Source organism: Balaenoptera physalus (assembly GCF_965194825.1).
Source record: "Balaenoptera physalus genome assembly, chromosome: 12".
NCBI lineage: Eukaryota > Metazoa > Chordata > Mammalia > Artiodactyla > Balaenopteridae > Balaenoptera > Balaenoptera physalus.
The window spans coordinates 16,489,111-16,616,441 of NC_138897.1; the positions used below are offsets into that span (position 1 = coordinate 16,489,111).

At 44.0% G+C, this 127,331-nt stretch overlaps 2 protein-coding genes and 1 long non-coding RNA gene across 14 annotated transcripts; 2 read left to right on the forward strand and 1 right to left on the reverse strand.

The window, feature by feature from the left end:
* Positions 1 to 4,736: 4,736 nt before the first annotated feature.
* On the reverse strand, positions 4,737 to 112,360 carry ZNF532 (zinc finger protein 532). Of its 12 annotated transcripts, none has more exons than XM_082417913.1 (11): positions 112,152 to 112,360; positions 110,420 to 110,501; positions 110,226 to 110,293; positions 61,371 to 63,733; positions 48,970 to 49,151; positions 44,546 to 44,722; positions 37,106 to 37,268; positions 33,141 to 33,422; positions 10,550 to 10,662; positions 8,209 to 8,356; positions 4,737 to 6,795 (listed from the first exon to the last, which is right to left on the reverse strand). In XM_082417913.1, exons 2-11 carry the CDS (start codon positions 110,431 to 110,433, stop codon positions 6,301 to 6,303), a joined length of 4,005 nt encoding a protein of 1,334 aa, XP_082274039.1. In that variant the 5' UTR covers positions 110,434 to 110,501; positions 112,152 to 112,360; the 3' UTR covers positions 4,737 to 6,300. The 12 variants fall into 12 exon arrangements, with proteins under 12 accessions (XP_082274039.1, XP_082274042.1, XP_082274036.1 ...); XM_082417916.1 differs by having other exon boundaries at positions 110,226 to 110,335; XM_082417910.1 differs by lacking the exon at positions 110,420 to 110,501 and adding an exon at positions 70,380 to 70,495 and having other exon boundaries at positions 112,088 to 112,360.
* LOC309640000 lies at positions 85,359 to 87,444 on the forward strand. Its single transcript, XR_014251977.1, has 2 exons — positions 85,359 to 86,843; positions 86,874 to 87,444. It is a non-coding gene; the product is annotated as an uncharacterized lncRNA (long non-coding RNA).
* LOC309640304 (uncharacterized protein) lies at positions 112,341 to 114,001 on the forward strand (the record flags this gene model as incomplete). Its single annotated transcript, XM_082418769.1, has 2 exons — positions 112,341 to 112,961; positions 113,606 to 114,001. 2 exons carry the CDS (start codon positions 112,341 to 112,343, stop codon positions 113,708 to 113,710), a joined length of 726 nt encoding a protein of 241 aa, XP_082274895.1. The 3' UTR covers positions 113,711 to 114,001.
* Between the last annotated feature and the right edge of the window lie 13,330 nt (positions 114,002 to 127,331).

Consider the following 127,331-nt stretch of genomic DNA (forward strand, 5'->3'; position numbering starts at 1 on the left):
CATGTCCTGTGATGGGAGGAGGAGGGGTTGGGGAGGGAAGGATTGGGAGTTTGGGATTAGCAGATGCAAACTAGTACACATAGGATGGATAAACAACAAGGTCGTACTTGTCCCTATAGCACAGGGAACTATACTCAATATCAATATCCTGTGATAAACCATAAAGGAAAATAATATGAAAAGAATGTATATATTTATAACTGAATCACTTTGCTCTATAGCAGAAATTAACACAACACTGTAAATCAACTATACTTCAATAAAATATTAAAATAAAATAAAATAATTGATATTGTCATGTTGCTTGGATGGTGTCTTATTAAGAGGGAAGGAAAAGCTTAAGCTTCAAAGTGTCCCACCATGATGGCACCCTTGGGTCCAAGATGGTCAGTGGTTCCCGGGAGGCAGACTGGTTCCCAACTGGCAGAGATTCCGAGGAATGTCTACATTCTTTTCTTCCAGATCTTGGTTCTTCCTTTTCCCTGACCAACAAAAGCAATGCTCTGTGTAATTCTCCATCTGCAATCACCATGACCATCGCCCCCGTGCCACCAGAATGGGTACATGTAAACTGTCCCTACTTTGTTGTATCACCTGCTCAAGAGTCAAAGCAGGAGCACCATTTTGACCAAGTATTGGTCAACCCATGGCTAAGGTTAGGCTGCTGGGGGTCAGGGAGAGTGACCTTCTGGTTTCGGGAGTAGAAGGCAAGAGCCATCTCTCAGAGGTTCATACAATGGTAGATTTCCAACCCCAGAAAGGGATCAGATACTGAACTGACAAAGTCAAGATAAATGTCCATCACCCCTACTTAAGAGATGTGTCTTCTACCCTTTCCAAGACAGGGTCGTTCCCTTTGACACATGCAACTCTGCTTTCTCCTGACTCATGTCAACTTCACACCATTCTCTCCAGTCAGTGGATCTCTGCCTTCTTTGTTCTTTTTCAAAAAATAGATGATGTTTCTTCTCCAGAAATAACCGATCCAATTAAACTTGACTCGACCTGAAGGTCAGTACAATTACTCTTAGGCTAAACCCACACTTTCTGGAACTGAGTTGGAGGTGTGATAGGGTGAACTCTAATTATAGAGTGCCTCTAGATAAAAATATCGTCTTGCAAAGGAGTGCGCTTAGAAACAGACTTGCCATGGTAGTGTAATTTACAATTATAACTGTAAGAAAAGCTCAAGGATAGCAGCTTATAATAAAAAGCAAAGCAAATTAAATAATCAGTTCCTTTAAATACTGTGAAACGGTATAAATAGTGTTGCTTTCTGAGTCAAAACTAACCTCATAAATTTAATTTGGAAACTAGCTAGGGAAGACTGACAGTAGCCAAGTCTCAAATTTGGCCTTACACCCAAAACATGTGGACCGAGACCAGACTGTTCAGAATCAGTGCTTTGGGAGTAATGGTGACTACAAAATTACAACTGGCTAGTCCAGAAGCTTCTAGCAGCAGGAAAAGAGGCTCTTTGCAGAGAAATAAGTTCACATTGTCATATCCCAAAGGTTTATGATTAACTCTGTAGGGATGTGAGGTTCCTCACTGCAAAAAGAAACTCAAACAAGAAGGTTCAAGGATCCATTTAAGCAAAGACTGCATTGTGCAAAAGCAGAAGCCAAGTTTTTAAGGAAACTAACTCCAGGTTCTTTATTTAGAAGATGTATGCTTAAAAGTAAGAGCTACAATCTGGGATCCTTACAGCATCTGATTTGCAGAGAGAGAGAGAGAGAGAGAAAGAGAGAGAGAGAGAGAGGGAGGGAGAGAGAGAGAGAGAGAGAGAGAAACTAAACGGCATAAATAGCATCCTGCATTTGGCACTCCCCTCTTTATTTTCAGACAATTCTCTGGGACAGATCAATGGTTCCTTTAAGTCATATTTTATTTATGAAGTTCTTTAAACACATTTCTTTTTTCCCCTTCCAAGTAGGCATCAAAAAAAAAAAAAAAAGAATAACAGTGCTCACGGCATGATGAATATATTATGAAATAATATATTAACCTCGGCCAAAGTTTTCAACAGGAAATTTCCATTGGTCAAAGATCCTGGGACGGAACTCACTAGCCCACCAACCCTGAAGAGAGGCACCCATCAGAGCTTTGGGGTGGAACAGTTGTTCTTTGGAATACTTACCGGAGTAGGAGTCAGGAATTTGCAGACAATGTGTTCGGGAGGAAGCAGTTGTCTATGCCAGGGATTCCAAGCCTGCGTTGTCCTTTTCTTCATGTTTTACCACCTTGATGGCATTCTTCTTTATGCATTACTGTTACTCAGTTATTGATAATAAAATCACCCAACCACACACATTCAAACAAAAACGAACCTTGAATGTATATCTAAAGTTCATCTTCCCCATAAACAGCTCTTAACTTTGACTTCTGTATTTCTATTTAAGTGATCTAAATGTTAGAAAAAAATCACCTAGGTTTGAACTTTCAGGTTTCTCTTCTTTCTCTGTATCCCACAGCACGAAATTTTCCTTGATGCTCCTTCTGAAATGCTACCTACAACTGCAGCCTCTTTCCAAGATTACTTCCCCCACCCTAAGCCGAGTCCTCAGGCCCATGTGGACCACTATGTTGGCACCATAGCTACTTCGATTTAAACTTTATTCCTGTGACGGTCATTTATGCTGTGCAAATATTTTCAGTCTTCTGCCTTCTGGGCACATGGTAGGATCGCACTTCTTGACCTCCTTGTGATTAGGTAGGACCATGTTACTGGTTTTGGTCAATGAAATGTGAAAAGTGACATCTGTCACTTCTGTGCCAGAACATTCAATTGCACTTCCCATCTGCCCCAATAAGCAGCAACTTTTGTTGAAGGTGGGGTAAGGGGATAAAGAGATTTGGAGCAATGTCTCCAATCTGAGCAAGAAATAAGTCTCAGGGGACTTCCCTGGCGATCCAGTGGTTAAGACTCTGCACTTCCACTGCAGGGGGCACAGGTTCAACCCCTGGTCAGGGAACTAAGATACTACATGCCGTAGGGTGCAGCCAAAAAAAAAGAAAAAGAAAAATAAGTCTTGTTATAAGTCGTTAAGATTCAGGGTTACAACCTCAGCATAACCTAACTTATGCTGATACACTCTCACCATCTTTTTTTTTTTTAAATAAATTTATTTATTTATTTTGGCTGTGTTGGGTCTTCGTTGCTGTGTGCAGGCTTCCTCTAGTTACAGTGAGCGGGGGTTACTCTTCATTGCGGAGCACGGGCTCTAGGTGCGCAGGCTTCAGCAGTTGTGCCTCGTGGGCTCTAGAGCGCAGGCTCAGTAGTTGTGACACACAGGCTTAGTTGCTCCACGGCATGTGGGATCTTCCCGGACCAGGGCTCAAACCCGTGTCCCCTGCATTGGCAGGCGGATTCTTAACCACTGTGCCACCAGGGAAATCCCTCCCACCATCCACCTTAAGCACCATCACCAATTAATCTGGTTGTCACTCCCCTGTCCAAATAACTCATCTCTATCAGAGTACAAACCCCCTAGATTGTCATTCAAGGCTTTTTACACCTTGGACCCAGCCTACTCTGTCAGCCTCACCTCCCCTTCCCCACCAACAGAGGAAATGGGATTCCTAAAAATTCATGGAACGTGCCCCAGTTTTCTACCTTTGGTCTATGTCCTGTTTCTCAAATGCCCACATTGACAACCACACCCAGTATCTTCAACTAATGAAAAATGGGTAGAATTCACAAGTCCTAATGTGGATTTTTTGCTCAGCATTCACCATGTTAACCCAAGTATTCATGTCTTTTCATTAACAGCCAAGAATTTTCCACACCGGCTCTCCCCAATTCCTTCTATTCCCCCTTCTGGAGCTCCTATTAAACTTGTTAGAGCTGCTTATTTTGTCCTTCCGGACTCCTATGCTCTTTCATATATTTCATCTCCTTATCTCTTTGCTGCATTCTAGGGAATTTCTTCACAATCCATCTTCCAGTTCATCAATTCTCTCTTCAGTTGAACCATCCAGGTTTCCTCCCAGGGCTACAGCATCGGGTGCTGTTTTTCTACTCTGGATTTTAGTCTCTTCATTTTGGACCTCTGGGCATATTTTAAAACTTTCCTGGATGCTCATCTAGGCATTTAATAAGATGCCAATTTCATATTACCAAGCACATCTGGGTATTTATGAGTAGACAGACTCCCAAGTTATCTTATAAAAGTCATAGTGTCACAAACAAAAATTTCTAATATTGTGTTTTGCACATACTTTTTATTTGTTGAATAAAGGAGTATTTGTGAATATGTACATAAACACACAGAGCGAGCACTAGATTTAGAGCAAGAATATCTGGGTTCTAAGACGCAAAGCCACTTACCAGCTCCGAGGGCTTAGGCCAAGAACTTAATGAGTTCAGCTTCCTCGACTGTAAAACTAGGCTATTAGACCCGTGCAGCCCACCGCACAGGTTTATTGCAAGGTTCAAATGCAGAAACATATGAAAAGTGCTATGAATACAACTTAAGAGCAATACAAGTATAAATACAACGAGTAACAGCAATTGAATTTCAAGTTGAGGCGTACTTAATCACACCCTCGGGTTATACCGACGTACTGATGGAGTCAATATGAAAGTGACAAAACAGCTGATTGCTAACGAGAATGAAAATGCCGCTCTTCTGAGCAGGGAGAATTCTGCAATATCCCGTAGGCCATCCCTGCAATGAATCACTCCCTAAACTTCATGAAGATGTCAGCCACCCACCATCAATAACTCTCTCACGGAAGCACAAGGGCCAAATGTCCCACGTTTATTTACATATGAAATGTGTTTAATACAGTTAGGATGGATACGGTTAGTGCATGACACCTGACAGCAGCAAGACCTTTTGAGGAACCAAACGTCGACTACAGTATATCATGCAAGTATATCTATATATACACAAAAGAATTTCTTCTCTTAAAAAAAAAAAAAGTACAAAACATGTTTAGGGATAAATACAAGATATAAAATGCAAAAGAAAACACAAAACACAAAACCAAAAAGTATAACTCTCCCAGAGAACTATAAACGTTTGGAAGGGACAGAAGAGTACCTCGGCTGCACTAAGAAAGCGCAACTACCGATGTTAAAGATACTTATTGAAATGGCTGAACTAAACCCATGTGGCTCAGTGCTGACTCGAACGGCCAACTGCGACACGCCGGCTGCTGCATCAATAAGGTGGAAGTTGTGCATCCCAAGTCTAAGTACCAGGACGTTTGGCAGTAGCACCCTGAACAGGAAACGCCAACTCTTTAGACAGCAAAGGGTTAAGTCAACTGTGATTTTTTTTTTTTTTTCCTGTCAAGAGCCAGAGAAATACTTGATATTTTTAGTTGTGTCTTTGCAAGAGTTAATAAATTACATGACAAAAGCGTGACTATATAAATCTATTGGTCTAACTACGTATTTGTAACTTTTACAGTAGTCCAGCCCTTTCGCTGCTGTATCTCCTTGTGCTCTTTAGAAGTCAGCCTTGCAAATCGGCCCAGAAAGCCACCGCTGCCCCCAGCCACCCCGCACCCCCGTTTTTTCCCTTTAGGATACCCCTTCTTCCCCATTCTGAGACAGAATTAATCCACGTTCCTTACTGGATTTGTGGCCCAAGTTTTCATCCCCTCACTGGGAAAGAAGCGACCTGCAAGGCTGCTTTCGACACAGTTTGGCCTGGAGAAGACGCCACACGCCGGGCCGCGGTCCTGGCGGGGCCGGCACTCCCTGGCGGAGCAGGCACGTTGAGGATAGTGCTAAGACACTTAAAAGTCCCTAGTGTTTTTGAGACCTACAATCACCTACGATTTATGTAGTGAATTCTAAAAATTAAAAACACTAAAAAAGGCATTATCGTAGCCTGTAATTAGTTAACCCATTCAAATCTGTGACATACAAAATGGTTTATTTGAATTCAGGAACTGCCCCTGTTACTAAGAACTCTGTTTTAAAGAAACAGTACAAAAAGAAAAACTCTAACCCAAATTAAAAAACAAAAACCAAAACAAAAAAACCAAGAATGAAACAAAAAAAAACCTTCAAAACATTTTCCACTAAATACTGATATAAACATGTAACAAAGAGTATAAAAAGTTATTCATTTAAATATATACAAACTCTTTTCAACTCAAATACTGTTTTAATACTTAATCGGGGAGGATATACAGGAGGAGGCGGAGAAGGGAGTGGAAGGAGGATATATTGCAACAGCCTAGACAGTACTGTTAACTCTATGATAACTGCCGACTTCTTGTAAGAAAACTGTCTCTTTGCTTCCAACGCGGACCGGGACTCTCCGCGGGAAGCGTGCGCGGCTATTTCTCGGCCGAGCTCACTCTTTTGGATTTGATGAAGGCCATGCCGTGGGTCCGCATGTGGGCGTTTAAGGCAGCTTCCGTCTCGAACGTCTTTGCACACACCTTGCACGTTCTGTCCGACACGGGGCCGTCGGCCGGCGCGTCCTCCGGGCCGGGCTTGTTCTCCTGCTGGCTCTCCTCGCCGGCCCCGTTCTGCTTGGCCGCCGGCTGCGGCTCCTTCAGTTTGTGGACGATGAAGAGGTGCCGGGACAGGGAGACGTGCGACGTGTAGCAGAGGCCGCACTCGCGGCACTGGTGGGACGAGCCGTCCGACTTGTGCTGCGGGATGTGCTCGTGGAACTGCAGCAGGTTCTCCGTGGTGAAGCCGCACACGGCGCACTTGTGCACCTTGAACACGTTGATCTTCAGCTTCTTCAGGGGCTGCGTGATGGCTCCTCGGGGAGGTCTGAACTCTAAAACGGGCTCTTCCAACTTCCGCTTGGGGCTGGGAACCTTGGAGAGAAAAACAGAGCGGGTGACGCACTGAAAACCGGTCTCTGGGCGGGTGACGGGCGGTCGGTGCTCGCGGGCTCCGGGGCTGCGGGGAAACGTGTCCCGGGAGGGGGGGTGCGGGCTCCTCACAGCTGCGCGGCCGCCAGCTGTAAGGAACATTCCAAGGGTCGTGCCTTCCAGCCCCCGACAGAGGTGGACTCAGCCCCGGGATGACCTGGCATCCTCCATCAGCCGGCTCCGTAGGACAGACAGGTCCCGGCCCTCGTGGGACGCAGGCGCCAATGGAGTGACAAAGAGCCACGAAGGAGCCAGCGTGCAGTGCGGCAAGGACGGCCTGAGTCAGGAGGCCACACGGGGAAAAGGGCCCAGGAGGCAGGCCAGGGGGGCCGGGGCAGGGTGACCGGTGAGTGCGCAGATGAGGCCAAGGAGAGGCAGGGGGCGGGCGGACTGAAAAGCACCTCGTGGAGGAGAAGATGTCCGCACTTGTGCTTTTCCCGAGACTCAGATGGAGCCACCTGAGCCTCACCGGGTCTCCTAAGCGCCCTTTCCTGCCCACTCACCTTCCTCCTACTGCTTCCCCTCTGGCCTCATCAAATGCCCTCCCTTCCAACTCTCTAAAACTCCAAGCCGAGGGGACACCCCTTCCTCCCAGCTCCGCGGCCGTCCTGCTTTTCCGCCTTGACCTAAAGCTGCTCCTGCACGTACATTCTTTAATTCCACCCCCGCCTCCCCATCACCTGAGGAAAAGGATTACAATTTAATGCGACACGAGTCTGACTTGTATTCTGATTTCAACGATTAACTCCTTGAAAGCACACACAGGCTTTTACCCAGGAACGTTCCAGACGCAGCACAGGGCCAAAGACAGCAGGTCTCCTAAGTGTCTGCTTTACGGCAACAGCACTTGCAACACACACACCGTGTACTCAGGTTAGTATACGTTCTGCTGTCTGCTTCAAGTTCACTACCTACTGATAAGGCACTATCTACGAATCTTATCTTAATCCTTTATCAGTACAAAGAGAAGCTAAATGGAATCAATTTTGATTAGGTACCTCTCACAACCAATACACTGCCAATGAAAAGGAGTCTAGATTCATACAATCCCCTGGCTAAGAGACAACTTCTGTGAGTCAACATAAAATTTTAAAAACTTTATATGTAAGTAGATCTATCCCTAAAGTTGTGTCTGGAAGGATACAGAAGAAACTTAATAAAGGTTACCTTTTAGGAGCAAGATGAAAGCTCAGAATCAGTGCAGAGAGAGCGTCCCTATTATTTTAAAGCTTCATGCACAGTCTGAATTTTTAAAACTATGTAACCATAGAATAATTTAAACGCAAAAAAAAAAAAAAAATGGAAAAAGCAAGTGAACACAACTTCACCGTAAAGAGAACACATGCAGTGTCTGACCTTGGTATCTTCTTTTATTTCTGTTTCCTCCTCATTGGTGGCTTCTGTCATTTCTTTCAAGTCAGGATCCTTAATTCCGTGCATGAGTTGGATATGTTTCTCCAGCATTAACCGTTTCGTGAAGGTACGCCTGGAGTCTGGGCAGTGCCTGTGAGGAAAAAGACAAGGAAATAACCTACTTGCTTTAAAGGGACTCACTGAGGCGCACGTTCACTGCTGAAAGCCCTCAGCCGGCCGACAGCCCGCTCCGAGGGGCCAGGGTCGTCCGCACGAGTACCACTGGTCCAAAGCGAAAGAGTAATTTTGCTATGAATCATAGTTTCCAAATGGTGGAAAAAAGAAAAACTCTTGCAGCTTTTGTTAAAAGTTTTCTATCAGTTTTTGTGTCCTTACAGGACCAGCCTAATTTGGGTCAGATGGAGTATTTATTTTCTGAGTTTGGTTAAAGTATTACTTAATTCGTTATTCAAGATGACTGTAATTTTAACATGGAGAACATTAAATTTCAAAAGTTTTCTTTCCAGTGACTCAGACTGTTCCCTCAGAATGTACGTCATGAGACACTTTAATAGGAAGGAAGTCCCTGCCTGACTCCTTCACGCTGGTGTTAACAATTCCTGTCCACTCTGCCGTAACACAGACAAGACAGACTGTCTCCCCATCAAATTCCTCATCAAAGCACAAATGCAATATGCATGGTTAGAACCGCAGCGCTCAAATACATGTGTTCAGTCAGTCGATTAAAATGTAGAAAACTGTGAACAGATATCCAAAACAGGTCAATTATTTAACTTGTCATTGCAGCTTGTGCAAAATTATGTTAATTATGATTCTTTCTTTAGAAGATATGAATTTATCATTTTCTTAATCAAACAGGCCAAAAACAGGTAAACGAAAGTTAATGACCATGGTGATTACAGATACTCTAAGCCAGACATCAAGAATACCACTGCAGCGAAGATGGATGGAAAGTTCCTCATGGCTTATGCAGAACTAAATTTGCTGTCTTCAGAGAGGCTTCTAAGAATTTTATAAAGATTGGCTCCAAACTCTGATGATTTCATGTTAGAGACCCTCTATGGGGCAGCAGTGGGAGCCAGCACCAACACCAAAGAACAAACGAAATTAGCTGGACAATCCTGGCATTTTACTGCCTTACAGGCACTTCACGAGGAAATGAACACACCTCTTAGAGGAATGACTGTGCCATCCACGCCAGCCTTCCTTTCCGTTTTCCAGCCCAGGGTTTCCTCCTAAATTCACTGATTCTTTCAATGCAGTCTCAACATACAGACTGTATTTACAGAATGTTCTCATCTCACCAAATCACTCCCAGCTTCAATTTCACGGAAGGAGGGTCCCTGTTTTCCTACCCAAGAAACTTTCCTTAACTAACCAAGACACAGCAAAGCCCTGGCGATCGGGCAGCCGACTGCCTCACGTTCCCTCAGCCACATGGTACACGGAGCCCTGCTTTCATCACGGCCGCGCACTGGCTATGTGGCTTCTGTGTCGTTTAGTCCTGTTTTATGGGAAGTGCCTTGAAGTAGGTAACCCTGTTGTATCACCTCACTTCAGGCATGTTCTGAGTGGATGAGAAAGCTTTCTCACTAATGGTAATATAACAATCTCTGACCTTCATATACAAAGAAGAATCTCATGGACTGTCCTCTCAGTGGGTTGGCCCACTCAGTTCCTTGAATTTGGTCTCTAACCAACAGTGTGTGCTGAGATGAGGGACGCACTGCAGCCAAGGGGCAAACGTCCAGCCCAGAATGACTCCATGACTCCCACCAGGGCCCGCCCTGAACCCTGAGTAGATCGACCAGCCCAGCCGGCTTACTAATGCTGCCGACTCACTGTGTGTGAGAGACCAAAGAGCATCTCATCCACCCGTGCACCTACCTGCCGCGAGCCCCTTCTCCAAAGTTCTCAGTCATAAAATGCCTAGCTCTGTATAATGGATAAGAACATTGGTGGGAATTCCCTGGCAGTACAGTGGTTAGGACTCTGTGCTTTCACTGCTGAGGGCCCGGGTTCAATCCCTGGTTGGGGAACTAAGATCCCACAAACTGTGTGGCCAAAAAAAAAGAACAAAGGTAACAGATAAGAACATACAAAGGGTGGGCAAGGGACTGCTCCTTTTTATTTTAATATTGTTAAGTGTTACAAACCAAGCAAGAATGGTCTGTCAAAACAAAATACAATTCCGAAAGGAAATCCATACACCATGGAGCAGAGAATGGGAAAATGGAAAGTTAATGGTGAAATGGGAAAAACCTTCGAGAAGTTCCAGGCTAATCCTTTCACTGTGCTTCCCACATTAGAAATCACGACTTACGAGCAGGTATAAACTTTCCTGATGCCTTTGTGCTTGATCCGGTTGTGACGGCACAGGCTGTGGGATGAGCTGAAAGACTTGTCACACTGGCGGCAGGGGTGCTTCTTCATTTGCTTTATTAGGAGAAAAGAGAAAGAAAGTCGCTTGAGAGAACAAAAACAGAAACACTTTACAAATTAAAAACTCTTTTGTAAGAGTCTAAGTATCACTACTGTTTAGCAATACAGTGACAAGACTAGAAGATTTTAAAGATGTAACAGAGGACTTCCCTGGTGGTGCAGTGGTTAGCCTCCCAATGCAGGGGACACGGGTTTGAGCCCTGGTCTGGGAGGATCCCACATGCCACGGAGCAACTAAGCCCGTGCGCCACAACTACTGAGCCTGCCTGCGCTCTAGAGCCCGCATGCCACAACTACTGAAGCCCACGCGCCTAGAGCCAGTGTTCCGCAATTAGAGAAGCCACTGCAATGAGAAGCCCGCGCACCGCAGTGAAGAGTGGCCCCTGCTCGACGCAACTAGAGAACAGCCCGCACGCAGCAATGAAGACCCAATGCAACCAAAAATCAATCAATCAATCAATCAATTTAAAAAAAAATGTAACAGAAAGGGTGGGCAGGGCTGGAGTATTCATGGAGGGGCTCATTTCTAGAGAACACATTTTATCTTAAGACTAAAAAACTATTTTTTTCCTTAAAAACACTTATGATTTTGATTCAACACAAACACCCAGATAGCTGAAAAGAAAACATTACACAAATTTTCTTTGCGTAAGAGATGTTATTTTTAAAAAGCAGATAACCTAGAAAAACAATTCTTCAGCAGATACCAAATAAAGCCAGTAGTTAATTTGTTATATCCAGAAAGAACAGGTTTCCTTCTCCAATATGCCATTTTAAATTACATCTCTGGCTAATTTTAAACATTTTAGCTTCTCCCACTAATAACTAATTATTCCTTAAATAAGGAAAGAGTTTTCCAAGAATGCTTTTTGTTTTAAATGATACCATTTGGTTATCTCAAGAACACAAGTTTGAAACCACTTTGGGGATATTGCCTGTTGGTATATGTAGAGAGAGAGTGTGTGTGTGTGTGTGTGTGTGTGTGTACGCGCACGCATGCGTGTGTGTGTGTGTGTGTGTGTGTCCTGGGGAGGGACACTGAGAAAGCAAGAGAGCACGATCAAGAGATATATAAAAATCAAAGTGAAAGTTTCCCACTTTGGCTAAGACATAATGTTAATTCAACAGATTCCCATGTGGAACCTTTGAGGTCAAATTAGTGGCTTAACATTTAAAACAAATTATTTGGGCATGATATGTACTGCAGTCTGGAAGTAATGTCATATCACAAGGAAATGAAATCAAGAAAGAACTGTTAGCCTCATGAATGAAACAAATTTGGCTCAGCCCTTGTAAAAAATAGGGATGAAGAAGGAATAAGTTCTCACGTGAAATTGTGTTACTATCTTTGGCAATAAGAAGAGATAAGCAAGCAACTGTGACCTAAGTGATAAAGAAATGATAAGTTTTTTTAAAAATTATTTTTACATTAATCACCTGACAAACGCATCCTTATTCAAGCTGGTAAGCAAGTCTATTCAAGCGGCTGAAAGGAGCCCCAGAGATGGCCTGGCACCTTTTCTCCACCACTCACGAACCATGTGATGGGGGAAAGTGTCCCAACGTCCATGAACACCCAATCCCCAAGCTGTCAAGTGGGGATCACAGCAGTGCTGTCCTCAGAGAGGGTGCTGGGGGGAAGGGGGCCGCTGAAGGGCTAGCACAGTGCTTGGGACACAGAGAAATCCTCAATACGTGTTATTTTATTAGTAATAATAAAGTTACATATCCAAGTTTCATTTTTTTTAAAGTGGAAAATACTATCTTTTAAATAAAGCAAATCAGTCCGGCGAACGTTGAAAAGGTCTTGAACCCAGACAAAGGCAAAGGAGGAAGTTCCTTCTCCAAGTTAAAGATGAAAGTCGTACCATTGCTTGTACTGTTTTCCTAAGCATATCCCCGGGATATACGCATATACATCATATATCCCAGACTGTAAGAATCATCTCTGGGGAAAAAAAGAGAGACAGAGAGAACAAAGCAAGTGACCAAATAGTGCCTGAGATATCCTGTCCCTTCTCCTTCACAAACATTTTCAATCACATTAAATAGGCCATCCCTAGTCTCTTTTATTAGCATATGTAGCCAGAGAATGAATAAGAGGTTTCTTTTACAATAAAACTTGAAGTCAAGAACAGTCAGTTATGAATAGTTCTACTATGTTTCAATAAAGGTTTTTAACATCTACAAATACCTAACTCCTGTTGAATTTTGTACATATAAGATGGACAATGTTAAGATCACTTGGGAGAGCTGAAACACAAGACATCTTTCTAAAAGCAAGACAGTTGTAGCAAATAATCATAAAGGAGGGAGACAATGGAAGTACACCTTTCTAAGCACAGAACAGGGCAGAGGCCTCAGAGACATGCAGACTGGGTTTTCTATTATGGTAAAGATTTTAATATTCTACTTCTTGTTACAGTATAGTTATATTAATATCAAATCAAAATTGTAAGAGAGGGGCTTCCCTGGTGGCGCAGTGGTTGAGAGTCTGCCTGCCGGTGCAGGGGACGCGGGTTCGAGCCCTGGTCTGGGAAGATCCCACATGCCGCGAAGCGGCTGGGCCCGTGAGCCACAATTACTGAGCCTGCGCGTCTGGAGCCTGTGCTCTGCAACAAGAGAGGCCGCGAAAGTGAGAGGCCCGCGCACTGCGATGAAGAGTGGTCCCCACTTGCCGCAATTAGAGAAAGCCCTGGCACAGAAACGAAGACCCAACACAGCCATAAATAAATAAATAAATATTAAAAAAAAAAAAAAGTAACATTCCCCATTATTTAAAAAAAAAAAAAAATTGTAAGAGAGAAATATCAATAAAGAAATCCTCAGAAGATAATAAAATAAATGAAGAGCAGCTTAGCTAAATCAATAATTACTATTTTCAAAGAGTTGACGATGTATGAGATACTCTTTTTCAACATCCTTATGAAAAAAAATGCAGAAATGAACTGTGCAATCCCAAAACAATGGGGCAAGGTTTCAAAATCACTGGTGACAAGAAAATTACAAGTTAAACTCCAGTTTCCAGATCAAACCTGTCATGTTCACAATACCTAACAAGATAAATGACTTTCTTCTTTGTTAAATTTTAAATACTAACTTGTTTAAAGGTGCTTTGCCTAATTTATCTTCATAACTTGTATCTTCAATATTATAATAGTTCATACTGCTACTTTATGACACAGGAAGCAATTTTTAATCAAACAAACATGGGAAAAAACAGTATTAAGAAAGTGTAGGACTTCCCTGGTGGCACAGTGGTTACGAATCCGCCCGCCGATACAGGGGACATGGGTTCCAGCCCTGGTCCGGGAAGATCCCACTGCCCGCGGAGCAACTAAGCCCGTGCGCCACAACTACTGAGCCTGCGCTCTAGAGCCCGCGAGCCACAACTACTGAAGCTCTCGCGCCTAGAGCTCGTGCTCCGCAACAAGAGGAGGCACTTCAATGAGAAGCCCGCGCACTGCAACAAAGACCCAACACAGCCAAACATAAATAAATAAATAATTAACTTTTAAAAAAAGGAAGAAAGAAAGTGTAAAAGTCTATCATCATTCTGTTTTCAAGACTTTTAACGTCCTTTACTTCTGCTGGCTCCAAGGCTGCATAAATTGATATTAACAGAACCAGGGCCTTAAGTGGACTTTTTATAGTTAACTAAAATCAGAAAAGAAATTTATGAATTATAAATTATTTTGTTTTTAAATAGAACTCTTTAAAGAAATAGTGAACTAATAAGCTGGCAGGGTCTGAAAATTTTGCTAAAACTTTAGAGTAAAATATCGAATACAACACTTGGGTACACCTCCTAAACTTTCTCCCTAATCTCCAATTTTTGACTCTTTTATCTTTGTGTCCTTTAGGAAAGAAAGCATTATTATTAACTGCTCTTACCAAACAAACTCCTTTGTTCTAAATGCCCCAGCCCTGGGCTCAGGTCTGAGCTCTGGGATTTAAAATACCTCTGAAAGCCATTCTTTTCAGATGGCACTTGGTGGATGTGGGCGCTCTCACGATCAGACATTTCCATGCTGATAACCAGTGCCTTCCTGTCTCTTGGCTTGAAGGCCTCTGTTTCAGGTGACTCTGAAGAAGTTAGAGGGAGAAAAGCCACAACTTCACACTCCCATCTGGCCAGACACCCACTCATCTCCATCTCTTCTGAGATCCCCTCCTCCACGAGGTATCTGCCTCACACCAACATGCACAGGGCCTCCTTGACGACCAGCACACGCCCAGGAACAGCCACAAGTTTAAGATTAAATGGGAGTGAAGTTATTCCCAAAGCACGCTGACACACATCCTTCAGCTCTATCATAGCGGTTTTTATGAAAAAGGAAAACCAAACCAACTGCATAATTTACGCCTACCACAGCAGCAATCCCTCAGAATTTAACTCCTAAAACCCTGGACCCTTCCTCTTGGGAATCTATTCTACAAATAAACCTGCACATGGTACAGTCAGTTCTGATGTAACACAACATACACAGAACACGTGCTCTAAATCACTGAACTATGCAGAATCAGGCAACAAAACCCACAAGACTTCCAGCAACAATGAAGTTCAGGGCATAACATTCAAAAACTGCCAATGACTCATTTAATAAAAACTAAAGTAGCATGGATTTACACATGTTAAACGGTTAAGAAACACATATTAGGTGCTGCAAAAAATGTGGCACTTTTCCTTGAAAAAGACCTTCAGTTTGCTTGTGGAAGTGAGTGCCTGGGGGCTTGCTTGAGTTTTTGTGAAGTGGTGTAAGGAGGGTTATCTGAAATTGGAGGTATGGGCCTGTGTGACTCAGCCCACGGGGAGATGAGGTCACTGGTGAAGGCAGAAGGTGTGTGCACAAGTGTGTCGGGTGTATTCCTTCACAACTCTGTTGCACGGTTTTCTGTGCTCACCTAGTGTTTCTCAGGGATGGAATCACACGAGCAAACTCAGAATTCACATTATGCTTCAACTGTTCCCTGATGTATCAACTACATTGGAACAAATCTGTGTTTTGAACACAGGCGTTACAGCAGAACTGACTGTACACACAAGGTTATTCACTGCAGCACTGTGTGTAAGGGGAAAAGATGGGAAAAAATGTGGGTCCATCCAAGGAGGAATGGTTAAATAAATGATATGCACTCAGAACAATATTCTTGTCATGCAGCTGTAGAAAAGAATGAAAGATCTCAAAGCACTGATATGAAAAGAACTGTAACATAAATTACATGGAGACGGAACCGGTGCAGAAAATTATATTAATAAGCTGTGTTCTGTGTTAGAAAGAGGTAAAAAAGAACACAGATGCAGATAGGATGATACTGGCATAGAGAAACTTCAAGGGTGGCAAGGGTAGAAATGAGGCTTTTAACTGCATTCCTTCATATCATTTGGATTTTTGAACCATGTGAATATAGCTCATATAAAAAAAAATTTCTTTTCTGTTGCCTCAAAAAGATCTTGGTCAGGTTCACTGAGGTATTAATTTACGAAATGTAAAATTCACTTTTTAATGAGTTTTGGGAAACGGATACAGTTAAGTAACTGCCACTACAATCAAGATATAGAACAACAGTTCAATCACCCCCCAAATTCCCACGTGCCCCTTTAGAGTCAACCCCTCCTTCCTACACCCAACTCTTGAAAACCACTGATCTGTTTTCCATCCTACAGTTTTGCTTTTTCCATTTGTCATGTACACGGGACCATGCAGTATAGTGTGTGTGGTTTTGGGAGCCTGGCACCTCTCACTCGGCATCACGCATCGGCAGCTCTATCGAGTGTTCCGTTGTACGGACAGACCCCTGTTTGTTTATCCATTTACCAGGTGAAGGACTTCTAGGTTGTTTCCAGTTTTTGAAAATTATTAAAGTATACAGTATAAACTGTAAACATTCATGGACAGGTTTTGGTGTCAACAAACGATCTTATTTCTCTTGGGTAAATATCTAGGAATGGGATTACTGGGTCCTATGGTAAATGACATAAGAAACTGTCAAAGTGTTCTCCAGATGGGCCGTACTCTGTTTTTCCACCAGCAATGGATAAGAGCTCCAATGCCTCTACAGCCTTCCCAGCATTTGATATTGCCATTTTATTTTATTTTATTATAGCCATCATCAAGGGTGGCTAGTGGTATTTCATTGTGGTTTAATTTGCAGTTCTCTAATGACTAATGGTATTAAGGTAAAAATTTTTCAGTTAACAGAGGAAATACCTATTTATGTGGTGTGCCTCTTCCTCCAAAGAAAAGCCCTGAACTCTGTTTTTGGTTTTCTATTTTTATTTCAGGAGGAATTTCACTCTCTTGTAAGGTCCTTGAAAACAGAAGCTGTGGATCATTCACCCTTATAGCCCTGGCATTCAGCACACAGAAAACGCTCAGTAAACATTCACTGTGTAAATGAATAAAAGAAAAAAATAACTGAATACACAATTATCTACTGGAAAAATATGAGCATGTTCTACAAAGTGATCACAGAATAACAAATTTACCATAAAGTCCTGGCCAGAGAGCAAGCACTGCTTGTTTCTGGAAGATGGGTGAGACGCGGGCATGTTTAAATCCTGATAAGAGCCTCTGAAACACAAAGACACTGAGGACACAGGTGGGGAGACAGGGAGGGACTCACACAGAAGGAAGAGCACATCTTCCTGTGTGACTGGAGGTAAGGCTCCGTCCGTAAACAGGTGCAATGTTTACACGGCCAGTGGTGGGCGGGTGAAGAAGGGACTGGGAAACTGAAGGAACTCCTGCCTGGCAGCTTCCAGATCAAAGTGAAGTAATATGATGCATCTAGATGCTGTAGCCTTCACTTTCTTTCTCTTATTGTTGCCAATTATAAAAATAACAAATGGTTATTGCAAAATAAAAGAGAATGAGATTGCTTCTAATCTCACCAACTGAGGTAACCACTATCAATTTCTAGCTATATATCCTGCCCATGTCTTTTCTGGATACACGGATTCACGTGTATTTATGAGTCTCTATTATACACATTGATGTGTCACCTGATTTTTTGCTTGTAAAGCACACACAGCTACACATATTTTGATGATTCCACATTCTTCTTAATCCGTCATTGTATTCTGTTGTATAAACGGACCATAATCCCTTTAACTATCTTCTATTAATGATTCAGATTGTTTCAACTTTTCAACTTTTACAGATAAAATTTTCTATAGTCAGCCAATTATTTCCTTTGGATAGATTTCTGAAAACAGACTTTCTAGTTTAGAAGTTGTAAAAATGTTAAGGCTCTGTGACCCTTCTTGCCAAACCGTCCTCAAAAAGGACACCAGTGACCTAAGTCGGTGTCTCTTCATCAGGAGTCTTCAACACCAGGTCACATTCTTCAACTCTGCCAAAGTGAATGGTAAAAACTCTACTGCACTTTTCTTTGTTTCTCTTCAATGCCTAGTGATGTTGGACATCTAGGCACATACTCCTGAGCCATTTATACTTCCCTGGGGAACTGCCCGATCACATCCTTTCCGCGGTTTTCTATGCAGTGAGGGCTGGAGATGGCAGGTGGGGAGCTCAGAGCGCAGACAACAGAGCCTTGTACACCATGGTGAGGGCTCCGGATCGCCCATGACTGTGAGGAGGGGGCACTGAAGGGTTTGAGCAGAGGACTAATATGACCGACACAGTTTAGATGGGTCACTCCGGCTGCCAAGTGTGGAAGCAGGGAGCCAGGGCACAGGCTCCAGGGGAGAGATCCTGTGCCCTGGGCTTGGGCAAAAAGGGTGATGATAAGTGCTTAGATTGGGTATGTACCTCCAGGGTAGATGTATGGATGGGCTGAACGTAGGTGACAAAGAAGAGAAAAAGAAGGGTCAAGCGTCACTCCAAATTCTTTGGCCTGGTCATCGGTGGAGCAGAGTTACCAGTTACTAGTTGGGAAAACAGGGGAGAAGCATGATTAGGGAAGGAGAGGAATCAAAAGAGTTACATTTTGGATACGTTACGTGTGAGAAGCCCATTGGAGATCTAAGCAGAGATGTTAAATAAATAGGTGGTTAGCGTCAAGTCCGGATCTCAGGGGAGAGGTCTGGCTGCAGATATAGATCTGTGAGTCACTAGGACATAGATGCCACTCTGAGTCATGGGCCTGGATGAGAACCGTCTGAGAGACAAAGGACACATCAACGTTCATAAGATGATAAAGACCAAGAAGAGCTATCGATGAGGCAGGATGAGAACCAAGAGAAGACAGTGCTTAAGAGGCCCAGCAAAGAAGGCACTTCTAGGAGGACAGAGCAGACGAGTGCTTCAGGCAGGTCAACGAAGACGCCAACTGAGAAAGCCAAGCCCCCTGCACTCAGGGACACGGACGCACTGGAGAGGTTGGCAAGAGTGGCTTTGGTGGTGTGGTGGGACGAAAGTCTAAACAGGAGAAGGAAGCAGGGAATAGAAGGACAGAAAACGATTCCAGGGAGACTTATTATAAACGGAGGGAGAGAAAAAATGGCAGTAGGGAAGGGGGCTGAGGGAAGGCTGCTTTGCTAGGATAAGGGTACCAGGGCAGAGCTTTATGATGCTGAGAAGATGCAGGAGAGAGTGGACAAGTGCGGCTGTGACACCCTCGAGTGGTCAACAGGGGGCTGGATGGAGCGTGCAGATGGATGGGCTGCCCTTACGGGGGGCGGGGACACAGGATCATCCTTTGTAATGGGAGACGACACAGTATTTGAGATCAGACGCAACAGGGTTTTCACTGCACCGTCTCCTTATGTGTAAGGCAAAATGCAAACTTCTTGGCTTTCGAGACGGTCCACAATCTAATCCTAAATCCATCATTTTGACTACATCTCCTGGGACTTTATAAACCTTCCATTCAGAGCCTCTTAAATCCACATCTTCTGAAGACCATGACACATTCCTCCCTGCTCTTCTGAGACAGCCTTCCCTATCCTGGACGCGCATTCACACCCTTTCCCCCTCCAGCCAGCTCAGCTCTCAGGTCCTTGGTGGGCCTTCCCGATCTCTCCAGCCACCTGCCTCTCCTTCTCTTGCCCACATCCCACACAGCTACAAGTGAACCTCTGGAAACACACATCTCAATGTGTCCCTTCTCTCCCTAAAGCCCACCTGGCGTTCTCTGTAGCTTCAGGGAATGAGGCCGTTGGACTTGCCTACCTCACCCATCCCAGCCTCCCATCACCCCCTTCCTAGAACATCACACTCTGGTACTACGTGCTGGCAGTCACTTGGCAAGCCATGATGGTTTGTACCACATATCCATTCTCTTCCTGCTCCTCTGCACACAGGGCAAATTCCTCTTGTGCATCCTCCAAATACCTCTTTGGATAGTATGAGGTAGCGTTTCTTCTGTGCAGCCTTCCCTGGCATCTCCCACCCTGCCGATTCCCCATGAAACAGTGACGCTCAAATCTGCTTCCCTGTACCTTAGATGTAAGTCTAATTCTTCTCTTCCACGTATCAAACCCAATTTTAATTTTTAATTTCACTCTATCCTCCTGTGATTTCTTTTAAGGCTGGACTGTATTTTATTGCTCGCTTTATTCACAGAGCCTCAACAGGTACTGAGCTAAAATCTGAATTGAATGCACCTTTCGCTTAGCATTTAATTACGTTAACACCTTGTGACGCTCCTAAGACTCTTGTTTCATACCCAACTCAAACTAGTTTTAGCTTTAAAAGTATTTATCCTTTCTTTTTCTACCCAACTATAAGCATCCATAAGGGCAAGAATTACATTTCACACTTTGTCTGAGCTCCCTCATAGCAAATGCTATGCAATTTGATCAATATTTATAGAATAAAAGAAAGATACATACGGAAGAACAAACATGGTGTAAAGCTAAACACTCCTTAAGTATGAATGAATGGCCTGTTCTAAATAGTTTCAGACCTGTACATTATTCCTATAATATGCAAGTACCCAGAGGCACCAAAGACTTTAAAAACAAAACAGTATAGACTGATAACCTGAACAGGTGAAAAATCTATAGTCTAATATATGCCTCCTGTAAAATAAACTAGCTTTTCTACAGGATAAAAATGTACTAAGATTACATATAAATTATAACTCAATAAGTTGATTATTAAAAAAGAAATTCACTAAAGAAACATGTATCATTAGCATATGTATTAAATAAATAAAAGGTATAATTTGCATCGTGAGAATTCTTGAAACTTTTCACCAGGATAAATAAAAATTAATGCTTCATTAAGTATTTAATTCATCTATTCACGTTAGATCCGGATATAGTCAGTATTTGCCCACAAAACTGTAAAGCTTTCACTCTATATGAATATTACCTACAGTCACAGATGGTGAATCATAAGAAATAAACCTGCTCACCCAAGCCACCTACGCTCTCTTAGAAAATGGTCTTGTACGCACGTAAGTAGAGTAGCCTTCCTCCGAAATCTGGAATACTGTGGGTCATAAATTCTAGTCTTCTCTGAGAGAATTTAATATCTAGGACACTAGTGAGATTTTCCAGTCTCACTACATCTAAGAATAGACAAACCAAAAGGTATTTAGATGAACACAGCACAGGAAGCTCAAACTTCATACGTGTGAAAGCATCAAGAAAAATAATTTTTGAGCACTAAACCATCCAAGCTTCTACAAATTGGAACTGAGTGGTTTTGGGGAAATATATACAGAGTATAAATTTAGACCAGAGGTTGGCAGACTTTTTGTGTAAAGGGCCAGATTGTAAATATTTCAGGCTTTGCAGGCCATAAAGTCTCTGCTGCAACTACTCAACTCTGCCTTGTAGTGCAAAAGCAGCCACAGACAAGGACGAATAAATGAGTGGGCGTGGCTGTGTTTCAATAAATTATTTACAAAAACAGGTGGCTGGCCTGTGAACCAGTTTGCTAACCCAGATTTAGATCCCTGTCTCGTATTCTATAGAAAACAGAGCCAAGTCTCAGTCATTCAGAACCAAATCTATTTAACAAAGTAAGTAATCAATCCGGGTAAAAAAAGAAAAAAGTCATAACTATAAAGTGAGGAGAATGGTTTCCTTTCACAGGAAGTGCTCAGAATATGCCCCGCACACCACCAGGATCTAGATCACGGGATGAGCACTGAGTGGGAATCTGTGGCCTCTGAATCACCGTCCAGAGCCATCTACTTTATGATTCTTACCAAGTCAACCACAGCCAAGATGGCCTTGTATTTTCTTTGATGCCCCTACTTTGGGATGTAAAATTATTTTCTGGTTGTTTTGGGCTTCAAGGTAGTATCAGCTTACTGAATCGGGTGCTGATTTCTTTTTTTTTTTTTAATTTTAATTTTAATTTTTTATTGGGGTAGAGTTGCTTTACAATGTTGTGTTAGTTTCTGTTGTACAACGAAGTGAATCAGCTATATGTATACATATATTCCCCCCCTCATGGACTTCCCCCCCGCCCCATCCCACCCATGTAGGTCACCACAGTCGGATGTTAAATTCTTAAAATTTAAAAATCTGGTCTGCCAGTTGGACTCAGGAACGTATTTTCCTAAAGAGATTACAAATGGATGTTGCATTCCTGGGCAAGCACACAAAAGCTTCCTCACATCACACCACAATACCGTACCAATATTCTAAAGCCTCACCACCATTTTCAGATCTGGTTCGATGAAGAAACCCAATCCCAGAGCAAACCTGGACACCTCAGGTCATAAAAGAAACTACTCTCCTCCCCCAGCCTCAGCCCATTGGATCTATACCTACATCTGCCTGCCGGGGATGCCAGGCGCAGGGAGGGGACGCTGGGGCACAGGAAGGGACTGAGGTTTGACAGAGAACAGGGTGTGGGACCCTGGGAGGCTTCAGTCTGGGTCTGGGGCAGTGGAAGCGGAGAGGAGGAAAACTGCTCATTGGTGACAGCGAGGGAAATAAGTCCCCGGCTTCAGGCAATGTTTTTAATAACAAATGTTCTTAGGCCAGCAAGTCCTGGTACATTCACCCACAGCAGACGGAGATGGCCAAGTCTCGTATTTCTCCCATCTGGCAACAGCACCAGCCCGGCATGCAGGGAGCCTCCATCTCCTAAACCTCGAGAGATAAACAGAAAGAGCCCAGGGAGAAAGAGTCTTCCTCGGTCTCCAAAATCACAGCAGCCCTGCTGGGCCGTGCACCGCAGGCACCCGAACGTCTGCGAACACCTCAGTCCCTGCAGGGGCGGGAGGCAGCCCTCTCTGACCAGGTGCTGCCTGCACGCTCTCAGGGCAGAGGACCACCGAGCTGTACTTCAAGTGCAAAGACACGCTGCGCTGCAAGGAACTATATTCAACATCCTGTGATAAACCATAATGGAAAAGAATATGAAAAAGAATGTATATACGTATAACTGAATCACTTGGCTGTACAACAGAAATTAACACAACGCTGTACATCAACTATACTCCAATACAAAAAAAAAAAAAACAAAAAACCGTCGTGCTGGTCGGCAGCACCAATGCTTTAAGTTCAATGAGTTCACACTGATCCACCCCCTTTTGGCCAGAGGCCTGCACCTGCCAGGCGGCCAGGTAAAAAATACAGGTGCCATCCACACTTACAAAAAGGAGTGAGAGTAACCAGCCAGAGCCTGGGCCTGGCCACACTGAAGGCCCAGACGGCCTGGTTCTCCAGCACCGCATGGGGCCCAGGGCTCTCTGATTCATTCCACAGTGTTAACTGAGCTCCTACTTTCACTCACCAGGATCTCCCTGCTCTGTAGCGGGAAGATCACGGTCTGCTGAAGAAGACAAAAAAATAATAAAGAGTGGATGTCCCGTTTACGACTGCAGTGGTCACAGGCAGGCGGAAGAACACAGAGGGGCCCCGCGGGCACAGGGGCACTGCTGCAAGCCACGATGAGCTGGATCCACCGGGGAGTTAACCAGGCAGTGAGGCAAGGACAGGGATTTCCAGGCAGAGGGAACTGAAGTGGCAAAGACAAGGAAGAGTGTGGTGTGTGTGCAGGGACCGTAAGCAGCTCTTTTTGCTGGAACCACAAGGTCTGGCAGGGCAGGTGTGCAAAGGCCCAGGTGAGACACCAAGGGCTTCGGGACTCCACCTTAGACAAGCCCACAAGGGTCCACCCGGGACAGACAGACAGCATTCCCAAGAGATGCTCTGGCAGTTGTGTGGGGATCTACCACTAAGCTGTGTTATCTGCTGCTGGGTCTGATCTCCTGAGTTCTGACTGCAAGGCAATTGGTTCTGTTGGGGACCCTCTATATTGGGACCACTAGCAGCTCCCGCTCTGGCTCCACCTGCCCCTAAATCCTACAAGACTTTCAGAGGCAACCTCACTGACCTGATGACTGAGACTTAACACATTTGTCTACTACTTTGTTATTATGTTTATTGTACATCTTTTTTTTTTTTTTTGGCCATGCTGTGAAGCTTGCAGGATCTCAGTTGCCCGACCATGGATTGAACCCGGGCCACAGCAGTAAAAGCGCCAAGTCCTAACCAATGGACTGCCAGGGAATCCCCTGTACATTTTTCAATTTGGGGTTTTATACTTAATACCCAATGGAATGTGCAGTAACATGCCATGTCCTACAGTGAATCAGAAAACGTTCACTAAAGGAGCTCACAGAGAAAGCCATTCTTATCCTTTAGACCATGTAACTGGGCATATATAAATATGGGCTTCCCTGGTGGCGCAGTGGTTAAGAATCCGCCTGCCAATGCAGGGGACACGGGTTCAAGCCCTGGTCCGGGAAGATCCCACATGCCGCGAAGCAACTAAGCCCGTGTGCCACAACTACTGAGCCTGCGCTCTAGAGCCCGCGTGCCACAACTACTGAAGCCCACGCGCCTAGAGCCCGTGCTCTGCAACAAGAGAAGCCACCGAATGAGAAGCCCGCGCACCACAACGAAATGTAGCCCCCGCTCGCGGCAACTAGAGAAAGCCCTCACACAGCAATGAAGACCCAACGCAGCCAAAAATAAATAAATTAATTAAATAAATAAATTTATTTTTAAAATAAATAAATTTATTTTAAAAATAAATAAATATATATATATATTTAAAGTCCTTCAACTTTGTTTGCAGAAACCTCTGGTGAGTTTACAGAAAAATGTCTCCTAAAATAGCTGCAACGGACATATGAGCAGATATAAATGTTTTACATCTAAGATCAAATCTTCTGAAACAACTGAAAAAAAAAATCTCTTCTGGCTATAAACAAAATTTGGAATAATATTTCATAGTCTTATTTGAGTCATATTTTCAAAAGAACTTATTAATCTTTCTTGAAGGTTTTTTTTTTTTTCATTTTCTGTCCCTCATAAATTTCAGAAGTGGAAACTGGTCACTCAACTTGTCCTTTCATCTTCTTTGAATTTAGTGCCAAATCTCATAGCTCCTTCTCTACATCTGTAACTGTATTTTGGTTCAGTAAAACAAGGCAGAATTGCCTTGTACCGGGAAGGCAGGGGCTTTCCAAGTTCTTGTTCAGGGTTCAAAAAAAAATAGGTCTGCTAAAACAGTTTCACTGAAATATATTAGAAACTAACATCAAAGAAGTAATTATTAAACTTTTTTTTTTTTGGCTGCACTGGGCGGCTTGCAGGAACTTAGTTCCCTGACCAGGGATTGAACCCAGGCCCTCGGCAGGGAAAGCACGGAGTCCTAACCACTGGACCGCCAGGGAATTCCCTAAACTTTTTAAGTGGAAGGTAATGCCCAAAATAAAAACCTGCTGCTTTCTACCTATTTTGAAAGATATATTCACTGCTAAATTGAAGTTATTCTCCAGTGCCCACTCCCTGCTAGGCATCAGTAAGAAGTGAGTAGTGAATACTCTCACCAACTCACCATGCAGGGTCAACCAACTCCTTTAGAGCAGAACTTCAAGGGACGAATCGAGGGGAGGAGTGTGAGTAAGTGTGACGGTGTCGCAGCTACCCACGGTGGACCCCACCCAGGTCCCACCCGCCTCTCCACGTGCCAACCCCCCAGACCCAGACCATCAGCCGAAACTCTGATCCTGATTCTACCCTCCCGAGAGCCTCTGCCGTAGGTAACTCCTAGCGTCAGGCAGCGGACTCCCGCACGCATTTCTGCAGGTTTCCGAGCTCTCTTTCTGCAGGAAGATCCTCTATCTCCCAGGAAGCCCACTCACGCTACAATCCACTCAGCCACAAACACAACGCAGGCAGTCGCTAAGAAAGGGGAGCCACCCCAAGCGTCCCGAGACCCCGCAGGAAGACCCGCACAATGAATTAACGACACCTCCTGTCACTGCGACCACTCCAGGAAAGCCCCGGGTCCCAGCTAAGGAATCTGAGACTGTTAACACTCAACCTTCTCCCTAAACCAGAGACACATGCTCGTTTAAGGATGACATAACCAACTTCAATCAAGACCAAACGCCTAAATTAAAGTGATGATGGATGGAAAGTCACATATTTGCTAACTGTTCCACATCGGTATTGAAAGATCCAATGAGACGAAAGTAAGCTATTTCTGAAACATCAAGCTTTCCTGCTCTGCAGACAGTAGCTGCTCGGCATTACACCGGGGAGTCTGGATTGGAATCTTACCCCTGCTGCTTACAAGCTGTAGAGCCTGGGGTAATAAATCAACCTTCCCTGAGGTTCCACTCCTCGCCTGTAAAATGGCATTCGTAACAACGTCCACCTGAGAGCCCGCTTCAAGGACAAGTGCACTACTTATTAAAATGGTGTTCACCACACAGGCAGCAAGTCCTCAACCCCTGTCATCTCGTCACCCCGCCTTCCAAATCAGCACAACTCACCAACATCATCAATAGGTGTGTCTTAATATGCTTTGAACTAAAAACTTCGACATTTTTACATTTAAAGTTTTTAAATCACATAGAAGACTTTTATAAAACCATATAAACTATACTAATAAACTAACAGAATCAATAAAATATACTAAAATGATAATAAATGTATAATTTAAATTATAAATATATATATAAAATATATATATAATATATTATTAAAATATATTCTAAAATTTTACATATTAAATTATAATTAAATTATAAGAATAAATATATTAATAAAATATCAATTTCAGGGGCCAAAATTAAAAATAAGTCTCCTAAAACCAGCAATGATGTACATTTCTTGCACAAAGCATTAATATACAAACTCTAATTTATGTGACTTTCAACCCTTGGGTTCAAATCTGATGCCAAACATACAATCAAGTGGGAAACCATCCTTCACCAACAACTGACCAGGAGTAGTGCAGAATACACAACTGACTTAAACACACTTCTGAGACCCTGAGCAATCACAAATAAGTTCTAAGCCAAAAAGATAGGAGAAACAGATTTTTTTCACCTCTTGCCAGGGTGGTATAATTTTGGCAGAGTTAACATCACCATAGCTAAAAGATTGAGTTTCAGGATAAAAATCTATTCCTCTTCTTACAGTCATATTAATTAAAGGCCTTTTCGTATTCCTAAGTAACGCAGGCATAATGACAGCAGGATGAACTCTAAGGCTAAAAGAATGAAAGTGAAACCATCTGGCAATTAACTGCAAACAGTTAATTGCAAACAATATTTTCATATTCTTAACTAATAATCAACATCACAGTAGAGCAGGAAGACAGAAACAAAAAGGAGATGTAACATTTTATTACGTAATTTTCTCTAAAAATGTTTCAGAAAGATTAAGGGAAAAATGTATGCCCTATCATATATTTTATAAGCATGGCTAGGATCCAGGTTGGATGGGTGCTTTAAAAAAATACATACATAAACACACACACAAACGTATACACACACAGGAAACTCACCATCATTTAAAAAAGCAAATGACAGCATGCTCACATCAATAGCTCTGCTTATCTCCTAGACACTCTCATCGTTTCATTCTCCCATTTTCCGTTTCTGCCATTGCCCCCTTTTCACCTACATCTCTGAGTATGCTGAAAGTGTATTTCACAACAGAAGAGACGAAATCATATCAAGTATTCCAGATCACGCGCAACCAGTACCAAAAAAGGAGGCGATGAGATCTGTGGACTTTTTAAAGGGTTTACAAACTCATTAGAAACAGAAACATTAAGACATCCTGGAATAGTTTCCAATTAGGCATTAAATAGTGAGACTCCAGGCCCAGCTGCTCATCTACTCACTAACGTTGAACTTCCCATGAGTTGTGTCACCTGCATTCACCCCCAACAGTGAGCATTAGGTGGAGTCTCGTAAACAAATGCACTTGGGACCAGCCTCCCCTGCACCATAAACCAGCAAAGGTGTGTGCTTCAGTCAGATGAGCGAGGGCCACAGCAGGTCCCTGGTGGTACCAGTGCTCTTGACCCTGCCTACACACCAGAATCACCTGGCTTAAAATGCCAATGCCAGGTCCCACCCCCAGCATCGCCCAGGAAATTGGCCTGGGGAGCACATGGGTGCTGGGATTTTAGTGTTCCAGGTGATTCAAATGTGCGGTCACTCTGTTGGACTCAGTTCCACTGGGGGTCACAATGACTTAGTTCTGCAAGTTCTGCTTCAATTTACAGATTAGATCACCTGTTAGAAGAAATGCTTTTTGCAGATGGATGGAATGACTTTTAGACTGTGATCGCATACAAATGCCTACTTCCTGGTAGCTATGTCACCACTGCATGTATTACTACAGATGCTTTCATTTAATCCCGGTGTGAGTCTGAAAGGCATCTTTTCTATTCCATCCCTTTACAGGTGGTCACTTGGCTGCTGCCTGAATCTACCTACCCATGACAAGTAGGTAGGTACTTCACCCACAAGGCTCCAGCTCTCCTGTAATTAATCATGCACTGGTCCTTCTATGGAGGATACAGGTATCTAAAGACAGCTATCAAAGCTCCCTCGGACTCCAACTTCTTCTCCTCCTTACATTGTTTCCAGACCCTCACCCTTCTGGTTACCCTCCTAAGTGCTAGTGTCAATACCCACCTTCAGTCAGTGCCATGAGAACCCGGGCACACCACTTCTGATGCTGTAGCCACCGCACTGGGCATGGTAAACATGGCCTGTAGTTCCACCCCGCCGCCCCCCAGCCGGGGCACAGTGAAGACTACACTGCCAGTGGGTCTGGTCACATGACCTGTCCTAGCCAATGGTATGTGTTTTATGTCACAGCCAGAATATAAAGGCATGTGATTCTCTAGTCTTTTTTCCCTACTGCAGGGGCTCCTATGTTGAGATGATGGGGCTGAAAGAAACGGTCTTGATCAGAGTCACTGGAAGGAAAGCTGCCCCAGAGAACTGTCACACCTGTAACAAACTCTGCATGGGCAAGAAATAAGACATTTCTCGTACAAATCAATGGGCTCTAGGGGCTCTTACTGCTACCTAGGGTACACCAACGGTTCTCAAAGTGGAGACCTATAAGAAATGCAAATTATCAGGCTCCATCTCAGACCTACTGCATCAGAAACTGTGTGTGTGGGGGGGGGGGGGGTGGAACCCAGAAATGAAGATTTTAACAAGCCCTCCCCCAGGGGATTCAGATGCACAATCAACTTTTGAGAACCACTAGCTAGATTACAGTGCCAAATCAAAGGGCATTTGCTTCCTTGATGTGAATGCTATCTCTGCAGCCACAAAGGATGGTGGTCTTAAGATGGGCAAACAAAGGTGGAATGTTTTTTCACGTAAGATAACTAAACCCTATCTTCTCCACATAATATCAGTGTGCTTGATTTTTTAAAACCTAAATGAAAAGTCTGTTCACTTGTTAAGATTTACCTTGTGAAATCCCTCCCAGTTTCTTTCCCTACAGTCAAAAGTCATTGATAGAAATATTGGGTAAAATCTGATCCAAAATGGAAGCTTTCTCTCCAACAGAGCAATGAATCATGAGTCAGCTATAAATTCAACGTCTCATCTAGGCCCTTTTGTGTGATCCTACACAAAGCAGTACTGAGTGACTCTGTCAAAGGTTGTGCTGAAACCCCGTTACTCTCCATCTCTGGTGTTATTCTACCTACCACCAAGTACCCTGGTAAACAAAAGAAAATAAAATTTACCTGGAACTACCTGTAGTTAGGATTCATCACATTCTTTTTCCTGGTGCTCAGAACCAAGCTACTCAACAACCTGTTCTCTGAAATGGTTGGGCTCCGTAAGGCCAGAGAAAGAATTCAAACCCAAGTCTGTCAGGCTCTGAAACCCCAGGCTCCTCCGAATTTCTAGACACAGAACTGGACCACATCTATACCCCGAGAGAACCTCAGAAAGTCTCATAAAGTCCATTTTGATGGCATCTGAGTTCCAGAATTCAGTAAATGCAAGTCTGCTTTAGGATCTTTCTGTTTAAAAGTTAATAATGGTCCCTTGATGGGTAAGGGTACCTGGCGGCAAATGAGAAAATGGCTACAGTTATCATGGATCACTGAGTAATTCTCAAGATATGAACAAGTACAGACAACTCTCACTTTTTTATTTACTATCAGGTGCCTTAAATTCTAGATTTATTTGATCTGTGAGAATGACCTCAGACACTATCTCATTGAGGGGATCCTAACTTGAGGTCCCTAGGACATCCCTACAGCAACCAAGAAAGTATCTCAGGACGTACGTAAGCCCCTAAAATTGTATATAAAATTCTGTGTATTTGTACATTTATCTGGGAGAAGGCTCATAGCTTGGACGAGATCACTGGATTAATACTACTGACAAGCTCATCCTTCTGATTTTATATTTGAGAATAGTTTAAGTTCCTTGTTGAACAGGCTTAAAGCTTCTGTAAATGATGCAAAAAGCTGAAACACTTGATAAGTGGCTGGATTTCAGGGACTGGAATACAGGCAAGAAACCACAGCTGTAGACAGAGATTTGGAAGTTTTCGGCACATATATTGATATATGTGAGAAGTGAAGCTGTGGGGATACCTGAGACTTCCCAGAGAGAGAACTACCAGGAGAAAACGCAGGAGAGAGTGTACTGTTTCACACTTAAGAGGAGAAAATGCTTTTAGGAAGAACTGCCAGTCGGGTGAAATACCGCAGTGGGTCAGGGACGTAAAGACGGAGAAACGACCGCCTGCCTCCACAAGGAGGGCACGAGGGAGGTGGGTCTGGTGACGGAGCCCACGGTGGTCAGCTGAGGAGCACAGGGGGTGGAGATGTGCGGACGGCAGGGTGCCTGCTGGCTGTCTGCAGGCAGGAGAGAGAAAAGAAGGGGGCAGGAGATCTGAGGTTTGGGGACAGGAGGGAAGAAGGAAAGAGTGGGAACAGACACAAGGACGTCTGTAGGTGGGGTGTGGAAGCAGAGGGTCCAGTCTGACTCAGCACGGAGAACTCACGCTTTGGTTTCTGACTCAAGTTCAACACTCTTTTCATTTCAAAACAGCTTATAAAGACGTGTCTTTCCTTCCCTCCCCACCTCCCTTTAGTTCTTTCAGGAGGCCCGAGTGAACAGAATTGAAGCTGTAATCTGATCTGATGTGCCTCACTCCAAAAGGCAGAGAGTCTCAACTTCTTCAAAGCTAATCCTAAAATCCTGCTAAGCCAAACATTTGCTCGGTGAGGAGCGGAGCCCCGAACATCAGGGCTCACACCGCGTGCGCGGCGCGCATGCGCACACGGCCGGCTGTGGTCCCGCAGGAAGGTGTGACATTTCATCCCACCAACTCTTTCTCCGAGCTGTCTCTTCATGTTATATTCTAGACCCAATAATTGTCAGACGTGCAAGATAAAGATATTTAAAAAAAAAAAAAAAAGAAGAAGAAAGTAAATAATTCTGAAAGGTTCCAAGTTGGTTACAGAAATCTCAAATGTATAAGAAATGAACGCTTCGGACTACCAGATAATTATTACCGTCTGCTCTCGTTTCAACATTTGTTAAATCCAGTTTGGATGCCAAGAAAAGAAGACTTTTCCTAGAATCATCACATTGGGCTCTGAAAGAACTACAGGTCGTGTACTTATATAGTAGGTTTATCAAGTATTGCTGCAAAAGAACTACCCAGTATTTAGCACGAATATTCTAAGATGCTACAGCCCATGAGGGGAGCCTAAGGTCGAGACAGTTAAATGAGCGATGTGCTTGCTACTAAAGCCATTTATAGTCTATAAGTAACTAATTCTTATATGAGGAGATACTGAATTACGGGTAGCTAGACAAAATATAATAAAAAAACATCTTTTTGCCATCTGTGATCATTGTGATCAATGCTCAAAGGCAAGTTTACATTGTTTGGATGGCAGGAAGGTCAAACATGCCAGCTTCATGAGTACTTCAAATAAACAGCATAAATGAGAATACAAAGTAATGCTTTTAATTAATTTGTAAATGCTATAGAAACAGACTTTTCAAGGATCTAGTATATATTAACCACAAACCAATTCTTATGCATTTTTTACACAGGTTCCCCAAGAATAACTATTTGGTTTTATTGGCTTAAATTAAAGCAATAAGATGGTTTCTTTAAAAGTACAGTGTATCTGAACCAAAAGTAGGACAGGCTGGTATTAGGTGCCTCGGGATGTGAAACAAAAATACAGCACCGATGACGTATTCCCATCTAAAAAATTCAACCTGAATCTAATCCAATTTCTAGGAATTATGGGATAAAGAGAAACAAACAATGTCAAAAGGAAGCAATTACCTAAGTCCAGGAATGTGGGGGACAATCTACAGGACAGATAACCCAATTTTTCCAACAAATACAGCACGTTAAAAAATAAAATGAAATGGAAGGAGGAATGCTAGAGAATAAGAGATTCAAGTTATACAACAACCAAAGGCAAAGCAGACTCTTTGGATCCTAACTGGAACAAACCAACTTTGAGACAATGAGAGTAATATTAAAAAATAATCTTACTAGTTTTATTAAGTCTAATAATGGGCATTAAAAAAAATCCGTAATGGTTAGAGATGTACACTTATCATTTTAAAAAGAAAAAATATGCACACTCAGATTTTTCAGAGATTTTGAGTTACAGAGCTTCTCCTGGATGGTTTATGGATGAGGTCCTTCTCCTATCACCAAACTCAGGAGAGAATCACAGAAGTCAGACAAATGTTACGAACAGTTTTCAAAACACCCACTTTCTTTCTCTCCTCCTTTCTCCTTTATTTGCCATAGAGCTAACAGGCAAATTCAAATGTTTTTAACTTTGGTTTATCATGGTTCTCCGTTTCCTCAGCTATAAACACGGGTGTGGTAGATAACTCCCTGCTGGCCTCGGGGAGTACAAGTGAAGGCGTTATCAGCAAAATCACACAACAAGATTATAAGGACTTGGAGAGTCTTTTTTAAAAATTCTTTTGGCCACAGTACGTGGCATGTGGGATCTTAGCTCCCCTATCAGGGATCGAACCCGTGCCCCCTGCAATGGAAGTGCGAAGTCTTAACCACTGGAACACCAGGGAAATCCCAGAGAGTCCATTTTATAGATTAAGAAACTGAGGCTCAGAGATAATGAGTGATTTTCGAGGTCATCCTACTAATTACCGGCAGAGCCAAGCAAGCACCCACGTCTTGGAGTGTCCTCCTTACACTGACAGGGAGGATTTCACTCGTCACTTACCTTCCCATGCTCCTTCCTCACGTGGGAAATGTAAACATCTCTTTGCGTGAATAACCGGTCACACTCCCAACACGTCCACCCAGGACTGGCCACTTTCTTGGGTTCCAAAGATTTTTTCACAGGTGATGGGGATTTCTTTTCCAATTTCTCTTTCCCGTTCACGGATCTGGTGTCCTCTTTGTTTTGATTTGCTGAATTTTGAGTTGTAGGCTTAATGCTCAAAGGCAAGTTTATACCCAAGTTTGGAGGCCCTTCAATACTTTTCAATGTTCCATGCATAGACTATGTTATAAAAAGAAAAGAAATATCTTTCACAAGTCACACCACTAAAAGAAAGCACTTGTGGACTATCTTACTATATTATAGACATTTCAGTACGATTTTATTTTCACTCAGAAATATTTCTTAATACAGCAAGATGAAAATCTAAGCAAAATATACACATAAAAAGAAATAAAGGAGTATTAACGTTTACAGTTGCTCTAAGTTATGCATTTCTTGTTCCAAATAATTTTTAAAAGCTTATTTGCTTGTGCCATTTTAAAATTTGAAAAGAAAGACTTCTGTACTGAGTCCAAATCATTCCTGGCACTGTCATCCCCCATGTACCAGAGTGAGTCCCCTCTACCACAGACCACTTCTGGGGAAGAACATTTTACTTTCACATCTACCCAGAAATGTTTAAATAGGCTAATATACTGGTAGGGGTTCAAAACCCTTAGCTAACCAACTTTAACAAACACCTGAGACCAATGTGCTAATAGCAAACCTTTCTCCCTCCCTTGAATGTCTTTCACATTCTTGAAATACTCCTCACAGTTTGGGTTTTTGCTGGGGGGATTTTGGGTCATTTTAATCTCTCTACCCCTATCCCAATCCATCGCTTCTTACTGATAGCACCCGGACATGTGAACTATACACAGTAGCTGCTCAAAAAGCCTTTCTAAATTGCCTGTTTATTATCATTAACACAGTAGCCTCCATAGCCTCAACTTAAACTCACAGGATTTCAAATTCCACTGGCGTAAAACTAGTGCAATTTGATCCTGAAGACCTCACTTTGGTTTTTGTTTTGTTTGTGTTCTAGAAGCCTGGAGTCCAAAAAAAGAAAGCAAGCAAATATGTCTGTGCCTCAATTTACAATTTATCTTTGGATGGGGCCGTCTCTTATCAGTATCCTCTGAGTTCTTGAATCTTCAGAAAGACAGCAGGACTCGTCCTAACTCGGCTAGTGCCCTGGGCCACAGAGACTCACACCGCACAGACCTCAGCTCCCTACTCTGAGTGTTCAGTAAAAAGCTGTTCCTTTGGCGAACTCACCAGCATACTTTCTCAAGGCAGGCTCTTCTCTAAACTGTACCAAGAATTAACCAACCTTCTTCAATACTGTTTCACCCCAGAGGGGAAAATGGGGCTTCTATAATTTCCTCATGAGTAGAGGTTATAGGTCTCCCCAGACAATCGCTAAACTGGGCTGTGAAAAGGGCCTGGGCTGAATGTCTAATGTGCCTTTGCAAAGAGAAAATCTGGGGAGAGATGTCATCTCTTGACACCAAAAACTGTGCATTTGCTTCTTTTCCACCATGCAGTGCAGAGGCCTCTGTGTTTAAAATGGTCCTTTTCAAAACAGAAGCCAAATTTTTACATTTTTAACCATTTAAAACCCAAAGAAAACAAACCCCAAATCTTCTGATATACTTTTCATAAGGTTCTAGGCAAATGCACTTTTACTAACTAAAAAGTTGAAGAGAGGGTAAAGTATCAAAGTATTCTAAGATAGCCTTATGCTATAGAAACTCCAGAAAAGCAGCAAAAAGTTCTGCTGTGACCACAGAGCAATGGAATGTGTGCAGAAATGAGAATCTCTGATTTACTCATTTTGTTTTTATATTTTAAGTAAAAATAAAATTATTTTTTAAGGATGAATGTCTTTTTTTAATAAAAGAAATACAACTTAATTCTTCTGGAATTAATGCTTCCTTAGCTCCTGCAACAATAAAAAACCTGAATGACCGTAACTTGAAGGTTTACTTTAAATGCAGATGCCAACACGGAGCACAGGGATCCCACACAGCGAATACATTCACACTGTGCCGGAACCAAGAAATGATACAAATTGGATTAAACTGGGCAAAGAAAAATCTACCTCTAAATAAATATGTATGTAGAGAAATACGGTTCCTGGGCTCCTTTCTCTTAATTTCTTCCTCATGAAAAACTGAACAGCGCTGGTATTAGACAATGTAAATAAATTCACAAGCTAGATATATACATACATTTAAAAAAAAAAACAAAAAACAGGGTGCCCCTGAAACTATCTTTATTCTTACCCAGCCCCAAACACATAAAGGCAGGATAATATTTTCGAACATACAGAACATACTTGAAATAAGAACATAAGTGAGCATTCCCACTGTTTTTGTATCATGGAGTCTCGTGGAGGTTCGGATGAATAAAAACAATTCTCTCCTCCTTGTGGCCACAGGGTTTTACCAGTCTTCTTCAGTCTCTATTTCTTGGAACCTTGTATTCCTCCAAATTCACTATTAACACAAGGAAGACCCTAACCACAAAGTCGGATGACCCCCTTCCAGATGTAACATGAGTTCCAGAAAGCAAATACCTTAAAAGCCTCTTAAGAAGCAACTTTTCTTCTTTTCCTCGCACCCCACCCAACCCGCATATCGTACATTTAAAATATCTGGGCCTAATTCCAATGTCCCTGCGTTTTTATTAGCAGTATGTAGTTTTTCCTCATCATTCATTAAATATTTATTGTCAAGATAATTTTGTAATTTTAGTAAGAATCTTTAAAACATCTTAAGAGGATTTTATTGTACTTAAAGTGAGAATGATGAAACACTTCTCCCATGCATTTTATTCGCCCTAGTAATGCCACGCCATCACTACCTTCACCTGGCTTCTAGTGAGTGGCCTCTCTGAGAGGTTTTAAGCCCTTTGCAGTAGGCAGTTATGCTCTGTGAGCTCATATACACTCAACACGGGAACTTTCAAGAATTAAGAGTCCGTTCATTTAACTAACATGAGGTTAGAATAATTTAGAGACTTGGTTTGCTCTTTAAACTGACCTTTTCTGTATAATACATTTAAAAACAGAAAAACTAAGAGAAAGAGAGATTGAGTTCATGATAATATTGGGTTTGTTGTTTCTCTTTTTAAAAAGAAGTCACTTTAATCTCTGAGAGCCGATGGATATTATCTCCTGATGACACAGGAATCAAACTGCTTAACCTCTCACAGTGGACAGTTGAGAGGCTAGGACTAAGCTCTGTCCTTAGTGAGCTTTAAAGGCTATAAAGAGATTTAGGTGCTCCTTTTGGGGACTGGAGAGTGGGTCGTCCAAACTGGACATTTATTCGTTTCATTAACTGAACACCCAGCAGGTGCCAGATACTGTGCTGTATCCTGGACATTTCACTGTCAGTTTACATGCAAACTTGATTTAAAAAGAAAAAAGACTGCAAGATCCAGGGCACCAATTATAATGCAAACTTAACTGCTTAAGTAATTTCAAGGGAAAACCTTCATTTTTCTAAACACACCAATATTTATACAAATTAACATAATTCATCAGAGTCCCTGTCTATTTCTAAAGCCTACATAACACCAAGTTCTCAAAAAAGTAAACTTCACAGCCTTCATTTTCACATATAGGGGGGAAAAAAACCCTAAAGCTTGATTATTCTTTTAAAGTCAGGGCATGCATCTGTTACTTTGCTTTGATTTTTCATGGTATGCAGACCAGGGCTCGGGAATAAAAAGCATCCCTCAGTTAAGTGAACTCGTGACGACAGCATGTTGTAAATTGCTCATTACCAACGACCAGCGTCCATCCCTTCCTTCGACAGAGCACATGCTTTACCGTAATCTGCAGCTCAGCCTTGATTTATGACCAATGAATGGATCTGCGGTTCATTTAAAGGACATAAGAGATGCGCACACACCTTGATATGGTCCATCATGAGTTGCTTCTGTGCATATAAGAGAGAACAGTCTGGACACTTGAAAACAGACACCTTCTGGTTTTCGATGTGTTGGTCAAAGTGGCGATACAGCAGGGTTTGCAGGGTAAATACAGTGTCACACATGGAACACTTATATATTATTCTAAAACAGAAGAGGTGCAGGGAAATGTCAGTCAGCCCTCATCTCTCAGGCCAAAGGAACCACTACTTCACATCCAAGAATTCAGGAGGCAGAAGCAGCAAGAACACACAAACACAATAAAAAGAATAGAGCAGTTTAGCTTTGAAACAAACTTTCGAAGGCAGAGGGCATCACTGGAGTGCAGCTCAACTTAACATTTTGGGTATAGAGGCACTGGGCCACATTTGCTTAGAAATCATTCTACTACTCACAGAGCTACAACTGACACATTTTTACAAGGTCTTCACTTGTGAGCTACTTTAACACAGAGCAAAAGCAACCTTGATTTTTTTTTTTTTAATATTTTTTAAAGATCAGACAAGGAACACAGCCTGATGGTGGTACCCTAACTTGAGAGAGAATTTGACTGATGAACTAAGCAGGCCCATACATCTTGGATGCCTGAACACACTGTTACTTGTTGCAAGTTTTCTTTCAGAGTTAGTAGTAATTTTACACTTGAATGTCACTATTTCTGTACCTGTTCTCAACAATGAAAGCCCTGCACCAGGAAGCAATTATGCATGAAAATAAAGACGCATAAAAGAAAATCCACAGATCAAATGTTGCTTCAACACCTGAATGTCTACTGTGCTCTAAAAGGTTTAAACCACTCCCTGTCCCCTACAAACCATTTCCCTCCTTACGTTAATTCAGCAGCTCTGAACCTTCTGGACATAATTCCTTTATCCATCCACACTTTCCTCTGGCCCTCAGGAGAGAGTCCTCCCCGCTCCCAACCTTTGCCCCCAGGGATTTGCTGGGTCACTGGTGAGCGCGTCTGCCCACAGGAGGTCTCCCTTTCCCAATAGGGTCGTCCTGGGCCTTAAGGGAGGCCCTAGGGACACCTGTGTTTCCTCTGAAGGACCAGGAGCACCAGAACAAAGAATCCCAAAGGGCAGCTTAGGAAAATGGCAGAGAAACACTGACCAAAGGCGCGAGCCACATGAGAAAGAAAAAGCTGAGGTTTTGTTTGCTATTTCTACAGAAAAGTTAAAAAAAAAAGGAATGGCTTTCTTCTTGAAACCACTTGTCTCCTCGTAGGGTCTTCTTAAGAGAGCACTTCTCACGTACCTTTGGACCTCACTCTGTATTTCTATACCCCAAAATTACAGATTTAACTTTTTTTCTCTTTTTCCACATGAGATTTATAAATTTAATTGGCGTGAGTGACATGCTTTTAGAAGGTCCTGACATGCCAGTTACCCTGGCACAGAGCACAAGCACCCTTGATGGGAGAAAGGGGGGATTTTTTTAATATCAGACAAGGTTTACAGGATTTCATCATTCAGCCCAAAGGTGGTACATTAATGATGTGTCACCATTAAGTCTACCAGGTGCGACAAAGATGTGCATTTCCTCACTGTCTGAAATAGCTTAGAGCTGGAAATAACCCAAACGTCCAGTAATATAAGTAGTTAACTAAGAGCAATAATGTATGAATTTTTAAAAATTATGATGTGGACATATACCAATGACATGGAATGATCTTCATGCAAATTAAAAAACAGGTAACAAGACAGTATGTGGGATATGATCACATTTGTTTAAAGGGTATAGAAAAGAAACAGATGGCATATAACTATCATCATCTCTGCTGGATGGTAATTTTTTATTGTTTTGCTTGCTTATATTTCCTGATTTTTCTGTATTTAGTAGAATAGCCTCAAGAAAAGTTCTAAGACTTACTAGCTAGGCTAAGTATTCTCTCAGGACTCTATTCTTACACTTTCAGAAATAACTCTTTCATGAAAAATGGCACGGCTTATTTTAGTCATGCTACATTCCTTTCAGGTTTTGTTTGTTTTGCTTTGTTGCCTTCTACTGAACTGCAAAGAAAGTATAAAACAGGACATAATCTATTTACTTCAGCATTTTTCTGAGGAACAGGTTTTTGGTGTAATACTGGAATACACCCTACAAACCACGAACAAATAACCAGGGGGAGGGACGTCCCTGGTGGTCCAGTGGTTAAGAATCCGCCTTCCAATGCAGGGGACGCAGGTTCGACCCCTGGTCCGGGAACTAAGATCCCACATGCTGTGGAGCAGCTAAGCCCTCGCGCTGCAACGAAGAGCCCGCGTGCCGCAACAAAAGATCCCTCATGCCGCAAGGAAGATCCCATGTGCCGCAACTAAGACCCGATGCAGCCAAATAAAAAAATTTTTTTTAATAAAAAATTAGCTATCCTTTAAATAAAAAAACCAGGGGGAAATGGTGACCTGACAGTGCAGAAATCTGGCCGCTGCCAACCGGACTAGATGATGGAGGGTAACATCCCTAGAAGGGCAGGTAGGCGGTGAGCATCCTCGACGGGATGTGATGAGGAGATTCCTGCCAGAGTACGTATCCTGAGGCCAACTATGAGAAAGCGGGGCCGGGCCGGGAAGGAGGGTCATCCTCAGAACACAAGACCGGTATCGTCTGCTGGATGAGAGGGCGAAAGACTGAGCAACTGCTCCAGATGGAAGCACGCTGATGGGACAGGACGATTAAATGCAAAATGTGCTCCTGGACTGGATTTTGTACCAGAAAGAAAGAAAAAAGAAAAAAGACAATATCTCAGCAACTGGAGAAATTTTCATGGGATCTATGAACTAGATGGTAATGTAATCCATGCAGGTTCCTGGCTGGGAGGCTAGATGGTGGTAATAACGTACATGAGTGTCCTTTTGGGGAGGAGAGGCAGAACACACTCATATATTTATGTCATGAGGCCCCATTATTCCTAAATAGGAGAAAGAGAGGGAGAGATACAGAAAGAAGAAAATGAAAGGATGAAGCGAATGTCAGAAATGCTAACAACTGGGGGATATGGGTGAAGGGGACGCACGAGTTCTCCACAGTGTTCTTCCAACTTTTCTGTAGGGCAGAAACGATTAAAAAATTAAAAACTGGTGCTAATGTCAAAAAAGAAAAGTCCAAATAAGGGTACCACGAACTTCACAGACATAGTGATAGACCATGACCACAGAGCAGACTCTCCAACTATTGCTACAGTGCAGGAAAGAACCACAGGGAGACGGGCAGGCAGAGAGGAGGGAGGGCTTTTGTTCAAGACAAGGAGATCAAGACTTCCCTGGTGGCGCAGTGGTTAAGAATCTGCCTGCCGAGGCAGGGGACACGGGTTCGAGCCCTGGTCCAGGAAGATCCCACATGCTGTGGGGCAACTAAGCCCGTGCGCCACAACAACTGAGCCTGCACTCTAGAGCCTGCGAGCCACAACTGCTGAGCCCGCGCACCTAGAGCCCGTGCTCCGCAACAAGAGAAGCCACCGCAATGAGAAGCCCGTGCACCACAACGAACAGTAGCTCCCGCTCGACGCAACCAGAGAAAGCCCGCGCACAGCAACGAAGACCCAACACAGCCAAAAATAAATAAATAAGTAAATAAATTTATTAAAAAAAAAAAAAAGACAGGGAGATCAGTGCGCACAAAGGCGGAGTCTACACGGGCACAGCATGCTGGGGACAGTGTGGCTGGACGCAGTGGAGGTACTTTGAAAGCTGAACCTAAAAGTTTGACTTGACCCAACTGCAAGACTGAGTGAACAGCAGGATAACTGGCCTAGAACAAAGGAGGGAGGAGGCGGCTGAAAAAAACCTGCAGGGGCGGGGAGGCAGGGGATGGAAGGCAGGGGAAGGAAAACAAGAGGTGGGAAAGAAAAAGTAAATCCAAAAACCCACCCTCAGTCAGGACAGAGTGCTACCCTTGAAACAAACGTAAAAACACATGAGTAAAGGATTCTAAGCTCAGAATTGCTGCCAACTGCCTCCACCACCACTGAGTGACTACAGCCAGGTACAAGGCACCGCCCGAGTAGGACACGTCCCCACACCTCCATTAGGTGAATCTGCACCACTGCCCCCTCACAGATGGGACACGGGCTCAGAGATTAGAGAATCTGCTTGATGCTGTGTAAATCCCAGGGCCGTGCTTTAAATTCAGCTTCGTCTGAATCAAAGTCCTCCACCACACCGCTGCTGTAGTTTTGTACTGTTTTATTTCTTAGGAACTTGCTCCAAAACTCTGTCTCTTGGGACTTCCCTGGTGGCGCAGTGGTTAAGACTCTGCACTCCCAAAGCAGGGGGCCCGGGTTGGATCCCTGGTCAGGGAACTAGATCCCACGTGCCACAACTAAGAGTTTGCATGCCACAACTGAGGAGCCCGTGTGCCACAACTGAGGAGCCGGCGAGCCGCAACTAAGGAGCCGGCGAGCCGCAACTAAGGAGCCTGCCTGGCGCAACCAAATAAATAAATAAATAAATAAATATTTTTTTTAAAAAAGGAAAGAAAGAAAAGAAAAGAAACTGAGACATAAAATATTAAACAACTTGCCAGTAAATGGCAGAGCGAATAATCTGGATTCAGGGCCCATATTCAACCACATAGCAATCAGCTGAGCACTAATGATAGGAGACCCAGGACTGCCATGGATGAGGGCACTCAGACTCTTTAAAAAAACAAAACAAAACAAAAAAAGAACAACTCCGTCTCATACAATTCTTCACTCTGAAGTCCTCATTGCTCTATTTATAGACAGTTAGAAGAGGCAAAGAGAAGGACGGGAAAAGCAGCCAAAGAAACGGCTGGTTAATCAGACATCAAGGAAGATATAAAAACAGTCACAAGACTGTATCATCATAAAATCTAGTAGTGGACATTCAAAATGATCTTAAATTACCCAGAAAAGATTAAAGGATATTCAAAGTTCCCTTTGACACAGCAGGGAAACATGCCTGACCACACACTGGAAAACAGGAAACAAAGCACTGGTACCTGCACATGATAATCACTACGTAAACATCTGTGAAATAAAAATCTTATGTTGTGCTTTTCAAGTTGAGGTGCTGGGACTGCAGGTCTTCATGGGTATATTTTCAGACTGCCATATATTCTCTAAAGAAAATGGGAGGTGGGATTTTTATATTGATCTTTTAAAATTAACGTACATCAGGCATAATTTTGAGTCATTTGCATAAAACCACCTGTTAACCAAAGACTGCTGAGAGATTTCATGCCTGACATTCTACTGGAGTGGGAGCTACTTATTTATGTGGGGCTAACTTTAACAGAACAGAGATCTAATGTCGAACGAAAGCTTCTGGGTCAAAGGTAGGCCGACCAGCTTCCAGCATGGCACAGGAAGCCAGGCTTTATAGGAGTGTGCATAGGGAAAGGTGGCGCCTGTAGCACAGGGTGACAATCACAGGGCCCGAGGAGCAGCACCTGCTGCCGCAGTGAGGACTTGACTCGTTTCCCTGAATTAATGCTGTTAACTGTGTTCGCTGGTCTGGGAGTTTTGTTGTATTTCACTTGTAAATTTGTTTTAGTTTTTCTGTTTTAGTTTTTTTTTTAATTCATTAATTTATTTTTATGGCTGTGCTGGATCTTCGTTTCTGTGCGAGGGCTTTCTCTAGTTGTGGCGAGCAGGGGCCACTCTTCATCGCGGTGCGCGGGCCTCTCACTATCGCGGCCTCTCTTGTTGTGGAGCACAGGCTCCAGACGCGCAGGCTCAGTAATTGTGGCTCACGGGCCCAGCTGCTCCGCAGCATGTGGGCTCTTCCCAGACCAGGGCTCGAACCCGTGTCCCCCGCATTGGCAGGCGGATTCCCAACCACTGCGCCACCAGGGAAGCCCTGTTTTAGTTTTATAGTTTAAAACTCAATCATTAATGCCTATCTTTGGGCTTGCACTTGTTAAAAAACCATTGTAGTAGAGAAAAGTTTTTAAGAAAATACTGGAATGATTTTTTCCTATACATTACTCAAATTTGAGGAATATTGTTTTAGTTTACTTTAATCGTTTGCTGTGCTATATTACTTTAATCGTTTGCTGTGCTGTATTCCCAGGTAACAACTACTGTTCCAGATTTCATACACATTCCAGTGAATAAAGTTTTATTTACTTGAATAAAAAAACCAAGTCAAAAACTATATTCACCAGGGGGTTGGGGCGGGGGGGAGAGTAGGGGGTAGGGCAGACTATGCTAGTGTCCAAAAGGCTGATGACCAGGAACACTGAAGGCTGTTTAACTGATGTTTCACTAATGTCTGTCTTCGGAGTCAAGACACCAAGTTGTATGTGGATCCCCTAATTTGTAATGTGTTTCATTTTGAAGATCTACAAAGATCAGAATGAAGGTCCTATTAGAATAAAATTCCATTTTCTCATAGTTTTTTAGTAAACAGAGTCACTTCTATCGTGTTTAGCCAATGACATTTCCCCCAAACTAAATGTTACATTAAAGCCAGACATACATAATACGGCATATCCACATACCTTCCTCCAATACTTCCTTGATTATAGAGTTTAGACAAAACACACCAATAGATTTGAGGCAGCAAATCTAGCCTCACACAATTATCAAATTCCACACTGCCGCAAACAACACAGGAAGAAAGTGAACATCAGGCTGGGCATCTGATCCAGGGCTGTGTGCACATCCAGGGACCGAGGAAGCAGGCAAGGAGCCAAGGCTACGGGCCCTCCGTGCGCCAGAGAGAGGGGCCACGTGCCGTGCATTTTAAAGACCTCACCCTGCTTTATCCTCACACAAACCCGGGGACATAAGTATGACCCTCACTTTACAGGGGTCAGTGCCGGCCCAAGGTCATTCAGCTGGTGGGTGGCGGCAGGATTCTGACCCCAGCGCCCTCACTGCCTCGTCTTTGCTAAGCTGGCCACCACTGCAGGCGGGCAGCCCGTAACTGCCTGCTGAAAACACCACCTCAGGATTAAAGACTCAACAAGGCAAACACTGACAAAATTAAGAGCGAGATCAAGCAAAAAATGAAATTTACTTTTTACAAATCAAGGATTTACATCGGCTATGAAGTTAAATGCAGGAACCAGTGTCTTAAGTTGACTTCATCTTATAAATGTTACTGTGAAAAGTGTATACTACAAGAAACTATGAAAATTGAAAGAGGACAGTTTTGTAGTCTTCCAAAAACCTATTAAAATCATCTTAAGAAAAAGAACAAAAATGATAAACATTCACTTGTTTAGCAGAAACTGATGACAAGAGCATAAACAGTAAGTGACATTTTAGGACAAAGATGTCCCCCTGGACAGGACTGAAAGGTTTAGGGAGTTATGAGCTATACTTCACAGAGCGTCAAAATCTGCACAGTGGCATAATTTTTCATATCTTAAATTATATCCCACAGAACTACAACCTCTTCTAAATTACTAATAAAGGAGTGGGGTAAAAGTCGAAAGGCAGCATGACTTACTTTGGCTCTCCTATCTTGATGCCGGGATGCTGCGTGTAGGCATGAGAATGTGTACTTGGGGCAGACTTAAACGCCATTGGACAAATAGGACACTTGTAGAAGACTTCACAGTGAGAACCTTGAATGTGAGACTTCAGTGCGGCCACATCAGAGTACACAACATTGCAATGCACACATCTGTTAGAAAAGAAACACACAGTCGTTAGCACGAGACCACTAAACATGTATAACTTAACTGGGTAAAACTGGGTAAAATGAACAAATAGCCCTTTAAGGTTCTTAATGGTTTTCTTAAGCGTGTGGGTTTTTCTCTGTTTATAACAGATCAAATTATTTTTATATATTTGAGAAGGAAGATCATGAAGAAGAAAAACAAAACTCCAATGGACTGTTTTTTGAGCATCTTTAAAGTTTCTAAGAATGAACATCCAGACTCCAGGCTGTGGTGAGACCAATGGACCACGGGGCCGTGTCAAGGCCAGCAGCACAGCAAGACCCTACGACTGCTGGCTTTGAGAGGACCCCCACACGCTGGATTCTGAGGTCCCCACCCATCCCCAATACCCAATGGAAGAAATCTTTGCTATCTAATCCTATATGCCATCGACACAGGGACCCAGAGGAAAGAATGAGTACTGGCTCCAAAGCCATAGCCACTGTGTCCTGACCACACTGAGGCACTGAACGTTCCTGGAGGCTACAGGGAAGGTCAACCACCTAGTGTGTTTGTCTCCTGGAAATTCAATTTAAGTACATTTACATTTGTTTAACAAATGACGTGAAAGATGAACGACTGAAAAACCAACCTCCCTATGTAAATTGCCTCTCTATCTAACCTCTTCTTGAATTTCTAATAATCTGATGATTGTTAGAAATAATAATCAAATCACTAATCAATAATCAAATCAAATCACTCAAATCTAGTCCTACAGAAACACACTTTAGAACTTGGAGACACTTCTCCCCAGCCGCACCCTTCTCATGCAATGACTCCCAGCACCACTTACAGCCCACCCATTTATCACCTAGTCTTCCTTCTTTGTTCACACCTGAAAATTATTTGAGAGTGGTCTCTCTGTCGACCCTCGAGGGTCTGCAGGGGTAGACCTTTCACACACCTGGCAGACGTGTCCTGGGTGTGAATGTGAGAGCTGACCTGGGGGAGGAAGACTGCAGTTGGGGCTGCCTTCCAAGGGCAGCGCTCGATGGCGTCAACGTGAACCTAAGACACTTCTGTTCTTAGAACCTCCCTCCAAATTCAAGGAGCAGCTTCCAAAGTCATACAGGAGTGACACACTCTAAATTACATGTGCTCTATAAAGCATGCCATGTTAAGCTTTGTGGGCATTTCATAAAAATCATAATTAATGCCTTAGCATTTTAAATGACTTAAGGCATCATGTTCAGCAGCATATACATTAAAAGCACTGAATATAGGAGAATAAATACAGAAAGCTCCTCTGTCCTATCTACTTGACCTACTGTTTTAGGCAATAAAGCCACCCAAGCGCACTGAAACAATTTTGAGTTAACTAGAACTTGGGTTGTCTTGAACAGGTTACTGATCCTCTCTGGGCTGGTTTCTCATTTGTTAAATGAGAAGAGTTGGACTAGATAATTTTTTAGTCCTTCCCAACCCTAGAAGCCAGTAATTCCTATGAAAGAGGAAGATCACACAAAACAAAAATAGATGGGTTACTAACTATTAAACAAAAGAATCTGCTACATCGTGAATCATAAAGTATTTTCCCCATCAAGAGTACAAAGGTGTATTCAAAGGGCAAAACACCAAGGAAAGGCTGTTTCTCTGAAGTCGCCTGGAGCGAGAGGAAGATTTAATCTCTAAGAAAATAAGCAGGAGGTTAGAGAACCTACAGCTGATAAAGGAGGTGGCTAAGGCTTGGTCCAAAGAGCCTCATGGAGGCCAAGGGAAAGCCCCCCCCCTCCCCTTGATGTGAGGAAAGAAAGTAGAAAAATTTAAAAGAACTTGAAAGAAAGTTGTAAAATATCTGCCTACAAGTGGAAGAAAAGAGGCCAATATGGAATGCAAATAAGATAGAAAAATAGAAGGAGAATGTGAAGGGTTCATACCGCATCCTAATGCTACTAAAAATCCAGTCTATTAATAAATATTTAATATAGCTGAAGCCCTGTGTGTTCTGGGTACCTATTAAGTTTCTCTTCATTAAAAAAAATTTTTTACAGTATACAATCCTATAATTCCCCTTTCTAGATGCAGATCTAATGGATCAAGAAGCAGAAAAATTCAGAGAAATAAATGACTTTTACCAAATCAACCAGAAGCTAGAAATGACCCCCTCAATATTTGAGAGATGCAATATGATCAGGAAGAGAGTAGACAAGGCACACTAAACCCAAAGAGACAAAGTCAGGCTGGGAGCCATGCTAGAGATGCTCCTCTGGCTAAAAATAAAATAAAATTTTTAATTGGAAAAACTATAAAGCCAAAAAAGGAGGGGAAAATGTACAAGGTCAAGGGGCTGCTAAACCCCAGACAAGTAGCAGACTGGACCATTATTTGAAACAACAGGAAAAAAACTCAGGTCAAATTCTGTTCTATTACCTAAAGAGGTAAACATGAACTAAACTTCAGAACGTACAAACATAGTGTTTTTATAGCTCTTGTAACCCTCAAATGCAAGAAAAAAGGTCTATACTAAACACAGAAATTTTAGTAAAAATTCAAAGTGCCAAATTTAAGCAACTCTGTGAAATGAGGGGGAAAAAAAAAGAAAAGCAAAGCAAGGGATGGTCTTTTCCAAGTTGAGTTAATTACTTTTAGCTTGCCGGCAGAGCTTTTGTTTTAATTTAGAAAAGATACCAGGAATAGCTAGCATTATAGGAGTCTTACTTCCTTTATTCATTCCAACTTAAGTTTACTTTCATTATATTAGAAAAATCAACTATAAATATCTGAGGAAATTGGCATCCGTTAAAAGAACTGCACTTGTAAGTTCTATATTAAATAAAGAATCCAGTAATAAGAGTTTCAAAACATGGGATAAGAACCAAAGTATCACTGTGTATGAATTCTGTGGAACCAAGGGCACCTTCAATGTGGAACATTCCTCTTAAGCACTTAGCATGCTTTTGGATTATCCTGTTCTACTCTATAACATACCCACAGAGAAGGAGGCAAACATCACACCAATTTTACAGACAGGGCACCAAGGCACAAAGAACACAAGAATTACCACACAATGAGGAGCAGAACTGGTACAAAAACCCTGGTTTCTAAATTTCCAAAACAAAGGTTTTCTACTAGGGTGGTTGCCAATCCATTAAACATCTGTGCATCACAGGTTTGGAGGCATGAGATAAAAATGTGAAATAAGTCTTAGTGTTAGAAAAATGGACTGAACCACCTAGAAATTGGTGATGCCATAACGTAAATTTAACTGAAATAAAACTTTTAAATCATACCGACTGGCCTTCGTTTTTATAAAACATCATATCTGTATCACAACTAAAAAAAAAAAAAAATCATTGTATATTAACAGTCTAACATTAACAATACCAGGTGACCAAATGTTCAAGTTTAAGATAAATACACAATACAGTAATACCTCTATTAACAAAGACACTGTATATCAATGACGTGTTTTCTTGGTGGACCTTCACTGGGTCAAAATATACAGGAATAAAATGTTTCTAAAAGGTACAGGAATGCATTTCAGAAGGTCACAAAGTGGAGGATCAAGTTCAAATGCATCATCACTCAATACTAAACTAACATTTAGATTTGTCAGCTGTTGTAAAAGACTAAACTAACATTAGCTTTGTCAGATGTTGTAAAAGACACATCTGAGAATATTAAGGGGCAGTGAAAGGGGTCACAGTTAAGATGTGCAGAGATGAGGGAGAAGCCTGGACTCAGGTAATGGAGAAGAAGGAATAAAGGAAGGTGATCTGGGGTGGAAGGCTCTTCCACAACGAGCGGTGGTAGGAAAGTACATACACCCAATCCTTCAACAAGACAAGATACAAGTAAGGGACCATCCACACCCTTTCTGTTTTGATGAGAGGAAGTATTCAGAGGTACAGAAATGCACTGCATTCTTGCAGGGGTTAAAATGCAGAGAGCATGACAACAGAAGGACGCTAGAAAGGGTGCAGAAAGTATAAAGGCTCTAACAGCCAACCAAAGCCAAACCTTGCCACCTGCACACTTTTGCCTGGAAGGATGGGCCCCACTGACCCTCGGCTTCGTGTGGACCAGAGTCAATACCACATTACAGGATTCACACAGATCAACTCAACTATAAATGAGCCAGGTTCCCAGAGGATCTGTTAATCGAGGTATCACTGTATGACCCTGAAAACGATGTGCACAGACCACTCAGAACCTTGTACCCTCAGGCGTGAATCAGCTTTATTTGCACAGAAATGAACGATATACTGACCGAAAACCAACTCTCCGCGTGTAGTGCAGACAGTTCTTGGTGACGTGGGTCTGGAAGTGCACCGACCTGCAGATGGCCCCGCACTCGGGGCAGGTGTAGGGAGATTTGTGCTGGTGGATTCTCTGATGAGATGCGTAACTGCACTGGTTAGGAAGCAGCATCTGGCAGACAGTGCAAGTCTTCTAAATAAACCAAAGGGGGAAACAGGGTTGGTCCTACAAAGTATTTTCTAATATGCAAAGAAGCTTGGTTAAACCTCAAAATAAGTATACAGTGGTCATTTCAAATACTACAATAATTGATTTCCAAAGAAAAAGCAAACTTAAAAGTTAAATGGTCAATGTAAAATGGCCCTGTAAAATACAAACAATATGTCCTATGTAGTCATGCTCATCCCTCAGTACGATGTAAAGAGACTGTTAGCATTAGGTAGACTTCCAATTTTGTTACTTTTACATTTTTTTTTAGTGTGAAGAAGAGGTATCCTTATAAAGTATGATAGTAAATCTACTTTAATGTAAAATTAACTTTAAAATACAAGTTTATGGGCATCTATCTTGACAGTAGAGTTCTCACAACTCAAAAAAAGTTTCTTCAAAATAATAAAAATTAATTAGTGGCTAATCCAGCTTTCTTTCTTTTTTTTTATTTTTTTCACTGCAGTTATTTGAGATCTGAAATACAGGAATGCAAAAAGAATGGCCACAGCAATCAGTTGTTCTTTTTTTCACACGAATTGGTTTCTTAAATGGATGAAGTGACCATTATGATTTATGATTAAAACCAACGAACCAAGTTTAGATACATAAATTCAGATATTAAATTGAAACTTCATAGAGCTTAAAATCTAATCACATATAAACTAAAACTGAGACTGAAATTCTCTTTGGAAAGGGCTCTACACCATTAACTAACCAGGAAAAACTGAAACATGCTACATATTTTTCATCCCCTTAGATATAAGCACTAAACATGGCATATTTTTAAAACACAAAAAACTTAAAGTAAATATAAATAGAGGACTCAATTACTTCCATTCCAAAAATAAACCTAACATAGCAGAAGACAAAATGTGTCTGAATACTATCTGGACATTCGTGCAACAAGTATCTTACTACTATCTTCTAAAATACGTAATTTTTATTAAAGTCAGTTAAAGAAAGCCTCAAAATACAGACCCCAGCTAAAACTGAAACAACCTTTTGTAATGACAACAGAATTAAGACATTTTCAAAAGATTTTTATTCTTTTAGCTATTGCATCAAACAAATTAAGGTTTAAGCTTCTGAGGAACCTAAACTAAGAAAAATCAGAAACTCACTTGAAAACTCTTTCTTGGTTCTCTCCTGAAAGGACTAAAATACAAATTTTATCCCATAAAATGTTTATTGCAGTCACAAAATAAGAACATTACAGGCAGCTTTGATGAGGTTAAGCATCATTTAAAAATAGCATTCCTTTTCTAACACATATCCCAAAGGTTAAAACAAGCCACAGCAATGAAAACCAATCAACAGATGCATTAATTTTAAGATCCTGGTGACATCTACATTATCACAGGTAGTCTGCTTCTTTGAATGAAGGTCTTCTATTCGCTTTTACCACACCGTCATTCATCCCAGGCAGTGAATTATAATGTCTGAATTTCCACAGACATCTCAGAATGTCTTGTACTTACTTAGGAATAAAACCAGTGTTTTCTACACTCAAGTCAAAACATTTTATGTTTATCATATGTATTGAGCCCATTCCACTCTAAGCCAAGCGGTGAACTAGGTCCTTTAAACAGACAAACTTCGATACATCACCTCATCTGATGCTCATAATAACCTATGAAGTGGATAATATTATCTCCAGTTTACAGACAAGGAAATGAGGGTTAGAGAAGTTAAGAAACTTGCCAAGGCCTCACAGCTATGAGGTGGAAGAACCGGGATTTGAACTGGGCTCTGAATAATTAATTCCAAGGCCAAGGGAGGAGTAGGATGGGGGTCACAAGGAATAAACAAGCAAAAATGCCACCACCACCACCACCACCCCCCCGCCGGGCAAATGCACGTGAAGGCCAGAGGACCGCTGTCAGGGTTACAGGCCACCCCCCATCCCACCTCCGCAGCTTCTCCTTCACGGAGAGTGATGTGGTTCTACCACTTTTATTATAGGGAGAGACAGCAACAAAAATAAAACAGGAGATCTAAAAAGGAGACAAAGTATGTGCTCCCTAAAAGCTGAAGAGAAGTTTCACATGATCTCTCATCAAGACATGTTAACAAACCCCCTTCACGATACACATAAAATTCACAATGAATTACTTAAACATGCTCCCCTACTGGATGCCTGTATGTTTGTAACTCACGTAACTATATAAATAGTTATGGACGGGTTGGTGGGTGAAAGGGCTCTGTTACTAGCAGGTCAACTAAAATAAGTATCAAAAGTATTCAAGAAGAGGTTCTGTTAATTAAAGTGCTCTTTACGATAGAAATGTCTGACTGCAAAGACTATGAAAAATGCTTTAGAGTAACAAGGTCACCTAATTACCAACATTTCAATAGCGACCTCTCTCGCACCAGTCCTTGGAGAGGGGACGCATTCCCCTCACACTGCACTGTGCAGCGGGGCGCTCCTTGTGGCCCCAGGGCTCTGTGAGAGCAGGTGGCAGCCTCTGCCCTCCCTGCCCCCTCCACCGCTGATGAGCTACAGGAATCTGCACTCAGCCATTTCCACGGGCTGAGGCTCCTCACCCACTTTAGGTACAGAAGTACAGGCGAGAGTGGGAGCCGGAGTGGGCTACAGCCCCAAATCACAATGCTTCCATACTGCTGAAACGGGAGAATTCAGTCCCTGGGAAATCACATCAGATGAAGTTCTAATCTTTAGTTTGTACACACAGATGCATATATATTTGTGCACATACTGTGCTGACTCCCATGTTTCCGTTTACCTGCTCCCACTCCATTCCATTTTGAGAACAAGCAAGCTGTCTGGACTGCAGACGTTCTCTTCCTGGATACTTGCGTGATTGCAATAGTTTTAGGGTTTACCTAACTGTTCTCCCTCCAGTTTTATCCACCGCCCCTGTTTTAGATAATGTGTCCTCTCCGCTTCCTGAGACAACGGTGACGGATCTTCACAGCACAGAGGAGCAGATGCCATTAGCTTCTCTGGGATACTGGGAATTCACAGTAATGACACACGCTCTCTGGATCTGAGGAAATGCATTTGAGCATGGGGGCAGGCCAGGATTTCTCTGTGGTCTACAAGAATCTGACTGTCCTTTTTTCGTTGCTTTAAATCAAAGAAACAAAAATGTATCTTAAAACTCTAACTCTCTACTATACAAGTTGAGGCTACTTTCGACAGGATAAAGCAGTTTAACATGACAGTACCTGCTTCTGAACAGAAAACAGTATAATAAAATGCACTTAAATAGTCTCATGTGTCTTTTGACAGTTTACTTATATCATCTGAAAATGGAAACCGTTTGCAGTACTTAGGTAATAAGCGGCTAATTTCTAGTCTGGGGCAGACTCATTTGCTCAGCGAACTGCTACTTTTTAAAGTAAAATATTATTTTTCAATACTCAGGTAACATGAGAAAGCTGAAAATAAAGCTGAAAGGTAATCACACTCATACTTGACAGCTACCTGTATTGCACCCTTCTCTGCCCAATCCTGGCACAGAAATTGAAGGATAGGCCTCCAACGCAGGCTGTGAGGAAGGGGGAACGGGGTACACCGGGGCCCTGGTAAGGATTCAGAGAGCCCTAGGGCTTGGCACCCTCTTTGTAGACAGGAGGAATTATCTGAGTAACAAGGAAAATAATTCTATGTGTTTCAACTCATATTTTAGGGAGAAAAGTAGCAAGGGAAAAGATGAGGAAGGCTAGGAAAATGTGAGTAAATATAGCACCTACTTATGCTTAAATTTCAAACAGACCAAAAGCCTGTGACAGCATGAAACCCACTGATCCAGAGGTCAAAACACTGTCAACTTAACAGTCAGCCCAGATGCTAAGTACACTGTTTCTGCCTCATTAACAGCAGTTTCGTAATTTTCCATATATGGTATAACTACCAAATAATAATAATAAAAGTATACCAGTTTGTTTTCTGGCTCTCACTTTCACCCAATTTCACAATGAGAACACAGACAAAGCATTGCATTTTAGATCTCAGTTAAATGGAAGTAACACAAAGCAAGCATTATAGCAGAAATAACTGTATATACCATTGTTCCCAATGCTAGCTATTGGTGCTGGTTTTGTCCTCAAATCATTCTGCACTAAAAATCCCTAATAAAAGTTGACAGTGAAATGAGCAAATTCGCAGAAAGCAGTATGGTCCACACATATAATCTACTCAGATGACAATCGCTCAAGAAGACAGATAAATTAAGAGTTGATAACACTGAAATATCAACTGGGACAGGACTAGCCTGACCAAAATTAGTAGTAAACATTTAGGAGAGCAGGACCAAAGACCACGCTAATGATGGTGTTTCGGGTGGGCGCGGGGACTGAGGCGGCCCCACGGCCTCCAGAAGCAGCTGCTGGAGCAGAGTACGTCTAGAAACGAGACCTGGGGGAGGCCGCTCGGGGTAATTTAATACGCCTGGTATGTTCTATTAATGATGCCCATAAACTCCCTGAACCTAAACTGAATCAGCAACCCCCCAAAATAAGGACCACTGCAGATAAGTCACCTTTATCTGCACCCTTGAAGCTAATCTGAATGTAACCCCAGGATCCGTTCTCAGAAGACTCCTATGGTCCCTGCAACTGTAAAGTTCTATGCTTCTACGTCTTAGGTTACCAGCATCACAAACTGGAAAGAATAACTAGCAATAAAGAAATCTTGCCTCAGGTTCTGAGTTGGCCACTGATAGGGCATTTGTCTCTTCAACTGTAAAATAAAAGAGTTGAGCAAAAGACCTGTAACATCCTCTGATTCTACGGGAAGAAAACTGATTTTACCAATTCGGAGGTTATAATACGCACTTCCAGTCTGTACTTGGCTAAGTTTAGTTGTGGTTTTACCAAGAGGTGAAGCAACAACATTCCAATAAGTTTAATTTTCAATTATTAAAACTACAGTTGTCAGCTCTTAACTACTTCATGGAGAGAGGGAAACTTCTCTGGCCCCTCCACCCACTCCTTTTCTCAGTGTGCCCCAAGGCAGGCATTATTAATGGGATAGAGTGGAATATAAACCGCCAACCAGGGCAGCTTTACCGGTGTTAGAAGTCGATGTCCACGTGCTCCATTTTTATCGCACCGCTTGGTTCAGTGCGGCTGGGAAGGGCATGACCCACCCCAGGCGCTCCATCTCACCCCCCACTCCTCGCGGCCTGCTCCTCGGCAGGGTAAGCAGACGCAGGCAGGGCAGGCTAACCTGGGCCCGAGCATGCCTGGGGTCCTGGCTCGGATTCAGGCTCGGGGGACGCGGGGTGAAGAGGGCTTCGAGCTAAACCACAGAGACCTGCATGGGGGTTTGCTGAGCACAGGGCCAGTTAATGATAAAGCAGCACTCTGAGTCTCTGAGTCAATCATTACCTTGTATAGACTGTCCACAGAATCTCTTTAAGAGAAGGAGTAACTGGCAAGGCAGAATTCAGCAAATGCCACCAAAACCTTACTTTATCCCATGACGTGCTGGCAAAACCTCCAGAGCCTGAATACGTACGCACGGGGTGGCGGTGAGAGGAGGTTTCGCACAGACAGCCACAGCTGGTGTCAAAAGAGAAAGAAATCCTTTACTGGGTTCAAACAAGCACCCCTGGACCAACTTGGAAAAGGATCCTTTCAAACCATAAACAGGGGTAAAAATATAAGTGGGGAGAAAATGAAAGATAAAAAGAGAAGGGAGATGGTGCCTGCACTAAACCAAGAAGTCATTCTCAAGAGAAGGGCTGAGGTCTTAAGAGGCTGGGTTCAACACACGTGAAAGGGAGAAGAAGAGATGCTCGCTCCTGACAGCTGTCACAGATAGGCCAAGACAGAGGTGACCTCACTGAGCAGGGGACATGCCTGAGGCTCAAAGAGGAGAGGAGTCCGGAGTCAAGTGGAATGCTGTCCTCCCAGGAAGCCTGACTCCAAAAAGTGGCTGAGAATCACAGGCCGGAGCCTCAGGCAGAGCCCAACGACGTAACTACACACTCTCTCCTGGAAGACAAAACAGCTGTATTTGAAAAAACAGAGTGAAACTTCCACTTCCAGGGAAATGGAATAGAAGTACGTCTCTCTATTCCTTCCACTAAGTACAACTAACACTCCTGGGTATTATATATACAACAAACATAAAGAGACTCTGAAAGGCAGAGAGAAGGCAGGCTGGCTAGGCACCTCAGGTCCCTAGTGATGAGTTCTCTGGGGTTCTTTTTGCCTCACGGATCCCCAATTTGGAGCTGAGGAAACTGGGAACCCAGAAACGCCAATGGGCACAGACAAAAAAATCCCCAACAAAAGCCTGCTATCTCTAGCCAAAGGATCCGGAAAGGGGCAGCCTAGAAAAAGACACAATTACTGCTCTACTCCAGCCAAACACCCCAGGAAACACTGTGGCCTCACCCATAGCACACCAAGTCCAGGTGGAGCCCAGACCTCCGCTCCTGAGGCTGTAATAAGGTGTCCTAATACCCTCACCCAGATGGTATCAGAGAAGGCAGCAGGGAAGTGGGACTTTCATCCCCACCAAGTGATTATGAGTCCCTCCACCAGCCCAGCCGGTGTTTAAAAAAAACAATCCCAAAAAAGAAATTTCCAGGCCCAGATGGTTTCACTGAAGAATTCTATCAAATATTTAAAGAAAATCTAACACCAATTATAAGTCCCTTCCTATATGAATACAGATGCAAAATACTAACAAAATATTAGCAAATATAATTCACAATATATAAAAAGAATTACACACCTTGATCAAGTGGGATTCATCCCAGAGATGCAAGGCTGGTTCAATATCTGAAAAAAAAATCAATATAATCTTTCCCCCCCCAAAAATACTCTAAATCCAATAACGAGTTTAACAAAGGCAAGGGATACATGATAAATACACAAAAATTAACTGTGGGGCTTCCCTGGTGGCGCAGTGGTTGAGAATCTGCCTGCTAATGCAGGGGACACGGGTTCAAGCCCTGGTCTGGGAAGATCCCACATGCCGCGGAGCAACTGGGCCCGTGAGCCACAACTGCTGAGCCTGCGCATCTGGAGCCTGTGCCCCGCAACGGGAGGGGCAGCGATAGTGAGAGGCCCGCGCACCGCGATGAAGAGTGGCCCCCGCTCGCCGCAACTAGAGAAAGCCCTCGCACGAAACGAAGACCCAACACAGCTATAAATAAATAAATAAATAAATAAATAAAGTAGCTATTAAAAAAAAAAAATTAGTGAGATTAAAAAAAAAATTAATTGTGTTTCCATATATTAGCAACAAACATGTGAACACTGAAAGATATAATACCATTTACACTTGCCCACGTGGAAGGGGCGGCAGGGGGCAGGGGGAGCACCAACAAAACATGTAAAGAAAGAAGGAAAGCTAAAGCTAGCAAACAAAACATGTATAAGACTTGTATGATAAGAACTACAAAATGATAAATCAAAGAAGATCTAAATAAATGGAGAGACATTCTTTGTTCATGGACTGAAAGACTCAATAAAGAAAAGTTCTCCCCAAATTGATATACAGGTTTAACATAATTCCTATCAAAATTCCAAAAAGAATTTTTTTGTAGATATAGACAAGACTATTCTAAAATATATATGGAAAGGCAAAATAACCAGAATAGCTAAAAAACGATTTTGAGAGGAAAGAATAAAGTTGGAGGAGTCAGTCCACCAGAGTCCCAGAAATGGCTCCACAAATATGCCAGCTGATGTCTGACAAACTGCAAAGGCAATTCAATGGAGGAAAGACAGTCTTCTGGACAAGTGGTATTGGAGAAAAGGGACATGCATGGGGAAAAAGAAATCTCCATCGAAGTCTCACACATTATACAAAAATTAACCCAAAACGGATCACAGACTTAAACATAAATCATAAAACTAAAGTTTTTTTAGAAAAAAAACATAAAAGAAGGTTCTTAGGATCTACAGCAAAGCGTTCTTAGACCTCACACCAAAAGCACAAGCCGTAAAAGAGAAAACTGATAAATGGGACTTCATCAAAATTAAAAACATTTATTCTGCCAAAGACCTAATAAGATGAAAAGACAAGCCACAGACTGGCAGAAAAGACTTGCAACCACATACCGACAAAGGACCAGTATCTAAAATATATCAAGAACTCTTAACACTCAACAGTAAAAACAAACAAGAAAACTAATTAGAAAATGGACAAAAGAAGAGACATTTCACCAAAAAGGATATGCAGATGGCAAATAAACACAAAAAGATATTCAACATTATTAGCTATGGAGGAAACACAAATTAAAACCACAAGATATCACTACACACCTATCCGGATGGCTAAAATACAAAATGATGCCACCACCAAATGTCGGTGAGGATGTGGAGAAACTAGATCACTCATACATTGCTCTTGAGATTTAAAATCGTACAGCCACTGTGGAAAAGAATTTCTTAAGACTATAAATATGCAACTACCATACAACCCAGCACACATAAAGGATTTATCCCTGAGAAAGGAAAACTTGCGTTCCCACAAAAACCTGCAGACAAGTGTTTGTGGCAGCTTTGTTCATAATAGCCCCAAACTGGGAACAGACTAGTGACATAGCCAACCTGGATGAATCTCCAGGGAATTACGCTGAGTGGGAAAAAGCCGGTCTCAGGGGCTACACACGGTATGACTCCATTTATATAACATTCCTGAAATGACACGATTACAGAAAGGAGAAGAGACTAGTGGCTCCTAGGGGCGAAGAGGGAGGCGGGGGCGGGAGGGAGGTGACTGTGGCTCTAAAAAGGCGATACGAGGGATCCTTACGGTCGCGGAAAGGCTCTACATATCGACAGCACCAGTGCCAACAGCCTGGATATGATACTGTTTAATAGTTTTGCAAGATGTTGCCATCGGGACAAACTGGGTAAAGAGTACACAGGATCCCTCTGTATTATTTCTTACCTGAATCTACAATTACCTCAAAATAAAAAGCTTAATTTGAAAATGGGATGATCTGAGAAGACTCAAGGCATTAATTAGCACGGGATACTTTCGGCATTATCACATAAAATTTTTAAACTACCTTGGCAATTATAAGTAGAAGGTGGGCAGGAGAAAGGAAGGAGGAATATCCAGGATGGGAGGAAGGGAGGGAAGGAGGAAGGGAGGGAAGGAGGAAGGAATATCCCCGCTGCCAGTGAACCGGCACACCTTTCTCTAGGTCCGGTAAACTCACACGTGGAAAGGCAGGGAGCAAGGGCCAGTGGGCCTGTTAATCTTGCCAGGGCCCTGAGGTCACACCCTTTAACCTCCAGAATCAACGCTCGCTGGGGTCAGTACAGGAAGCTGTTTACACGACTCTCTAAGCCTACGTGCAGACGCAGGGAAGCCCGGCCTGGGCAGACCTGAGAAGAGCCCGGAGAGAAAACAGGCAGCCACGGGCCCGGGGCTGACCCTGTAACGGTCCCCACCCTCGGGCAGTGAGGCAGCCTCCTCTGGCTCAAGTTCACCCACGAGTTACCAGGAATGGGGGGGGCCAACGGAGAAACGGAAAGTAAGACAGAAAGAAGGCGCTCAGGGAAAGACTGGTGCTTGAGGTGCCCTTAGATCTTCTTACAAAATTGAAAAGTTGAACTAAGTGTTGTAAGTGCCCCTGTCAGAGAGGAACCAGTTTATACAGGTGGACTTTTCCCCCACACTTAAATTTAAGGTCACAAACTGTAAACCGGCCAGCGGTCGTGTGAATAGCAAACTGGAGAAGACGAAACGAAGAATTTTTCTCTGTTCTCTCCCGTCCTTCCTGTCTTCAGCCCCAGCCTCCCATCGCCATGGTTACCTGATGCCACGCGGGGGGTGGGGGGCAACCATAGGTGGGGACCACCCGAGCTCCCGCTACACGTGAGGCTAGGACAGCAGGAGCTGCATGGATGCCACGGGCCTCCTGGGCTGCAGGAGGGACTCGAGGAGGGTGTTAAGGAGGCTGAAGAAGGGGCAGCCGCTGCGCGCCCAGGGGCACAGGGGGGCGGCCGGGTGAGAGACCAGGCTGCCCCTGGGTGCGCAGGACCCCTGGCTGAGCCTGAGAAGAGTGGCAAGTTGTGGAGGGTATACCGCGGTGAAGGGCAGGGCTTCGGAGAAAGCAGGGGCAGTGAGGAGCAGGGCGGGTGCCACGGGGTGCGCTGATGCTGCCAGCCAGGCGGTGGCTGGATCAGACGGCAGCTGAAGCTCACTCAATAGAAATGCTCTTCTCAGGTGGGCTGAGTGGACCCTAGCTCGGCAGAGCCAGAGGAAGGAACCAGAACGGGGTGACTGTCCGGCCTAGGGTTACCTGGCCCTGGAGTTAACACATATTCTGCCCTGACTCATTCCTCAGCGCTCCAGGGGAAACGGGGGAGCTGCGCTACCCACACAAGAAGAGACGTCAATCTCTCTCCCTGAGGGAAAGTGTTTCCCTATTTGACCCTAGTTCGGCTGATGAGCCTAAATGGTTAACAGAGAACAAAAACGAGGGGAAAACAGGGAAGAAAGGGTCCCCAAGGGAACAGACATCTCTCAAGGCAGCTCCACATGCCAATACAGACCGGCCCATGCAAGCCAGGACATAATCCACCACCTGCACAAAATACCAGCAGGACAGAGAGAACTACAGAAACAGCTTTTTCTTTTTTTTTTTTTACTGCATCCTTTTAAGACAGAAAGAAAGACTGCCCCTTTGATGAAGTGGTGACCAGATAAGAGGAACCCAGACAGAACCCAAGCCCTGTCACCAGGACGCGCTTGGGGGGCTGCATCAATCACTTCTTCTTAAACCAGCTTAGCCACCTGAGTACTTTACTGTCAGAGCCAATGAAACATGTAACATCCAAAGTTCTCAATGCAAGAATGTTCTCGAAACTCTTTATCGTCTCCATTTCCACTCAACTGAATGTCCAGAGGAAAAGTCACTGAAGTATTCTTGATCTTTTGTTCCCCAAACTCAAATCCTACAAAGAACTTAACTCAGCAGTTGCCCTTGGGGAACTGATCACGGTGACAGTACCAGACGTCTGAACCACAGCATAAAACTCCTCATCACAAGATAGTGGAGGCAAATAAGGGAAAGATCAGTTTACCACTGGGTCTTCAAAAACAGAAGTTTGAGGCAGAGTATATCAGCTCAAACTAGCGCCCCTTCCAATATCACAAGTTTCCTGGTTTGCAAAATAAATCATATGGTCTTTCTAGCTTGAATTAGTTTCATTCAACATACCCAGTTACTTCCATATATCTGTAAAACACACTTATCTACTGCCCAGAAGTTGCCTCATGGAGAGAAGCAAATGGTAGAAATAAGATCGCTGACTGACGCGCACTGTGAAATACATCTCACCAACACCAACCTACACTTCACCACAAAAAACAAACCAAAAATGCCACAAACAAGGGATTTCCCTTGTTGCCGTGGAGCAACTAAGCCCGTGCGCCACAACTACTAAGCCTGCGCCCTAGAGCCCACGAGCCACAACTACTGAGCCCACGCACCCTAGAGCCCGTGCGCCACAACTACTGAGCCCACGTGCCGCAACTACCGAAGCCCGTGCACTCTAGGGCCCGTGCTCCGCAACAAGAGAAACCACCGCAATGAAGAACCAATGCAGCCCAAAAAAAAAAAAAAAAAAAAGTCACAAACACAAACTCAAAGGTATTCTATATTTAAGTGGAGATGGGTTTTCCGTTAGAAGCTTAAATTCACTGCAGTGGAGAATATTACTGAATATACCAGACCAACACCTTAAGTGAGCAGGCATGCCTGAAAAGTGGGTATCAACTGGGTGTGTTTAACTGTAAAAGACAATAATTATAAACAACAACAGGAAATTTTTAAATCCCAAAATGGTCACTAATAAATGACTCAGGAACACTGGTGACGTAGCCTGACTTGAACACTTAATCCAATGGGTCTACACTATCACTCGCTAGAGCTCAGACTTCCAACATAAATTCCAATCACCCAACAATTAAGAACTCCTTTACTTACCCTAAATCTAAGGTGCCATGACCCAACTAGTACACAGTTTCTATCTGTCTAAAAGAATCATCTTCCAAAAAACTGATTTTTAAATAAGATTCGTATTTCAACATCGCTCTATGAAAACAATCCTCTCTCACGTGGGAGTGTGTACACAAATACACACACACATCCCCCCATTAAACTGAGCTCCCGCCCCTAAAATCAACGGCATGGCAGAGAGCACTCACGTCTACAGACCCATCACCGAAACACCAGAATGTAAATGATACTCTACTTGTCCACTTGTATCTGCAGCCTGCTGGAAGTGAGTGGCCAGCGACGTCTCATCCTGGAAAACGTCATTACACTCCAAACATTTCAGACTATGCCTACAGAGCTTGGATGGGTCTTCATCTAGAGGCATAGCTGGAACGATGGGTGTGCTGGACGGGGCTGATATGACTGTCCCGGTTATGCCAGACTGAATTTTTGTTACAGTGTGTGTGCCGGCTCCCGAGGAGCTCGGGAGGGCGGAAGATGAAGCAGGAGTATTGCTTGATGGAGACACAATCATCTGATCTGCTGGGACTGGCTTCAAGATCAAGTGTGAACACTGCATCACCACGCCCTTCTCCTTGTGCCCGCGGGCATGGGACAGGAGACTGCACTTGTTGTAAAAAACGAGGTTCTTGGTGCAGTGGTTGCACGTTACTTCGATGCGCACGCTGCGCCTGTCGTAGTGCTGGGTCAGGCTCTTCTCGAGGGCGAAAGAGTCCCCACACTCCAAGCACTTGTAGCCGCGGGTTGGTAACGTGATGCCCGCGTTCGCAGGAGGACTGAGGTTGGGGATGTAAACTGGGACTGGGTTGACGCTGCTCAGCACCTTGTTGAAAGCTTCCACCACAGAACTCTGCAGGGAGGACACCACCTGGACCCGCGACACCTTCTTGGGTGGCTGCGAGGCCGCGGCATTGATTATTGCCTGCTTTATTTGCTGCTGAGGTTTGGTGAGCACCTGGCGGAGCTCGGAGGTGGCCTGGGCGCCCTGAGGCAGAAGGTTAAGGTTGGCAAGGTGCACAGTCTTTGGCACGAGTTTGGCGTTGGCCAAGCTGGAGGCCGGCACCACGACGGTTTGCTGCTGGATGGCGTTGGCGGCTTTAATGATGGCACTGCTGGCGCTCTGCACGGAAGCAGCAGATATGACCGTGGCTTTGACCGTCGTGTTGTTGGCGAGCTTCAAATTAATGACTTGAGACCCGGCCGTCTTCACGGCCGACACCGGGAGGAAGGCAGTCGCCACAGGCTTGATGGTGACCTGTTTGGGGGTCAGCTCGGCGGGGGCCACCGCGTTGGTAACGACCGCCGATTGCAGAGGCGCCCTGGGCGGGGAGGAAAGGACGGCGGCCGAGGCTGGAGACGACAGCAGCGACGTCACGGACGCCACCATGGGCCCCGTCTGCTCAGAAGGCTTTTTTCCGGCATCGAGATCGACTTCAGGCAACACCCTCGTCACTGTTCTCTTGATTTCCCCAGAAGACGTCTTGATGGTTTTTATGCGGACTTTGGGAATTGCTGGTGTTGACCCTGCAGGAGAGGACGGCGATCCCTTGCTACTGTTCTCACTGGAAATGCTCCTGGGACTATCCGGCTGCTTGAGGGATGCTTTTTTTGTCCCATCGATGAGACTCTGGGATTCCGGAGACTTTTCAATGGCTCTAGGGCTATCGTTTACTTCTTTTGGTAACGGAGAGGACTCCCGGGAGTTGGTCACTGGTTCTTTAGAGGAGTCGGAAGCGGCCTTTTTAGCACTAAGAGCCGCGATTGCAGCGATGCAGGAAGAAAGCTTGGAGGATGGCTTGGTCCTCGAGGGCACCACACCGCCGAGGGCGGCGTCACTCTTCTCCGAGGTCAGCTTCCCCTCGTGGACCCTGTTTTCAAGCACCTTTTCAGAGTTTTCCTTCAGTTTATCCTCCATTTTTCTGACTTTGAAAGGTTCATAAACACTCAGATTTATAGAATTCGCTTCCGTTTCTCTCTTAACAACTTTGTTTTTATCTAGGTTGCCCGACGTCGAGATGCCAGTCTTGCTTAAGCCTTCTCCCCCGAGCGCCTTCAGTTTCTCATAGTCCTGCTGGGGAACCGACCCTGTCAACACGTTCGATCTGAAACCCGAGCGCATGTCCTCTTTGTCCGGGGGGTCGTCCACCTCTATCTTCTCATCGTCGTCAAACTCTTCAGCACTGGAGATGGGGCTGAACTGGCTGAAGGCGGAGTCTTTTAAAGTCACCTCTGAGGTAGGCACGTCTCCTTTCAAGGACTTCGATCCGTCTTTACCGTAAGTGTCAAGAGAGGACGCCGAGAGAAACCCGTTGTGCAGGCCGTTGCCGGTGGGGTTGTGGCCGTCCTTCTCCGCGCCCTCGGAGGAGTCGATGTTGCGAACGTTCTTCACGATAACACTGACGCCGACGTCGGAGGAGGACGGCGTGTGGGAGTCGTCATCCACGTGGGCGTGCTGCTTGACGTGGCTTTCCTGGTCGTCGTGTCCAGACTCAATCGCTGCTTTGGGATCGACCATATCTGGGATGTCAAATGCTGCCAGGAGGTCATCAAAGTCTGGGGTCTTCATATCCCCCATGGTCATGAATTTGATCAGATGTTCTGTCAAACGAACAGAAAATAATTCCATCAGCAATGAACATGCAGATAAACATCCCTATGGGACTCACACGAACACTGATGACTACCACGAAAGAGCGAGTTGCCAACTGCACTTATTATAATGTCGGGACACTGAGCCAAAGTGAACAAGCGTCCGGAAAACAGGTACAAAGCCCTGATGATTACAGCTTTGAAGTAATTCCTCCAAAATGCCGTGCAGCACTGCCAGCGTGGAGCCTCTCTAACAAGCTGATCAAAACTATTCTAGCACGAAGAGCAGGTTCTGGTGTTAACGACTAGAAAATGTTATTTATCATTGGATTCATCTCACCATTTTCACAAAAAGCTACTTCCAAACATATTTTGATCTTGACAGCATTTAACTCTACTGGCAAAATTATTGCTCACACAGTCACCGTCAGATTTGGGATATCACATTAAAAGCAATATATTACAGGCAAAAAACCAATTACAGATTTCAATTCATCCACAGCAGTGAGCATCCCAACCTAGCACAGGCCGTCTACTGCTAATAAATTTCCATCGGAGATTTTCAAAACTCCCCCAGGAGCTCGTTCCATCAGTTTTTACTTAATCTTAATTCCCCCCTCCATTACGTTAGGGGAAAAAAACACTCTCCAGGCAGAAAAGTGTAGTGTCCCTTCCATCTCCCTCCCAAGTCCAGTGGTTTCGCTGGTTAAGGGAACGCACAGCTGTTTCCTAATCACTACTCCGCCAACACAGTCTTGCAAATGGCTGTGGCAGCTGAGAAAGGCCTTCCGTGAAATTACTCCCAGCACGTGACAACATGGACCCAAGGACGTGACAGAGCCCGGGGGAGGAAGGCCCTCTCTTTGGCAGCCAGCCTAGATGAGGGTGGACAACAGTCTATGAAGAAGTGCTTGCATTAATGTGCACGAAGCCCTGGATGGTAGGAGGATGGAGAGTTTTAGGAAAATGGACAGTCACAGCCGTTACTAAAGATGAAGGATATATAAATACACAGACTGCTTAGGGTCTTTACAAGGGACCCTTCCACTGTAGGGGAGCTCTTCCTCCTCCCTGAACCCCCAGAGTACTCCATCTTATGATTCGATTATGCTCTGTATGTATTACAGTGTGTGTGTACTTGTCTCTTCTTACCTACTGGCCTGGTCAGCTGCCTGAAGACAGGCAATGTCTCACTTGCCTTTGCACCATAAATGCCAAATAACCAACAGGACACAAGTCAGGGACCAGAACACAGGACTTACAGTAAGAACAGGCCTTGACCCCGCTCTGCCGACAACTCACTGCCTCTGAGACCCTCAGGAAGTAAGGGGATCTCTCTGGGCCTGTTCCTTCCTTCTGCTGTGGAGGCCAGCAGCCAGGAAGAGAAGGAAAGAAGGAAAGGGAAGAGGGAGAATGAAAAACTGGAAAGGGAAGGAGAGGGAGAGAAAGAAAGCAAAGGAGAAGAAGGGAAGAAGAGAGGGGAATCGAGCAACAACCAGTGTCGGCAGAAACGAGGATCACAGCTGACCTCAGGCAACTTTCAATGGAAGAATCGGCCTAAGTGATTTGTAGACACCTAGACTCTTTTCCTCGTCAATATTTACTACCTCATTCCTCCTTTAAATCTGCGCTAAATCACTGAGAAGTCGTCTTTCACATTTTACAAAAGTACTTAATGATTTTTTTCTTGTACAATCTGTAAAGCATCATGCATTCCTAATAAAAATAACTATATGAGGATCACAGTAGGATTTCTACTCAGGCAACAATAAACATACCCGTGAAAATTCACATTAACCATAAATCCATCATCAGCTGCTAAGACACCCTCAGCATATTCACCCACTCTGGGACACATCCAAACACTTCAAAGAATTTCGTTGGGAAAAACTACTGTTGAAGATGAAACAGACACTTATGGCTCAACAGGAGCTGAAGAATAAATCACTTTCCAGGGCTTCCCTGGTGGCACAGTGGTTAAGAATCTGCCTGCCAATGCAGGGGACACGGGTTCAAGCCCTGATCCAGGAAGATCCCACATGCCGCGGAGCAACTAAGCCCGTGCGCCACAACTAGTGAGTCTGCGCTCTAGAGCCTGCGAGCCACAACTATTGAGCCCACGTGCCACTGCCACTGAAGCCCGCGCGCCTAGAGCCCATGCTCCACAACGAGAAGCCACCACGATGAGAAGCCCGCGCACCGCAACGAAGAGTAGCCCCCACTCGCCGCAACTAGAGAAAAGCCCGCGTGCAACAACGAAGACCCAAAGCAGCCAAAAATAAATAAATTAATTTTTTAAGTGCATTAATAAAAAGAGATAAAGCAACAGAAAAAAATCATAAAAAAAAAAGAATAAATCACTTTCCATGCACTTATGTCTCAGAAGTCACATGTACTTTTCTCTAGATGGTTTGCTTAGCCTAGAGAGAACACTCTGGGCCACTTTTCTCCCAGATGGGTGCCTGCAGGACCAGACAGGGAATAATGTACCCCCGGCATCAAAGTACAACACTTCTAAGCATATAATGACAGGAAAACATCTATATGAAGTCAAATCTAGCGAGAAAGTTTGATATTATGATTTTTTTTTAAATGAAGCTGAACTGTAAAATGTGGGCAATGAAAAATCCATCTGTCAGACAATATATCCACTTAAGAGTCCACCCACTTAGGAATAATCCCTGAATGTCACCAGTTTTATTTTATTTTTTTTTAATTTATTTTATTTATTTATTTATTTATTTTTGGCTGCGTTGGGTCTCCGTTTCTGAGCACAGGCTTTCTCTAGTTAGGGCGAGCGGGGGCTACTCTTCGTTGCAGTGCGTGGGCTTCTCATTGAGGTGGCTTCTCTTGTTGCGGAGCACGGGCTCTAGGCGCGCGGGCTTCAGCAGCTGTGGCACGCGGGCTTAGTTGCTCCATGTCATGTGAGATCTTCCCGGAGCAGGGATCGAACCTGTGTCCCCTGCATTAGCAGGCGGATTCTTAACCACTGCGCCACCAGGGAAGTCCCTCACCAGTTTTATTTTTAAGCATCATACTGCCTTTATAAATTGAATACTCACAATAAAACCACCATTAGCAAAGCATCCCTGCGATCTATCTTTACCAGCCATGATGATCCAAGTTTGTAGATCACTTTTTAGAGAATTCAAAACATAGACTCATGAACCACCCCCAAAACCCCACTGGAGTCGAATGGGCCTGAAAGGTGGTTTTTTAATGCCACCACTTATCCAAAGCTGGGATCCAGGCTCTGGAGGTCCCCAGTGGTGGCGGGGCTCTGCCTAAATCCCTCAACCCTTTCTTTACAGCTACATGGGATTTATGTCCTTTGCCCTCTTCTTATGATTTTGGTGAGCAAAAGACGTCATCCAGTTTCACACCATTCATCCTAGAGGGCAGTCAGTTCAGGAACAAAAAGAACGTAACAGAAAATTCAAATACTCAGTGGGTGGTAGGCCCAGAACACGCAACCACAAGAAATGATAAAAGGGTCACTACGTGAAACACAACTTGCTAAGCGACTGGCAGTTCACATTGGCAGTGCAGCTGGCAGGCATTCTGATGAATACTTGGAAGATTAATACATGATTCGTACTATCTCCCTCCTGTTCACACACAACAGGGACCTGCCCGGTTTATGGACACACAGGTGCTCACATATGGCGGCGGCGGCAGCAGCATTAAATCTTACAGTCAGTGGTAGGATGTCGCCCACCACACTGCCGGTGTCTTTTCCCATCTGCACAGCTAAAGCAGAGTGAAGGCTTAGAAAACCCCAGAGAGGAACCTCCACGTCTGCAAACCCCCCAAGGAGTCCAGAAGACACTCCTGATGCAGGAACAACTTTCTCTGTGGACATGTAGCCATACCTGCTCCCACCCCTCATTCCTCTAAATGCCTAAGATGTATATACTTTCTCTTTAGGGAAGAAGATAAACCCAGATGAACTCTTTGGAGTGAAGTACTGGGACACTGTGGAGAGGTAAGAGTGAATTAGCAGCGGTTTAAAAACATATGAGTCGGGCTTCCCTGGTGGCGCAGTGGTTGGGAGTCTGCCTGCCAATGCAGGGGACACGGGTTCGTGCCCTGGTCTGGGAAGATCCCACATGCCGCGGAGCAACTGGACCCGTGAGCCGCAATTACTGAGCCTGCGCGTCTGGAGCCTGTGCTCCACAACGGGAGAGGCCGCGATAGTGAGAGGCCCGCGCACCGCGATGAAGAGTGGCCCCCGCTTGCCACAACTAGAGAAAGCCCTCTCACAGAAACGAAGACCCAACACAGCCATAAATAAATAAAAATAAATTTAAAAAAACAAAAAACATATGAGTCAGCTCTCCTAGTTCACCTGAATCCTGACTATAAGGTGAAAATGCACAGCGGGCATAACAGGCCAAGTGCAGCGGCCGCTGAAAGCACATCGCGTTGTCTGAAACCCAAGACCATAGTGGCGGTGAGTTCACCTCTCCCGGGTTGTATAATCAATGTAATAAACACCGCTGTCTGTAACTTCACACTTCTTTTTTGGTTTATAGAAATGTTTTTCATGCCCACAATCACACCGTCCTATTACCCTCACCCTTCCCACGTTCTGGAAGGCGAGAGTGAATTTACCACTTGGGGAAAAAAATGCTTAACTCCTGCTTCATTTCTCCGTTCTATCAAATACAGAGAGAAATGTTTATGTTTGAAAGTTTTCTTTACTGTTTTTCTCCCCAATTCCTAAGTACTGTTTTAAAAATAGATTCTTCTGCTTAAAAACATTACAAAGATAAATCTCAGTCTTCTCGTTTAAAAGATAAGATAAAAAGATCTCATTTTAGCTTCCCTTTCCCTCAACAGCTTGACTTTCAAACAGAATTAGTTTTAGTTATTGCAATAATGTCTTTCATCTCATTTAAACCCTGTAAAATACAGCTTCCTTCAGAGGCACTAACAGTCTTTTAATTTAAAACTAAACCCCCTATAAATAACGTATAATTCACTAACAGCATTTGTGCTTAACGTATAAAAGTCCTTTCACCTTGAAAATGTCTGGGGGGGAAAATGCTAGGCCTGTTTATAAAAAAAGAAAATCAAAGAGCTCAAGTCTGTCACATGGTCACTCTATTCCCTCCTATGACACAGACAAAACACTTCCTTTCCTACCAAAGTCTCTTAAAATTATAGTAAGCTATTTCATCTTTGCTGGTAAAAGTCAAAAGTTATCAAATCAAAAGAAAAACTTAAGAAAAACCCATACACCCCTTAATCATACTTCTTATACTTTGCAATAAAAAACTGTTCTTCATGGAGCCACTTGTCAATTTCCAACTAGAGGATGATGGCATAGAAGCTCCCAGTCATAATGTAACCACTGGACCCAACTGCAAATAATCCCCAGATACACGCCTGCAAAATGAATATGCAAAGGTCAATGTGACCAGTGACAACACATCGGCTTCCCCATGTAAATGGAGAAACTAACATTTTCTTTAATGAAAATCAATAAACGCTAAGTCATAATAATCCTGAAGAAAAACAAATCAAAGTCTATAGATCGCCTCAACAGCATTATACAAACTTTTCAAAGAACAACTATGATAATCCAAGGTCTGTTATCCTTTTGGGGGACTATATTTGTCACTGTTTTCTGGCACTTATCTGGCCACTGAAGCCCTTTTCGAAGAAGTAATTCAACAGATTAATGAATCTAACTCACATTTCTAACCTTCTTTTCTTCAAATATGCAATGTTCTTATAATGTGTGTTTACATTATGCAATGCTTCACATTTAGTTTGTTCCTCATAGAAAATGACTTAGCACCCTCAGGTTTCATGTCTTCAAAGAAATAAGCAGGGGGTTGGCTTCTCCCGGCCTCTACCTCCCAATCCCTGCCTTTCCCCTCATACTAGTACACACACACCCTTGGCTCTTCCTTCTTCACCAATCCCTTTTCACCTTTAGCATTTTCAACGCTCTCCATCAGGACATGTCTTCAACCACAAAAGAGAAAAAGACATCACATCTCTTTTTCCCCAACTGACCATATCCTTCTCCCTCACTTCAATCTGAATTGCTTATCAGGGAAAAATATTTTCTCACTGCAATTCCATCCCCAACAGCAGGTTCAGTTACACAAATCTGCTTCATGCTTCTTTGCTCGCTCTTCCTAAACCAGCTGGGAACAGATGTCAGTTTTGTGGAGTTTAAAACAAAAAACAAAAACAAAACAAAACAGAACACCTGATCGGCTACGTCTCTGCCTCAGTGCTTCTCTCTAGGAAACGGTGGGGGACGGACAAGGAGACTGGGCCCCAAAAACGGGCAGACACTTAGGTCTCAAAAAACTAATAACTAAAAAAGAAAATACACACACACACACACACACACACACACACACACACACACGAATGGCTACGTGTGTATAGCTTTGAGGGAAAAAATAAGCAATAATAAATGGAGCTATGGAATCTCTTAAATACATGCCAACTGAAGGCCCCATACAAGTGCCAAAACGCCAAAGAGAAGTGTTACTTCATCTCCATCCTCCACACTAATCAGGCCCTGGGCGGATCTGGACGGTAAGCCAGGGCACCGTGTAGGTCTGAGGCTCCGCTCCAGCCACTGGGAAGAAGTGTGACCCAGGACCACAGAGCGCCCAGCCCCTCTCACCTTCCAGCAATGGCGGGCGCTCCCCCCGCTCCCTGCACACCGCCTGCTGAGGCCAGAAGAACTTCACTTTCTAAACAGCCTCCACCAGGTTAGCTGCCCATGTGTAAGAAGACAGTCTGTACATAAGGTGAAAAGAAAAGAATATGCGTTTTAATTCTGTATGAGTTAATAAGAAATTAGCTAATGCAGCTGCTATCATCCAGAATAGATATCTTCTTGTTTCACTGAATCCTGATGGTATCAATATTGACATACAGATACTCTGGCCAAGGCCATGTTTTCTTCTTCAGTTAATACCTAATATTCCTGATTTGAAAAACCACCGATGTGAAAGTTCAAACTGCTTCTGGAAATATAAACACAGAGTCACTTAATCAGGGCACAACCTTGGGAAAGACAAGAACATATCCAGCCCCTGCCCTTCCCTGTGGTTATCCTTCAAGGCTATACCTACGAGCGCCTCCCCTTCCCTCCTCCACCGCCCCCTTCCTCCCACAGGAATAGAAGCAAATGGTCCCTACAAAGCTCAGCCTTTTCCAGAAGCTCGACTCGCAGTTCTTGGCCTACTCCTTGCATCACTCCCCCCAACTCCAAGCACTCACAGGTCAAACGAAAGCTCTGCAGTAAAAAGCTCCTTTGCGTTTTCCACATGGTTCTGCAGCTGCCCAGGGTTCCTCTAGAGAGGACTGCAGCCAATCCCTGCTCCTCGTGCCCCAGAGCACGCTCTGTGTCACTCTGCCCCACCACCCTCTCTTTTCCTTCTCATTAACTCCCACCCTGCCAGGGGACAGAGGCTGTTTCTAACCTTCCCCTGGTACCTACTCCACACCTCCTTCTTTCCACAGTCAGCTTCAGAGACAACAGGCAGGACCCCTCCCCACGGTCCGCCTGCCTTCAGACCCTGCCTGATCCCGCACGGCTGGCCTTTCCAAGCTGGTCCTCACCGGGAGGTTGCTGCCCTACTCCAGGGCTTTTGGCCGCTCCTATTACCTCTACCTACTGGCTAGAGAGACGTCCCTCAGCCTCAATCTGGCGACCCTACCCTTGTGCTCTGTCCATGGGCACACTGCCTTCACAGTTCAGTTCTCAGTCGTTGGGCAGATCCTACACCGCCCAGCTCCTTCCCCACCCCTTTGCTACCCACTCGCCTGAAACCACGGTTAAAATCCAGGCTGTAGGAGGAAATGTGGAGGTGACAGAACTGTTCTATATCACAACTGTGGGGCTGGATACACATGTCTATGTCTTTGTCAAAACCCGGAGAGTTTTACTGTGTGTAAACAAAAAATAAAAGCAGTCAGGAATGAAGAGAGGCCCAAAATAAGAGACCAAGTGTAACAAAGAACTAACTATATCATAAGCAAATGACATAACACCCAGGCTGAAGAGGGTAGGGAGGAAAAGAACCCACCCAAGTAACTTTGGAAAACAAAAGCTTGACTGTACACTGTAAGGCTACAGAGAAAGGGAACCGGACACAAATAGTGTCCTCCACTTAGGTGAAAACTGCTGAAATTTGAGTAAAGTCTATAGTCTAGTTAGCATTATACCAATGATAATTTTTTAGTTTTGATTAATATGTTATAATTATACAAGGTGGCTAGGGAAAATTGGGTAAAGGGTACCTGGAAATTCTTTGTATTATTTTTGCAATTTTTCTAGAAGCTAAAATTATTCCAAAATAAAAAGTTAAATGAAAATGCATGCATTCATTTAACAGTGTACAGCTACTAAATGAAATAAAGCGAGTGCCTCATAGCTAGAAAACACTCCAAAAACGGTCCATTCCCGTTCTTTGTTGCCTTGTGCTGGTCCTTGTTGCCTGTGCCCTTTCTTACTGCCACTGCCTTTCAGCAGAATTTCATTTTCCAGCCATCTCGGCCTCTCGTGGACCCTGCAGGCACTGCTAGGGGCCCCTCGGGTTTCCCCTGACTCCCTGGCTCTTCCCCTCCTGGGTCCCTTCAGACTCTGTCATCTACCTTTGTCCAAAGGCAACCTCGGCCACCCCTGTGGTCACAACAAGCCCATATATTCACAGAACTCACACATTTCTACCTACAGCCCTAATTCTGCCTTCAGAGCCACCTTTCCAATTGCCAGCTTTATATGCCACTTGGCTCTCCCAACAGGAGGTCCAACTTACACTAAAGCCCTCCTTCTTTTTCCCTCCCAACCTGTCCCCCCTCCAAGTCCTATCCATGTTTTCCATGACACTCACCTCCACTAGGAAAACATTAAAAACCCTTCACGGGCTTCCCTGGTGGCGCAGTGGTTGAGAATCTGCCTGCCAGTGCAGGGGACACGGGTTCGAGCCCTGGTCTGGGAAGATCCCACATGCCGCGGAGCGACTAGGCCTGTGAGCCACAATTGCTGAGCCTGCGCGTCTGGAGCCTGTGCTCCGCAACAAGAGAGGCCGCGATAGTGAGAGGCCCGCGCACCGCGATGAAGAGTGGCCCCCGCTCGCCACAACTAGAGAAAGCCCTCTCACAGAAACGAAGACCCAACACAGCTAAAAATAAATAAATAAATTTATAAAAAACAAAAAACAAAAAAAAAACCTTCACATGCTGCACTTCACACACTGTGAAACACAGACACCAGTTTTGAAGGACCTTACTAGGCTTTTCACAAATGCAGCACTGAAATACATATAGTAAATGCTGAATTTTTCTACATTGAACAGATTTCTTTCTGCAGGACAGCCTCTATTATGCTAACAAATATTATAAGTCTCCAAAAAGAGGGATGCTATAGTTCCCAAATTGTGATCTAACCACAGGCCATTTTTTCTGATCTGTGAACACAAATGCCAGAATGATTTCCCAGATGGCTGCACCAATTCTGTTGCTGCCACCATGCATTAGAGTTACTTTAAGCCACCCTGCCCCCCAACTTTATAAATATTTATGAGACAAAAAGATGACTTCTTATACAATTTCTACATTACTAGAAAGTTTAAACTTTTCCTAATATGGTTTGCTTACTAGCTGTAAAAGAAATATTTGTTCTGTGAGTGATGAATGAATGCATGGAGGGAGATGATGAATTTCCTATTTACTTCTCTCTGCAGCTCCATGAAATCACTTACTGACCTACGTTCTTGTCACTTAACTAATAAGCAAGAGCATACAAAAACCCATCCATACGGTTCCCGAAAATAAACTAGTTTCTATGGACAAACCCTGGTGAAGAGAATGAGCTTTAATGTCCCAGCGACAACACGCAGACAGTGGGCGTGAGGCCCAATGTCCCTCCCAGCACTAACATTCCCTGTGCTCTCTGGCTTCTTTGTGTTGGAAAGTTTTCCACCTAAAAATGGAGATAACAGCATACACCCAACCCCAGGGCTGTGCTATTTAGATATCTAGAAGGAACTTTGTCATGATCAAATACACTACACAAAAAGCACAGAAAGCATAACATTTCAAACACGGAGGGCAGGTGGTCAGGGATTTTCAAGGAATGTTCCTACTCTTTTCATCCGACAACCAGACCAGAGACCTGCAACCACAGCCAGGAGACCTGTGTGGCTGACAGGTTCCTCGTCAGTGTCTGGATCTGAGCAAGAGGAGAAAGGAGCCTAAGTGGGCAGCACTCTCAGCAGGGGGGCTGGTACCAAGGGGCTAGGGGTCAAAGGTCAGGGGCTCACCTTGTCCAGCACAGAACCCACAGGCCGAGGCGTGAGCCTCAGTCGGGATCAGAATTAGAGGCTGAGGTGCAAATGACCCAGCGGGTCAGAACCAGGGAGGGGGACAAAGAGATGCTCAGACCAGAGGCACGGGGCACCGCCCTCACCTGAGCTCCGCAGTGCCCAAATGACAGCAAGACTGTGGACTAGCTCTCCACGGTGGGCAAAGCTTCCCACGAGCAGCAGCAGCAAGCTTGGCAGTCACAGCTGAAAGGATTCTGGCTGCTCGGTGCCCTGCAGAAGACGCACTGTCCTCCACAGATGCATGGAAGGTCGGGGGTGAGACCTGCCTTCTCCAAATCCTCAGGACCCTCACGAGTAAGTTTTCCCCACAGGAGATCCAAGAATCTTATCAAGCTCTAAGTTTTGAGTCTCAGTTAGTAAAATAAAATTTTTAAAAAACTGATTAATAATTAATGTGAGGGCTTCCCTGGTGGCGCAGTGGTTGAGACTCTGCCTGCCAATGCAGGGGACATGGGTTCGAGCCCTGGTCTGGGAAGACCCCACGTGCCGCGGAGCAACTAGACCCGTGAGCCACAACTGCTGAGCCTGCGCGTCTGGAGCCTGTGCTCCGCAACAAGAGAGGCCGCGATAGTGAGAGGCCCGCGCACCGCGATGAAGAGTGGCCCCCACTCGCCGCAACTAGAGAAAGCCCTCGCACAGAAACGAAGACCCAACACAGCCATAAATAAATAAATAAATAAATTTTTTAAAAAAAATAATAATAATAATAATTAATGTGATGTGGGGAACAGAAAAGAAAATGTGTGTCTCTGTTTTGAGACAAAGAGTAAAGAAGAGCATTCACTGCAGCTTACAGTCTCCCTAACACTTAATAGCAAGATATGTGCTTAGACAGGTTCTCAGGCAGGGTTTCCTAGGAAGCACAAATACAGAGAAGAAATTACATCCGGAAGATGTGAATTTTATATCGTTCCAGTTGCCTACACTTTAATTAATCTCCTTCATTTAACTATACTGCTACCCTTGGCATTCTCTATCATCTAAGCTGCACCTTAAATTGGGGAATGATAAATGCAAACCTCTAGCTCCCAGGTCCATTCTATTTCAGCTGCTTATTTTGCCTTGATATAACCAAATGCTCAAAATTTAATTTTAATAGGTTTTTAACTATCTCCCTAAGGTTCATGAATCTGTAAAATTCTTGTAAATACTGTAATAAAAGACAAATCACAGACCAAAAATATCACCCACCCAAATTCAATCTAAATTTGTAGCCAGATTCCTATGTAGTGTTGATACTAGAACACAAAACACATTTTTAAAATAAATATATAAAAGCAGCTTGATTGCCCATCCAAGGAATAATTTTGTATTGATCTAGGCTAAAATTCTGACAGCTATAAAAATCAGATCTGGGGACTTCCCTGGTGGTGCAGTGATTAAGGAATCTGCCTGCCAATGCAGGGGACACGGGTTCGAGCCCTGGTCTGGAAAGATCCCACATGCAGCAGAGCAACTAAGCCCGTGCGCCACAGCTACTAAGCCTGCGCTCTAGAGCCCGTGAGCCACAACTACTGAGCCCACGTGCCACAACTACTGAAGCCTGCGCGCCTAGAGCCCACGCTCCGCGATGAGAGAAGCCACTGCAATGAGAAGCCCACGCACCGCAATGAAGAGTAGTCCCTGCTCGCCGCAACTAGAGAAAGCCCGCGTGCAGCAACGAAGACCCAACGCAGCCAAAAAATTTTTAATTGATTAATTGATTAATTAATTAATTAATTTAAAAAAAACAGATCTGGGCAACCATATGAAAAGACCTGATAGAAAAATGAAGAAATGAGTCATATGAGGTGAACCCAGCACTGGGGCAGATGTCTGGCAAAGACCAAAAGTGAGGACAGCCAGCACCGAGACCTGGGTTTCTAACACTGCTCTCCACTAGAAAAAGAGACCAGCGCTCCTTGAAGAAACGGCCAATTCCAGCACTGGGCAGGAAATGCACAAAATGAGCCTGGAGCATTCTGTAGTGCCAGAAATTAAGGAAGTGCTCCAAAACAAGACAAAAAGAAAAGAAACAAACTGCATTGAGAGGAGCATGTCAGAGGGACACAGAGGTGAACAGAAAGAGCTCCCAACGGCTCAAGCTGGTACAATTTGAGCAACAAATAAAGCAATACTGGGTTATAACCTGAAATATAAAATAAACATCCATGAGTCCATACTGATACAAATGATTGAAATGATTGAATAAGTGGGGAAAGGCAAACAAATCTCCTGTGCAGAACTCCAAATAATTTATGTAGATGCCCTACCCTTATGGAGGTGAAGAAAAATCCCACTCCTTAAATGACTCTCCTCCAAAGACGACAGTACGGAAAGGGGAGAGAAAAGAGTAACTCCACAGTGGAAAAGCCTCACCAACACTATCTGAGCCAGGTGACCAAGGTCAACATCAACAGTGATAAGTCATATGGATAGTACGTCCCCTTGATGTGACAGAAGAGCAGGTTATCCCAGAAACACATTACACCCCAGCCTAACCACAGGGAAAACATCAGACAAATCCCAATTGAGGGACATTCTACAAAATTACCTGACCAGTCCTGCTCAAAACTATCAAGGTCATAAAAAACAAGGGAAGTCTGAGGAACTGTCACAGCAAGAGGAGTCTAAGGCGACATGGTGACTAAATGCAATGTGATCTCCTGGATGGGATCCTGGGACAGAAAAAGGACACTGGGTAAAAACTGAGGAAATCTAAATAAAGCATGGACTTAAGTTTTTTTTTAAAAAGTAAGACAGAGATAATGAATAGTTAAGAGAGTGGGGGAGTATTAAAATGCAAAGAGGGGAGCTGGGATGAGCAGAAGTTGGTACTTCTATCCTTTTACTCCCAAAGAACGTTGGCGAATGGCATTATAAACAAGAAGTAATTCCTAAAATGTTTAAATAACAGCTCTGCACATGTGGAGATTAATTTTCCATTTTATCCTCTTACCAATAAGCTGCCTCAAGGTCAGCCACTGAGTAATCAAAACAGCTTAGCAACTTTTAAACCTAAGTTTATTAGAAATAGAATTTCTAAAAGTTTGCATTCTCCATGCTTTCTTGCACACAAAATGATGGAGATGATCGTTTGCTACTACAGGTAGCCCCAGTCTGTGGCCAGTGACGATAAACGATTTATTTGGTTTCTCTTTATGCCCAAGGTGGGCAACTGGACTACTGAATCACTGACAGTTAGCCGTATAAAACAACAGCCTATATGGGGACTTCCCTGGAGGTCCAGTGGTTAGGACTTCGGGCTTCCACTGCAGTGGACACAGGTTCGATCCCTGGTTGGGGAACTAAGACCCTGCATGCCGTGTGGCGCAGCCAAAAAAAAAAAACAGCCTGAAAAATAAGTCCCTCCTAGCAATTTGGTTATACAGGTCGCGTGGAAAGAAATGAATCACTTACCCCTCTTGTCATCCTTCAGGTGTCTTCTAACAAGGCCAGCCTTTCCTTTTTTACAATAACAGCATAACTGGGTTTTGCCATTCCAAAAGTTAACAGCTAAAATGGGAACTACTGTTTCCCTTTAAATAAATTATATGCAGTATAAGTTCCCAACCAAATATTAAAATCCACACATATCACGAAGCCAATGTAATTAATGGCCCACATACAGGAAAGCAAAGTACACATTTCATTTTTTAAAACTGTGATAAAATACACATATCATAAAATTTACCATCTCAAATATATACATGTAATTTTTATATGAAATTTTTCTCTCCCACCAAGTCCTGCATCTCTTCCTTGGCAATGTTACATCCATGCCGATCATAACCCCTGTCACTCCTCTCACTTTGGACCATCCCATCTTACACCCAGAAAGACACAACACCCCGCTTGTTCTCCATGCTCTCATTCAGAACTGCCAGATTAATCTTTCTAAAACTACACTTTAATCCTATCTATCACTCCCTTCTATCAAAAATCCTTGAATCACCTTCCAAATTAAGTCCAAATTCCTTGGCCTGACACCAAAGACCCTATTCAATCAGAGCCCCAACCACTGTTCTCCTTGGGGCGGGGGAAGGGGGGGCCGGGAACGACACACCTTTCCTCCTAGGGCCATGCTATTTCTTAACCTAGAATCTCACACACACACACACACACACCCCTCCATTAGCCAAGGATGAAGAACCCATTCCTCAGGCTTTTCTGAAGAAAGAGCCTCAATTTCCTCATCTTTAACATGAGAACTAATAATAACTGCCATATCATAAGACTGTTGTATTTAAGAAAACAATATGTATGAAAAGAACCAAACACATAGGCACTAAAATGCTCTTTTCTTCCTCTTTGCCTGTTTGCTAGAATAATAAAACAAACTAGAGGGAAAAAAGGAAAAATGAAGAAATGTTCTTGAGACAAGAAAGTGAAGTAGTTTTGAGGTGATGATGGTCTGAATGGAGAAAAAGGAGGAGGAACATTCTTGGGTACTTTACAGAACGATGGCCCTGGTTCTTTATTACATCTCATTTCATTTCAAAACAGTGGCCCCTTTCCTAGTGTAGATGTGCCTCCAAGGCCTGCTCTAGGGATCACCCATTGGTGGGTCACCTGGAGTTCATACATTGAAAAGAATACAGTTTCCTCTTAAAGGGCAGCAAAATTTCAACTCACAAAGCAAAATACCTCACTATGTCTCTGACTGCCCTATAACTCTCTCTCTTAATTCCGAAGCTCTGTCCTCCCAGTCGAGGATAACCAAGGACTAGCTGCGGTCTCACCCGCTCCCTGCCTAACCCTGGTCCAACCCACACCTCCGGACCAGGTTCACACGCTGACTGACAGGTCACCGGAGCCCAGCTCAGACCAGGCCCCCCCCAGAGGGCTGAGCGCCAGCCTGAGCAGAGGCCCGCCCCAGAGGGATGAACGCCATGCTGGGAGTCCAGCATCGTGCCCCCAGCCAGGAGCCCCCCATCCTAGAGAAGCAGTGTCCAAGTCCTAAACCAACACCCACAAGGCACTACACCAACAAAAGCTAGAGAAAAACAGGAATGCAGACTGGGCTTGGAGAAAAGCCAAAGCAATAGTGGGCTAAGTGCCCCCCATGTTGTAGAAGCATCTACCTCGTAGCCACCTCGTTCTCTGGAAAGATGAGTTCCCGTTCTTCAGGGAAAGAGGAAGGGAGGCAGTCTTGCAGGTGGGAAAGGAGAGGACCACAGCCTGGCAGGCTGGGAACGCAGTGGGTGAGGTACAGAACCTTCAGAGTCCAGAAGAGATGGGGGCAAGGCTCCCTGGCAGCTGCCCCAAGGAGAGGTTAGTATCCACTGTCAATCCCAAAAGCCATGAGAACTTGTGACCTTGTATTCATCACCATTTATAACAGGTGATGTTGTCTGTCTGTCTGTTTGTCTTCTCTACCTCACTGGCTCAGTCAGAGCTCAAAAGTCTGTTTTCTAAAACTGCCCAAGAGCAGGTGTTGACTGACTAGTGAATGCATGGGAGTGAGAGCTGTCAAGTGACTGAAAGCAACACCCACTTTCACAAGCGCAGAGCCTCCCCCTCCTCAACCTAGAAGGTACTTGGGGGCCTGGATTCAGAGGCTGACCTGCCAGCTCCAAGTCACCTACCCCATACAACCACTATTCAGACACTTGAAAACTCCAGAAGCCAAGAGAACATGAAGGCCACTCGTCTGGGCTTGGCCATTCCCAGCTCTGAAAGATCAGAGGTTCCGGTCAAGCAAGGGCATTAAACAAGGGAATAAAAAAAGGCGGGGGAAAAGAGAGAGAATAGAAGGAAAATTCCCACGTCTGTCAAAGGGTACTTTAGTCAATCCTCAGAATGCAGAAGTAGAGAAATGGGCAGAATGCTTTTACATGTTAATATTTTATACATGGCAAGAACTTCCCACGAAAGAAAGTTGACTGAATTCATGAGTTTCTTTCCCTTCCCTCCTGAAATCCTACAAAGATGACATTAAAAGTATTTTTAAAAAGATAAAAATAGCATATACAGATAGAAAGTAGATATGTGGTTGCTTAGGGCTGGAGAGTTGGGAGAACTAGGGAGTGACAACTAAAAAGCACTGTGGTTTTTTTTTTCTTACTCCATTTACTTATTTTACTTTATTATTATTTTACTTATTTTACTTTATTATTTTTTAAAATTGAGGGACCTCCCTGGTGGCGCAGTGGTTAAGAATCCGCCTGCCAATGCAAGGGACATGGGTTTGAGCCCTGGTCCAGGAAGATCCCACATGCCATGGAGCAACAAAGCCCATGCGCCACAACGACAGAGCCCATGTGTCACAACTACGGAAGCCCGCACACCTAGAGCCCGTGCTCTGCAACAAGAGAAGCCACCACAATGAGAAGCCCGCGCACCACAACAAAGAGTAGCCCCCGCTCACCACAACTAGAGAAAGCCTGCATGCAGCAACGAAGACCCAACACGGCCAAAAATAAATGAAAAAAAAAGTTGTTTTAATAACTAACTAAATAAATAAATAAAATTGAAGTATAGTTGATTTACAATGTAGTGCTAGTTTCTGGTGTACAGCAAAGTGATTCAGTTCTACATATATATCTACTCTTTTTCATATTCTTTTCCATTATAGGTTAAAGATATTGGATATAGCTTCCTGTGCTGTACAGTAGGACCTTGTTGTTTATCTCTTTTGTATACAGTAATTTGTATCTGCTAATCCCAAACTCCTAATTTATTCTTTCCCCACTCCCCTTCCCCTTTGGTAACCATAGGTTTGTTTTCTATGTCTGTTGAGTCTGTTTCTGTTTTGTAAATAAGTTCATCTGTATAATATTTTAGATTCCACATATAAGTGATATCATATGATATTTGTCTTTCTCTGTCTGACTTACTTCACTTAGTATGACAGTCTCTAGGGCCATCCATGTTGCTGCAAATGGCATTATTTCATTCTTTTTTATGGCTGAGTAATACTCCATTGTATACATATACTACATCTTCTTTATTCATCTGTCAATATTCACTTAGGTTGCTTCCATGTCTTCGTATTGTAAATAACGCTGCTTTGAACACTGGGGTGCATGTATCTTTTTGAGTTAGTTTTCTCCAGATATACGCCTAGGAGTGGGATTGCTGGATCATACAGTAACTATATTTTTAGTTTTTTAAGAACCTCCATACTGTTTTCCATAGTGGCTGCACCAATTTACATTCCCACCAACAGACAGGGTTTCTTTTTGAGGTGATGGAAAGGTCCTATATCTGACTGTGGAGACGGTTACACAACTCTTGTGAAAAGACCAAAAACCACTGAACTGTATGGTACAAATGGGTGAATTGTATAGTATGTGAACTGTATCTCAATAAAGTTGTTACCAACAATATACAGTATACACCCACAGGATAGGGCCACGAGAATGGAGCCAAAGCCAACGTAAGACACCAGTAAAGTTTTGGGAAAAGGAAGAGGACAGTGGTCGAGAAGTTATATCCCAAGGTCCTGCAGGAGGGGGCTGCAGACATGGAGGACAGTTAGTCCCAGGGACTTCAAAGAAGCTCAGGCCTTGGAATCAGCAAAGGGGACACCAGATATGGAAGGAGTGGGGTGGGGCTGAAAACAGGGAGTAGATGAAGTCCGCATGTCCTTGTATGATGGGCATGCCCCTGTAAGAGCCCTTGGAGGATGCCCTGACCCTCTGCCATCTGGCGTAGCTGGGGGAAGGGCAAGAGGAAAATTCTCTGGGTTAACCAAAGCCATGGAGGCTCAAGATTCAGAGCCCCCATGGTGAGGTAGGAGATGGAAAAGCCTAGCCTTCCCTTTCCTCCACCCCTAAGGCCACAAGCCAAGTTTATTGCCCAGGCAGAAGAATGGACCCTGAGAAACGAAAGCTCCAGGTGCTGATGTGTGGGACCCTTCACTGGAGAGTCTGTCTCCATGACTGATCGCAGAGAAGCCCAAGGACGGGTCTGGGCGGGCCCAGCTTCCAATGAGCTTGTCACAGCCTCGTCCTTAAAGATCACCAGACCTGTGGGAGAGCCTCCCACACAAGACAGACCAAAGTAAACAAACAAATAAAAGAGCAAAATGAGGACAGAAATGCCTCAAAGAGTAGAGAAACATATGTACGTACGCAAACACTATCCTCAGAGGAAAAAAGCAGGAAGTTATGGAGAAGCAGCACCCAAAGAACAAGAAGGAATGTTTAGAAAGAATAAATACCAGTAACTGAAATAAAAGATAAAACAGGTAAAAAAAAAAAAAAAAAGTCAAGGAAATCAGGGTATCTCTCTGAAAGTAGAACTAGAAAAGAGATCTGGACAATAGGAGAGAAAAGGCATTAAAAGTAAAAGTTCAATCCAGCGGGTCCAACATCTAATAAGAGTGCTTCAGAAAGAGAAAACACAGAGACGATATTATCAAAGAAATAATATAGGAATATATCTCCCAAGACTGAAGGAGCCAAGTCTCAGACTGAAAGGGTCCTCACAGAGCTGCCAGACACATCTGAATTTCAGATAAACGACAATTAGTCTTTCCCTAGAAGTACATTCCATTGTTTATCTGGGCATCTTTTTTTTTTTTTTTTTTGGCTTAACCTGGCAAGCCTCTACCTCTGATGGCCCAGCACCTCATATGACAAATGTCCACCACAGCATAGTTACAGAACACCCAAAATTTAAGAAACACAGCAAACAACAGTACAGGACTTGCTGTGCCGCAGGCACCGTGGTGAGAGCTCTGCTTGTGATTCCCCGCAACGGCCAAGGGCGCTCAGTACCTCTGCCTCCAGACAAAAGGAGCCTCTGCCCTGGGCTCGAGCTTCATACAACCCGTTTATCTAAACACGGAGGTTTTTCTTTTTTCTTTTTTCAGTCTCATAGCCAAGTTTTGTTTCTGTTGTTTTTTAACTTTGGAAACTGGCTGACTGAATGGGAATCATGGGAAAGAGATACATGGGGTGAGTGAGGGAGGGGCATTTGCGTGCAGATCGCAGCCTCTGCCCCGGGGTGGCAGGGCCCCTGCGGCCCCCCTGCCTAGAAGGTGCAGGTTTGGGGAGGTGCTTACAACTGCCTGGATAAGTCTCAGTCAGAACAAGCTCCAGACAATTATCCCACTGGGAGAATCCACCCACAGCCAGGCTCCCTGGGAGGCCTGAGCCGCTCAGTCTAGTCTACAGCTGGTTCAGCGGGTCCAGGGCCAGCGTCCGGCGGGGCCGCCAGTGCAGGTTCCTGCCGTCACTCAGCTCACCCGGCTGCTCCAAGGATGAGGGCGTCTCCAGACTCTGGGTCTTGAGGGAGACACCGCAGGAGCAGGCTCCCAGGCCCTGGGTGAAAACGGGGGCCAGGCCATAGCCACAGCTTGATTTAAACCTTTCAAATATTTAGGCATATGGTATATACCTTTTAAATATTTAAATGTATCTCTTAAATATTTCATTATCCCTTTTAAATATTTAGCCGTCTGGCCTCCTTTTGTGCTCTTACCCCAGGCCCTGCAACATTAAGGGCAGGCCTGGGGGCCATTATTATCATTATCGCTATCATCCCTGTTTCATGTATCAGGCAGGGAAGGTTTAAGTGCGCTGCTCAAGGACAAGATGGCCAGTGAAGGGCAGAGGATGGACGAGAACCCTGACCTTCTGTGTCCACAGCCCAGGCTCACATCCCGACGAGAACAGGCGGCCAGACGGTTATTTCTAAAATGAAGACGTCCAAATTCAGCAGTGTAAGAATATTATTTTGCAGTGAGAATAACGGAAGAACAGATCAAAGAGTTGACACTGACGGCCTACAGGGATAAGGACTGGAAAGTACTGTTTGATTTTTTTTTTTTTTAATCTCTGTATACATGTACTACTTCAACAAAAAATTTAAATTGTTAAAAATCATTAACCATCTTAACTTCACATCTCCTTCCTCAATGTAAACAACTCAAAAATCCCTCTGTTCCTCAAGCCTCATTTCTCCAAAAATACATCAAATGTGTTCATGGCTTTTCCTAAACAGAAATGCAAATATGAAAACAGTTCACTGATTGTAACCCGTAGGCTGTTACTGCACTTAGTGTGGTCTCAAAATTGTTTACAGTGAAATACAGCAAATTCTATTATTTGTCCCAAAATGTTATATAACTGAAAACCCCAAAATAGTCATTTTCGATTCCAAAATTAGGTGTCATGAGTATTCAAAAAGAATTTTTTAATGTATTTTTCTTTGCTAGGTCTCTCTTCCCCAACCTCAATGCTTTTAGAAGACCCTTACTCAAGTGAGAGTTAAAACTCAAGGGAAGGAGGGACTTCCCTGGTGGCGCAGTGGTCAAGAATCCGCCTGCCAATGCAGGGGACATGGGTTCGACCCCTGGCCCAGGAAGATCCCACGTGCCATGGAGCAACTAAGCCTGTGCAGCACCACAACTACTGAAGCCCACGCCCCTAGAGCCCGTGCTCTGCAACAAGAGAAGCCACCGCAATGCGAAGCCTGCGCACTGCAAGGAAGAGTAGCCCCCGCTCACCGCAACTAGAGAAAGCCTGCGCGCAGCAACGAAGACCCAACGCAGCCAAAAATAAATAAATAAATTTATTTAAAAAAAATAGAGAGAGAGAGAGAGAGATGGTCTATCCAGTGATAGATTCAAAAAATAAATACATAAATAAAGGGAAGGAAAAACGGGGAGAGAAGAAAAGCTTTTGGCATTCAACTACTTTTTGGATGATCTATATTCTGAAAAAAATACCTACTTACAAAACTGCTTAATTCAGAAACAGCTTAACTGTTCTGTCAAACTTACCAAATCTAAGAGCAAACATAATGAAATGTGAGTAACAATTCCCCCTTAGACCAGGACCAATATCAAAGAGAAATTCCAACCCAGAGAATTTTTTGTGTTTATGTCCAAGTCCTGGGGGGTAGAAACAGAAAGAAAAAAGAAAAAGGCTTACAACCGAAGACTTGACCCCAGAACAAAACTATGGCCCTTTGAAGAATATATTCTGTGTAGCCTTTTATGTCTCTAGCTAACCAGGCTGCCCATTTTAAAATGGAAGGTCACACAGGGCTGAGATCTTGTCTCCCAACTTGTTCTTTTGCTGGTTTATCTCCATATGCTCTATTCCTCAGCCTACTCTATCTTCTTCCTGTTCAGAGCCTCCTGAAGACACCTCTCTCTGATTAGTCCCAACCTGCTCCAGTCCATCCAAGTTATTGGTCTTTTCAACATTTATGTGTATCATATGTTGTTTTATCTATATAATACCTCTAAAGAAGGATCTGAGGTGGCTTACAGTAAGAGATTCATATATGCGGACCAAAAACCATGCAGGGGGGAGGAATATAAAGATGTCCCACGTATATGCTGCAACCCTCCTTCCCACCGGACACCGGGGATGGCTCGGCTGGGTCCCAGCAGACATGCCAGAAGAAAACTGCTATACTTTCCACTTATCTAAGGTGCCTAGAATAGGTAAATTCAGAGAGACAGAACACAGAACAGAAGTTACCAGGGGCTGGGGAAAGAGGGGAAGGGAGAGTGACAGTTTAATTGATCCAGGGTTTTTGTTGGGGGTGATGGAGAAGTTTGTTGAGGGTGATGCATTGAATGCCACTGAACTGTACGCTGAAAAACGGTTAAAATGAAAGCTATTATGTTATGTGTGTTTCACCACAATTTAAAAAACAGAACAAAAAAAAAAACCTGCTGCACCGAACAGGGAGAACAAGTTACAATCAATTTTTTAAATGAAGATTTTAGAAATGTATTCTAACGTCTGGTTCTCTTTTGCAACATCTTTGGGGAAATGGGCTGATTATCAGCAGAGGGCTTGTAACCTTTAACAACCAGCAGTCTGAGGGGTGGGGAGTCCTGATTTTTAGTGTTTATCCATTTCTGTGATTTAAATACTCCCACCATGATACATTTCCAGGTACTGATATGACGTCCCTGGTGGGCTGAGAAGAGGTACCTGCGACGGGCGGGTGAGCTGGTGAGAGGCAGCAACAACACGATTCCCACCATCACGAGTCCCCAAAATGTGTTCTCTTTACAGATATTAGGAGGGAAGGAAGATTCTAGGGTCCAATGGTTAAACGAAGTTTAAACTGGCTTCTTTACCACAAAACGTTCCACAAACGTGGGAATCTTTATTCCCACCTCCTTTTGAGATCTTTAACAGAGTAACGTGCGTTTTGAATCACAAAGGAGAGCTGGAGTGCGAAATGTTTCCCAAATCTATTTGACCTCTGGACCTTCTTCTCCTTGGAGAACATCTCAGAGGTGCTCCATGCCTTCTGGGAAATACCGCGTTCAAGAAATGAGTCTAGGAATTCCCTGGCGGTCCAGTGGTTAGGACTTCTACTGCAAGGGAGAAGGGTTCCATCCCTGGTCAGGGAACTAAGATCCCGCAAGCCCCTCAGCGAGGTGCAGCCAAAAAAATTTAAAAAAAAAAAGAAAGAAAGAAAGAAAGAAGTCTATTCACAGGCAGACAGCCCCACACAAAGCAGAGACGGCCAGGCACCCAGAAGACGCCTGGTCTCTGTAGAACACCACCGATGCCGGTTGCGATTGGTACACGCTGTCAGACAATCCAAGTGGGGCAAGCCAACTGGGGTCAAAATTTAGTGACAATTTACACAGAAGAACCCAATTAGAGCCTCTGCTCATTGGCCCCGTGCCACACGGACATTAGACAAGAGAGGAAAATTCGGGTACAATTTCTCTTGCCCTTTCCTGTGGGATATTAACTTTTTTCCAAGTCCCACAACACAGTTCTTATGATTCCAGTAGCACCTCCCCCCAACTTTAATGTACTTTAGCATCTAAAATATTCCAGGTTAAAAAAAAAAAAAAAAAAATATTCCAGGTAAGGCACAACATTAACCTAGATAAAACTGCCAAAGTATCCAGAAAAACTTGATAGGCTAGTTCTGATCATAAAATGCCAAGGAGTGCCTGACAATGAAGCGAGTAAAGGGAGGATCAAAACTGCAGAAAAGGGCTTCCCTGGTGGCGCAGTGGTTAAGAATCCACCTGCCAATGCAAGGGGCACGGGTTCAAGCCCTGGTCCAGGAAGATCCCACATGCCACGGAGCAGCTAAGCCTGTGCGCCACAACTACTGAACCTGTGCTCTAGAGCCCGTGAGCCACAACTACTGAGCCCGCGTGCCACAACTACTGAGCCCGTGAGCCACAACTACTGAGCCCGCGTGCCATAACTACTGAGCCCGCGAGCCACAACTACTGAGCCCGCATGCCACAACTACTGAAGCCCGCGTGCCTAGAGCCCGTGCTCCACAACTAGAGAAGCCATGATAATGAGACGTCCGTGCACCGCAACAAAGAGTAGCCCTCGCTCACCGCAACTAGAGAAAGCCCGTGCACAGCAACGAAGACCCAACACAGCCAAAAATAAATAAGTAAATAAATAAATAAATTTATTTTTTTTTTAAAAAAAACTGCAGAAAAAGCAAATGATTAATTAATTCTTTCAGGAAGAGGAAGGAAGTCAATAGTCTTAAAGCCTCGCAAATTAATACCCAGAGCGAGCCATGGTTTATTGGATTTGATTAATGAGAATATTATTTTCACTTACTTTATTATTTAAACACTTCCTAAACAGAAGGCTTTCCAAGATGAAAATCATGGATTTATGCTTCTTTGCAAAAGTGCTGATAACGAGAAGACAAATGATGGACTAAGAACAAGAAGACAATGGGGATCCACAACAAAGGTCCCAGCAAGACAGTGCAGGGCCGTGGAGCATCTCTTCCTTCTCTAAGCGGTTTGAGTCTAGAACCAGAGGAAATGGCTCTTCTATCGCACTACCAAAGGCAGTAAGTACAGGAGAAGGACAAAGCCACAATAAACCCAGTGAACTCTGATGACTTTCCTGAAGGATTAGGATATTCTGGAACCACCCAGCTGATCCACAGTTAAATTAAAACGGTGCCACCATTCCACGCCACACAATCACTGCTCTCTCTGGCTTCCACACAGAGATGCATAGGCCAAACAAACCCTTTAAAGATAAAATACTAAAGCCAACCATTTCACAAGGAAGCTAGGTCTTCAAGCAGTTCTAATATATTAAGTAATAAGCACTTAGATCCAAAAAGGTATACAGCTTCCTAATTACCTCATCTCTGAAAGCTAACCATTAACTTACTCCACAGTGGGAAGAGATTCACCGATGTCTAAAAGTAATGAGAAACTTCTAATTACTCTTTTTTTTTCTTTGAAGTACAAATTAGAAATTGCTGATTTGACAGCCTGGAATAACCAACTTGCTCTCAGTTTACTGACAAGCATTCCTTAGACGTTCTGTGTAATGAACACTACAGAAACGATAGGGCAAGAACCCCACCATTTCATTCATCAGCAGCAGAACCTTGAGTCCCTCTGCATGAATTCCGCTGCAGTAATAGTATCCTACCTCCTCTGTCTTTTTCACCCCCCACTCAGGGACCTTCCAGCCAACACAACCTCTTAGATTCAAAATCTCTATGTGAACATCGCTATGTCGTCCTTAGAATCAGTCTTAACTCGAATGCCCAGGTAGCATCTTTGAAAAGAGCTCTATTTAGACAACAGGCTGCCATTTATTCAAAATGCCTCTCTTTCTTTCCTGGATTTTTAAAACATTATTCTTGTAAGAGTAGTATATGCTTTTTGCCAATATTCTAAAAAACAAACAAACAAACAAAAAAACAGAAGTATAAGCAACAGAAAGTAAAAGTCTCCAGGAGGCCCACTTGAATCACTTGATAATATATGGGATACAGACTTCTAAATGCATATATAAGCATAAACATAAAAACACATATATAATTTTAACATAATAGGCTTTTTTTACCTTCAACAATATATCAGACAACTTTCTATGTCTATACACGTTTCCATTATGTCACAGACATACATCCATGTTATTTCAACGCATACATTTGTCCAGGAGTACCCTTTTAAAATACGACTTTGATCTATTCCAAAAAGACTTTGCCAAAGCACAGAACCGCAAGAGAAAACTTTCTCTTCAAGAATTCTTGTAAAAACAAGAACACTTCAAAAAATAACCTTTAAGATATACAGTGCTGAGTTTCACCCATTTGCTTTAAAATTCTGAAGATGTATTTTTAACTCATGTGATAAAGTGAAAGATGAGGGAAACAGAGACATTAAAACCATTTACTCACGCTCTTAAAGCATAACCCTTATGTTTACCATGTCTCAAAGAACAATTTCTGTCATTCCATTCATCAAGAGACCACATATTCTTGACTTCATAGTAAACTAGGCTTGCCTACGGGTAAGTATCCATATTTATGCATATGCCTGATATTTGGTACTCTTTCACTTTCACTTTCCTAAAGGATCTTAGCCTGAAGGAAATCTGATCTAGGCAATCAACTACTTCCCCCAAGTCAAGCAAAGTATGAACCCAGGAGTTCACCAAGCCTCAGGAGAGAGGGCAAACTGGTTGAGGCTGGCACTTAATATCCCATCATGCCAGGATGAGACAGAAAATGGTATGGTCGACAATAAAAAGCGTTGGTCAGAAAGACAGAATGAGGTAGCTAGTCAACTTTCCAAGGTACCTCAGACTTGGTACAGATAAATTCTTATTTTAAGTAAAAAGTCTTAAGACATATGCAAAACAATAGACCAAAACCAAGTATAAAAAAAACTTTAAAACCCCATTTATAAAGCATAATCCATTTTATCTGGTGATTTTTTAAATATCCTTAAGTACAAAGGTCCCAGGTCCCAGGAAAAAGGAGGAAAGGGCAGGAGGAGGAGGGAAAGGAGGAGAAAAGAGGGCTGAACAGAGAGACAGAGGGGGAGGGAACAGAACATGTGTACAAAGATATTCACAGTTAAAATAGTGGCTGGTAGGAATATAGGTAGTACTTGATATGTAACTCATAATTTTTAATTTTAAATTTAAATTATATTTTAATTTAATTTAAATTTAAAGTACAAAGTACTTTTAAATTTCTCAAAAAAAGGGGGCGGAAGAATTCCTTTGGGGGAAGGTGGGGGGTGTGATGAATTGGGAGATTGGGATTGACATATACACACTATTGACATTATGTATAAAATAGATAACTGGGACTTCCCTGGTGGTCCGGTGGTTAAGAATCCGCCTTCCAATGCAAGGGACGTGGATTCAATCCCTGGTGGGGTAACTAATATCCCACATGCCTCAGGGCAACTAAGCCTGCGCACCGCAACTACTGAGCCTGCATGCCACAGCTAGAGAGCCTGCGGGCCGCGACTACTGAGCTGGCATGCCGCAACTAGAGAGCTCGCATGCTCTGGAGCCCGTGCACCACAACTACAGAGAAGCCCGTGTGCCGCAACGAAGAGCCCACGTGCTGCAACTAAGACCCGATGCAGCCAAATAAATAAATAAATATCTTAAAATTAAATAAATAAAATTTTTAAAATAAATAAAATAAAATAGATAACTAATGAGAACCTAACTGTATAGCCCAGGGAACTCTACTCAATGCTCTGTGGTGACCTAATGGGAAGGAAATCCAAAAGAGGGGATATATGTATACGTATAGCTGATTCACTTTGCTGTACAGTAGAAACTAACACAACATTGTAAAGCAACTGTACGCCAATAAAAATTAAAAAAAAAAAAAGAATTCCTTTAACAGGGCAATTCAGAGTCACGGAGATTTTAGCAAGCAGATACCAGGTACAGTTAAAGGTCAAAAGAATAACTAGAAGTCATTAAAGAGGTAATAACCACCCTTCTGGTGAAAAAGAGTAGGGAAGAATGTGGAAGCCCGAGGCACAGGAACATCTGGATATGCCCCGGTTATGACAGTGGAGCACTGACAAGGGTACTTCATTTTACTTAGGAGTTTATATTTCTTAAGCACCTGCTCCAGTCTGGGAAAATGCCCTTTCAAGTTGAATGTACAAGTTAATGTGATGCTGTTTTCTTAATAACTGTATTTTATAGAAATAAAGTCAAATATATATATGAAGAGGCAAGGAAAAGTAATATAAAGAAAAAGTAAAAGAAAGACAGCCCGCTGGATGGAAGGTCCACCCTGACAAGCACCCTTCTTTATATGTGGCACCCACCTGGAAACGGGGAGCCCACGAGGAGTTTATTCACCTCCACTTACCTAACTTCAGAGCTTTTAGCGCTTAAGTGTTATCTAAATGCTTGGGAAGAAGGAAAGGAAGAGAGGAAAATCAAGGAAAGAGAAAATATGGTCCACAATATGCTGAAGACGGGAGAAAAAGAGAAGGAAAAGTCTGAATCACATAATCATTTTTTTTAACCTCAAAATGAAAATATTCTATTTCATATTCACAAAATTAGAAAATATGCAACACTGAGCCATGACAGAGTACATTAGAAGTGGTTCTTTACTTTCACATGGAGTTAACTGATTTAATATTTAATTTTAATCTGCAGTTTGGTAAAATGTTCCAAAATGCCCCATTTTCCACATTTTGCTTTATTAATGAATACCCAGGAGTTTATCCTGAGTCTGCCTGCAGAAGATTAAATATCCCATGAAAATTGTGTTTTATTATTCAAGTGACTACATTCCTTTAAAATGCATTTGAGTTTTCATAACTTAGATCAGAGCATAACCCCAGAGAACCCTCTGTGGAAGACAAAGTCCTGCTCTTTCCATCTTCTGTTTACCCAGGTATAGGGCATCCACAGAAAGACAACTGGAATGACAGAGCAGTAAGAAATAATTTTTGAAAGCGAAGCACAAAAAGATCAAGCAGAACTAACAGAAAGATGTCTGCAGAGGGCTCCTTTAATTTCAAAGCCCCCTGCTCAGAGGACAATCGATTTGCATGGGATGTCTGCTCCTCCCCGGCTGGCCACGTGGGACTCCTGGATAAAGCAGCTTTCACAGAGCTCACCCTCAGTCACTTCCTCAGGAAGTGGGACTAACCACAGCTCACACACACACACCCACACCCCCCGCCACCGCTCAGCATGGTCCTAGGATTTGGGAAAGGACACTTTCACCACGACTGGCACGTCCCGCAGGGCAGAGGCTCCTGCGCGCTCAGTCCTGGGGTTCTGGCTTGGCTTTGTGGAGGCCCCAGTGGGAGGGGACAGGTCCCGAACTGCTGCCGAGGACCAGTTTATGTCCCTCTTCTGCCACCAGACCACCTCCCCAGCACCAAGCGCGGGAGACTCAGGGTGCTGGATTGCCCCGTGACTGAACCCGCATCCGACATACCCAAATTAAGTAACTCCAGGCCATCCACATGACTGATGTTTTCTTTCCCTGCTCAAGAGTCAAAAATAGAGTTGTGCTGACTTGCCGTGAGTGCTAAGGCTCTTAAACAGTGGAATATCTACTTAACCGAATACACAAAGCTTCCGAAAATACCTGTCCTGTGTTTTTCTTTAGAAAGCAGAATGTAAATTTGAAGGGCAGGGCTGCCCTCGGGTTAGCATTTCAACATGACGGCTCTGCTAGAAAAGCTTGAAGGCCGAAGTCAGAGCTGACCAAATACCAAAGCCCTGTGTCTGAACAGCTGGCTCAGTTCTGCCCAGACAACTGTGTGAAGGAGTAAGCCCCTCACCGGCCGGCCAAACCCGGTTATTGAAACTCAGCCACCGGTCTTCCCGACGGGTGGCCTTCCTTTCACCTCCAGGAATGCCTCTGGGAACCAGGTCATCTACCTGGGCTGACCATCTCTGCAGATATCTGGTGCGAGACAGTAAACAGGTGTTCAGGGCAAGGGGCTTGCCCAGACACCCTCCAAGTTTAATGAAAGAAAATCTTCAGCTGAGGAGATTACAAACTATGGGATTCTCTCTCCAAAACCACACTCACAACCAAGAAGTTCTTAAAGTCCAGAAGGAAAAACCTGCTCTTTCCTTAGCTACTCCGAAGGGAAAAAGGGCCAGGATCCTAGTTGCTGTGTCTGGAAGACATGTCATTGATCTTAGTGCACAGGCACAAAGCTTTAAACCAGAGAAATAAAATCTTCCAAAGTGAGGGGCATCTGTATAAAAATGTTTGGTGCACAGTTATTTGTAATACAGCAAAACACTGGAAAACATGTAAATGTCCGTCAGCAGAGAAATGATTATATCAATTATGGTACATTCTTTTTTTTTTAAATTGCAGTAAAATATACATAACATAGAATATACCATCTTAAACATTTTTTAAGTGTACAGTTCAACAGTGTTAAGTACATTCACATTGTTTATGGTACATCCTTTCTAATGGAGTGCTATGCACTTATTAAAAGTAAGGTAGAGCTATTATAGATACTGACATGGAACGATCAAGATACACCATTTAGTGGGGGGGGAAAAAAATCAGTTCCTAAAACAATATATACACTACATTAAAATCAAAAAGAAAAAATAAGCATATTGCATTGTACATGTTTATACAGATAGATATGTAAACTAAGCATACTGCATTTTATACATTTATACATATAGATATGTAAAATTTATAGATATGTAAAGTTCATAAAAAGGCTTAGGTTTCACACTAAACATCTGACACCTGAATCCAGAAAGGGCAGGGGATGGAAGGCAGGGGCAGGATCGTTTTCAAAGTTCACCCACCTAAGCATTTTCACAATCTCTTACCTACAGGGAAGTAGATGAAAGTTTACATTTCCTATGAACTCGGGGAGAGTCAGAATCATCAACCTTGGCAATTCTGTCAAAGGCACTTTTGCAAGCGCTCTATCTCCCACTGGATATTCCACATTCTTTTAACTAAAGGGCCCCTGTGCCGGCAATTCACTAATTTGTCAATGAGTTTATAGAAATACTGAAAGGGTCTGGGCTAAATCTGTCACCATTAATAAACTTCAGAAAAAGTCATTACAGCCTCTGCTTGAAGTGGCTTATTCAAACAGTTTCAATGATGAGAGAGCAAGAAAAACATTTCTAAATTTCTTTGCTATTAGTTGGATACAAAATGCTTCGTGTTTGGTGAATTCCAATTATTTCAAAACTAAGAAATCACTTACAGACCCACTTAAGTACTAAAAACAAAAGATCCTGGTTTAAGAGAAAAACTCATGAAGGCTTCAGAAGCACTCCTTTGGCATTTTATAAATGCCACACTTTTTAGTAGCATCTCTATAATTCTAGCTTGAAGCAAAGTATAGATTTTCTAAATTAGAGGTGATATTTTGAGAGTACAGACAGGAGAACTTCAAAGTAATTTTCCTTTGTCACCTGAATAAGCCTTCCAGATTTTTGCACAAAAATCCTAAATCCTGCACAGAAGCCTTTGTCCCTGAAATGCTCCCATCAAACCAGCGGCTCTATTTTTTGCTGTTTTGTATTCATTTTACCAGCAACTTTTTTATTTTAAATACTAAACTATTTGCAAACATTTTTGAGACTTCCAGCATTAGAAAACACGGAGGCGGGCACTAGCAGTTGAAGGTATCTTGCTCTTCTCTGCGGATTTTACAGTCCAGCCACACGTGCTTGCTGGCGTCCCTCAGAGGTCTTTCCTTTGGAATTTTTACTACCCCAGTTTTGAAGTGTCGTCCTTGCTACAAGGCTTTGAGTCAGTGGTTCTCAACGGGGGTGATTTTGCCCCTCCTCTACCACCACAGACATTTCGCAATGTCCAGAGACGTTTTTGGTCGGCACAGCTCGGAGCGGGGCGAGGGGTGCTACTGGCACCCAGTGGGGTACTGAGTAGAAGCCAGGGACGTTGCTGAACATCCTACACTGCACAGACAGCCCCCAGACAAAGAACTACCCAGCCCCAAATGTCACTAGTGCTGACGGTGAAAAGCCCTGCTCTGCATGAACAGACATTCCCGTTATCACCTGTTCTCCTGCCACCAACACCTAATCCTCCTAAGATCACGATAAACCCGCTCCCCCTGGGCATGCACACCAGAGCCCCCTCCCAGCCTAGAGAGGGTGGCGTCACCACTCCAGCTACCCTTCCACTTCCTCTCCCACCAGCTGAGGAAGGGTGTAGACAAAGGGGCTCCCGGCAGGGTTATCACAACTGGTCCTGAATTCCAAAATGAGGCCATTGCCTAGTCTTGCTAGATACCAAATTCACTTAAGGCATTTCTGGATTTATGAAAGGTAGTACTTTCATCTATAAAACAGGACTGAGAGCATCCCCCAAGCTTATCATTCACAGCACGTCTACAGGCTGCTGACTTTAAAAGAAAACTCACTTAAAGTTCTCTTCCTGGAATAGACAGAAAACAGGCAAACACAGAGAAAGAGAATTAATCATATTTTGTCCAACGCTATGTTATATTAAAAGGAGGAGAAGGAGGAAGTTGTTTATTTCTCACCAGGCCCTCCCTCATTTTTTACTAATTTCATCAAAGATAACCGACAGCTTGGAACAATGGTCCCCCAAGAACGCTCCTCCTGCTATTCAATTTTCCACCAAAAAGGGGAAAGAAGGGATTCTACAGTCTAGGAATTTGGGAAGTGCTGGATTAAACACCCACACACACACTTTTTTTTTTTAAAGAGCTAAGGGTCTGGCTTTTTTTTTTTTTAATTATTAGCACCTTTAATTATTATTATTATTATTTTTTTTTTTTTTTTTTTTGGCTGTGTTGGGTCTTCGTTTCTGCACAAGGGCTTCCTCTAGTTGAGGCAAGCGGGGGCCACTCTTCATCGCGGTGTGCGGGCCTCTCACTGTCACGGCCTCTCTTGTTGCGGAGCACAGGCTCCAGACGCGCAGGCTCAGTATTTGTGGCTCACGGGCCCAGCTGCTCCGCGGCATGTGGGATCCTCCCAGACCAGGGCTCGAACCCGTGTCCCCTGCATTAGCAGGCAGACTCTCAACCACTGCGCCACCAGGGAAGCCCACACACACCTTTCTTTTAAGGCTTCTCTGAAATTGCAAGAGTTGATGTGAACTTCTAGGGTGAAACTTCATTGTGGGGATCCAATGCCCAGGCTGGGAACACTACCCAAGCTTATCTGATGCTGGAAGCTTTCAGGGTGAGACATCTTTGGGACATATTTGAAACAAGGTCTAATCAATTATCCTCCTTGGAAGACGGTATTAGGAAATAGGAGTTCTGGAGCCAAGTGTGAGGGAGACTCTTCCTGCCCATGTTTCTGAACAACTCTACCTCCATGTTTTTCTTGGTACTTCCTCTCCAGGGGCACCTCTGCATCGACCCAAGACGACTTAAGGAAAGAACAAGAGAACAAATCTCCAAATATGGAGGAAGAACAAGAAGGCAGTATTTCTAAAGGGACTCTGCTATAGAAAAGACTATAAAAACAGTGTTTGGCTGGTTCTGTAAGTATTGCCAAGAGGAGGCTATCTGTGCTGCCAAATGCACATGCACACAGGTAGGCACACGTTCACGGTAAAGGAAGAAAAATCAGAGGACCAAGGTATCTCTTAATGTTCACCTACTCTCAATAGCCATAGCCACATCAGTGTCAGGCAGCAAACAAGACACACCTCCTGAATCTTGACAATAGGAGAAATACTGGTTGACCCAGAAGCCGTGGCTTTGAACCTCAAAGATATTTGAGCCTCCCACTGATCAGCTATAGAAATGACACCTATAAACCACAGTACGTTGTGGTAGCTAAAACCTGGGCTTTGGAATAAGACAAATTGGAGCAAGTCCTGGCTCTGCTCTTTAAAAGTTACAAGATTCTGAGCAAGTTACTTCTTTAAGCTTCTGTTTTCTTGAGTAGAAAATGGAGATAGTAAGATCTACCCCACAGTTATTGTGAGAATTAGATAAAACAATCCAGGTAGGTGCTGTCTACAGTACCTGGAATATAGTAAGTACATATTAATGTGAGTTATTAAAACATCAAAACAAGGCCAGTGATAGGATTCTAGCATAGAGAAAGCCCTAGAAGAAATTCAGCCACAGCTCTGATGCCCTCAAATAGCGGATGATAAGGACACAGATGCCACCAGAATTCTCAACAACGACCTGGATTTAATAATGAGCATCCTTCACTCAAGTGCCTCTTGAAGAAAGGCAGCCCAGCAAGGTCTTCTAAGAAGCCAGCAGAGGCAGAACACAATTTTCCTATCCTCAACGACCTGAAATTAGAGCACTGTGTAACCAAAGAAGTTATAGTTAAATTTGAAACTCCAACAGAAGTCAACAATACCCTAATGCCCAAGATTAGGAGGAAAAGAAATTTTTTAAAAAATCTATGAGTCATCTAAATCAAAACTAGCAAAGCCTAATTATTATTACTCAAGTGCTAAACCATGTGTTTAATCATTCCCCCAAATGAACGTTGGACAGCTAAACCAGACTTGCATTTTGCCAAACAGACATACACCTATGAGGGGCCCCAAACATTCATACACTCACATCAAGCCTCCGCCACCCCCCATGCGAGCCCTCAGATACACATCTACGCACCCAGAAGAGACCCTAAACATTACGCTTGAACAATTCCTCCAGCCATTCGGCCAGTTTTCCTACCTCCAGTGCCCCAGTGCAGTGCATTCCTCAGACAAGCAGCACGTGCTATGCATTTATGGAGCGAATACTGAAAGCTTAACATACTGTTTCTGTGATTTTTGAGTAAACGCAAAATGGAGAAAAGATTCCATTTCTACACTCAAAAGAGCTCGTACACCTTGGCTACTATACTAAAGAATGTAAAGGGTATAGGTGTCGGGTCCAAAAGAGGCAGGTATGAACATCGACTCCAACAATGACTGGCCGCTCAGCCTGGCGTATCTGTTCATTCTTGGGGCCTCAAGTGCCTCGGGCATAAAAACGGGTTAAGGCCACCCACTTGTCAGGGCTGCTGTGAGGCCTAATGATTCAGAAATCCAAAGTGTCTCCAAAGAGACACAGTTTCCTTCACTGCACTTTCCCAAAGTGACCAAGTCCCCCTTCAGCTATCTTCCTTGCAACTCTTGTTTTCTGAGTCATTTCCTGCCTCAAAATCTCTGTCCCAGCCCGAAAACTCTGCTCAGTGTCCTCTGCACATGTTTTCTTCTCATGCCAAGTGCTAAGCTTTCCCATCATTTCCCTCCTTGGATCTTCTTTCCCTTTTTGTAAAAACACCATCCCTCTATTTTTTCAAAACTGCACCCGAAGTTTATCTTTACTGGAACCTCTACTTCCATGCAATGTTTCCTTTTTTGTCTATTTCCTCCCACCTCTACCTTCAGAAGCCAAATGAGCCTATCAGAGAACAGTGTTAAAACCTGACACAAATTCCATTCGTTTATGGGTAAGCTATTTCCTGACCATAATGAATTATGGCAATGCTACAGATTGCACTCCCTGAACGGCGGAGTCATGTAGCAACCCCGTGCTCTAGGCTAGAGAGGAGGGCGGAGGAAAGACGGGACACACCAAGGAGAACCCATCCTGACCGAAAAGCCAACAGCTGGTCCGCAGCGTCACCGTCACATATGAACAAGAGCACATTCTATAAAAGGCGGCCCCCTTCACTGCCTCCTTTTGGCCTACAGCTTGCTGAACTTCGCTAATAAACACGAGCAGCTCTTTATTTTCATAGCCTTTACTCATCTACTTACTGGTTTGCCAATGTGAGAACAAAGGCAGCCGCCAGATCTTGCTCTTAGGATGACATTCTCTAGAGAGCATCCCATTGTACGATGGGGAATGCCTGGACCACACACACCAAAGATAGCTAACACGGCATCCATTTGCCTTTACGATCCCTACTGTAGTAGACATTCCTCAGGGTGTTTCACAAGCCCACTGGCCACCTCCTCTGAAACTACTGTCCCCCGTTTAGGGTCAGTAGTAATCCTGCCCTCCAAGCCACAGCGGATGAGACCAGGACCAATTAGGTTTCTGGTCTTGAGAACTGGCAGTGAGACTGAGGAACACAGGTGATGTCCACCGGCGGCTTCAACGAGGACGCGGGGACACAGGGGCTGTGGGACAGCCACGTGCTCAGGAAAGAGAACGCCACTGTACCAAGGGAGAGGCACAAAGAGACAACTGAAGACACGCGGCCCTAAAAAGAGCACAGAATAATCTTAGAGCAAGATGATGTCTGAGCTCCCGGTTTCAGGTCCTCGTGGCAGCAGCTGGGGCCCAACGGTTAGCTCCCTTTCTTATGGTGTTGGTTTAAACAGCCGTGTCCTGATCGTGTGTCCTCTAAAGTCAAGCAAACTCCAAACAATCTAGTGTTGCAATGCCTTCCCATGTGAATCTTGTCTACAAGGAGCTACTGCTTCTCCCAATCCATCTCCTCACCTCGGCCGCCTGAGCTGTCCTTGGTTGTCACCCTCCCAAGTGAAGGCCACCTCGTAAGGTTGGTTCCGATTCAGTTAGCCAGGGACCATGGGCACTGTATCTCATACTGTCCTCACTCACTCACCTGTTCACTCACTCGCTCCACAATCACCCCGTGGGGCTCTCCTATGAGCACAGAGGTCATGCACATCTCCTGACGCCTGTGGTCCCGTACTCTTACACACCCATCGCTCTGCATGCCGTGCACTCCTGGTTCTTTCCTAGCTCACTGGACTGGGGACCAGCCATCTTTGCTTTGCCTTCCGATGTTCTCCGCACGTCTATCTGCCTGGTCTTTGACGCTGACTCCTGGCATACTCCAGTAAGCCTTCTGACTCACTACCCCACTACATCCTGAACTCACCCCCAACTCAGATTAACATCCACGGTTGCAACCCTTTTCTCCAGGGCTGTCTCCATGGCCGTGCCCGTCCTGAACGCCCAGCCTTGTCCCTGCCCCCCGCACGGCAATGTGACACCACGGAAGACACACCCACAGGCCCAAGACACATACCTCCACCACCCCAGGCAGGGATTCTGCACGAAACAAGGAGCTGACGGATTTAGCCAACAATTAATCAATCGTATTCATGGATCCATGTGTCATAGAACTCTCAGTGTCCAAATGTCCAGTAAGATCTAAAACTCAACTAGGATTTCTGTGAAATGGGAGGCTTTCTTGTAGAGAGATGGGGTGGCAACCTATCTCATGGAACAGATACCATTTTATCCTCACAACTAATTTAATCAATGTCCATTCCCAATTTTAGAAACACACCAACTACAGTTTTGTAGTCTCTTACCGTTCAAACACATAACCAAGCTCCTTCCTAGAACTCAATTTCTTGTTTGGCCCAGGCCCCGGAGTGACCTTTCCCAAGGCATCTGGATCCAAGGGCTCCAGGGTGGTTGCCTTCATCATGCGCTGGACAAGCAGGTGGTGGTGATTAGCCATTCTTCAACACCGCCCTGGGAGGCGGCTCATTAGGCCTCCCATTCTAAGGAAAAGTCACGAGTCACCCACTTCCTTGTCAGGTATGGGGCAGGAACAGCTAACAGCTCTGAGTCCTCACCTGCCATCAGATCCCAAGTCCCTGATCCACACATGGCACAGTCACTCTTACGTGCTGATTTAAGGCCTGAGAGTCTTCATCACAATGACTTGAAATGGGTAGTACCCTGTCGTGTATCTCCTGGATCTCATCTCAATATTAAAATCACCTTCTGTCTCATCAGACTACAGATGCCAAGGGCTCAAGGTAATAAAGCTGGAGTAACGCAGGTATGTGGGAACAAGAATAAACTGAGGATCCAGTCAGACCCCGTGTACCCAGAAATCAGTGTTCATGTCAGACTGGGCGTCCATGGCTGAAAACCAGGGCTGACCCCAGCTGCACTCACTGGCATCACATGCAAAGCGAGGGTGAGTTCCCATAGTCAGGCAAGGCTTGGAGAATCAGATCACTCTGGAAGCAGAGGCAGCAGGTCTGAAACCAAGGGAAACAGTGGAGACCCTGCTACTCAGTGTGGTCCATGGGCCAGCAGATCACCATCACCTGGGAGCTCGTCAGAAATGCAGAATCTTGGGCCGATACCAGTCCTATTGAATCATTATCTGCATTTTTTTAACAAGACCCCCAGGTGATCTGTATGCAAATTAAAGTCTGAGAAGTCCCATCTGGACAACAAGGGCACCCAGGAGGGACATGGGACTGTGGGCCGCAAGTACAGGACAGCAGCGGCAGGTAGGGAAAGGCAGCATGAAGCAGGGAAGAACTCCAGAGCCAGCCAGACCCTGGTCCAAGTCTAGGCTCAGTCTCTCACTAGTGGTGCCATCTTTGGTCACTTAACCTCTCTTAAGTCTCACTGGGGATATTCTACCTTTCAGGGGACAGTCAGTATAAAGCATCTAGCACACAGTAAACTTGCAGTAAATGCTAGTTCCCTTTCCATTCAGAAGCAGACACCAACCCGGCACGGATGTTTAAACCCCATAACCCAGGGATGAATTAGGAATATCTGGGAGAGAAAGGGAGCCCAGACTAGGGGAGAATGAGTTTCTCTAACAAGGAGACCCTAACGTAGTTCTCACACTATCTTTTTCAACCAAAAGAGGGACTCAACATCAATAAATATGAGTACTGCAGGGCACCAGAGGAGTTTCACTGTTAAATTTATTTAGTTGTCCATCCAACAATCCAGACCAGCACTGTCCGACAGAAACAGAATGAAAACCAAATATATAGTTTTAAATTTTCTATTCCTATTTTTAAAAGAAGGGGGGGGAATGTTGTGAAATAAGTTTTAATAATAAATTTTATTCAACCAAAATGTCCTTTCAACATATAACCAATATTAAACAACTATTAATGAGATATTTTACATTCTTTTTTTGTACAGGTCTTCAAAACCTGCTGTATATTTTATGCTTACAGCCCATCTCAATTAGGACTAGCCACATTACAAGTGCTCAAAAGCCATGTGTAGCTGGTGCCTGCCACACTGGACAGGGCAGTCCTAGACGGAAAGGTCCCGGGGATCCCTTCTCCACTCAATCTTCCATCACCTCCAAATCCCAGTGTACAAGACACAACTATCTGGTCCCTGCAAGCAAACATGGGCAGGAAAGGGACGGAACAGAGGCTTGAGCTACCTGCCATATATTCACGATCAAATTTTGCTTGTTTTTAAACTCTGGTTGACATAAATTACACCAGTAGACAGACAACCCAGACTCTAGCCACTCGCCAACTGGGCTGAATTTTTCTGGGAGCAAAGACAGTTGTAAGATTACAACTACAAAATTTGTCCAAGATTTTCCAGCTACAAAAGGAAGTACAGCCAAGTAGGAACAAGTACTCTTGCCTAGATTTCACCCACTTTCACCAGATATAGGGCAGCTGTAACTGAAAACCTACAGACAAAGCAGGAGACACTTACTGTGTATGTTTTCATGCCCCACCCTCCAAAAACAAAAATCACTACTGATAAAGGAGGTAAAAGAACAGTTCTCGAGAAACACCACCTTCCAAGACAGAAAAGATAATGTCAGGGCTAAGGCCCTTACCCTGTAACAGGAAGCCTCAGGAACACTATAGCTAAGATTTTAGGGAGGTCTCACCACGTACCAGCCACTTCCCTAAGCACTTCATATGCATTTACTCTTCAAAACAACCCTCAAGAAAAGTATGGATTAGAATTTAAGTAACTTGCTTGAGGTCTCACAGCTAGCCGGTGGCAGAACACAGGTTTATATCATTGAGGGCTGGGCGGACAGGTATATATCACTGAGAGCTGGCCAAAGGCAACTGAAAATCTCCATGGTCTTACCACCCAGATTTGAGTAGAACACTAGCCATAATCAATTCTCAAGCTAGAGACCTCAAACTACCTTCTCCACTCTTGCTATGTTAAATCAGCAAAACTGCTAAGAACCAGCTGATCAATGAGTACCTATATGAGGGCTTCATTTGAATAATTCAAGCTCTCAGGTTCACAGGATGTGAGAACTGTAGGTATGAGCTGGCCTGTATATACCATCAGAACACACATGAGAAATTTTGGAAGGCAAAGAGAAAGTAATGATGGCAACAGTCTTAGACCAGGAGGTCTAGAGTGCTGGGTTCTAGTTCCAAATGTGCGATTAACATTAACTACCTTAGAGTCTGTCATACAGAGTGAAGTAAGTCAGAAAGAGAAAAACAAATACAGTATGCTAACACATATATATGGAATCTAAGGAAAAAAAAAAAAAAAAAGGCCATGAAGAACCTAGTGGCAAGACGGGAATAAAGACACAGACCTACTACAGAATGGACTTGAGGATATGGGGAGGGGGAGGGGTGAGATGTGACAGGGTGAGAGAGTGTCATGGACATATATACACTACCAAATGTAAAATAGATAGCTAGTGGGAAGCAGCCGCATAGCACAGGGAGATCAGCTCAGTGCTTTGTGACCACCTAGAGGGGTGGGATAGGGAGGGGGGGAGGGAGGGAGATGCAAGAGGGAAGAGATATGGGAACATATGTATATGTATAACTGATTCACTTTGTTATAAAGCAGAAACTAACACACCATTGTAAAGCAATTATACTTCAATAAAGATGTTTAAAAAAAAAAAAAAAATTAACTACCTTCTGAACCACCACCCGCCGGCCCCGGCTGGCACTACCACCAATTTGGGCTCACTGTAGAAAATAAGGAGGTAACTGTAAATATTTAATGTATTTCCAGCTTTGTGATTTTTTTTTTTTTTTAAAACACAGAGCTGGAAATTTTCTAACCTAGAAGTTTTTCAAAAATTCTTACTACTCAGATACCTAAAGAATTTATTCCTCACAGAAGAAAATTATCAAAATCAATACCCATTACCAGACCCATGAGTCAGCAGGAGTTTGGCTCCCTAAAAGGTAAGGCTGACTTGAGAAGACATTCAAGAACCACACCACCTTGACTTTACCTTTAGGTCTCTATGAATCCTTCAAGATGCTCGGAATCTCTAATTATGTACAGTTGTAGTAATATCTGACTGAAAACAAAACCTGCATTTGGGGGTCCTAACGACCATCAACTAGAGGATACTTGGTTGGGAATACTTGGGACAGCTAAGAAGGCCACTCTGAGTTCATCTAAAAATTACTTATTTCAGGCTCCAGATTTAGATTAAGTAGAATTTGCTCTCCCCCCTCATTCTAAAACAAGCAGAATTTAGAACTTCCTGTCTGTAGCAGATGATTCAAAGAATTCTTTAAACTGTGTTTCTGTGTTAGAACAAAACATTTTTCACAACACCACTTTCAGTTTCCTTTGATTTTCTTATCCTTTTCAAAGAATAAATAAAACAAAAACACCTTTGTTCCTTCTCCCAATTTGTACCTCACCCTAGTACCCAGAAAAAAACAATTAAGTCTTTCCAACAGGTTATTCCTAGCACTGTCCGTCTTTGGTGTAGATACAGATTCTCCCCTCTCCGTGAGGGCTTAAGTCAGGAAAACCTGCCTAACTACAAAGGCCAGCTACTGTGCCTCCAGATTCTCCATGACACACGCTCACCTCCACCGTCCTTAAAGGCCACTCCCAACGCAAGCGTCTTTGGTGCCTTCGCTGTTAACCCCCTACTTGTGTCTCTCTAGGCTCCTCCCCCAAGCACCTTCCATGGTTTCCCCTTGTCCCCAAGGCAGAAGAGCCCAGTGACAAGGGACAGGCTTCAAATTCTGCCTCCACCACCATTTCTTTTTTTTAACATCTTTATTGGAATTGCTTTACAATAGTGTGTTAGTTTCTGCTGTATAACAAAGTGCATCAGCTATACATATACATATATCCCCATATCCCTTCCCTCTTGCATCTCCCTCCCACCATCCCTATCCCACCCCTCTAGGTGTCCACCACCACTTCTGAGCTGGCAGACCTTGGCCAGGATCTTGGCCTGAGTTTCCCAACCTGCACCATGGGGATAATAGCACACAGCTCACCTCATCGTCTTGGTACTAAATGCATGGAAAGGCCACCACAACGGATTGTGCTGTCTGCAGGTGTCAGCTACTAACACGTGGTCTGCCTTTCTGGAAATGTTCTGCCCTCCAACTTTCTGAAACATGCACCTCAAGTTCTTCAGCCCCTACCTCCCCTTCATTTATGCTTTTTACTATATAAACCATTATCTTATGGGAGCCCGAACTCAAACCTTTTCATACCTTTCTTCTATCATCTCTGTTCTATATTAGTTGCTGCCAGTCTAGACCTCCAGCTCAAACAGATCTGGGAGGCAAAGGACACCCCATGGGCAACACAACCCAAACTTGAACTCACTGTATCAACACCTCCACCTCCCAAATCATTTCTGCCTCCTGAATTCAGAATCTGAGAGACAGGAGTAACCCGTGGCAAGTAACCTCAGAGACCATCCTCTGCTCCTCCCCCTCCATCGTGCCGCATTCTAATCGGGGACCAGCACACACACACACACCTGCCCCTGACGCAGTCACCACCTACCACTCCCTCCCCAGGCCAACGCCTCGCCTCAGATCGAGCCCTCCTCCTCTCTCCTGCACTGCTGGGGTGGGGCCTCCCCTCTGACCTCCCTGCCTCCAGCATGAAAAGTCCTCATTCCATCCTCGTGGTGCTGGCCCAGGACCTCTGTCATTCCAAGTCTTTCTGCCTCTGCTGTCTACACAGGGAAGCCCACGCTGGAATGGACGATATAAAACGACCTTCAGAAGCCTGGCCCTTGTCAGCCTCGTGGCTTCCTCCTGCTCTCCCCTGCCCACCGCACTCTCCCACCCCCACCTGCGGCACCAGGCTCTCCCAGGGCCTGTCCACACGCTGCTCCGTCGGGCTCCCACGCTCTCCCCCCAAGTCTCTGCCTGCCTTACAGGTTCTTGCTGGTTTTCCTCGGTCCGGCTCAGCAGCCACCTCTGGCAGGGCTCCTCCCTCCACGCCTGGCACTAGGTGGCCTATTCACATTCCTGTCATAGCATCTGTAGGCTACTTCCCACTAGGTTTTCCTCTCCGGATTCCTTCTCCCTCGGTCCTCCCAGTGCCTAGCACAACGTCTGGTGCTTAGTAAACACGCGGTATCTGCTAAATGGATGAAATAATCCCCAAATTAACAATGATTCCCACTTCCCGGGCTTCCCTCCCTCCCTCTACACATCACCATAACCTCTGTCTACTTGTTCTTCCTGATCCTGAACGCTATTTTATCCTCTAAAAAAAAAACCAATCTGCTTCCAAAATCTCCCTACTTCATTGCTTTGATATTGCTTAAATACTTTCACTTCTTTAAAAGACACAAAAGCTGAATAACTTCAAATATTAAAATAACACCAATATTTTGACAGTCAATAAATCAGACAAATTATCATTAATGATAAGTTCTTTCTGCAGCTAAGATTTCAACAGAGATCTTTCGTACCCCTTTCCAAAATTTCCATTCTATTATTGGTTGGTGTTTTATGGAACCTGAAGACAAATGTGAAAATTAAACTGCCAAATGCTTCTGAGGAGATTAGGAATAACTGCTGAAGGAAATAAAGGATATTTTACCACTTGCAGGTTCTTGTTTCCACTTTCGGCTAATTCCGATTAGTTCTGGGTTATAAAGCCTGTCATCCCGTTAGTGAGTGGTCTATTATCATGAACATCTCTCATGTGTCTTCAGATAACATTTGCTATGAAAAATTTACTTGGGAAGTCTTAAATGCAGCTGACAAGGCTAGATCTTTTTTGTGAGCTATGACCAGCTGAATTTACTTTCATTCTAACTTCTAATTCTTATCTACTTACCATATGACCCAGCCATCCCACTCCTAGGTCCTTACCAAAAACTTATGTTCAGACAAAAACCTGTATGCAAATGTTTAGAGCAGCTTTATTCCCAATCACCAAAAACTGGAAATAACCCTAATGTCTTTCAACGGGAGAACAGAGAAACAAACCGTGGTACATCCATAGAGTGGTCTACACAACTCAGCAATAAAAAAAAGAACCAGGTATGGATACAGAAAACAATATGGATGCCTTTCAAATGCACTTTGTAGGTCAAAGAAGCCATTTGTATGGCATTCTGGAAAAGACCAAATATAAGGACAGAACAAATCGCTGGCTGCCGGGGGGGTTGGAGTGGAGAGAAGAGTCTGACTACAAAGGGACAGCAGGAGGAAAGTTTTTCAGGCAAGGGAACTACTCCCTATGGGTAGTGGTGGCGCGTACACAGCACTACATGCTTGTCAAAACCCATAAAACCGTGGGTTTTACTGTATGTAAATTTAAAAGTAAAAAAAGTTAATTATTTAACCATGACATAGTTAAAGATTATACGCCAAATACAGGCATACCTCCTTTGCGCTTTGCTTTACTGCACTTCAGAGATACTGTGTTTTTTTTTACAAATTGAAGGTCTGTGGCAACTGTGCATTGTCAGGTGATAGTTAACATTATTTTCAGCAATAAAGTATTTTTTAATAAAGATATGTACATTGTTTTTCTAGATATGCTACTACACACTTATTACAGTATAGTGTAAACATAACTTTTATATGTACCAAGAAACCAAAAAATTAAAGTGACTTGCTTTATTGCGATAATCACTTTCTTGTGGTGGTCTGGAACCCAGGCCCACAGTATCTCTGAGGTACTGCCTGTATAATTAACACAAGGGTGTGGATTTCCTTGACGTTAAGCAGTGGCTGTTGTTATTATTTTGTTGCTACTGTATTGCATTGATGAGGAAGAAATGTTAGGGGACGGGGTGGGGGGCAACCCCAAGTGTTTCCCCCCCTCCCCGTGCTGGCAACCTTTGCGAGGTTCCACAGGAGGGCAACCTCCACTCCAGCTGTGAACAGCTAAATGGAGTTCCACCAAGGATATGGGAAAGGTTATTCAAAACCAACGGGAGACAGACGGTACCCCACAGCACAGCCCAAGAAAGCATTTCAAGGGAAGAAATACAGGCGGGGGGAGACTACAAATCCTGAAGTTCTAACTCATCCTAGTCAAAGGTATCAGCAGAAAATTCCATCCACGTGTTGGCTGCAGCATTCCTAGACCCTCCTTTAGAAAGGAGTCAAGGTGGGAGGTGGGTGGGGAATCTCTTTGTGAGAAAAGACAGCAAGAGAGAGAGAGAGAGAGAGAGAGAGAGAGAGAGAGAGCGCGAGCGCGCGAGCAAGGTTCTCCTAAACCAGGAGGCTGAGAGTTCTAAAAACCCTGGATCCAACGTTCTTTAACATGGAAAAAGTGATGCTAAGTAGGCAAATGATAAAAACAAGCAAAGGTTCACCACCCAGTGACTCTTTCTTTCCAGTGGACCCTCCTCAGCCAAACCCACACATTCTTCCTCCAGAGGGGATGGCCCGCCTGTCGTCCTTGGAGACTGCCCCAGGCAATCCCGAGCAGGCGCTGGGCTCCGGGCTCCTGGAGCGGCCCCGGCGCCAAGGGTGGGTGCCACCCTACTCCCACCTGGCTCTTCTGGGCAAGAGGATACTGCGGCTTCTCCGCACTCACATTCCCGAGCCCAGAAAACTCTGTTCCTCTCCGGGAGACCTGGGCCTGCCACATCCTCAGAGCCCAGCATGAGATCGCCACCTGAGACAAACCTCCAGCCAAGATGGGCTCCTGATTGCAGCCCTGGAGAACCAGCTCTCCGACCTGCAACGGCTCTTTGCAGCTGGAAAGTGGAAAGACGGGCCTGCGTGCAAAGCAAATGCTATTTTCCAGGCGCCTTCTGGGGGGAGGGGGAGTAACAAATCTAAAAACCACAGAGAGTAAACCAGAATGTTCTGGGACACGCCACGCCTCACAAAAAGGGCTTTTAAACATCCTATCAAGAAACAGTCACTGCAGGGGGTTAGCTGTCAAAGTTAAATAAAAATCACTGACTTTCTAAAGATAGGAGTGAAGGACTCAATTATAAAACAGCTTATTGTAGTATTAAGCTAATTAAGGTTTATCACATTAGCCATCTGAGTTTTAGTTGGCACCAGAAAAGCAGGAACAGCATATCATGCAACGTGGATTGGGATCTGCTTTGCAAGCAGATTTCTGCCACATTCAGACACAGAACCTCTGGCAGTCAAAAATGTTGTAGAATTGAAAACCAATTTTCGCACAGTGATTTGTCAAGAATTTTGTTCCATCACATGAGCTATTTACTACTGGCCTCTCAGTCCGAGATTACATTTATCTCTATTAAATACCGCACAAAGTATTCTGAGCTAACCATGCCCTGTTGTTTCTCTTTTGCCAGTTTTACCACACGCCGGATGCTCTGAAATCATATGAAAAAAATTTCAACAATAAAACCCTTGCATACTTGACACCCTTCACTGCAGATATTCTGCCCAACTGCCAGCACACAACCCATTCTAAGACCCTCGGCACTTCTGAAAAGACTGTTCTGCTGAATGCAAAGAGGAACAAAATACCCTCCACAGAGTAGGGGAGAAATTTGTTTTCAATCGTGTCTTCTATGGGCTCCTCTTGACTGTACTTTTACCAAACCAGAAGACAGAACTAGTTCTATCCGTTGTTGCGATCATCTTGGATTTGATTCTGGAACTGCTGGTTTCCTGTTTGGGGAAGTTGCAGCTCTTTTCACAAGGAACCCCAAGGCGAAATGTTTCGTATTCATTCCCCTGTGAGGTCTCACTGCCTTTGTTCTTTACTTTGCTACCACTGATCACTGCTGCTTCTCTCTTCTCCTCTAAAACCTCTTTTGGTTTTGGAGGATGCATAAAAATGCCAGCTCAAGTCAAACTGTCATCCTTTAAGGCACTGGACATTTTCTACCATCCACTGCTGTAAAGCTCTGAGTTAACAGGCATCTTTGCACAGAGGAAGCCAGACTACCCAGTCTCCTCCTGGCACTGCATTAAGTATTCCATATTAAAACGTATGCCACAAATAATCCAATGGCAAACTCACGGTCAACACCCCACCCCCGCCCAAATCAATAAAAGCCATTCCACCACTTGACTTGGAGTGAAAAGCCTTTCAGGTTAACACACAGAGCAAGGTAAAAAGAAAGGTGATGAATGAACAAAAGGCAAATCTACCTTCAGGCTCCTCAAATCCCAAAAAGGTGGCTAGGCTGCCTGGATTTGGCAAAGTCCTTCCATTTTCCTGTAATCATCGGGAAAATGCTACATGTGTACTGCTTTGGTCTTATGCAAAACAGTGCATTCCCCACAAGGCCCTGACGCCTACCATTCTCTTAAACTTGCTTTTCAGGCCTGCCTCTTCTAAATGACCAGCCACATGCGATTTAATGAAGTCATTCTGATTTCGCCTTGATAGCAACACTATCATAAAGTCACTCTAATCCCATTAAACTTGGCTGACGTCAAGAGTATTTCTTCTCCACTCTCCACCCAGTATTATCTCCAGGGTACCAATGCACTGTCAATCTGTGTCTGAACGGATCTTCAAATAAATACTTAAATTCATGCTCAAAATTATCGTATCTCACCTTGTGAACCTTGACCTTTTGGAAAGACTTTGGACCAATGTTCAGTTACTGTCACACGGTTGCATTCTCTGCAAATATGAAAGGGTTAAAAGCAGCCCCAGTCAACAGGCCTACAAGGAAAAAAAAGACAGCATGTATGCCTTACAGCATCACTGGAACGCATTTATGCTCATTTCCTAGAACAATATTGTTACCTTTTGGCCTTCATAATAGTCAGAAGTATCCCCAAAACCCTTTAGTAGCTTCTAAAAGGAAAAGCACAAAACAGAACATACCCTGCAAGAGAAAAAAAGCATGCAAAGTAGCATTCTCCAGCAACAAACAAACTATCATTACAAATCCATCAGTTCATTTTGGTTTTGTTTTGTTAAAAACGTAGAGAAGGAGAGAGAGAGAGAGAGAGAGAGTGAGAGAGAGAGACTGCAGAAACCAAGTGTCCCCACCCTAGCAAGGCACATTTTTTTCTTTAATAAGGGTCATAAATCTCAGCTCCTTGTCCATCTCTTAAGCAAAAGAAAAAGGCAGGAAAAGCCCAAGTAATCTCAGACCTTGCAAACCTGCACATTTTTCCCCATCTTCTCTACACAGAATCTTCTAGGGCTCCATTAGTCACGTACCAGTGCTGTGTGGTGTCTAAGTGTGCATTCACATACTGTGTTGGGATGGTCCCTTCCTGCAAGCTCCTCTGCTTTTGGCTGCCATGAAGGGAGGAAGCTGCTATCCCACTGTAGTAGCTCAGTGACTGCATTGTGCTCAGGAGCTGATCTGCCTCAAACCAGTTTCAACCGGTTCTGGTCACCCTACATAAAAAAGCTATGGCAACCCTCGCTGAGTTGCCAACAAGTCCCTGAAAATCATCAGCACAGGGAGGATCTCGCTGGGGGAGGCTGCTCCCTCTTAGGTCTTGGTGAGGACGGGAAGGTCATCGTGGGTCCCCTCCACCGCCGCACGAGCACGCAGCCCTGGAAAGGCTCCCCTCACGAGCACCCCAGAGCCCCTCGGGCCCATCCCCCCTCCCGTCCACCCCAAAGCCCACCGCAGACACTGCTGCCCCTCCTTCTCCTTCCCCCACTTACCTCCCACAACCTGGCTCAGATCTTTGTGTACGTGTGTGTCAGTGTGTGTGCTCTGGGTTGGTGGCTGACAAAGAGCCCCCAGGAAAGCGATCTATGTGTGTCTGCTCACCCTGGCTGCGTCGGCGGCAGGGGCCGGCCTCGGCCTCCTAGCAGAGTGCTGCGGGCTCGTTGACCAGGCTCCTCTCTGCCTGTCACCCCCCCACCCAGCCCCCTCCTCCCGTTCCTCTCCTCTCTCTCGCAGCCCTGTCACCACCACCAGCAGCCCCCCAGTCTCCTCCTCCTCCTCCTCCTCCGACCTTCTCTTCTTTCAAGCACCTGGGGGGAGTAGTCCAAATCCCTTCACCTCGGGCAAGAAGTCTAGGGCTGCCCGGGGTGGAGGCGGGGGGCGGACTCGGGGCCAGTGGGACAGAGGGGCACAGAGGCCTTTTAAAAAATCCGCTGCGCAGCGCCAGCGCCGGAGGGGGGAGGAGGCGAGCGGCGGCGCTCACGTGGCCCCCCTCTCGGAACCTGCGGGGCCTAGCCAGACCGGCTGGTCCTCGGCCCCCCCAAGGAGGCCGGCGGGCCGCGAAGGCCGGCCGTCCCCAAGGCCTGGGTGGGACAGGCCGCGGCCGTCAGGCCCAGGGGCCGGAGCCTCACGCGCCGGCCCCGACCGCAGGGCCGGGCACGAGGGGCCCGCGCTCCCGCCCCTCGCCGGAGCCCGCCCGCGCCGCTTCCTCCGCGGCCCTGCACCCCTCACTCGGCCCGGCCGCCCCCTCGCCGCCCCCCGCGCCCCGGGCGCACACCCACCCCCTGCCCGGGGTTGGCCTTCGCAGCGGTCAAGCCCGGGCGTCTGGGCCGCAGCTCGGATGACCTTTGTTCAGCGCGGCGCCGCCGGCGGCTGCTGTAGCTGCTGCTGCTGTCGTCGTAGCGGCGGCGGCGGCGGCGGCGGCGGCGGCGGCTTCCATGTTACGGGCGTGTCAGCCGCATTCCCGCTGCCGGGGTCGGGGTGTGCGTGTGCGGCGGAGGGGCCTCGCCGGCGGTGCCGCCGCCGATGCTGCCGATGCCGCCGCCGCCGCCGCCCGGGCCGCCCCGCTGCCGCCGCCGCCGCCGCCGCCGCCGCCGCCGCCGCCGCTGCCGCGGCCTTGCGGTGCGCCCGGCCCGGGCCCCGCGCCTCCCCGGGCGCCGCGCTCTAGGCCGCACGGCGGCGGCGGCGGCGGCGGCCCGCCACGCCGGGGCCTACGATCGGGGTGCGGGCCCGGGCGGCGGCGGCGACACCGGCGGCTCGGCCCGAGCGGCGAGCGAACAAAAGGGAGCGCGGGAGAGGGGGAGGGGGCGGCCGGTGGGGGAAGGGAGGATCGGGGAGAAGGAGGCGAGACGCGAAGCCCCGCAGCCCGCGGGCGCGGACGCTCGGCCGGTGCCGACTCGGCGGAGGGAAGGCGAGCCGCGCGGACCTGCCAAGTCTCGCCCATATGCGGCCGCCGCATCGCGGCTTCGCCCCGGAGAGCGGGGTGGTGGTGATGGTGGTGCTGAGGGCCTGCTGCTTTTTCCAGCGGCATTGCAGGCGCTCACCCAGTCCTTTTCATGGCCCCAAGCCGCAACTTACTCGAGTGGAAGGAAGCAAGGCCTCGCCAAAGATGGTTGCAAAAGACCGCGAGCCTCTACCCAGGATCTTGAAGCCAAGGTGGTGTTTTGTTATCCTCGTAATGGTGGCCAATAAGTCAGAAGAGAGCACGCTATCTTCAGATGCATTAAATCTGGAATTCTCCTTGGAGGTGGAAGAAGGGGCTGTCTTCTGGGTAGTTAGTGGTTTGGAGCCCTTTTCGCCTTAAACTGAGCCACAAAAGAATGGAAGACACCCCCTGGGGTGGGGAGAAAGCCCTGGTGTAAAAGACACACGTTTTGCTTTCGGAGAAAAAGCCACTGGGGCCAGATTGAAACATGGCATGTTCAGTTCATGTAGCTTTTTTTTTTTTTTTAAAGGGGGGAATGATATTGAGTAAACAAGATGTAATAGCTAGATCTTTAAATTCACGAAGGGAGATGTGTACAAATGTAACAAGCACATACTGTACATACAGCAGGTGGTCACAGACTCCAGAACACACACACACAAAAGATACATACATAAACCCCGTAAAGACCACAAAGGTGTATAACCGTTACCACGTCCGAGATGGAGATAATATATTAGCACCAGATCAGGTATGCTGTTATAAAGCCTTGCGTGCTGGTTCGTACAAGGTTCACAGACGTGCACTCGGTTGAAAGGTTTTTTAAAAAACGAGGAACCCCCAAATCAAGCGAATTGTGCTTACCCTAAAATAGGACAAAATGGAAGGATCTGAAAACAATGTCACCAACACCTCTGAAAAAGGCTCACTCCTGTTTGATCGGACTCTGAAGATACTGACATTACTCGAGGAGCCGTGAAGACTCCCAGCACAGGAAGCGTTTGTGTGCTTTATTTTAAATTAGATTAATTGGTTAATATTTGCAAAGTGTGCTGCAAAGTTTTCTTTTGTTAGTTTTTTTTGGGGGGGGGGTTGGTTGTTGTGTTTTTTTGTTTTGTTTTGTTTTGTTATCTCTGTGCCTCTGCTTTGCATTAACTTCCATCGAGGAAGCCATTGTTCTCTGTTATGGGGTCATTGTCTGATGTAAATTGGAAGAAGCATTTTTGCTATTTAAGACTTTTCATGTAAATGAACTGAATGTTTCACGGAAGAGTTGTTGGTCTTTAATTTCAAACAGCAAATTGTTTGGAGTTGCACGTAAATTGGGACACATATTTACACGTGTTTAGAAACAGCTATGTAATCTGCAAATTTTGCCAGCCACCGGATCACATTTATCAATGTTACAAAATGGTGAAATTGAAACTCTTCTTCTTTTAGCCTGAAAACGGTGCCAGTACTCTGTGGGTTGAGTTTCAACTTTACCTGGGCTTGATTTCATTTGAAAGGAGGCCTTTTTTCTTCTCCCGAAGGTGGGCCTTTATTAATATTCATGTTAAAACATTACGTGCATTGGAAAGGATACAAGGCCTTGCTTATCTGAAATCTTGATCCACTACACATATTATGATGTATGGAATTTCATAATGTCCACACCATAGTAAATCCTAGCTTTCCTAGATTTAGAATCTTTGTTTACTTAGAATACCTTCTTACCCCTCCCCCAATTCCCTTCTCCTAAGAGTTGAAAGCACAGCACAAAGTGTTTGAATGGTTTCAAGAATTGTACTTCCAAAACTCAAGTCTGGATTGCTTATCGTAGAGAGCCTTCGGTTGTAGAACCACCTCACATGGTTTCAGAATGTCATATACTTTTTGAGCAGAGCTTTTTACAAAGCCCAGTATTTTGGTCAAGCCTCGGAAATTAGTTTGAAAGCACAATTCATCATTTGCACAAACAGCAACAGATAACATTGCATCTGCTTTTTAAAAACCTTAACCAACCAGAAGTAAAAGATAATAACTTCTTGCAAATTATCTCAGTTCTATTTTTACAAAGAGGATTTCAGAGAAATCCCTTTGCCAGGTAGATCCGTAGTGAAAAGCAAAGCACCCATCTTTATTCTATGAAATCACTGAATTTCACAGCAGAAAAAAACAATTTTTAGTGTAAGTTTAAAAAAAAATAAATAGCACTACCCCTCTTCCAAAAAATTAATATAAAGGTTCATTCTATTATTGTGCATATGTAAGGCTATCTTGGGCACCACTCTGCTTTGGGCAACAATAGAAGTAAAGAATGAAATAAACTATTATTTGACTGCTGTAGATAAGAAGGGGCAGAACAAAGAAATCATATTATTATTCTGTCAAATAGAAACTGAAGGAATTCCAAATCCTTTGGGATTTTGTTGTTGCTGTTTTTATTGCTAGCTCTTAATGTCTTCGGTTTTTTCCTCCAATCAGTGTATTGCAAAATCCCAGCTTTTCTTTTTTGCTTTTTTTTTTTTTAAACCTTTTGTGGTTTGAATCTGACTTTGTAGGCGCATGTAGATATCAGTCTACACATCATACTTTTCCTCTGAATTCCACTATGAAATTGGGAAATTCCTTTGTTAGGCAGAGCACACAAAAGGTGTGTTCCTCGAGGGAAAAGAGAAGGAAAACAAAAAGAAAAGCCTTTTCTTTATCTCACCATCAAAAGGCCGGAAAAACCACTCCTTAAACTGACAGCCCCCTGACTTGAGCTACATATTTTTTAGCTCAAAACTAAGACTAGGCCTAGGAGTTTATAGAGTTTCATATGTTAAATTTGTTGGCTTGTTTTCAAAGGAAGTATTACACTATTTAACACTAACATTACAATTTCAAGATCTGTAGCTGAGTGGCCAGCAAAGGGGGGGGAAAAAAAAAAATCCATCTTATGTCTTCAACAAAATATTGATAGAATCAGAATTTTTTAATATTTTCCAAAAACATACCTATGAAAGAAATCATAACCAGATTTAAATTATTATTATATTAACCTGCCAGAAATAGACTGAGGGGAGGTCTAGGAGAGGATTCCCCTTATTTTTTGTTAGTTATTTCATAAACAGATTTTCCATAGCAAAGCCACCTCCCCTTTCCCAAACCGTATCTGGAAATACCTGCAAAGCCTTCGCTCAGAGACCTGAAGGAGGTGGGGGCTAGGTCCTATTAAAAGACAAACTGAGACACATTAAAAATTTTAAGTGGGGATTTGAGCAGAAATCTATTCCAATAGGGCAGTGCCAAACCGGAAGTGGTAGGGGACTCCACCTACAGAAGCTGGGGAGGGGCATCGGGAGAAGGTGAGGACTGAAAGCAAGGAATTATTTGGCTACAGCTTAAAACCTAGTTGGCTGTTTGTGATTGGCCACCCTTATCGGTTTTGATTTTGTAACCTGGAGGTATTTCCGGCCTTAGATTTTGGTTTATTTACATAAGTGGCATTAGAGCCGCCTCAGTTTAATGGCCTCCTCATTTAATTAATGTAACGGTTCAAAGTTGGGCATTATTTAAGGGTCCCCCTAAATATCCGAATGACCTCCTAATTCCTGGCCCCTGGATGAATTCACTTATCTTCATCTCCTACTGTCTCTTTAGGCCTAAATACTGAAAAGCCAGCCTTGCCCAAGGAAAGAGAAGGATAGGGACGGAGGAAAGGGTTGTGGTATGAACTCTAGAGAATCAAAGAAGAGCAAGAAATTTTGGGATTGGGATACCAGCAAAGAGTCATCTTCATCAACTATGGGCCAACGGACAATACCTGTTGAGATCTTTGTAAGATTTCCTAACCCTTTGTAACTTTTAAATTATGTCTGGGCTTCTTTGAAAGGAACTGGTGTTTGGGCTTTTTCCTACTAAGTCCAAGAGAGGGGAAGAGAAAGAGGAGAGCTAGGAAGGTATATGAGAAAAGGAAAGACAATCAGACTTAATCCTTTAAGGAGGAGAAGCTAACACATAAGAAAGGGGACTTACTTCCACCCGAGAACGGATCTCATTGGTTCCCTGCAGCACAGGGGCTACCTGGGCCCTCTGTATGTGAATCTTCATCTTTGCATCTTCTCTCCTCCCCCCCACCATCTGTAGCAGTTAGCCCAATACCTTGTACATCCCACACTTGAAATTAACTAGTTATTTGTGAACTAAAGAATGGATAATAAACCCACAGGTACCTAAAAATAAGCATGTCCCAAGCTAAACATATGATCTTTTGCCACTGTAGTGGATACTGTAAGTGCTTTGTCTAGAACCATCTTTGGGCTATACAACCCCATCCCCGAGCTGCTGAGACTATTGATAGCTGACCACTCACAACTGAGTCCCCGGCAAATTGCCTTGGCTACCATCTTGTGCCAGGTCCTGTGAACTGTCTCACCCAAGTTTACACTCCTCCCCCGGGAGCAGCCAATGTCTGGCTGATGTAGCAAGACAAAGGCTTGCCTTAATTTGGGCCAGTTCTAAAGAGCCATCCTAGCTACAGAACTCCCTGGAAATTGGCTTAGGCCTCAGTCTCCATAGCACTGTGGGTCAACTCCCTCTACCTAATCTGGCCTTCCTCACTCCCTCACAGGTGGCTCTCCAGAGATTATCCAGAGCCTATTTCTGAGAAACAGCTCCAGAAACCAACCAAACCAGATCCACCTCCCCCTTGATTCCGCCATCTGATGACACTTCCTACCTCATCTATTCCATCGCCATGTGCTGAGGATTCTACCTCGCAAGGATCTGTTGATTCCAGCCCCTTCTCTCCATATCCATCACCTGGACTCAACCTCCTGCTCATCCCCTCAGCTCAAAACTGGTCCCTAACTGATCTTCTTGCCTCCAACCTGGCCAACTTCCAATACATTCTCCACACTGAGAACTCTAGGAACATTTCTAAAGATGCCATCTTGTCACCCCTCTTCACAAACCTTTCCATATCTCTCCATTGTCCTTAGAATAAGGTCCAGACTCAGAAGACTCTCCATGAATCAACCCGTTTGCCTGTCCACATCCCTTGCCCTCCCTCCTCACATTCTAAGATCCAGCCTTGTAGAACTTTTCGTTCTTTGAATGAGACCTGATGGCTCTCACTGTCAGGCCTTCACAGTGCTGTTCCCTCTTTCCGGAAGACTCTCCCCACCCTTCCCAATCCCATTCGTCTAACTAACTCCCATGTATCTTTAGGTCTAAATTTATGTCACTCACTTGGAGAAGCCTTCCTTGACCTCTCTCTACACATACAAGCTAAGTGGCCCTGACATGTCCCTAAGTTATTCTTTTCACGTGACACTTGCTGTGCTTGCAGGATCTTAGTTCCCCGACCAGGGATTGAACCCGGGCCACCATGGTGAAATCGCCGAGTCCTAACCACTGGACCACCAGGGAATTCCCAACACCTGAGTTTTTGGCTCTCTCCCCATGTGACAAGAAACCTGTGAGATCAGGGACAATGATACTTTGGCTCACTGAGGTGTCCCCAGTGCCATCATCATATATAGAAAGACATTGAAAAATTAGGTGTTCAGAACATCCAGATTGATTAAACGCCTGTAGGGATTTTTTTTCTCAATGACATTTGGAGATAAGAGATGATTAAATACTTTACAATTTTTTGCTAAACAATGATAAGTTTATTTAACACCAAAAGACCCAAAGCCACATATCACTAGGGAAACATTGGTTATTTCTGGAGAGGTAGAAAACACAAATATAAACCAACAAATGTTAAATTAGGAAAATAATAACCAGAAAATATGACTGCAAAATAAAATACATTCATTTGTCAGCAAACAGTTGGAAGATGCTTAAAAAACATTGCTGTAGATTTGAGCAAACACGTATTAGAATAAATTACACAGTGTGGGAAGATTGCTCTACTGTTGAAAGAGAAGAGCAGCTATTTCTAACATGCTACTGCTTAGGGTACATGTGCATGATCCTGTTCCAATGATGACAGAGCTGTACAAACTGATTTTTTATGAACCACTAAATAAAAAGTTTAGCAGAGAAGGTATATTCTCAATAATAAATGATTTATTTAATGGAAACAATATATTATTTTTAAAAAACTCATATATTGAGTTTATGTTATTGTAACAATAACAACCAAAGAAGCAGCCACTCTCCAGGAATTTTTAATTCTGGGATTAAATTACAAAAGTTCCAGCACACAAAATTGATCACTGAATCATTCACAGGTAAGCTACTGCAGCCAAGAAATTGAAGCCAAAATTTCAGAGATTGCTACAGGATATCATCAGTGAGGTTAATTTTATTTTTAAAGGGGGGCGGGGGGCGGATATAAGAAGGACTTTCCTGCCAGAAAGACTCAATCCTGGACTTTGAAAGATGAGGCATGACTACTGAAATCTTTGTACCACACAGTGGTTTGCTGGATATGTTACAGCAAAGAACTTTATAGAGATAAGTTATTCATTGTCCTCTTAAAGACAGTAGTTTCAAATCTGCTGTCTTTTTCATTAGTAAATGCTGTCCATAACACACTGTCTGGCAGATATTTTGTTAGAACAAAAAATGCGTGGGAATTCCCTGGCGCTCCAGTGGTTAGGACTTGGCACTTTCACTGTGGTGGCCGGGGTTCAATCCCTGGTCGGGGAACTAAGATCCCACAAGCCTCTCGGCAAGGCCAAAAAAGAAAAAACAAAATGCTTAATCTGTTCTTTTAAAGGTAATGTTCTAACCACAAGAAAGAAAGTGATTACTTTTATAAAGAAACTCACGCTATGGAGAGAGCATTTTAGAAACAGATGTTTAGCAATCACTTGTGATTTGGTGCTAAAAATTATGTACGAATATTACCTTTAACAACTATCAACTATGTAGTTTATATCATAAAGTGAATTTTCTAAACTGTTAAAAAAAATACAACTCCCAGATGAAGAGCTTTGGTATATTTGAACCTATTTGTTTAAAATATAAAAATGCAATTGCAACATCTTCCAATTTACAGGAACAACTGACTGATGTTGGGAAACAGCAACTCATCACCCAAATTTCCACTCAACCTTTTGCATAGATGGTAGGTGGGATTAAAAAATGAGCATTATCCTTAAGCACTTGGTGAAAATGATCCACCTGTTCCAATGGTACATAACATTGTGAAGCGTCTTTTCCCACTAAGACAGCGTTTAAAACAACCAACCTAAAAAGAAATTGAATTTAGAACAAGATCTTCAAATCGCTTTATCACAATGTGTTCTACCAAGATTTCCCAAAAAGATGCAGGTTGAATACTAAAAATTTTAATGAGAGCAAAATACTTTATACTGCTCATTAAGAAAATTAAATTTTAATGACATTGTTTAGTCCATCATAATTTCAACCTTCTTTGACTTCTGTTTTTGTGTATAATTTGTAATGTACAAGACATATCAGGATAGTACTCTCTGTGTTTAATTTATAAGTGAATATATAGGTGTGATTCATCAAGGGTAAAAGCCACTGGGGACTTCCCTGGTGGTCCAGCGGTTAAGACTCCGCGCTTCCACTGCAGGGGGCACGTATTCGATCCCTGGTGAGGAACTAAGATCCCACATGCTGTGCGGTGCAGTCCAAAAAAGAAAAAAAAAGAGTAAAAGCCACTGGATTTGAAAATTTTCCTTGAGTGGACAAGCTCAATTTTTGCTAGGTAGAGTGAAAACTTGTATTCCTTAATTTCACTGCATTGACAGTCCAGATTTGGGGAAATAAATAATCATGATCAGATAAATAATCATCATCACACCCGTCTTGAGTTTCCACCTCAGCCTCTCACCAAATATAAAAGCAATCAACTGTATCACTTCCAGAGGATTCCTGGATCCTCCCTTTCCATCAGTGCCTCTCCTCTGACCTTTCTCTCATTTTGTCCCTCCCAGTCCATCACACAGAGTGTCAAGTCAACTTGACTGTAGCACATGGAAAATTCAGAGCATAAACCACAACCAGTTAAACTACAGTAAGTCCCCTACCTACGAACCTTCAAGTTGCAAACGTGTGTTCGCATGTCCAATTACATGTTAGTTCACATGTCTGATGTACACTGTCATGTGCATGCATCCTCTACAAGTGGTTGTGCTTTTGTGTACTTTACAGTACTGTATCGAGTACAGTATTACAGTATCTTTATTTCAAGCTAGATCTGCTAGAGGACGACTTCATTGAACTCCTTGCTGTGCAACATGAGGAGCTTACCAATGAAGACCTGACGGAATTGGAGGCCCAGAGAAAGGACCAAGAGAGACAAGGGGAAGAAGAAGTAACTGAAGAACCGAAGAGATTCACGACGCAGGAAATGGCAAGGGGATTTTCTTTATTTGAGGAGGCACTGTTAGTTTTTGAGGCACAGGACCCGAACGTAGAACAGTACATGAAGGTTGCAGCAGCCGTTCAGAATGCAATCCAGTGCTACCGTGTCATCTATGACGAGAAAAAAAGAGCTACTATCCAGACATCACTGGATCATTTTTTCAAGAGGGTAGATAGAATTGAATCCAGCAAGGAACCAGAACCTGTGCCATCAACGTCAGGCGTGAGTGAAATTGCAGCTTGCCCTCCACCTCCTGTTGCTGACGATCCTTCGGCTCTACCATCTCCCACCTCCTCTCCCTCCTCCAGTCAGTAACGCTTCTTTCAATGCCAGCCCCTGTATGCCAGCTGTTGTACTGTACTACTGTACTTTTCAAGGTACTGCACTGTAAAATTAAAAATGTTGTATTTATCTTTTGTGTTTGTTATGTATTATTTGGTGAAAAGTATTATAAGCCTATTACAGCACGGTACTATATAGCTGATTGTGTTAGTTGGGTACCTTTGTTGGAATAACTTTGTTGGACTTATGAACAAATTGGACTTACGAACGCACTCTCAGATGGAACTCGTTCCTATGTAGGGGACTTACTGTACCTTAGCGCCAGGCACTGCGCACCACAGGCACCACTCAGTTGCTTTGCAAAGGGAGCAGTAACTAAGCCCCTCCAGGTGCCCCCACCCATCTTCCTAGATTCTTTTACCTAGCCCATCCTACCCTTACCCTCTAAGCAAAAATTCAGTCAAGAGGAATAAAGACCCTTTTCTTGGGGCATAAAATAAACCCTCTACCCCCCTTTCTGGCTGCCTCCCTAATGAAACTATAGTCTGAAAGATTGTCCCTACTTTGGGAATTCTGCGTGGAACTCCTCACATCAGCCCCTTCTTGAAATCCTTTCTTTCCCTTAGCTTGACGCCGTTCCCCTTTCTCTAAAGATCATGCTTTCTCAGTCTTTCTTCCTAGCTGAGTTTTCTGCAGTCCTCTGTTAAATATGGATGTTCTCAAAGTTCTTTTTTTTTAAAATAAATTTATTTATTTTATTTATTTATTTTTGGCTGCGTTGGGTCTTCGTTGCTGTGCGCGGGCTTTTTCTAGTTGTGGTGAGCGGGGGCTACTCTTCATTGCAGTGCGCGGGCTTCTCATTGAAGTGGCTTCTCTTGTTGCGGAGCATGGGCTCTAGGCACGCGGGCTTCAGTAGTTGTGGCACGTGGGCTCAGTAATTGTGGTTCACGGGCTCTAGAGCGCAGGCTCAGTAGTTGTGGCGCATGGGCTTAGTTGCTCCGCAGCATGTGGGATCTTCCCGGACCGGGGCTCAAACCCATGTCCCCTACATGGGCAGGCGGATTCATAACCACTGTGCCACCAGGGAAGCCCTTCTATCTTTTTTAAGAAATTTATTTTTTATTGAAGTATAGTTGAATTACAATGGTGAGTGAATTACTGCTGTACAGCAAAGTGATTCCCATATATATATATATATATATATATATATATATATACACACATTCTTTTTCATATTTCCAGGTTCTATCTTTGACCCTCTGCTTTTCGAACTCTGCATTTCTTGGGGAAACACATTCGCTCTCTGGGCTTCAAGTATCTCTTTATTCTGGATTCCCAAATCTCTGTTTCTAGCCCTAACATCTCCTGTAACTCCAGATCACAATGAATTGTCAAGTAAGCTCGAGAAATGACTGACAGTCATGTCTAACTCGGGAGGTCCAAAAGGTACCTCCTCTCCTCCCGTCCTCCATGGTGGCATGTGACTCAACGGCCCCACGCTCCTTTCTCCATCCCTCTGCCATGTTGCACTCCTGCCTCCACAGCCAGGAGGCGAGGACTGCCTGTGCTTTCTGCAGCCTTCTCAGTGCACCTGTCCTCTGTCCCCAGCTCTGCGGATGCCCTGGTTTAAGGAGCTCCCTCTCACTTGCTCTCTCTGTTTTTGTTTGATGTTTGCTTGTTTGTTTGGGCTGCACTGTGCAGCATGCGGGATCTTAGTTCCCCAACGAGGGATCGAACCCGTGCCCCCTGCAGTGGAAGTGCAGAGTCTTAACCACTTCCCTCCAGGGAAGTCCCTCTCCTGCTCTCTTACAGAGACTTCTTCACTTATCACTAACCTCTTTTCAACCAATTTCTGCTCACCAAACAGCCCTTAAGCAAGCAGCTTATCACATTAAATGCATATACACCATGTTATTCCTTTCCGCTGGAAGAAAAAGCGCCCTCGTCAAAAGTGCTCACCACACATGATCATCAGCACCTGCTGACAAGACAAAGCTGAGTTGAAGGCTCACCACGGGAAGTCGGGGAGAACGCTCCTCAAAATGCTTGCACAGTGTCTCATAAGGAGGGGGGACGGTCAGAACTGACTGAGAATCGGGGGGGGGTGGGAGGAGGGGCGAGGGCGGGAAAAGTAAAATAAGAAAAGAATTTACTGAGAATTGGAAGCTGGGTTTAAGGTGGGCCTATCAATGTGGGAGCTTGGCTAGGAGGCATGAGTCCAGGATTGGTAACAACAGCAAGGTGAGGACTTAGAGGCGAGGGATTTGAAGAATCTTAGTGCACGGATTACTGTGTCCTTTTCATCAAGAGTGGATGGGTCTTTAGAGAAGTTCCTCTAAGAAACAACCAAACCATTTTCTGGGGCAAGAGAGCTCTGGAAGAATAAAGAAATGCTAATTAAAATAACAGAACAGAAAGTCATGTTAACATAGACACTAAGGTATAGTGTAGGTTCTCAAAGTCCAGGCTGGGGTGGGGAGTGGCCAGTTTTGGTTCTTGCTGATTTTGCCTCTTCAGCGCCTCCCTGATTTGACTCCAGCCTCATCCATCTCATCCGTCCTGTCTGAGGTTGTAGTACCAGGTGACTGGAGAAGAAAGAGAAAACATGCACAGAAGTATCTCTAAACCTTCCTCTCTGGAACCTACTAAATAATAAAGCATTTGGGTAAATAAGGACAATCTCAATTTAAAAAAAGGTCTGATCCCTTTATCCTTAGCAAATCCAAAGTAGCTTGCCACAAAAGAGGGGAAAATCTTGCCATCTGTAAAACCAAGACCATCGCAGGACTCCTCCTCGATCAGGTGGGGAGGATCTTAGGGGCACATATGGCGGATCTGAGGAAAGAACAGTTTTCAATTTTCCTTCTCTTTATTTATTTTGTGTTAAAATATTTATATTGTTTCTGCTAGGAAGCTTGTCACAGAAGAGACAATTTTCCTTTGTGATTACTATCCTAGCTAAGATACTAATAAGCACTTAGAATTTAATAGCAAAAGCCCACGAACAAATATAAAGCCAAGGAAGGCTTACCTTTGCCTTAGAGCTTTGGCTCTTTAGATAGCATTTGGAAAACTATTCTTTTTTTTTTTTTAATTTATTTATTTTATTTATTTATTTTTGGCTGCGTTGGGTCTTCATTGCTGCGCGCAGGCCTTCTCTAGATGCGGCAAGCGGGGGCTACTCTTCCTTGCGGTGAGCGAGCTTCTCATTGCGGTGGCTTCTCCTTTTGCAGAGCACGGGCCCTAGGCACGCAGGCTTCAGTAGTTGTGGCGCACGGGCTTAGTTGCTCCGCGGCATGTGGGATCTTCCCGGACCAGGGCTCGAACCTGTGTCCCCTGCATTGGCAGGCGGATTCTTAACCACTGAGCCACCAGGGAAGCCCTGGAAAACTTGATCTGTTATCCTGGGCACTTTCTGATAGTGAAGAAGTCATGAAGTACACGTGCAAGTGTAGAAATAATAGGAGTACTCACACTCATACCAAACTATTCTGCTTGTAGGATGGGATTTCTTTTTTTTTACATTGTATTTTATTTACTTGGCTGCACCAGGTCTTAGTTGCAGCATGTGGAATCTAGTTCCCTAAGCAGGGATCGAACCCAGGCCCCCTGCATTGGGAGCTTGGGAGTGCGGAGTTTTAACCACTGGACCACCAGGGAAGTCCCTGCAGGGTGAGATTTAAAGCAGCCTTTCCATCTGACAGACTTGCCTGCCTTTAGAGACTCCAGCAGTACTCTCTAGCATAGAGCAAGGTAGCAGTATAAGGTTCCAAAGGAGCTCTCCCAGTCCCCTGGTGTGGAGCTTTGAGGCTGAATTCCATTCTCAGTGCCAAGCTCAACAGTTCCACGTACTATCCTTCTTCCTTACCATTCTTTGTCCTTTTCTACCACCATCACTTAGACTTTAATAATACACATTGCAGAATTGGGATATGATATGAGTGGCTAATAGAACTGTGGACTGACCTGGAGTTAGTTCATTTCGGTTATTAAATGCTTACTGGTGCAGAGCCCAATTCGTCACCCTAGTATTGGCCCTCAGGGTCTCTGCGGTGCTGTTCCTGCTCCCTTGGATAGCTTTGCACAGATATTTACCAGCCTGGCTCCCTCCCTCACTTCATTCATGTCTCTGCTCCATCATCACCTTGTCAGAGGGAGCTTCCCTTGCTGCCCTAACTAAAATTGCCCCCTTCTATCTCTAGTTAGCCCTTTACTGTGTTTTATTTGTCCCATAGCACTTACCACTACCTGGCATTATATTTAAGGTTGCCATATAAAATACATCCCATCTTTGGAAACTACTTAACACTAAAAAATTCATTATTCATCTGAAATTCAAATTTAACTGGGTGCCTTGTATTTTTATTTGCTAAATCTGGCAACCGTAATTATAATGCATCTTTCATTCCTTTCCCTACCATTTGAATGCAAACTCCATGAAGCAAAGATGTGGTCTGTTGGATTCACTGCTCTAAATCCTCAGCATCTAGTGTTCTGGAGTCTCATCAGGCTGGGCACACAGTAGGCACTCATGAGTGTTCAGGAATGAAAGAAGAAAGCACAAAGCAATACAGCACCAACTGAGGACTTTGTGCTAATAGGGCAATGCATGGCGCATTCCCATCTGGCTTCCACTGTCTCCTTGGAAAATTTTCAATTGTAACGGGGATTCCAAAGATGAAAACGTTTGCTTTCTGGTCCAGATACTGGATTAAGACCACCAATATGTACCAAACTGCCAAACCCCAGTCAAAGGACAGCTTACAAATCCTACTGATACGAATCAGAATTGAGCCATAAATTTGGCACTAAAAACAAAATCCTTTTTTTATTTTTTAAACAACCCCTAACCATTCCTTGTCTTGCCAAGTTTTCCCCATCTACAATCACCGGATTTCCTTCCCCAACTGCATTCACTCTGTTGTTCCTCCATGGCGCTCTTGTTCACATAAGCTAGAAAACAAAACTACATCCGTCAAATATTGTCCTCAACAGCTAGTCTTTAAAATACTTGGCCGTGTCTAGGGTGATAGTTTGGGCAGCTTCATTTGATGTTCTGACAACTGGGTATTGTTAGTTTTGACTTGGTTACTTAGAGAAGACTTTGTTATCCTCCCACCCCCAATCACTCATGTGTATTTACTCAGCTAAGAAACTCTTGTGACCCATGGCGTTCCTCTTATGGGTCTTTTCCAGAGGCAGGAAGCCACAAAGGTGGTTGAAGCTCAGAAAGCACACCTTTTCCACCCAGCAGCAGAAAGTAAGTATTTCTTGCCATGGATGGATCTTTAAGAGCTTTCACCTAGATGGAAACCAAGTTTTCTTTTTCTTCTGCATATTCCATATCCCACCCACCTGGAAGAAAAAAATAAAAAATAAAAATAAAAATGGAAAACATCTACCTTTATACAAAGAAATAGCCACGTATGTCTTTCTTCTTGCTAATGCCTTTAAGCTTTGCTATACCTTCACCCTACAGCATAATTATGAGCAATGCATATCTCAGGATGTCTTGAAGTAAATGATCAGATACCAAGAATACAGTGGTGCGATACAGGAAGAAAGTGAGGTTAACTGGGACAGATTGCTACTGAAAGCCTGCCAGGAAAATTTCAAAGATCCAAGAAACAATCCCATTAAAGAAAAAAATTGAAACAGGTGCAAGACCTAAATAGCCAGGCAGCTTGGAGCTGAGGTTTATAGAAAGAGATACCATACATACACTGGGTTGTTTAGCACTGGATCTCTTGTGAATCTACTATGTTCTGTCCAACATAACATTACTTCTGAAGTTCATAAAACATACTCCCACCTTCACGGGCGAGCCATTTTCTGAACAGAGTCTTTATGCTGTCAATAATTGTAGTAGAATACAGCGAAGATTTTTGTATGCTTTGGGTGCATAGGACTTTTACCCTCTGCCCTAAAGGACCACAATTTGCCAGTCGGCTATGATCCTTGTGGTTCTTGCATCTGTTTCTCCTGGTACTTCGATCTT

Coding starts and splice junctions, on each gene's coding strand:
- ZNF532 (XM_082417913.1), bottom strand. Junction 63,734..110,225: donor AAAAGGTCAAGGTTCACAAG/GTGAGATACGAT, acceptor TTCGTTTGACAG/AACATCTGATCAAATTCATG. Junction 37,269..44,545: donor ATCAAGATAGGAGAGCCAAA/GTAAGTCATGCT, acceptor CTTCTGTTTTAG/AATAATATATAAGTGTTCCA.